The sequence below is a fragment of the Acipenser ruthenus genome, chromosome 14, assembly GCF_902713425.1.
Source record: "Acipenser ruthenus chromosome 14, fAciRut3.2 maternal haplotype, whole genome shotgun sequence".
NCBI classification, from domain to species: Eukaryota; Metazoa; Chordata; class Actinopteri; order Acipenseriformes; family Acipenseridae; genus Acipenser; species Acipenser ruthenus.
In genome coordinates this window covers 30,428,869-30,573,047 of record NC_081202.1, presented here as the reverse complement: position 1 = coordinate 30,573,047, position 144,179 = coordinate 30,428,869, and the positions used below count along the sequence as shown (strand labels likewise).

The 144,179-nt window shown below is 38.2% G+C and overlaps 1 protein-coding gene across 2 annotated transcripts; it reads left to right on the top strand.

Moving 5' to 3' along the window:
- Positions 1–56,715: 56,715 nt before the first annotated feature.
- wnt7bb (wingless-type MMTV integration site family, member 7Bb) lies at positions 56,716–124,490 on the top strand. 2 transcript variants are annotated; one of them, XM_034033362.2, is made up of 4 exons: positions 56,716–57,284; positions 86,160–86,386; positions 106,279–106,550; positions 120,968–124,490. In XM_034033362.2, exons 1-4 carry the CDS (start codon positions 57,187–57,189, stop codon positions 121,445–121,447), a joined length of 1,077 nt encoding a protein of 358 aa, XP_033889253.1. In that variant the 5' UTR covers positions 56,716–57,186; the 3' UTR covers positions 121,448–124,490. The 2 variants fall into 2 exon arrangements, with proteins under 2 accessions (XP_033889253.1, XP_033889254.1); XM_034033363.2 differs by lacking the exon at positions 56,716–57,284 and adding an exon at positions 59,937–60,297.
- Positions 124,491–144,179: the final 19,689 nt, after the last annotated feature.

The window sequence follows — 144,179 nt, the reverse complement described above, 5'->3', positions numbered from 1 at the left end:
ATATAAATGTTCTATTTTTATTTCTTATAATATAATATTACTTTAAAAAGATTAGCAGTATGTTATTAGATTACATTTACCTGATACAGTATTCCAAAAATATATATATATGTTTGATGTGTTAGGTTTTTTTTTGTTGTTGTTATTAACTGTGAATAAAAATGACAATTTAGTTTTCAAAAATACAGAAAATATAGCTATATTATACTATTGCCTGTGGAGTGTATTATGAGTATGTCACCAGATATTTTGCAAGTTTGTATTTCTGTAGACTAGAGCAGAATAATGAGGAATATGTGAACTGACTGGTTTGTGTAGCATTTGAATCCCATTCAGTAAGCTTCATAATGAATTTCTTACTGAATGTCGACAATATGCAAAAACAAAAACAAAAACGTCTGGAAAAACAAAAGAGAAAATCCAATTTATATACATTAAAAATGCTTTTCTCATGCTCCTGCCCCCCCTCCCTCCTGCATATCCTTTTTCGGTTTCAGTTCTGATTAGGTAATTAAACAGTGTGCTTCTCAGTTTCTGCAGCACGACGGGAGGACTCCTCCCTGTTATCAACTCCAATTACTGGCAGCAAGGGCAGCAGATGAAGGATTATCCCCTTGCTGAGCTACTGCAACTCCAGAGCATAATCTTCAATTAGCTCAATTCATGGCAGCACACTGGTGGGCCTGATTCTACCTTTCCCACGACTCACACAGACAGCCTTTCTTTAGCACCCTGGCGCTGCACAGATGGTCATGGGCTGTCTCTCCCAGAGTTCAGTGCATCTAGCCCCTGCTTACCTTATGAGGGTGAGAAACAAAGCCAGGAACCAGCAAGCTCTTTACAGTACCTGTTCATGTGCCCCCCAAGGAAGTGTTCTTTTTTTCTCTTTGAAAGAGAACTGATTCAAGGAGGCAGGGGAATAGGTGGATAAACAAAAAAAGAGAAAAGAAAACAAGAAAGCCAATCCCGAACTATAAAGAAGTAATTTAATTCTCACATTTAAATCATTTAGCATTTAAATATGAGCATATATTATGTGCTCAAGCAGCATGTAGACAAACAAAAGCGAGCTACATGGGAATGGGAATGGGAATGCTTAATTACTGTGAAACATTATGTTAATTTAACCTTTCTGTCTTCTGTCCATGGGTGCTTTTTTAAATGCCTAGGATAAATCAGAGAACATTGGTTTTGTTTAATTTGTAATATCTAATATTGTGTGCTGTGTGATACACCTCATTGCCAAGCTGTACTGTAAGAGTTCATATTTCAGAATATTAAAACAAAGTTATGTACATTGCGTGTTTGATGAGATATACTTAAAATGTGCTTCCTGGCACTGCATTTTATGGAATATATATTCTGGAATATTCCCTTTACATATTTGTTTTAAAAAATATAATTAAACATTTTCAAAGTCACCTAAAATCTGAAAGATCAGAAATGATTATATATAATTGATTTATCCTTGATGGAATTATTTTCGTTATGCAAACTGAGCTCATGGATATTCCATACGCTTTATTCCCAGAGCTCCGTTTATTAATTTATGAGGAGTTTGCGTGGAGATGTGTTTCAGGGTTGTGGATATACCCCTTGAATTCATTACTCGCTCATGTATTATTCACAGTGAATGCATGTGGAACTAATGCAACTTATTTTAAAACCGTTATTCATTATTTAAACAACAAAGAAATCATTGATACAAAATCTTAAGGATCCCTTTGGAATTCTAATTTGAGGTTTGTCCATTGTACTTTTCAATTAACAAACACAAGGGGCAGTTTTGTTTTTCAAGTGTGTTTCTGTTGACCTAATTTTAAAGAAAGCATGGCCTCTACATTGATATACAATTAATTGGTTGTTCATGCCTCTATTTGAGTTCCTGCAGACAAGTTTGTCTAACCTGTAGACAGCTCCTGAACAGTAGCCCTGTTCTCTTGAGATCTTGTTTTCAAAAGGTATTCTAGGATACAGACTTGCAAGATAAGTGACACTGTATCAATCAGTATGTGAACAGATTAAGGTTAAACTAAAAACACTGCTAATCACTTTACACTCTAAATCATATACAATTTAATTGCTAAGCTGTGTTATAACTTTAAACTTTAAGGCTGATCAACGTTAGATTTTAGGAACTACATTACTTTTGCCTGTATCTCATGTTGTCCATATCCTTTAAACATATCCTAATTGTTTTGATATTTTTTATTAAGCACATCATTGGCCCAATTTTGACCACAGTACAAAGCAATAATACTTTTACTTGAATACCTTGAGAACGTCTTGTCGAAACGTTCTTTCAGTATTTCTAAAAGGCACTAACGTCAATGTAAAGGTCATTTGCGCATGATTGCGTGGGCGCAATCAGACTTTGTCCTCTGAAGTAATTTTAGTACCATGCTTTGCCCCAAGTTTTTAAGCTTTGCCCCAAATAAATGCTCTTTATTTAAGTGACTACAGTATTTGTAATCTAAATGATCCACTCCTGTAAGCAGCAGGTCTTTGTTTTGCATCAATACTGGTAACACAAAACATTTTTTATTCTATAAAGCTCATGCTTCATACCTGCATGAAGTAATTAATTCCAAACCAATTTCTTTTACTATAAGCACAATTCCATTTGGTGTCAGGTTTCAATATGCACAGACATTCTGAATAATCAGACATTCAAAAAATAAATGCATATACAAAATGAAAATGCTTAGGAATAAATTACTTACATCAAGTATTAGGTATATATTATACCTATAGGAGGCTGTGTGGTCCAGTGGTTAAAGGAAATGGCTTGTAGCCATGAAGTCCTCGGTTCAAATCCCACCTCAGCCACTGACTCATTGTGTGACCCTGAGCAAGTCACTTAACCTCCTTGTGCTCCGTCTTTCGGGTGAGATGTAATTGTAAGTGACTCTGCAGCTGATGCATAGTTCACACACCCTAGTCTCTGTAAGTTGCCTTGGATAAAGGTGTCTGCTAAATAAACAGATAATAATAATAATAATTGTGTTATACTTTTTTGTTATACTGAAGTTTCTGAAACCACATTTGATTATACACATACAGGGCCCTATTCAGCAAATATATGCGCAGCCGCTTCTGCTCAGGCAGAAATGACAGCGTTAGCGAACCACCACGATAGCGCATGAAAACATGATTTAGAAGTTGGGTCTCATGCGTGGGCTAACGCACATCAAATAGCGAATCATGTGCCCAGCCAATCAAAGCACAGTGGGGGGAGTAAGGTTACAACCAATAAGGATTCAACATTCCCTTTAAGAGCACCTGTGCATCTGCGATAGCGAACGGAGGGTATTTTGAAACCAAAAAAAAAGAAGGAAGACGACAAAAGCGCAGGCAAACAGTGTGCTCTCCGCATGTCTCCTTCCAGGTCAGCCTGAAGCAGGTGGCAGATGTCAGTGATTGTTTGTCTGTTGAGGCAAAATTGCTGCATACATTGTGTGTCAGACAGGCTCAGAATAGACAGATGACTTCTAAATATTTGGGAACGTCTACTCCTCCTCCTCTCTGTTTGTCTGGCCACATAGAAATCCAGTGCACACTCCATATTTCTTTTCTTTCTCTTCTTCTCTCTCTTTTCTTTGCCTGCTTCCCTGGTAGTTTCACCGATATTTATAGTCAACCATGTAATTTGCGAAGAGTTTAGACCTGATTTTCACATGTCAGTTGAAATGCAAATGCTAACACTGTTGATGGTTTGCTAAATCGCTACATGTGTATGTAAATGAGGACACTCCCCTAAAGTTCAGCCCAGCGCTAACCCTGACTTGCCGGGTGGGCACTAAAACACGATTGCTAAATCACATAGGTGGACAAAGTCTGTTTGCCCACATGTGCGCCTGACTCTGGTGCACTAACTGTCCGCAAAAGTGTTTTGCGATTGCCTTAGGAATTTGCGAACATTGCTAAATAGGGCCCACAGTTTCCAAATGTTGTAACAAAAGATACCAAAGTGGGATATTGCTGTTAGAAAAATAATGAATTCTTTTTGTACCTCAAGCAGACTAAACTATCATATAAATGAGGGTAAAGTGAAGCAGAGATGTGCATACAAGCACCTGCCAATGGAGAGCATTGTATTCATCTTATATCAAGGTACTGTAAATCTGCTGTCTTGCCTGTCTTGACTGAAACTGACTTCTAACCGGTTGAGGCATTTGTTTTACAAATCAGTCACGTGAGGGCCAGCATATTTACACAATAGTGTATTTTTAAAAAAAATATCCAACTTGTGTGCAGTCTTTGGAAAAAGAAATTGAAATAATTGTTCTAGTAGCACATTATAATTATATGATTTATAAAAGTGATACATTTGCTTAAAGCAAAACTGAGGTTAAAAAAGAAACAAACCTGCAGCAGTTTAGTTTTTATAGTTATAGAATGAGAAACATTTTTCTTTGTATAGCAAACTAAAAACATGCCATATTGTGTACTATTGAGTCATGAATAGCAATAAAAAACATTATTAACTACACAATGAGCAGCTTTTGTTCACCATTATACATGTGTAAATTATTCTGTGTAAAAATCATTAACACCGATGCTGAGAATATGTGGGGAATTAATGGCGAAGTGATAAGAACAAAACTGGCTTTGTTCCTGTATATAAAAGCAGAGCGGCCTTCAGGACCTGTTCTTTATGTCTGGCCATAGAAATACCCATTCATTCTCCATTCAAAAGCCCCATGACAGTTCCATATGAAAAAAATAAACTCATTAGATATGAGCAAGGCTGCTTTTTTAATGTAAAGCTTAAAGGGGACTAAAGGGCTGTGGCAGGAAAAGAAAAGGCCCCTACTGTTACAAACCAGGGCATTGGAAACCAACAGGCATGGGGTTTTTCCCGCACAAAATGCCCTTTTTGGTTATCTCTTTGTGACCTGACAATGAGAACAGGGAGGCTGGAGGTCGCAGCAGCTTTAAGAGCTGGTTTATTTTGTTCTGTACATATTTAAAGGTGGAGACACTGAAGGGATTACATGTGTGTTAATAACAGAGTAAACCTATACAGAAAGCTGGACTGTCTTGAATTAACAACAAAGGTTACTTCCCCTTCTTGCTTTGAGTGTATTCTTTAAAACCTACAGAAGAGAATGATGGTACAAGAATGATGTTCATTAGTTATACGCCTCAGTACAACATTACAATTTTATATGCTTTTTTTAAAGCTATTTTCAAGATCAGACAACTTTAATTTTAACAATGGTGTCAGACATCACAGTCCAATTCATAGACATTTAAGTTAGTAATTCAATGAATATAGCAAGATTTGCTAAAATGAATGGCATGCAAAATAAAAATAGTTTTTTTTCATCTGCCAATTCTATGCTCCTTACTGGGTATGATGGAGCTATTGGATTTGGGGGTTAAGTGTTATAAGATGCTCGATACGCCAGCACACTCAGAACACTATGATAGTGTTTCCAGCCTCAGCCATGTCAACTTCAAAATGGACTTACAATCTCCTCAACAAAGCCAACAAACTTTATTTAATTTATCAACAAAATAAGTAACTGAAAGTTAACATATTGTGTATAGGGCTCTTAATTACAAAAAGTATCTAGGATTTCATAAATTACATTTGCATCTATCTTACTTTAAAAAAAAAATCACATCCTCCATTTCAAGAATGTTAGTAAAATATAGTGAAGCAAAACTCCAGGTGAATCAATTTGACATGACATGTCAACTCTCAAATTGATTCAAGATGTAGATCTAAACTAAGCAAATTTACTGTCATATATTTGAACTTTCAAAGAGTTCTCACAACGACACTGTATTTTTTAAACAGTCATGCTGTTGAAGTTCGCCTCCTCATCTGTGTGGTGACAGTCAAACTGTGCCAATTGCTCATCAACAGCTGAGTGAGATCATCTAAATACATCAAGTCTATAAATGTTGTATAGTAAATACAGATTAGTCACACACCGCACAGGCAACATGCTAACCTTGTCAGAAAAAGCCCTAAGTATAGTAACAGTATAGCTAAGATTGGGACACTGATACAGCGCTTGCCATTATACAGAATAATTGAACTGGCTCTTCAAAGCAACAAGCTCTGGACAATTATGACAACAGTGATGACAATATATCTGAGAGGAACAATGTCAAGTTGTGCTAATTGAATATACAAGGGTGTAAGGTGCTCTAGTGCTATAGCTGTAACACTCACCTTTTCATATTTAAAATCCGGTTGATCCGGTAATCTCTGCCTGGTGTCCTGTGAAGTGAAAGAAACGATGTTTTACAAAACAAGATCGATATATATATATATATATATAGTGTAGATATACACATACATACACAGTGGCGGAGGAACAGTCGGCACAGCCGGGCAACTGCACAGGGGCCCAAGCACTCAAAGGGCCCTAGAGAGGGGTCTTTGCATGGAGGCTGGTATGTTTTATGTTTCATTGGTGTGTATTTTGAACTCTGCGACCACTTGTACTTTAGCCTAGTGGTCTCTCAAGATTGCAAAACAGTTTCTACTGTCTTCATGGACGGTTTTGTGGTACTGTTCAGCAGTCTTTTGCAGTTATATTCTGTGTGAACAATTAATCCTGTAATTTACCAGTACACTTTTACGCAAATCGTCTGTTTGAAAAAAAAATGTCCTTGATATCTGTGATGATATCTGTGATATCAAGCACAGCATGACCAACAGGTTGCCACCAATTCCAGTATTATATGACACACAAAGAACAACATTGCTCTGTTCAGGGGAGCAACTACCAAGAAAAGGTATTAAAACCAAAATTTGTCTAGGACAACTGGAAGCTGCTGGAGACTGGAAAATGCTGGCAGATGTTGGACAACGGCTTATTTTCCCACCTGATATTGCCATCACTAACCTTTGACCTGATATTGTCTTGTGGTCTGGATCAGCACACCTTGTTCACCTGGTAGATTTAACAGTGCCATGGGAGGATGTTGTGGATGAGGCGTATGAAAGGATGAAACTTTGGTACACTCAACTAGCTGCTAAAGTGGAAGAGCGAGGATGGAGAGCCCAGGTTTACCCAGTGGAGGTGGGTTGTCGAGGATTTGTGGCAAACTCCACAACCAAATTTCTCAGAGACATCAGATTCAGTGGTCAACAGTTGCGATGCATAGTGAAGAACTTATCTGAAGCAGCAGAGAGGAGCAGCAACTGGCTCTGGTTGAGACAAAAAGATTCTGGTTGGGGATCTCAAGCACAGTAGAAAGAAAGCAACGTCGATGTAAAGGAAGGTAAGTAAGCTGGGCTTAGCTGAGTGGGGGACGGAGGGGGTGATGCTGGGACGCCGGAATCACTGTCGAGCCTCTTAAGGTGTCGAGGGCTAGTCGACGAAACACCAAGGATGGAAGGTGCCCACTTGAAGACCCCAGAGAAGTACCCTACTCAGTTCAGTCCAGATGGTTCTCATGCTGATGCGCTAGGGGGGCCGCACTGTGGTTGATCCCTGGAGCCAGCATTACACTTCAGCCATCAACACCAGGCAGAAGGATATCTACATCAACAGATGGAAGGAAACACAGATGGATCACATTAGTTTACAGTAAAAGAAGCTATGTCTTAGTTGGTGCTTATCTTGGCGAGAGCTGAGTCCAATATCAGCATGAAGTTTTGACACCTACTCTCATGTAATGGAAATCATGCCAACAGAAAGGGATATTTTAAAAAAAAAGTTAAAAAATATGGATTTCCTGTTTGTGGCACCGCTCCCTGAACAGTAGCGTTAATATAACAATATATTGGAATCTGTGCATTTGATAGATTCTGCAACACATGTAAGCTGTGGGTTTATTATTATTATTATTATTGGGGTTTTTTTTTTTATGTAATATAATGTAAAAAAAAAAAAAAAAAGTTTAGTTTAGTTTATTCACTTTGTGCCCACATGACCTGCACAGGCACATCTCAATAGTGCAGTACAAATACAAAGAGAGACATTTACCAAGATAAAAATAATAATACAAATGGTTTTGAATAGACCAAGTTCCCATTGGGCATTTTTGTTTTTATTCTATAGATTTTTTAGTATTACATGCAGGACAGCCGCTATAAGACTGTTACTTTTATTAAAAATGTGAATCTACCGGTCAATCAACTAATAATCATAAATTAGGCTAACAAATAAGAAATGTGTGCTTTTTTTTTTTTTTCAGTGCTTGAAAATTCTGCCCTGTGATTGGTTAAAACCTCATAATAGATTGAACGACTGCCCTAGCATCCTTACACCATCAGGCAATAGTCTCCCTCTGACATGTGACTGGTTCATATCACTGTGAGTACCGCCCCTTTTCAAAGGAACGCCCTCAACCTCCACTCCAAACAACAAGACAAAACAGTTGAAAGAAAAAACAGCGATTCTGTGACAACAGAAAATGAATTACAAAATATACTATAAAAGAAAGAAAACAACATAACTATGCGGTATGAACTTCAAAAACATTTCCTCTTATTTCTTTATTTAGTTATTTACTTATGCTGTATCAGCTATATTTAAACAAACTACTGTGAAGCCATAAATATTTGCAACCGAAATATTTGACAAATCACACCCATAAAATCTATTTTGATCCAGAATTTTTGGCGACCTGGTGCACTGGTAGTAGTATATTACATCATTATATGTACAGAAATATGATATTTATGCCATAAATGTTTATGTTTTTTTTTCATACGCAAAAAATGCATAATATATAATATGTAAAGTCATATTTAATATCCAACCTTGCCGCTCTTATTATTTTGACTGACACATACATTAAATATGTATTGCAGACTAGCTAATAGGTGAAAATTAAATTCCCCTAGGGAACACTATTGTTACCTCCATGGTGCAATGCCCTCTGGAAAAAAAGGAAAAAAAGGTTACAAGAAATAGATGTCTACAATTATTTAGTTCAGCAATTTTTTTTGCAAAACTCCAAAAATGCTAATTCGAAAGCGTTCATACCCTTTGATGCTATGATAGTATTGTCCAGGGGTCAGCAACTTGTCCACACACGGACACGCATGTCTGTGGCAAGAGTTATCAGTGTCCGTGGCAGTGAATATGTCTAACATACATACACACGCATGTAATTGTATATAACTTCCGTTTTGTTTGTCTGTGGACAATATGGTGTTTTTTTTAAATGTCCGTCACCATTCGTGTGGTACCGACCCCTGATATTGTCTACAAGGTGCTAGAAATTCAATATGATAATACAGAACCTAATTATAGAAAAAAATGCTGGATTGTAGGTGAACATTCTTAGATAGTATAAAAGGGTTAGGCACAGGATGATTGCTGTCATTACCAATAAGTCAATATGGGAAAAAGTAAAGAGCTATTTGACGACCTTAGGCAGAAAATTATTTATTGTCATAAAGCTGGAGAAGGATACAAGAAGATTTCCGAGCATTTGAGTATCCCAATTTCAAATATTGTTTCTATTATCAAGAAGTACTGTCACAATGCTCCCTCGGTCAGAAAAAAGGTTCTTTCACCAAGAACAAGTAGAAGAATGTCGAGGAAGGTTAATAACAATCCGAGATTGACTGCCAAAGATATTCAAAGTGAATTGGCTGCAAGTGGGACGGGGTTTCCATCAACCATAGGTTGAGTATTGCATGGTAAAGGTCTCAATGGTCGCAGGCCAAGGAAAAATCCACTCTTAGGAAAACGTCACAAGGACAATCGCTTAAAGTTTGCAAAACGGCATTTGAATGATGGATATGAGTTCTGGTCAAAGGTTTTATGGAGTGATGAAACAAAAATCAAGCTATTTGGTCATGCTGATAGTCATTACATTTGGCGAAAATCTGTTGAGGCTTACAAAGAAAAGAATACCATACCTAATGTCAAACACGGAGGTGGTAATATCCTTCTATGGGGCTGTTTTTCCTCTAATGGCACAGGAAATTTAGTTGCAATACATGGTAAAATGGATTCCATTGCATAACAAATGATACTGGCCAATCATCTGAAACCCTCCACTACAAAACTTAGTTTAAATCACAACTGGACATTCCAACACAACAACTATCTAAATCACACATCAAAATCTACCTCAGAATGGTTAAAGAAATCAAGGTTTCTTTGGTTAAAATCAAGGTTCTGGAATGGCCTAGTCAAAGTCCCGATCTAAATCCGATTGAGAATCTTTGGTATGAGTTGAAGAAGGCTGTGCACAAGAGAAGTCCTTGGAATTTGAATGAACTGGAACAATTTTGCATTGAAGAATGGTCAAAATTCACTAAAGAATCATGCCAAAAGCTCATTAACAAATATCCTAATTGTTTAAAAGAGGTTATTATTGCTAAAGGTGCCTCAACTAGCTATTAATTTCATTTTCCTTGTCAGGGTGTGAATAATTTTGAATTAGCATTTTTGGAGTTTTGCAAAACAAATTGCTGAAATAAATAATTGTAAACATCTATTTCTTGTAACTTTTCCCTCATGGACAAAAGCAAAACGTTTGATAGAAAAGATTTTTCCTATAATTATTTGTTTTCGAGAAATTTGTAGAAATTATAGATTTCCATTGGGGTAAACTTTTGACTACAACTGTATCTATCTATATATCTATCTATCTATCTATCTATCTATCTATCTATCTATCTAGTGGTAGAGTGCATGCACCCTTGATGGCTGCTTCTTTTTCCACTATTGAAGCCTACTGGTAATTAGTTTGTTTAAACTTGCCATTGCTGGAAGTCTCAGATATAGGAGTTCCTATTAAAAACCTGACTTATTTGTTAAGAATGACGTTAAAAACTATATTATATCATTATGGCCCACTCTGCAGATTGGTCATATTTAAGAAGGTTGTTTTAAAATAATACCTCTATAAAATGTTAAATTTGCCATCATTAGGAAAAGGGCACAATTTGAGACATTGTATTTGAACATATTATTATTATTATTATTATTATTATTATTATTATTATTATTATTATCTGCATAGGGTAAATAGCCATTTGCAGTATCTAGTGACATATCATACAGGATACAGTACTGTAGGCATGTATCTTTATATTAGGGGACATTAGTAGCCTACTGTATTATTCAGACAGCACTAATATTTTTTTTTAACTGGGGCTTGTCACTGCAGTTAGTCCTTGTGCTTTACATCAGAATGACATGTTTGATTTACTGTTCAAGCAAGTCCAATACTATTACAAGAGTGCATGTATCCACATGGAAAATGCAAGTCCAATACTATTACAAGAGTGTATTATCAACATGGAAAATGCAAGTCCAATACTATTACAAGAGTGTATTATCAACATGGAAAATGCAAGTTCAATACGATTACAAGAGTGCATGTATCCACATGGAAAATGCAAGTCCAATACTATTACAAGAGTGTATTATCCACATGGAAAATGCAAGTCCAATACTATTACAAGAGTGTATTATCAACATGGAAAATGCAAGTCCAATACTATTACAAGAGTGTATTATCAACATGGAAAATGCAAGTCCAATACTATTACAAGAGTGTATTATCCACATGGAAAATGCAAGTCCAATACTATTACAAGAGTGCATGTATAAACATGGAAAATGCAAACAAAATAGATGCAAAACAGGCCCTACTGTTATAATGTTAAGCAAAAATAAACAACATAAAACCGACAGTAGCTGTGGAAACGTCATTTTAAAGGGTCAGTTGACACGTCTGAGAAAAATGTACATTATTTTTATTTAATTTTTTTCTTATCAACCTTCATTTTTGTACACTGCAGTGCAACCTTCTCTGAAACACACACAAACACACACGCACACACACCTATATACGCTGTTGGATATATCATCAAGGATCGCAATGTTCTTTATATGAACACATTAGAAAAATAAAAAAATTCTAGTTCTCAAGAAAAATTACTACAAATAACTATTGTAGCTCTGTGTGTGTGTGTGTGTGTATATATATATATATATATATATATATATATATATATATATATATATATATATATAAACCTCCGTTTGTGACAGTCAAGTTCGCGTTTTGTCTTTTGTCTTAATTACACTATATACTGTACATTTCAATACATTGACATTCGTAGATTTAACAATCAGTTACACCTGCCAGTAAATAGCATGAAATGTCATTTACCAGATTTGCAAATAAACCGGTAATCTGAAAAAGTATATTTAGGATTTTATTGATAATAGACGAATGTTATCTAACCTGACCACACGCCTAAAATACATGTGCGTAAGTTTCTGTTGATAGTGTAGGATTACTCATATGCCATTAATAATATGACATTTAAAATGTCAGAGGCACACCCAACAATGACGACACCTTTAAACTAGTGCCAAATTAGCCTATATCATGACTATTATATTACTAACCTGCCGTCTCCTAAGCACACACTGTGAATAGTAAACAAACATTACTTTAAAATGTAAATGAAAACAATACAAAACATATATTTTGATCATTGATGTATTAGCCATGTTGATATCATATATAAATGTATTTTCAAAGAAAACGAACTATTTCTTAAATATATAAATAATTACATCTGCTTTATTCTTTATTTATTTATGCAGACTAAATGAATTACAAGCATTTTTAATACTGGATTATCTATAGATGGAAGGAAAAGGCATTCAGGAGATAGATTACTATTTGAGCATTAGAAACAACATGTTTCTGTTTTTGTACATAAATACACACAGCCTGTTTATCGAGGTACAACATTTACTTCCAAAACATAGTAAATACCCAGTAGTCCTTATGCAATTCGTTACGAAAATATTTTAACAAACCAATTTACTCACAAGGCAGTGCCATAGTTCAACATTATTCAAATACAGACAAAACTGTATCAAAAGATGTAGCCTATAATTATACTGCAGCGTCCTGTATACCATAAAACAAATCCAACTGTAAAAACCGCAACTTATCAAAAGAATTAATCTTTACAAAAAAAATCACGCTATTCTACCCGGCAGAAATAATTATTCTTTAGTAATTAATATATACATACATCCAAACGAAAGGGACAAGCAAACCTAATAGTTTACTTTGCTTGTTTGTCTTTTTACAATTGCATTTAATGCATTACAATATAAAAGTTTGTTATGCAGATAGCATTTTTAATTGATCCCATCCGCAGTTTTGAAAAAAAAAAAAAAGTGTTTATCTCTAGTTAATATTTCTATACGACTAGGAATATATATATATATATATATATATATATATATATATATATATATATAAAATCTGCGTAAAAGTTGAAAAGTTCTAGAAAGTAACTTTGACCCGGATATAATTCGCAAAATGGGCTTTATTTGTATTTCATGACGTGCGAATCTCTCGCTAGTTAGCCGTCTATTTAAAATAGTCATTATACTAATTTACGAGTTTTGTATTTGTATTGTTCCAGTATGAAAATGTAAGGAGAAAGTCGTACTCAAAACAGGTTACGAGCAGGGTTAAGGTAATTGACAGACTCGAGCTTGGATAAGAATTGTTTAAGAATCGCTTTCGCTTTTGCTGATAATTGTAACTTACAATGTAAGCCGTTAAGGGTAACATTAAACCAGTTTCCTACAGAATTGAAGAAAATAAATAGGCGACATTTAGTAAGGATCTGTTTCATAAAGATCCGTATTGCTTCTTATAGCGAGACTGGCATTCTAAGAAAATATACTATTAAAAAAGTCTTCCTAATTACCAAAAAATGGGTTATAGTCACTAAATCCAAACACGTGCACACTTTAATGTAAAACATTTAATAAAAACACTTTAAACGCTTTAAACGCCCCTTAACATTTATAGTCAAATTATGTATATTAATTTGTAAACGCAATATTACGGGTATGGAAACTGCATCCTATCCTACTGCCATACTTTCCAGTGAGATGTTTTTGTATCCAGTCATTGTATCCACATTTGATTTTGAAGTTTTGAATGTTGTTGTAGTAATACGACTACTACGACTAGGTGCGACTTAAGTTCACTGCTGTTGTCAATTATATCTACATTTGGCATTCTTCCTGGTTAGGAAGATATAGGCCAATCATATATATATATATATATATATATATATATATATATATATATATATATATATATATATATATATATATATATATATAATCTGTATGAGACCTCAACAAATGCAAATAATGTGAATAACGACAAGAACGACCCATTTACAATGTATAAACACGTGTGGATAATTTGTTTTCATTGGCAGGCTGTGCACATTGGTGGTCCTTTTCTCTATATCCAACTCTTCTCTGCTCTCAATCAAATCAATCCATTAATCCATTAGAGAAGTCTGACTAATATCATACATATTGTTTTCTTACAAACCGGGTCGAACAAGAAATTGCATAATACCTTCATTTGGATTGTATCAATTCTGTAATTTATCAAAGCTGCATCTCCCTGTTGCAAATCAGTTTCATTCACAATGGGCAAGACAGCAGCTCTATCAAATTGAACGAGGGTTTATAGTAGGCATTGTACTGCCCTCTACAGGCTACAACCAACAACAACAACCACTGCTGCATTCAGTTTTCAATTCTGTCCCAATTGTATTCAAATGTTTGCTCTGTCTCCATCTACTGGCGATTGTGGGGAACTGCGGCCTTCTTTTTTCAAAATGAAAATACACAAATCATTTGTATCCTTTTTTTGTAAACTGAATAGCCAAAGCTTATGCAGAAGCACTTAAACACATTGAGTTATTTATAAAAGTTTGTTAGTGTACTAATGGAAATTACAGCATACAGGTACAGATTTTTTTCCTGGGAAATCAATACCTTGTCACAGTTATTTTACAAAACAACGACATATTCAAATATTTATATTGTTACAATGCACTTTAGTCATTCAAGTCATGATCATTGGAACAGAAAAGTATTATCTTTTATTATTGTACATGTTATGTATTAGTGTTCTTTTTTGTAACAACAATTTTTTTCACATGGTTCATTGTTTAAAAACGGTATAATTCTTGGTTGTTAGACCAAATTTGGCACACATTAACCCCTGCCTACAACAGAGAGACTGTTCCCAAACTAGTGTTTCACAAGTAAAACTAATGTTACACTGATGCACCTTATGTTGTGAATGTATTTTTGAAACCTAAGCATGTGAGCGTGTCTTTTACATTAGGCCTGCTGTATGGCGTGATTCACTTGCAAAAGCAAAAATAAGGTACTGTAGTAACTTTTGGGTAATTTGACATGCAGTTTTATCCTTCCAAATGCAAATTACCTAATTAATATTAAAATATGGGAGGGTATATTACAATTTTTCGGTGTGAGTTGCAATTTGGCCTTGTGCGACAACTCATATCGCAGCGTTGAGAGGTCACATTTTTGTGGTGCTCATCACTCACAACTGGAAAACTTAAAAAAAAAATGAAAAAAACAGTTATTTAAACATTTTATTTTTCAAATCATATTATTCTTTATTTTTTTTACAATGGAGTCGTGCACCTTTTTGTTAGCCCCTTTTTTATTTAGTTGTTTTATTTTTCTTTTTTCTTTTTCTCCCTGCACTTTTGTGCTTGTTTACAAGTGCAGGAGGGACTTTTCTTTGTTCTTTGTTATTATCACAATTTTTCAAAAACCACTCGCCATGGACCATTGGTTCTTTGAGAAATGACCTCTCTTAATATCATCTCACAAACCCGCTTATTGTCATGTTTTGTGCAGCCTGTCAAATGCTGCACAGCAATCATGATATAAAGCGGGTTCATCTGTGTTTTATTTTGAACACAAAACTGTTTGTAGTTTTTGTTTTTAAAATGTAATTAGTTTTAACCCCCTTTTCTGGCGTGTGCAGAGTGGGGGAGGGGTAGGGAATCAAATCAGGCCGTGTTCTTTAGTTTGGGGAGTGAGAGCATGTGGTCTTTTTTCTCTGTCCCTCTTTCTTTCTTTTTAATTTTTTTAATTTGGAATTGCCAATTATTTTTTCTCATTTTCGCTGGTGTGCGGTGAGCCGACGACACCCTGGCCGACCTAAGCCCTCCCCACCCGGGTGGCGCTTGGCCAGTTGTGCGCCGCCTCATGGGAACTCCCATCCACAGTCAGCAGTGGAATAGCCTGGACTCGAACTGGCGACCTCCAGGCTGTAGGGCACATCCTGCACTCAACGTGGAGTGCCTTTACCGGATGCGCCACTCGGGATTGAGAGGGGTCTTGCACCATGATTGTGAGGGGTCTTGCAATAGTAGGGATGTTCGTCCCCATCTAACCCCTTGCGGGGCTGGGCAGCAGGGTCATCCTGTCCAACATTTCACCTTTTCTGCAGGATGCCCTGCTCAAGTCCCACTTGCAGGCCCTAGGGGAGATGAAGACTGCCATCCATCCCATACCCCTAGGGTGCAAGGACCAGCCCCTCAGACACATGCTGTCATTCCGCTGCCACGTCACCATCCACCTGACGGAGAAGTTTTGTGGTCCCCTTTGAGGGAACCAACTAAGTAATTTTTTACTCCTACCAGTGCTACCACTGCAAGGAGCTGAGGCACCAAAAAAAGAGGTGCCCCAAGCTCAAGCAGGGCACAAAGCCACCTGCGCAGGCACTGCACACTTCCAAGTGCACCTCCCCCCAGGGCCCACAAAGGGTAGCTTCAGGAATTGTTATCCTTATTGTTGTTTAGTAGAGTACTTTTTCAAAATACATTTCCCGCTACAGAATGCTCTTCTTCTTCTTCTAATAATAATAATAATAATAATAATAATAATAATAATAATAATAATAATAATAATAATAATAATAATAATAAATACCTGAATCCCAATTCCGCAGGGACAGTGCAGGCTTACGTCAGTAGAATGTCATTGGGGATCCAGTATACTGGTAGCCAATACAAGTGAAACATATGCCTCACTAGATAATAATCCACCCGGGTATTTTTTGTAACTTTAGTTCTGTAAGTCTTGCAGCAAGCCCCATGTTTGTCTTTTTGAACAAATTTATGAAACCAACATTTTTTTTTTTCATGTTTTCCTTTTTATGAAACAGATCTTGCTCTTTGAATTAGTTTTAATAGATTTTACTTCAACTCACAGTCGCTCGAGTCCGGTGCTCAGGTCGGTAACCTGTAACAATAACATAGGAGACCACTGGCACAAATTCCCAGCTATGCTAACTAATACATTTGGGCTACAAACTTGACTTTTTTGTTCTTGATAGGTACCCATGATAGTTTCTATTTAAGACTTGTGTAACATGAATTGCATATTACCTTACTGTTATCTTACCTCCTTCTTCTTCTTCTTCTTCTTCTTCTTCTTCTTTTGCAAAGGGGTGTTTTTTTTTCTTTGTAATAGCTTCAGTATTTTTTTATGACCTTGCATATAAAACAACTAAATTATAAAGCAATAATTTCAAATGTTGAATAAATCGTGTCACATAAAAAAATAATAATAATAATAATAATAACATACTGAATGAAGAGGTCTTTAATCCCCTCTGTGACACTGTGTACATCCCAGGCTGGAAAGTCCAAGCTTCTGAGCCCTGTGAGGCTTATGTAACTGACAGCCAAGTTGGCTCAAAGTACTGGAGTCAAGACTATAGAGCACAGGTGAAGCCAATTACTGTTAACACAGGAAGGGATAAAAGGACAGGATGTGTTGTTGGGAGGAAGATGAATGCAGGGGAGACAAACGTTGTTTCTGAAGGTTTGATATAAATGTGCTTTACCGTACTGACCAACCTTGTTAGAAACTGTTTTTTGGATTATAAACAAAAGGTTGTTGTTTGGTTTGAACTAAGGGACAAAAGGCTTATCTTTCCCCCCTGAGATAGTTACAGGAACAAAATTAAGTTCAGTCAGAGCTCAGAGGGAGCTAGGTTTTATTTTCTGTTTTCTGTTTTGTTTCCTATTGCTGCCACAAAAAAAGTGTGTCAAAAGACACTAAAACGTATGTGACTTTCATTGAATGAGTAGTGACAAGTGGCTGGCCATTCTGACAATTGTGCCACTTTACCAAACCCTCGTAAGCTTTTTTTTTTTTTTTCTTTTTCTATTTGGACAAAGAAGCTTGCGCCAGGGCTAGTGTCAGCTGATCTCAGTTGTTAATAAATAATTGATTGGTAGGGCCTGAAGTCTTGCGAACATATGGTAGGCTTTCAGACTTGCTTCCAGCTTTTTATAGTATGAAGGCGATTTACCCACTCTCACCCTTCCTCTAGCGTGAGGAATGTGCTTGGTATGTGCGTGCTACAACAATTTGGAGTTTCTAAACCATGCTGTAACAGGGGCGTTCTGTTACTGTGGGTATCTGCTGAGAAACGAGAAAGACACAGAGAGTTTGACGTTGAAACGCCGCACAGATGTCCAGGTTTTATTCTACAAACAGGCAGTTGCAGTGGTTGGTGGCACAAACACAGTGTACGTAACTACAAAAAGGCAAAACAAAACTCAGTGGTAAAAACAGCTAATAAACAGAAGGTGGCCAAGCTGGGGCTGTGCGCTGCTCCCACTAAAAGGGAGGTCCCGCTTCAGGAACCTTGTCCCTGCACAAACTAAATAAATTTAAGAGGGATTAAAACCTCTTAAATTAATCCCTACCACAAACACACACACACAGAACCCCGGTATACACGCGGCTGTTCTTGGTTGGTCCATCTGGTTCACTCTCCTTGGCTATCCAGAATGAATCTTCACACCACTTGCTGCACATTAAACTCCAATTAGGCAGAGATGGAAGTCTAACCTTCCAGCCCTGCCATATCTAGCACACACTTGGTTTTTACAAAACTTTAAATTATACAAACTAAACACATTTTCTTTACAAAACCCAACCAAATATACATTATAATCAAACACAAAACATATTTTACAGGGGCAGGCCTCAGCCCTGTCACACACACCTATGTGGATTCTTGTTTTTAGCTGTGTTTTCAAGAGCCGTGGTTCTGACCACAGTCAAGTTGGCCAGGAACAGTGAATTTTCAAGTTTTAAGTCTCTGGTTCTGACTTTGCTAGTGCCCGGTTAGAGGAACGACTGAAGACTAGTTGTAAACATTGAGCTATGATTTCAAAACGGAGGCGCTTTGATCCCCAGTGGTTAATAACATCATTAATATAAGAAAGAATAAAAAAGTCAAATACATCTAATAGTTTTCACTCATTATGTGATTACACATAATATTAGTTTGTAATGATAACAATAATAATAATCAACAAAGGCACCTGTCACAAAGACAGCCGGAGTGGGTGGCGTCAGACCAGATCCAGGAAATAAAACGACAGAGACTTGGGGTTTTGGTGATAATTAGTTGACAGAACAGAAAATAAAAGGTTTGAACACAAAACAGGACACGGCACTTACGCCAAAATAAACAGATAAACAAAATGAACAGACACTGACACACAGGGACGAACACTAAACAAACACGTACCACGTAGCAATTCGCTTACTTTTTACTTTATCGCCTCACTCTCTCCCGTTCCTTTGCCCTGAACACACAACCCCGAGTCCAAGAAACGTGTCTCTATATATACTGTTGTGCTGGGATTCAATTACTAATTAATTATTCACTTGAATCCCAGCACATGAATTAATTCTGTGCAACCCCGTGCTCACATACTATACTTTAAATGCACGTGCCTAAATATAATTATACAATTTAAATCACACGTGAAACAGACCCGTTTATATCCCGTGTACCAATGACTATACACCAACATTTACACACACAACATACAACACATAACACACACATGCACACAGGGGCGGGGCACATTGCCACAGCACCATACACTAAGAATTAATTAGATAACACAGATCCTGCATTACTTTTAACCAAAAATAAAAATTACATTCTGAATAGGTTTAGATACAGTAAAAATTGCTGGTTCATCCCATTCTATTTATTGGCTATACTTTTATATTTTATATTCATGTTGCATTTCTTTCCAGATTAACTACCCTAAACAATTTATTTGGAGAACAAAGACCGAAACAGTTAATCTTACAGGAAAGGAATTGTTACCTCAAACAGGTAAATGTATTTTAAGTGCGCACTGTACAGTTATGGTTACTGAAAAACCAGACCGTGGCCTTCACTTCTTGGTGAAATAGTTTGGTACCTTGCTGTGATGTAGTATTCTAATTCTATTTATTACTGTATTCTATATATGGTGTTAAAACTTTTAATTGAAGCAAGGAAAATGTGTTACGTGTCTTTTTATCATGTGAAAATTTGAGGGTTTCACTATCCATATCCACTGTGGGTTAATTGAATAAATCGTTTTTTGTTTCGTTTTTTCAAAAGCACAAAAGCAACAGGTACAGTAGGCTATATAGCAACGTTTTTCATTGGCAGCGTGTTGGTGCTATATTATTGAGATAATGTAGCAAGCAAATAGCTATTGTTATGCAGTTCTCTGAAATCTCACCGTTATTATTATTAGTAGTATTATTATTTATTTCTTAGCAGACGCCCTTATCCAGGGCGACTTACAATTGTTACAAGATATCACATTATTTTTACATACAATTACCCATTTATACAGGTGGGTTTTTACTGGAGCAATCTAGGTAAAGTACCTTGCTCAAGGGTACAGCAGCAGTGTCCCCTACCAGGGATTGAACCCACAACCCTCCGGTCAAGAGTCCAGAGCCCTAACCACTACTCCACACTGCTGCCCCAGTATTTAATTTTCATTTTCAGTTTAGATTAGCTGGTACAGTTCAGTAGTGGCTACATTGCATTTATCAACAGGAATCAATTCGATATATCATAGACTAAAATAGCCTACTTGAAATGTACCGATTTCAGCATTTGAACTCTATATGAACAGCATCCCACAGGCAACATGCCTGGACATGAAATAATATACTTTTGAATAAAACAGAAATAAAAAATACTCCAAATATCCAATTGCTTCCTGTAGCAGGACGAGATCTGTGCTGGCTATCTGACGCGTGCATGATCCAGCCCCATAGGATCCACCTGTCAATCAAGGACGTGGAGAGGTTGGGTGAGGGTGTGTGGTCTCTCCTTCTCTCTGAGTGGTCGGGAGGTGGGCCTTGGGGGTCGCTAGACCTATAAAAATAACCCTTTGCTATTTCCTTGGTCTTGCCCTTTTAGGAAAGGACAGCGGGAACTGCGCTTACAAACAAAAACAAAAAACCAGTATCTGGAGGAAAAAAAGGGGCAAGCAAGCGTGGCTGAGGAAGACAGCCGCTGCCAAATAAATTGGATCAATTAATACGTACCCGAGTGGGACATGTAGAAGTAGCTGAGGAGGTCTGGGCAACCCGAGAGTTATAACAAGGGAATAGAAACGCACAAATAAGACCGGAGGTGCATTGAATAGTGGCGGCTACGGAACACTGCCAGGAGCAGCACCTTTTGTTTGTAAGTTTATTGCTGTGTTTTATTTTCTCTTTTGCTTTTGCCTTTGGTTATGGAATATTATTTTCAGCACTTGCATGTGCACTTGAACTGTGACTGTATCAACCTGTGTTGGTAACCCTGTGGTCGTGATTACCATTGTCGGTATTCAGGCCACGGACAAGAGCGCCCACTGCGGGTAAAAATAAATAAGTGCACCCCAGTGGTGTTTCAAAAGAAACTTCTGTCTCCAGTGTCAGTGAATTCCCCACAACCCTTTCACACTTCCCTTTCAAACTTTTGCCATCATAGGAGAATTAGGCTTTCACATGTGCAGGGATAGTGGTCCCTAGATTGACGCTGGAGTCTAGCTCATCTATCAGTTCAACTATTAGGTCTTGGATGCCATGCGAAGTGAGTTGATCACGCTTTAGCACCGTATCCTCTGCCATCCCAAACAAAGTGACCGTGGGATTGAATATGCAGGGTCTTCTTCATCTTGCCCTTCTTCTCTGAATGTGTTCCTGCCTCTCCTCAACAAGAGCCAAGTGTCGCCACATCAGGAAGAGTACCACAGCAGCCATCCTGAAGCCAATGACAGGTCTCTGCAGGTGTGTGCTTTTATACAGCTCTTAGTTACTCGCTTCTACATTGATTTGCACCTTGTAAGAAGAGGTGTAAAGTTTTTGGTGGGTCAGTAATTGCCTGAGTGCAAGGCACTTAGTATCCAGATATTGCCCAATTTCATGCTGTTTTCTTCATTTGAATGCATTTCAATATAATTTGAATAGATTAATGATGGTAAAGTGCAAATTTGATAGCGGTGCTGAACGCCAGGTGAACACCATTCACATACGCCAGTGTGACGGGGTGCCCACCCCTTGTGTGTATTTTATTATTTATGTATGTATTCATTTATTATTATTATTATTATTATTATTATTATTATTATTATTATTATTATTATTATTATTATTATTATTATATAAATATATTGTGTTTATGTGCGGATGGATGAAAGCCGTCCAACATGATTATTTATTATTTAAAATGATGGCAAAAAGCTGTGCGTTTGTGTTTTGTTTATTTATTTAAAAACCTTGTACAGAAGGTGACCATCTCCCGAGTTAATTCATTGATTAATTGTTGCTAATTGGGAGATGGTCACCTGTATAAAAACCTGCAGCTTTCGGTCCCCCAAGGAGAGAGTGTCAGAGGTGAGCGGTGAGTCTAAATGAATAGAAAAACAATTGCTATATCTAAAATCTACTTGTTTAGAATTGTTCGTGTTTGCTTTACTTTGGCCAGAGTGCCCTTTGCTTTGTTTTGTGTGTTCTTTTGTTTAAACTGTTTATTTTGTTAATTATTAAAAATGTTCTAAATACCTCTTGTAGCGAACAAGAAGTATTTTTAGAACGTTTTACAGTATATGGTTATTTTTAAACTTTGAGATAATTTGAAAACTTTTGATATTGGTTAATAAAATGCAAACTTTGCCACATCTTACGAACATGTACTTAATAATGTAGCCTAATATTTACGTTTTTTTTGTTTGCTTTAAATAATAAGATATCTATTTTACTTTAAATCCAATAGGTAATATATTTTGCTTCATATTCAGTATCACTACGAATATAAAGCTTTAGTAGGGCAATAGCGAGGCGAAGACGTCTCCTACTTGCCGAAATCCTTGCTACAGTTCTTTGGAACAGGAATAGTGCAAATGCTGCAGCCATTCTTCCAATCTGACAACAAAAGATTGCGTAGCTTCTTGCTCAGTCAAAGGTAAAGGCGCTGAATGATGATTCTGAAGTGCGTCCCATTTAATGCTTTTAGCTCCACCCTACACCCTACTCCCTCGCTCACCCAAGTGCACACTCTGTGACGTCAGTAAAACGTCACGTGAAGTGTCCACTTGTTGAAGCGTGTAGGGTGCAAGGGAATGGTTTGGGACGCAGCCCTGATCACAGCCGCATTTTTAGCGGCTGCTAAAATCAAACTTTACGGCTGTTAAACACAATTTACGGCTGCTATGGGGGTTTTGCACCCACAAATCACTTTGTGCGTATCCTTACATCTACCCCACAATGTATTATTCCCATCACAAAACCACCAAAAACTTCCAAGCAGTCTGAAGAACAGAGCAAGGATCGGAATGGCAAAGAATTGAACTGCTACTCAATTCAAAACCTTTCAAAAGCACACAAACTGATCGCGAAAAAGAGTTAACATCAAAATAAAACGAAGCAATGCTGACGAATCTGGGGCACTTCTGGTATAAACAAGTCAATTAATGTAGATGTGGGTTCACAACAAAAAACAGGCTGATTAAAATAGTTTCTCAAGTAAATATAAAATCAGAGTGTGACTTATTAAACAGCATTGTCTTTGTAATGAGGCCAAGTGAAGGGTATCTGCTATAGGAATTACAAAGCTAAATGATGTTTTGACAAAGACATTTGTGCCAAAACCAAGCACTGCAGATGGAGCTCAAACATCATAAACTCCCTGAAAATGTTTCCAACATGTTAGTTAAAGTTCTTGTATAAAATGAAGCCAATAAACCATTCAATTGCAGAAGAATAGAAAACTAGACTTGTTTAATTGATGTACAAGGCAATAAACAAGAGAAGAGGTCATCTTTTTCAGTCTACATTTCGAACAGTAACTAAGGCAACACTGCTTTCCCACATAAATGGAAACTAAATATTTTCACACTAGCCACTGTTTTACAAGCCTGACATCAATTTTGTCTGTTTCTGACGTTTGTTTAAACCTCCTAATGATAACATTTACATACAAGTATTACACACCAAAACAAGCATGTAATATGACAACACTGGAATATACAAAAGTTGGTATGGAAAATATTTTCTTTTTTTAAGGGCATTTTTTTTATCTTAGTAGTTTTGAACTTCAAATTGGTAATTGTGCAATAGGATTCCAAGGCATTGTTTCAAGAATGTATTAATTCACTCTGGCTCTAGTTCTTCAGCATGGGCTGGGTATTCAGAATGTAGCCACTCAGCGATAAACGGTTCTGACAGAATGAGATTTATTAAAAGCATTACTAATAATAGCCTCTGACTGCCTATTAAAAAATCCTCAGTCTTTACCTGAAACCCCCTTACCTTGTGCCAAGTTAATTTCCACTCAAGGGCCCCAAACTCATTTACCTTGGGACCCAAGTCAGACTTGAACTCAGATGTCCAGAGTTGAAAGCCCTTATGAGCCAGTACATTCCCACTACCTGTCCCTGAGTCCAGTTTGTACAGTTGTATGAACGAGAGGATTCAGCCCATCTATGTTCATCCGGTTCCTCGTAGTTGATTGATCTCAAAATTTGGTCAAATTAGGTCTTAAAAGATCACAGTGATTCAGCATCAGCAACATTACTGGGTAACTGTGACAGGATAGCGTAGGTGCAGAGGCTTTTAGGCAGCAATGCAGAGGCTCAGGGACAGAGATGGCAGGTTTAAGCACTAAAGCACACTTTTATTAACAATGACAAAATATAAAAAAAACACAAACAAAATCCTAGCTCTTTTCATGAGCACTAACTATACGTAACAAAAAGGTTCCTAACTATAACTGGGCAGATAAGCTGCTTACCGGTACAAAATACACTTCCTGAACAAAAACACAATATCATCCCTTCTTTAACAAGTCAGTGGTTAAAGAAAAGGGCTTGTAATCAGGAGGTCCCCGGTTCAAATCCCACCTCAGCCACTGACTCATTGTGTGACCCTGAGCAAGTCACTTAAGCTCCTTGTGCTCCGTCTTTCGGGTGAAATGTAGTTGTAAGTGACTCTGCAGCTGATGCATAGTTCACACACCCTAGTCTCTGTAAGTCGCCTTGGATAAAGGTGTCTGCTAAATAAACAAAATAAAAAATAATAATACAAACCTGAGCACAGACAATTGATTTCCATTACATGAAAGTAGATGTTAAAACTTCATGCTGATTTGAACTTGGCTCTCGCCAAGATAAGCACCAACTAAGACGTAGCTTTACAGTAAACTAATGTGATCCATCTGTGTCTCCATTAATTTGTGTTTCCTTCCATATGATGATGTAGATATCCTTCTGCCTGGTGTTGATGGCTAAAGTTTAATGCTGGCTTCAGGGATCAGATTATTTTGCCTCCCTAGCGCATCAGCACACACAACAGCTGCGATGCTGGCTCCAGGGATCAACCACAGTGCAGTCTCCCCAGTGCATCAACATGACAACTGTCTGGATTGAGTTCAGTAGGGTACATCTCTGGGGTCTTCAAGTGGGCACCTTCCATCCTCTGTGTTTCGTTGACCAGCCCACGACACCTCAAGAGGGCTCGACAGTGATTCTGGCGCCCCAGCATCACCCCCCTCCGTCCCCCACCCAACTCAGCCCAGCTTACTTACCCGTACATCAGTGTTTCTTTCTTTCTATTGTGCTTGAGATCCCCAACCAGAATCTTTCCATCTCAACCACAGCCAGTTGCTGCTCCTCTCTGCTGCTTCAGATAAGTTCTTCACTGTGCGACGCAACTCTTGGCCACTGAATCTGGCATCTCTGAGAAACTGGGTTGTGGAGATACTGTTGCAGTGCCCTTAAATACCTGGCCTGATTTGCATCATGTGAACTAAATCCTACGCTGAGTGCAGCTTGCTGGGAAATGTAGTTTTTGTCCTGGGCAGCCATCTTAGCTTCTAGGACTACACTTATTTAAAGGCAGAGCTCCTGCTCTGCCACAGTAACCCCTTCCACAGCCTCACCATTCTCTGTGATTTCTGTGCTGCGCTTAAAGTATTAGTTAGGTTTAACTTCCTAAATCCCCTTAATTCTTATATGTTCTAGGCTAGATAGATTCAGTTCTTTCAACTTATTTTCTTAGCGCTTTCCTTCTGGTTGCTCTTTCTTTCCAGGGCCATAATGTCCTTTTGGTAATGTGGTATTCAGAATTGAACACAGTCTCACCAGTGTATTATACAACCTCCTCATAATCTCCTTGAATTTTTACTCTAAACTTTTGGCTATAAACCCACGCATTCTTCTCCACACTGTCTAACAGTGATGGGTCTATTACAACACCAAGGTCTTTCTCTTGGTGTGCCTGTTGTAGTTCTGTACCACCTATTTGGTATTTGGTTCCTACATTTTTATGACCGGTGTGTAACACTTTACATTTGTTGAAATACAATGTCATTTGCAATAGACAGACCACTCTAATTGCAGTCAAAGTGAAGAACGCTAGATGATGTGGTGGACTAATTCGGGCAGGCAAAATTATCTTTGGATTAGTGGAACTATAGGCCCAGCCTGGCGATGTAAGCAGTTTGTCTGTGGTGAGCAGGAGATGACATCAGGAGGTGTGGCATCAAATGTACTACATATATTTGCAAATGTATTTTAAATTCATTTTGAGATTTTGTTTTAATATTGTTATTCAATATCAAAAACTACACCCCTGCTTAATAGGAACCACGTTTAATTCGACAATATTTTATCCAAATCGGAAAATTGTTTCTACTATTATTGTAAGAATGTCGAAAACCGGTATTCTGTGACCTTGACCTGGAGGTCAAAAGTCAAAAGTTTACACAATCCTTATACATGCCTTAGTATACCTGTGTGACACTGACCCCCATAACTTACTTTGTTTGTAAGCCATGGAGTGTGAAAGCCAGACAAACAAACTGATGGAAATAGCGGGCTGCAGAAATTTAAATGGACAGGTTAGCGTAGACAATCGAATCACTTTACACAAACATTCCCATCACAAAACAACCACTTGCAAGCAGTCTGAAGAACAGATAAATAATTGAACTGCTACTCCATTCAAAAGCACACAAACTGATCACGAAAAAGAGTTAACATCAAAATAAAATGAAGCAATGCTGATGAATCTGGAGCACTTCTAGTATAAACAAGTTAGTTAATGTAAATGGGGGTTCACCACAAAAAACAGTCTGATTAAAATAGTTTCTCAAGTAAATATAAAATCATAGTGTGACTTATTAAACAGCATTGTCTTTGTAATGAGGCCAAGTGAAGGGTATCTACTATAGGAATTACAAAGCTAAATGATGTTTTCACAAAGACATTTGTACCAAAACCAAGCACTGCAGATGGGGCTCAAAAATCATAAACTGAACCACTTAAACAAAAGGAGTTAATTATCTAATTATACCTGCTAAACCTGGAGTAGAATAGCCCTCCAGCACAAGAGTTGCCCCCTCCCCCCTGTTCCAAGCCATGGTTAGGTTGACTTGATTAAGGGCAATCTTTGATAAATTGAGTGTCTAAAACTCCATGACCCTTGAATTCTGGTGATAAGCAGATTTATTTTTGTATCTAAACTTTTCAGCTCTGCCAAAGCTAGTGTATCTTTGTCCAATATCCTATGCCTCAAATTAAAATTCTTAAAAATATGTCTCACATCTCTTTAGCACAATTGCATTATTGTTTAGCTGTTTCAGACTTTTTATTTCCACTAAGGTGAAGACCATGGCCCAGATATTCAAAGCGATGTGCAACCCCCTCGCAAAATTTGTGCCTCACAAAAATGAGTGCTTTTGCACAAAAACTGATATTTTCCAACACAGCACAAAGCAGTTGCGCGAAGTTGGGATATAGCAGTTTTTTGCTCAATTCGCAAATGTGTTTGTGCCTCACAATATAGCAGAAATGCACAAGCGACACATGAATGCGCAGAATTGGAATACTACACGACAATTGACTGTTAACAATACTCTGAAAAGGAGCTATCATAGGTGTACAGTACATACCAAGCTCAACACACTTCGGTAACATTGACACCCCAGAAGTTGCATGCCCACCAACACAAATATATAAGTAAGCTACTAAATGGAGAAATGAAACAATAGACCATAGGATAGTGTAGGCTATTCAACATATGACTTATTACTTATATTGTTGCGACTTGCTAACTGGATAAGTGTCAGCATGAAGGAGACGGACAAAATATCTCTGTAGCATCAAACTCTACTCTTTATTTTACAGAAACGCGCCTGTCAGCCAGTATTCTGAGTAGCTCCGACCCGTGTTCCTTACACTATACATCAACATATTTACAGAAGTGTGGACTGTAAAACAAACCCACAATGCTGAAAACACTACTCTATTCACCTGTTTTTTATAGCCTATATATATATATACACACTGTATATAGGCTATAATATAACTTGCTTGACAAACCTGGGGGCAATTAATTCAACTTAAATAAAATGGGCTGAACGGGCAGTGGAATAAGAAAGGAGCACCTTTCATACATTAACTTTACATTCAAAACGCCAACACAGTTTACCAATAGAGTAATCAGTAGCCTAGCCTACTACTGTATAAGCGGTGTCTTTTATATTGAAATCTATGTGAATGCAAGGTAAGGAGGTGCAAACTGTTGCTTGATCGATCTAGGGTTGATATACTGCTGTATGTGTCTATTAAAGTAAAGCTTTCCTGCATTATACAGGTAGTTGTTTAGTATCTGCCGGCTCGGTCTATGTTACACACCGACGGTATGCACTGTGATACCGTGCTGTACTCTGGATTCTGTTTTGGGAGTTATTCTTTCAGCACCATGAAAGCATGCTTGGGAAAGTGATTAGTTTTCTTTCGGTCCAAAAGAACGATCATGATTGCAGCTTCCCTGTTTATTTTTTAAACATGTATTAAAACTAGTGATGCTGCTATCACAATCGTTCTTTTGAATATAATCATTAGATGTGGTTGGAACCTTGTATGATCGCTAGGTGTTTTCCATTGCTGTAGTACCTCGGAAAGCGCCTGCATTTCACTTCAGTGATTGGGTGAGTGAGTGCTGGTGATGTGCGCAGAGTTAAGGATTGCTTTTTAAAAGTGTTATTTTGTGCCTCGCAAGACTGGTTTGGTGCTTGGCGTATACTTTTGAACATGGCAGGATCTCGCAAATTGTCAGCCACTCCCGCCAAATTGCGTTATGCATACAATATATTTGTGCACAGCGCAAAACGGATTGTGGCACGTAAAAAAGAAGTTTTGAATATGGCACATTTTGCGCATTCGCGCATAACGGCTATTTGCAATGCGCATAACCCTCTGCGTGGTGTGTAACCCTGTAACAGGGCGAGCAGCCCTGTACATTGTTTGTTTATTTTTAGATCGGGGTCTCCCCCTCCGCCCCTGTGCAGTGTGTTTTTCTTTTGTATTTAGTTTTATTGTATTATATTTATGACGGCGTAGCGCCGTGTTTTGTTTATTTTTAAAACATGTCCTGGCAGAGGCGAGATCGGTGCTCGTCCTCTGCCAGGAGTAATTAATTAAAACTCGTGCAGAAGGTGGCCATCTCCCGAATGAATTAAGTGGTTTAATTTAGTTGCTAATCGGGAGATGGTCACCTGAATATAAAAAGCCTGCAGCTCTCCAGTTCAGGGTGGGTGTTTTGTGTGGGTGTTTGGAGTAGAGAGACGGAGAGCGAGAGGATTAAAACGAAACTAACAGTAAACAGGAACAGTGACGGCGATCTGCCCAGCCTGACCTGTGTTTTTGTGTTAGTGATTTCTTTTTGTTTAATTATTTATTTTGCTCTGTGAGCGAGTGTTTTCTGTTTGAATATTTTATTTATTTTTTTGGATTCATTAAATAAAACGGCGCCCGCGCCACTGCACAATACCTTTTTGTTGTTGTGGTCCCTTCTTCTGCCGTGACGTCAGACCACTCAGCCATTCCTGTCACACGTGGTGTCCTGCGTGGGATTGCAGCGCCTCCAGGACGCAGGCAGAAGAGGGTACTGCATTTTTTTTCATTTTTTTTTTCGTTTTTTGATTGTGTGGAGAGTGAAGAGGAGGATGGGAGGAAGGAAGATGGGAGGAAGGAGGATGAGGAGACAGCAGCCGCTGCAGCAGCAACAGCCGCAGCAAGTCTGCCTTACCTGCCTGTTGGGGGAGGAGTGGTGTTTTAACTGTGGGGAGCCATGGCACATTTCCCCTGGCACCTTCCCCATATGGCAGGAGGAGGGGACACAGACAGAGGTGAGGAGGAGGAGGAGGAGGCAGAGAGGAAAAGTGGAACGAGGGGAAGAGGAGTGGTGCACCAACTGCATGAGATACGGGCATGAGGAGCACCACTGCCTGGAGGTCTTCAAAGACACGGACCTGGAGTGGGAGGAGCCTGAACGTCCTGCGCCTAAAAGGGAGGAGCCCGAACGTCCTGCGCCTAAAAGGGAGGAGCCCGAACGTCCTGCGCCTAAAAGGGAGGAGCCCGAACGTCCTGCGCCTAAAAGGGAGGAGCCCGAACGTCCTGCGCCTAAAAGGGAGGAGCCCGAACGTCCTGCGCCTAAAAGGGAGGAGCCCGAACGTCCTGCGCCTAAAAGGGAGGAGCCCGAACGTCCTGCGCCTAAAAGGGAGGAGTCGGTGCGTCCACGGCCCAAGAGGGGGGAGTCGGTGCGTCCACGACCCAAGAGGGGGGAGTCGGTGCGTCCACGTCCCGAGAGGGGGGAGTCGGTGCGTCCACGGCCCAAGAAGGGGAAGGCCGAAGGTCCACAGCCCAGGTACCTGCCAGCAGAGGGGGAATACCTGCTGGTGCCGCCTCCATCTCCATGGGAGGACTGTGAGTCGCTCCCACCTCCGCCAGCAGAGGGAGAATACCTGCTGGTGCTACCTCCGTCTCCGTGGGAGGACTGTGAGCCGCTCCCACCTCCGCCAGCAGAGGGAGCATTCCTGCTCGTTCCACCTCCACCGCCCTGGGAGGACTGTGAGTCGCTCCCACCTCCGCCAGCAGAGGGAGAATACCTGCTGGTGCTACCTCCGTCTCCGTGGGAGGACTGTGAGCCGCTCCCACCTCCACCAGCAGAGGGAGCATACCTGCTGGTTCCACCTCCACCGCCGTGGGAGGACTGTGAGTCGCTCCCACCTCCGCCAGCAGAGGGAGCATACCTGCTGGTTCCACCTCCACCGCCGTGGGAGAACGACGTGTCGCTCCCACCACCAGCAGAGGGAGAATACCTGCTGGTGCCACCTCCGTCTCCGTGGGAGGACGACATGTTGCTCCCACCACCACCACCAGCAGAGGGAGCATGCCTGCTGGTTCCGCTTCCACCACAACCAGCAGAGGGAACATGCCTGCTGGTTTCCCTGTCGCTGCCAGAAGGGGAGGAGCCGCCTTCGCTGCCAGAAGGGGAGGAGCCGCCTTCGCTGCCAGAAGGGGAGGAGCCGCCTTCGCTGCCAGAAGGGGAGGAGCCGCCTTCGCTGCCAGAAGGGGAGGAGCCGCCTTCGCTGCCAGAAGGGGAGGAGCCGCCTTCGCTGCCAGAAGGGGAGGAGCCCCTGCCGCCTTCGCAGCCTGAAGGGGAGGAAGCCCTGCCGCCTTCGCAGCCTGAAGGGGAGGAAGCCCTGCCGCCTTCGCAGCCTGAAGGGGAGGAAGCCCTGCCGCCTTCGCAGCCTGAAGGGGAGGAAGCCCTGCCGCCTTCGCAGCCTGAAGGGGAGGAAGCCCTGCCGCCTTCGCAGCCTGAAGGGGAGGAAGCCCTGCCGCCTTGGCCGCCTGAAGGGGAGGAAGCCCTGCCGCCTTGGCCGCCTGAAGGGGAGGAAGCCCTGCCGCCTTGGCCTCCTGAAGGGGAGGAAGCCCTGCCGCCTTGGCCGCCTGAAGGGGAGGAAGCCCTGCCGCCTTGGCCGCCTGAAGGGGAGGAAGCCCTGCCGCCTTGGCCGCCAGAAGGGGAGAAGCCTTGGCCGCCAGAGGAGGAGGAGCCCCTGCCACCTTTACTGTCAAGAGGAGAGGAGCAGGAGCTACCTCTACCTCCACCACCACCACCACCATTGGGAGAAGTGGAGCTCCTGCTGCCGCCTTCATGGCCAGGGGCTCCCCTCCCGCCGTCAGCATCGCCTTGGGTCGCATGTGTCTCTCTTGCGTCTCCTAGGGTTGCTGCCGGTCCTGCGTTGCCTCCCGAGGGTCCGCTGCCGTCGCCTCCCGAGGGTCCGCTGCCGTCGCCTCCCGAGGGTCCGCTGCCGTCGCCTCCCGAGGGTCCGCTGCCGCTGCCGTCGCCTCCCGAGGGTCCGCTGCCGCTGCCGTCGCCTCCCGAGGGTCCGCTGCCGCTGCCGTCGCCTCCCGAGGGTCCGCTGCCGTCGCCTCCCGAGGGTCCGCTGCCATTGCCTCCCGAGGGTCCGCTGCCGTCGCCTCCCGAGGGTCCGCTGCCGTCGCCTGGGGTCGCCAGGGATCCTGCTTCACCTGGGGTCCCTACACTGTGGTCGGAGCCCCATGGAGGGGAGCTGCCGGCCGTCAAGAAAGGGGGGGAGGTCAGGAGACCAGCTCCCCCAGCCGCACTTTCGCGGCAGGATATTGTGTGGTCGGAGCCCCACGGAGGGGAACTGCTGGCCATGAAGAGGAGGGGGAAGGTCAGGAGACCAGATCCCCCAGCCGCACTTTCGCGGCAGGAGTTTGGGTGGTCAGAGCCCCACGGAGGGGAACTGCTGGCCATGAAGAGGAGGGGGAAGGTCAGGAGACCAGCTCCCCCAGCCGCAATTTCGCGGCAGGACAGAGTGTGGAGGGAGCCCCAGAAGAGGGAGCTGCCGGCCACAAATAATTGGGGGGTGCTGGAGATTCCACCATGGCCACCCCCCGGAAACAACTTGCTTCCCCCTCTCCGAGGACATTGAGACTGAGGGGGGAGGTGGCCGTTGGGGCCATGTGTGCTTCGCACAAGGAGGGGGATATGTAACAGGGCGAGCAGCCCTGTACATTGTTTGTTTATTTTTAGATCGGGGTCTCCCCCTCCGCCCCTGTGCAGTGTGTTTTTCTTTTGTATTTAGTTTTATTGTATTATATTTATGACGGCGTAGCGCCGTGTTTTGTTTATTTTTAAAACATGTCCTGGCAGAGGCGAGATCGGTGCTCGTCCTCTGCCAGGAGTAATTAATTAAAACTCGTGCAGAAGGTGGCCATCTCCCGAATGAATTAAGTGGTTTAATTTAGTTGCTAATCGGGAGATGGTCACCTGAATATAAAAAGCCTGCAGCTCTCCAGTTCAGGGTGGGTGTTTTGTGTGGGTGTTTGGAGTAGAGAGACGGAGAGCGAGAGGATTAAAACGAAACTAACAGTAAACAGGAACAGTGACGGCGATCTGCCCAGCCTGACCTGTGTTTTTGTGTTAGTGATTTCTTTTTGTTTAATTATTTATTTTGCTCTGTGAGCGAGTGTTTTCTGTTTGAATATTTTATTTATTTTTTTGGATTCATTAAATAAAACGGCGCCCGCGCCACTGCACAATACCTTTTTGTTGTTGTGGTCCCTTCTTCTGCCGTGACGTCAGACCACTCAGCCATTCCTGTCACAAACCCTTTCAGATATCTGGGCCCATTTATCTTGCAGTAGTGTAAAGCTCAGGAAATATTAACCAGAACAGGCTAAGAGAATGACCGTGGTGTTGTGGTAGACTCATCACTATCAGCAATCGGGCAATGTGGGGAAGCACTTAAAGGCAAACAGAATGCTAAATGATCAAAAGTGTACAAGTCAAGGGAGGTTATGACAAAGCTGTAGACCGCACTTAGAATCCTGTGTTCAGTTCTGGTCCCCACACTACAAAAAGGACATTGCAACTTTGGAGACAGAAGAGCTAAGGAGAGTTATGAAGATAATCTGAGGGATTAATTTGTTCAGCCTAGAACAAAGAAGGGAAGGCTTAATTAAAGTTTTGTTAAATCCTAAAAAGAGTTGAAAAAATTATCCTTAAAAATGACCAAGCCACATTGTTGTTCCTGATGAAGTTCTGGTATCAATCAGCTACTGGAATCTGGATGAGCACTGATGGGCCACATGGCCTCCTCTTATTGAAAACTGTTCTTATTTTTATGTTCAAATGGTAATGCAGTCTTGGCACTACAATGTCAAGCAGTGGTTCTGGACTAAGGGGCAATGGCTGCACAATAGCAGCTATAATGACAGCCAATGATGGTACCACAGTGGTAATATATAGGTACATCAAACAGCTTTGTGTTGAGCTGTTATCTACTACCTTTGAAAATATATAAATGAACCCAGTGGCATGAGCTATTTCATTCGTATTACATGTGATCATACAAATAATGCAACACATGTATGGGCCTGTTTTTAACTGAATTCTTCCGATATGTGCATTATACTGTGCTGAATGTTAGAACAGTACAATAGTTCAGGACCACTTTTTGCATAAAAATATACTTGATTACCTTTTTTATTTGTTAATAACTAATTTAAAATATATGTATATATTATTTCCCAGATTGTGGTGGCACCAAATAAACATTATGGCTTTGGTTTTGGTTCACAACAGCTGTTAAGGAACTTATCTCATGTAAGTTTTATTTGTGTATCACTTAAATGTGGTGTTTAAAATATGCATTACATAGCCAAGGAAATGTACTAAAGTAATATATGATCTGCCCTTAGATCCACAATAATGTCTCCTACTACATAAACATTTCTCCCTGTGTTAAGATCCATTGTCCAAATTCACATGTAGATGGTTGATACAATCCAGGTTGTACTATTTAGTAAGACCAGCAACTTCGCACAGCCAGGACGCAAACTGTGTGACTCACCCGGCACACCACGTAGCCATGCTTTTACCAGGTAAGCCACTCAGGGACCCTAATTGCCTCTTTTTACCTGCAAACCTGCAGATGTGACTAACTACTAAGCCTTGTCTAGTGGCTGACCAGTACAGGTTACTGTGGCATGAGGCAAACCTCAGCAGAATGTTTTTTGGATGAGAAAAGGCCAATCCCTGTGATCACCTGTGGCAAAGTGGCTTGCAGTGTACAGGGTGCAGGAGTGGTGCAGTGTTTAATCAGGAGACAGACAATTGTAATCCACTCAGAACTGCTTTTTAAATTATAATCCTGGTGACCAAACAATAATTCCAGGCAATACACAACAATGTGTAATGCACTGGAATAAATAAACGGGTTGCAGTCCCAAATAATAAACACAGTCAACAGTACACGCACAATACACAAACAGGGTCACCAGTCCTGGGTGAGTGCTGCAGTGCTCGTGGTGAAAAATACAATTAATCGTGGTAACAAGTGAAGTGCTGTCCGGTGTGCTGGCCTCTGGCGACAGCTCCGGATGTGTTTAGCCGTTCACTAAATAACAAGTAACAGTTAGAGACAAGACAAAAGAAACAAAAACACATGTCCTTCTGGTCGATTCCTTAACCAAAACGAAGGAACAGATTACATCGCTTCGTCCCCTTCTTCTACTGTCACACATGACCCCTTGGTAAACGATTGCAGCCACTCCTCCAATCCACATTGTTTCCCTTCCGGGTCGATGAGTTAGTGCACCGAAGCTCCGCCCCCTTTCTAGATGACTGACTTCTTTTTAACCCTGAGAATGAATTGTCAGGCCAAACAGTCCAGGGTGCTCTGTTCCCGTTACTTAGCGCCCTCACAGGTCGGGAGGGAAATTTACCACCAAAGAACATTCTATTTCTGTCACACGACCACAGACAAGTGAGAACTTAAAATAGTACATATGATAATAGTTCTTTCATAATCTATTTGAAAACAAGCAAATTTATAGTACTGTATTCAAGATTCAGTAAATTCATGTATTATCTTTAATCCTTTGAACTGAGGAAGGTAAACATTCATAGTATTTTTTATCACTTACTTCTCAGTCTTATGAAAACGATGTTGACACAGATGAGATCAAATAGGAATTTGCTGTCGTCAATATACATCTATACAAAAATATTTTTATAATTTTGGGGGAACAAGAAAAGAAAAGAAATGCTTCAGAATCTATGCCAGTGGTTGTTTCATGTTTTATTGTCATACTGTTACAATCATTTAATTAGTTTCAGATGTTGTTTTAATACATTCGTTTATAGCTGGGGTTTTTAAATTTACAAGTAAGATTTAAATGTTGTGTAATTTTATTGCACATTCATCTGTCTTTATGACATGGGAAATGAACTCGTAGATCCTAGAAACCTTAAAAGGATACTGTATACCCTCTGAATTTGAGAGACATATTTTTAAAACTTCTTTTTCTACCCCATTGTCATATATTCCTGTTTCAGCACTGTCAGCATGTAGTGGATGGTGCAATAGAATAGATGTCACAACAGCTGCTTTCCAATCAAAAGAAACCCCTCAAGGGTGCTTTTATTGCACACAACAACAACAACAACAACAACAAAAAAAACTGCGACGCAGGGGTCTGTAGCCAATTAGTTTTTATGCAGAGAGGGTAGCTCTACACTGGTCGTCCCTTTCAGTCCTTGTAGTCTGCAACAAGGGAAAACACAAAACAGGTTGCAAAACAACAAAGGCAAAATGATGCGGCTCCAAACAACTCGAGAGAGAGAGCTTCCCAAAACTGCTCCCCTAAATACTGCCATGCCCCTCCCTACAATCAGCACTGCACCAAAATCTACCCAATCGAAGCACACTGCAGCGCTAACCACGAGAAACACGCCCAGCAGTACAGCAGCTTCGGGACCTACCAAGATGGCCGACCTCATTGGGTTGCTTTGGGTTTCATCATTAGGGAAGTGTATGTGGTAGCTGTGTCTTAATTCCAATCCTTATATTGTGTACATATGAAAGCATTCTCAAAAAATTCTACATTCAGTACAGCATGCAAAGACCAATTTGCCATATTTAGTCAATGGCTTATATTTTGTTGACCCATCCAACCTGAGATTACAAAACATATGATTGGTTGAAGGCTGCATATATAATTAATTATGTTTCATGATGGTATTTATTGTGTGTTATTTGATTATTGGTTTTGCATGTGATTTGATGTACTAATTGCTTTTTTAAAATATATTTTAGAGTGTAGAGTTGTTTTTCTTGAATTTGATCTTTTTATTATTTGATTTATGTTTTAGTTGTTTAAAATACCTATACACAGCCTTGACTTGTGCCTTGCTGATACTACTTGAATACTGCCATAACTATACAAAAGAAACCTTGCTATTTGAGCCTGAGCACTCTTTTAAATTGCCTGTATGCACAGTATTTGTATATTGCCAGTTTGCACATTGTCTACTTGAATGTTGCTAATTTGTACAGTAATTTTAATATGTATTGCTTGTTTGCACATTAACTGCCAACCTCTCTTTAACCCTTGTCATTAAATAAAAGCTATTGGCACTTTGATTAATCTTGTCTCTATGCCTGGTACTTAACTTGTGACCAACTCTGGGTTACATATGTATATATAATGGGGATTGATTTTATACTTAATACAAAGCCGGTAAAACGCGACTGACGTGTATCTGGGTAACAGATATCTGAGTGCTGACTGTAATACATTTCACATTAATTAAAAAAAATGAGAAGTTACCGGTACTTTTATTCTTTTACATGTTTTACATTTAAGAGGTAGATAGAAACAAACAAATCACAAAACATGCTGGTCTTTGTGTTCGAGGCGTCTGTGGCAGCGTGGCAGAGTGAAGCCCCACTGGTGCTTGGGGAGTATTGTGTAGCAGGGAGGGGGTTCAGTTCCTCCTTGCAAAGACACGTGGGGATGTGGCTGGAGCTGTCAATTTAACACATAATTAAATGATTAATTAAGGCTCCAGCCACAGGTGTATACATAGGGTGATCACAGGTATTAGTTGAGACGAAGTGTAGTGACGGTGAAGGCTGTGCGGTTTGTTATTTTGTAGTGTTGTTTTAATGTGTGTAAATGTATGTAAATAAATGCACATAAGTGCTTAAACTAAAGCATTTCTGGTCTGAGTCTCCTTGGTTACACGCTCCCCTTCACAGTACCTGAACTGTGCACGTAATGCACATAATGAGCGCCCTGCCTCAGTAGGACAGCTGTGGGATCAGCCAACACCACCTGCCCAGCTGCCCCCGCACCTTCTCCAGCACCCCGCCTCCCAGTTCTTGCGCTCGCTGTCCTGGTCCCCGCTATGGACCTCCAGGTATTTAAATCTGCCTCGTCTCCAGTGCAGCCCAGCTGGCAGGTCTGGGGGCCTGCAGCCCCTCCACTCCCCCGCCAGCAGGGCACAGCTCTTAGACCAGATGATCTTGGCAGATGACATTGACTGGAAGTCTCTCTGGGTGGTGCAGAGTAGTGTCGTCCCCAAAATGACCACGATGCCATCAGCATATGCTGACACTTTACACCTGTCCTGGAACATTGTGGGAAGGACAGTCCGCTAATAACTCTGTGCAGCTCATGGATAAGGGGCTTGATGGCCAGAGAGTACAGCATCACCGACATCAAGCAGTCCTGTCTGATGCCCCTCTGAAAGAGAAAGAAAACACTGGGTAACCAAAGCTTGGGTGTGCGTATTTTCAAGAGTTTCTGTTTGAGGTGTTTTTGTTTAAACCTTTATTTTGTTTGGGTGTTTTATTTTTGTTTAATGTTAAATAAAAGTGAGCAACAGCACTAAATTGCAGTTTACAAAACTGTGTAAGTGTTGGAAAAATCTCTTCACATTTTCATTGTTAAGTTAATAGCTTTGGGTTTGGGTCGGATGAGAAACTGAAGACCAATGTTTAAGGTACAAGAAGAAAACAGTGACTGGTTGATTTCACTTCAAGGATTACTACTCGTTTACTGGAAACCACCTCCCTGTCAAGGAAGAAGAGGATCTAAAGTACAGTTGTGGACTTTCTGTAAAATATAGTTTTGTTTGTGTTTTTATTATCTAATTAAACTAACATGTGTATATTATTTTTGCTCCTTGTGACAGAGTAAGAGCTCTGCCTGTAAATATTGTGCTGTTTGTGTGTGTTTTGGTGGTGGTTGGCAGGGATGTGGTTAACTTCTGTCCCTGCCAAAAACATGTGAGAATGTGGCTGCACCTTAATAGAATAATTGGTGCTAATTAGGAGCATCCACATCACATAAAAGGAGAGCCCAGGGCAAGCTGGTGAGTGTTGTGAGTCTGTGTTTATATTTATATTTATATTTATATTTATATTTATATTTATATTTATATTTTATTTGCATTTTATTTTTGTTCAGCCTGAAAATGTTTTTGTGTTTTGTTAAACCTTTATTTTGGCCCTTGTGCCCTTTTGTTTGGTGTTATTTTTGTTTATTAAAGTGCACGTTAGCACTTAAACTGCAGCTTCTTTGTCTCTCAGTCTCTTTCCTGCCGGTATCCTGTTACACTACTAATAAAAATGTGGGTTTTGTAGATGTTAAAGTAAGTATACTGTGTCTGAGCTTGTATATTTGTGATTGAAGTAGTAGGCAATCATAACTTAATTGGGACTTGGGTACTTGTCCTTTCCTTTCCTAATTAAGCTAGCTGTGCTTTTTAGCAATTCTGCCTACAACTGGGTACCCCATTCTTTAGAGATATGATTTAATATACTGTACATCACAGCAGCTTTGGGAGTAACAGCTGCACGGTGTGTTTTGTAAACAACCTACTATCACTACAATGGGAAGTTCTAGGGGAGGCAGTGGCACTTGCAATGGCCTGGTGAAACAGGGATATTGTTCCTTGAAGAACAGCACTTGCAGTTTTCACTATATAGGGTTGGCGTGCCCCTGTGCACAGAACCTTCTGTGAAGTGGAGTGTGTACTACTAAGACCTGGGTGGCAGGGTGAAAGCCCTGCTAGTGTCAATAGTGTGGGTGATGTGTTTTTTATTTGCTTGGCAGGGATGGGGTTAATTCAATCCCTGCTGAATCCTTGTACAGAATGTGGCTGGAACTTAATTGATTAATTGATAAATGCAGGGAGAAAGCCTTTGTTTGGGAAAAGGGAATTTGAATGTTTACACTGTGGGTTTTTTAATTTGTATGTGTGTGTGTATGTATGTGTGCATATATATATATATATATATATATATATATATATATATATATATATATATATTAGTGAAGGTGAATGCCCCGCCTTTATTTAATGTTTGTATTGTGTAAACCTTTTGTTTTGGCCCTTGTGCCTTTTTCTTTGTCTTTTGTTTAATAAATGTGCATGCCTGTGCTTAAACTGCAGCTTCCTTGTCTCTGAGTCTCTTTCCTGCCAATAACATCTGGGGCCACAGCGCTATCCTGTTACAGGCATGTTAAGGTGAATGTCATATCAGATCAAATGGTAGTTGCAATGTTTTAGAATGCATCTGTTCATTTCAAATGCAATGAAATTAATAAACTAAATATAAAAGAGAACTAGCTGTACGGTCTTTGTGCTGTTTTTGCATTTTTGTCCCCATTTTATAGGCTGTTATAGGTGTTGCTTTGGTTTATATTGGAATTATTTGAGTGGTAATAATGTGTGGTTTTGGTGCAACCTGTTACAATACAATATATTTCCTTGGAAATCTACCTGTTTTATTTTAATAAAAGTAAAGAACGTCAATTTTGTTTTATGCAAACTACCAAAGTCCCTATTATTCTGTGTTGTTCATGCATTGCTATTGAACCTTTTGCATTGATCCCAAGTGTGAAGTACCCCAACAGCTGCCTAACTCTGAAGGGATTTTAGGGTTAGTACAATGACCTAAAAAAGAAGTGTTTTAAAGACTTTAGAATCCATATTGTTACCTCTTATTACCATAAGCAACACTGGGCTGGATATTCCACTTATCCTTAAGTAAGTTAAATATACCAGTTTATTAAGGGGCATGCAATTTTAAAACTGAAATTCCAGAAATCTTCCCTTGCATTTCTATGTGTGTAAGTCTTTTACATTAAAGCAAACACTTCTAAAAAGCCATGTTAGGATACATAAAGCTCAGTTTGCATGCCTGACTTTCAGATATTCTGTTCCTATTTCTCCTCATAGTTCATTTTAGTTTGAGTTGTGTATATAAGCATGGGAAACTGATGTATTACGAAGAGTTGGGACAGTGACGCTTTCCTTTTTTTTTAATGAAAAAACAGGCACTGGCAACAGGCACTATGACAGGTCAGAGAGCACACCTCCGTCCTGATCTGAAAGTCGCTTTGCCATTCAGAGCCTTTCTTACAGAGACTGAAAATTGTGTTTGCATGTGTCGCGCTTTTGTGACATGGACTCATCTGTGAACTAGGCTGAAATCACCCAAATCATTCACTATCAGGACTTCAGAGGTAAGGCATAAGAAACTGGTGAATTAACCTTGGGTCAGTTATACTGTGGGGGAGTTAGCAACCAGCAGCCTTGTGTTTGGCAATTCAGGGAATCCCCTATCAGACTGAAAAATGAACTTCAAGAGGTCCCACCCCTAATCCCAGTAGGTCGTCACACACTCTAAACGTTGCTGTTTAATGTGTAACTAATAGCTGGAGATCTGCCACACTCCAGTATACATTTATGTATTTATTTTTCCAGTGACTTGGTACAAAAGTCTTCTCAAACATTAAGTGTTTTGGAGTTATTGAGCATATTGATTGACGTCTTTGAGATCCTTCACGTCTGTCGTCTTCCCCTGTCTGTCACTAGCATGATCAGACCTTGATTTCCCAGTTGCATTGCATCTTAGTTTGGCACCCAGTATCATAAACTATCAGACTTAAATTCATTCTTTCTTCTGCCCATTTTAGGGCCACAGCTAACTGCTCTCAGCCCTGTATACTGCAGAGTTGTGCATGATTTGGCTCCTAGAATAACAGATTTAACCTAAGGGGACATATTGCTCAAAAGTGCAATTTGCATCATTTGTTGTGAAAGGAAAATAAAACTGTTAATGCTAAACACAACTAGTAACAAGTAACTCGGCACATTAACTCAAGTACTCAAAAGTGTTGAGAAGTCGTTCCTTTTTGTTTAGAGACAACAGTGCTAATAATGCTTTGGTGTTAAAACTGGTCCAAAGTGCTAATTTTAATCCCTGAATAGTCCCTAACAAAGTGGCCACACCCTGTACATCAACGTAATCTATACTGAGCTTTCTTTTATCTGCCGACAGTTTAACAGTACAATATTTTATCCATCAATTGAAAGTGCCCTGCTATTTTTGCTGGCAGCTCAACCTCAAAAGCCACTTAAAAATGCCTGCATGCTCTGTTTATTCTAAGTAGTCTGTAAAAGGGTTACTCTTAGCCATGTTGCGGATATAACCTGGCATCCCTATAAACAGCGCTCTCTTTTTAGTAAGCTGCTATATGTATATGTGTATGGTCTTGCATTTCTGGAGCTGGCTTCTTGAATAGTTGTCAGCGTTGCCAAGAATAGAAGAAGCATGGTTAGCAGTGCACAAGCCAAGCTTGACGGTTTGGAAAGGGCCCCTTTGAAAATTACTGAGAAACTCTTTAAGTGCAATCAAGGGCTAAGCTGATGTGCACCAAAAGGGAAAAAGACGCAGAGAGAATCCCTTTGAGTCATTGCCTTATAAACGACAGTGTCTGATGTGACCAGAATTGGGGGGGGGGGGGGGAATACACAAACTTCAAAACATCACATTCCAACATCTGTCATCATGCAAATGCAGTTATTGTAATTTAAAACTTTTTTAAGAAGTATTCTCTAACTAGAAGGCAATAACAACGTACGCTTATATGCAACAAAAAAAAAAACAACTTTTTTTTTTTTTTTTTAAAAGCACTCAGGACAAGTAATTACACATAACCTCCTTGACAACTTAGTGTACTCCAGTATAAATTGTATTTTCACCTCAAGAATAACTGAGCATGGAATGTACATATTTTAAACTGCCCTGACTTGCAGTACTAGACAGTTCAACCCGCTGTGTGATAATTTATGTTCCATTACTAGACAAGCTTTGAGAAGACTGTGTAACGCTTATGTATTAACTGCCGATACACAAAAGGCGTGTTCAAAAGGGTTTATTGGGAGAGTACACGGTATTAAATGTACAGAGCAAAAGGGGATAGTGCAGCTGTTCAGTCTTGCTTACAAGTCTCACTCATATTTCTGTCTCATTCTCACTTCCTGTATCCCTTACATAAAGGTCAACCCCCAATCAATATATACGGGAACCCTAACTGTTGAAATCCAAATGTGGATTAAGTCCCAGTTTCCTCCATTGTGGCCACATTCTCAAATGGCTGTAATGGAGGGAGCCTGAAACCAATTTACATACAGTGGAGGTTTGTTTTCCTTTATTCCTGCTAAACTAGAATAAAATATACTAACAATGTGGCAGGGGATAATTCACTCCAGCACCCTCCCCTAGCCCATCTTTGTTCACAGTTAAATAGATCCAAGTCCCTCAACGTGTCTCCACAAGGCATACCTTTTAGCCCTGGGGTTAGTATACTTGCTTTTTGCTGGACTCTCTCCAAAGTGGCAATGTTCTTTTTGTACTGCAGGGACCAGTACAGTACAGTATTCAACTCCCTATGAAAGCAGGACTTTACCAGTGCATTATATACAACCTCATCATAATAACCCTTGACTTCTACTTTTTGACTATATAATCAAACATTCTGTTTGCCTTTGCAATTGCTTCCACACTGTGCCTGGTTTCTGACAGGTAATTCTCATGGTTGGCCTGCTCTTGTCCAGTCCAACCCATCTGGCATTGGAATCCTACATTTTATGACCGGCTTGCATCACTTTTTTAACAACAGTTACAATTCTGCCCAGTCCTGTATGCAGTCTAAATCCCATTTTCAGGACCACTGCATAATCTTCCAATTCTTCCCATAGCTTAGTATCATCTGCAAACGTAAAACCTTTCTAACTATCCCCCTTGTCTTGGTCATGTATCTAGATAAGAAAGAGCAGGGGCCTCAGTGTTGATCCTTGCAGCTCCATACTGAGTGCATGGCACCAACTAGAAATAACTCCCCTTATAAATACTCTCTGCTTCCAGTCATGTTATCCATATGCACATGCACCTTGGATTGCAATACATTTGGGCTTCAGGATTAGTCTTTTGTGCTGCCCTTTGTCAAAGGTCTATTGGAAGTCCAAATATATTATGTCAAACATGTTTTTTTGTATCCATCTTTGCAGTAACTTCTTTAAAAAAGATTTGTCAGACAGGGTTGATCTTTTCTGAATACATGTGGCTGTCACCTGTTGTTCCTATGTAAATAATCCTCTAATTATGATAAGTAGGCCAATGGCCTACTTTAATTTTTCTGTTCTGACTTATTTTCTTTTCTTAAACATCGCTACTACATTTGTCATACTACTGTACCACAACCCAGCACAAATGTAATGAAGAACCTCACATATACTCCAAAACCCAAAGAAGCTGCTGTTCATGTGCTGGACATTTCCAAGCACATTTCTGACCAACTTCTTGGCATTCACAATCCTTTCAACCACAACATCTCTTTAGTGTATTCCCTTCTTGGTGTTTGTTTTAGTGGTGTGTCCCAGGAGTGACAGTACCGCTGCCCTTCAAAGCGCTCCCCATCTCCCAGAGCTGCTGCAAAGAGCTCTCATACAATGTGGTTTCATATGGATATGCTTTCATGGGGCCCATGCTGGCCAATGTTAACATGGGATTCCGGGAAAGGAAGGGGCCGTTTTCTATGAGATTTGGGAATTCTTCTTATAATTTGGCATGCCGTGGAAATGAAAACTGTTTTATACTGCATTTAAACAAAAAAATGTGAAAAAACATTCTATTATAGAAGGTGATTAAGGTAACAATCAGTTATTTTGACACCAGGACCAAGAGACCAATTTAACTAACAGTTAAATCTAATAAAAGGTACTTAGTGTTGTTTTTCATTCATGAAAGGTGGAATATTAGCATATAACGATAATGTAGCTTGAAAGAATAGTCTATGTACGAGATACTTCAATCTTATGCGTGAAAATAAAAAATACACCGCTCCACTTCTGGTTATTTCCCCTAAAAGTGCATCAGAAACAGGTTAAAAGTCTTCTACAAAGACTGCACCCTGATGTATTAATGCATTACACCTCCAGTCCTGTTGTTCTCTACAGCACATATTGCAGGATGTAATTGTTATCAATGCAAAGCAGAATTTCTTAACTAAGCTGGAAGTCAAACGTGTTGTTCACTGCTATATCATGGGTTTCAAGTTATAAAAACACAGGTGAAAATGAAAACAAACTTTCATTTTCAACACAATATACACGTTTTTTCTTTTTTGTTTTACTTCTTTTTTTTATTTTAACAATTTCCATAACACATACAATGGCAATCATTAACTAATACATTTATATAGCCGGTACAGACATCTGTTAATTGTACTTTTACAGAACTTTGTTTTTTTTCTGTTCAATATTATTAATATTATTCTGCTTACATACCCACATATACATACATACACTGCTTTCATGACCATGCCATTACTCCACTGATAGGTTCTAGGAATGGACCACATTGCTTAAATTACAGTGGCATGTTATTTATATTGTTATATAATTTTTTTTTAATGTTATGCTATTTTAATTAAAGTTTTATCCATGCATGGCAGGTTCTTATTTTTTCAGCTCTTTAGTATTAGCTGTTTGACAACTACCAAGGCCATAGAGATCAATTTTCTATTTTATTCTTCACACATTCTGGACATAATGCCCAATACTATAATTCCAAAACCTATTAATTATACTACATTCCCATAGCGCATGTATGTAAGTTCCTTCCTGAACAGTACACCTCCAACATATACCAGATGTTTGTAATCCAAGCCTGTATAATTCGCTAGGCGTCCAGTAGTACCCGTGTAGCACCTTAACTTGGGTAAGTTTAAGTGATACCTCTTTCGATTCTGTATGTGCATTACACCATATCTCTTCCCATTCCTCTGTTGTCATTTTCTCCTTCAGATCATGTTCCCATATGTTTTTAATTGTCTTTAAATCTGATTTCCTTTTTTTTTTTTTTTTTTTACTCAAAATGTCTCTATATATTCCTGATGTAATAATAGTCTTTATGTCCCTTTCCATAAAGTATGTATCTCAACTAGATGATCTGGGTGCTGTACTGAATCCATCATTAAAGCTTTCAATACAGTAAATATTACCACCACTGCCATTTACTAGGAGAGAGTCTACTCTTTATCATTTCATATGCCACATATTCATCACCAGCATATACATCTGACACTTTATTACATTTGCTTTTTGTCAATCAAACCACATCATTGGTTTGTTGTTCATTTTAATGTGTGGTTTTCTCCATAGTGGTTGATCGGATGAGTCATGTATATTTTCCTTTGTTAGTGAATGTATTTCACTCCATGTAAAAAGTTCATACATGGGTGTGTAATCATTATTTTCTTGGGGTGAATATACAGAATGTCATGTGGGGAATATGGTGCAAGAATATGCCTTTCAGTATTTGTCCATACAGGTGGTGTCCTTTCGTTGCTTAAAGCTCTTACATATGTTTTTAAGAGTAATATGCCCAATGGTAATATTGTAGGTCAGTGTGACAGAGTGGTGCAAGGGATGAGGCCCAGAGACAGACTGCAGTTCAAAGCAAAGACTTTTATTAAATAAAAGACACAAAATAAACAGGCACGAGGGCCAAACAAAAGGTTTTTAAAACACAAACAATAAACACAAAGTAAAACTTACAGAAATAAATCTTCCAGGCTGAGCTTTGCCTTCACTGGACTGCACAAATTCAAAAAACCAGCACACAAAGAAAAAACCCCAGCAAGGAACAAAAAACACACTTGTTTCCTCAGCTACCTCTCTCTAATGAGGAGCTGAGGCCTCCTTTTATGTCAGGTGGCTGGGTGCTGATTGATTGTTAATTACTCCCACCTGACACAATAAACCTGGGCAGGGAGGGTAATTTAACCCCATCCCTGCCAACATTTACAAGGGCAGAGCCCCCCCATTTCCTTAGGTGCCTGTAGTGTTAATAACCAGAATCTTGATTTGTGTTTATTCCACATAAAGTCTCAAATTAACCTGTTAGTCTGTTTATAAACACTGTCAGGTAATGCAATAGGTGACATATTAAACACATAGAAATATTTGGGTATGACCATCATCTTGACTCAACTGATTTTTCCCCATGATGAAAGATTCAACCTGCTCCACCTTTCAAATTCCTCCCCTATCTTACTTAAGACGGGTTGTATGTTAGCAGTCATCATTTTTGTAATTCCAGGGGTAACAGTATACCCAGGTATTTAACACCTTGTTCTGGTACACATATTTTGTGAAACAATCCAGGGGTCCTGTATTAAAACGTAAGTATCTCTCAGTCTTATTCCAGTTTATTCTATAACTGGAGAAAAACGAGAATTCTTTAATGAGTTTTAATAAATTCCTCATTGTGTCTTCCGGGTTCAGTAATAAAAAGTACAATATCATCGGCATTTAACGGTATGTTATGCATCATGCCTGCTATTTCAATACCATGTATGCCTTCAGCCCTTCTTACTGCTTCAGCCAATGGCTCTAGTGCTAAAACAAACAGGAGGTGAAATAAGGGACACACCTGCCTTGTACCTCTTTAAAGTCTAAACTGGTTTGATATCAGCCCATTAGTAAGAACTGCGCCAGTGATTTGTGATATAATGCCTTTACGCACTTGGTAAAAGTAGGCCCAAAGCCATATTTTTTGAGTACCAGGAATAGATACTTCCATTCTACTTTATCGAAGGTTTTTTTCAGCGTCTAGTGCTATTAAATCGAAACTTAATGCCAATTACTTTTCTAATGTTTGCATGTGGGGGATTTACTCTTTTCTTTTCTGCTTTTTTTAACTGTAATTCAGTTCTGTTTTCTGGCCTTTTTCTGTCTTTTTTAATGATATGATATAATTTGTCCTCTCAAATAGACTTTCATAGCCTCCCACAATGTACTGGAGGAAGACAGCGAGTCAGTATTGTGGTATAGGTGTGTGTTGATTTCCTTATTACTACTGTCTTGCATATTCCTACCGTCATGCAGCCTCCATCTAAAACTCTGTTTTGTCCCCCTAACAGGTGCTACATTTAGCTCTGCAGGAGTGTGGTCTGAAATATGCCTACTCCCATTGGCTGGAAAGATCTTTCCCTGCTGTATTTTCTCTGTCTCCAATGTCTGATATTTGGTTTTCAGTGACATCCGTTCGCTTATTCATGTCAGACATCTCTTTTAATCAGCGACATATCAGATTTTATGTTTCTTATATCTTCTACTACTGGAAGTAGTAGCTGTTTAAGCGAAGTAAGCTCTGCCATCATTTGTGTATTACTCGTATGGTCTGAATACTCTTCTGTAGCCCGCCTTGCAATTTTCCCACTCAGTATCCGCCGCCATTTCTGGTTGTTTACTAGCCGTCTTATTTCTTAGTTTTTACTTTCTCTTGGAGCAAAAAAACTTCATGAAGCCATCTTATAGATTCTACACTTCTTTGTCTCTAGTATTTTTCCTCTTTTTAGAAATAACTGTGTAGGTATGCTCTCCTGTTTCATCTCCTGCAGAGTAACAAGTAATGAATGCTTCAGAAGACCAAGAGCAATACTTCAGCTGCTGCAGGGATACTTTGTTTCTGAAACCAAACAGCAAAACTGTTTACCTATACGCTTTTCTACATGTGTTGGCTACCCCCTTCCGGGCTTGTGTATATAGCTTTGTAAATAGTTTAGTAAAATTTAAAGAAACAGTACCATTTATTTTTGCAACCGGTTTTGTTGGATGTATTGTAAATACATTTTTACTTGAATCACTGAACTTTCCGTGGGTCATTCTGAGGCTTTCCATAGCGCAAGTATTTTTAAAGCCTGGTACTGGTCTTGAAAACGTTGTTTCGCTAAGTCTCATTTTACGGTAACAAAAGTGTGTAAGGTTACGGTCATCGTACAAAAAGAGCCAGGGGTAAGAATGCAGTTTAACTCTTTATTGTAGAGCATCCATCTAAATACATCTCACCAGATTTCATACATACAACCTCGAGTTATGTTTGATACATTTCACGAAAACATCTGGTTTCCACAAAGAATGACACTTTGTGGTAGATGTACTAAAGTGTTGCATCTCTTGCATTCGTTGCAAACCACATGCAAACCAGTGGGAAGTGTAGCGTGAAATGTACTAAACAAACGCAACGCTGTTAGCATCATTTTAACGAATGCTTTGCAGCCGCAGTTCTTATTTGCGCTTTAGCCTTAAATTAATATGTAATTCTGGGTGTTCCTTCAGAGATTCACAAAAACAGGGTGAAGATAGTTCAAATGAGGGATCAAAAATATTGTAACGAGATGTACTAAAGCTGTCGGCAATTGCGACACTTACAATTGCATCAATTTGTTAAGAACTTTTGAAAGCATGTTTTAAACAGTCGCAATTGTTGCTGGCATTTCCCAGTCTGCTTTTTCTCGTTTGTTGTCAATGTATTTTTGAGGCAACACCCAAGTACCTAATTTTCAGTAAAGTCAGGGTGTACTTACAAGTCTTGCAAACAAACTTATATCATATTACTGGTTTTCCCAGCATGTTGGGAGCAATAGACTGCACACATGTGCAACTAACCCCTCCAGCTCATTCTGAGCATCTGTATAGGATCATGATCTATTGTGTGTTAATTGTCTAGGCTAAAAAAATAATAATAATAAAAATAAAATAAAAAAAGTCTAAAATCATTTAGTTTCAATTTAAAATAATCTTTTATTCGCATTGTACGCCAATGTGTACACTGCAGCAGCATGATTTATTTTGTGTTACCAGGAGGCTAAAGTACAAAAAAAGTGTGCTGATTTTACTACAGTACTGCATACTGTATAGAACTACTGTACAGATTTATATTTATACATAGTGTAATGTGTAGCCTACCCAAAACACATTAGTATTATTTCAGCGGGCATTTCTATTTAAAATACACCGAGAACTGTAAATGTATGTGTGTGCGATTGTTTTTAAACTTGACACCTCCTTATGTCAGACAAACATGCCAGTTTAGCGAGGGGCTACTTGATGTATGATTATGAAAAGCTTTTTGTGGGTGAAGGTTGGGGCACCACTATAGAATCTGATGGGATTAAACTGCCTTTCATTTTTTATATATACTGAGCATCAAAAAGAAATGTATCACTTATATTTGAGCATCAAAAGAAACGTATCACTTATATTTGAGCATCAAAAGAAACTTGTCACTTATATTTGGATAAAATTCACTAGATGTGATCGAAAAATGACAAACTCTTTTTTAGAGCAGGTGTAGTGACTTTTTATTGTGCTGATTAACAGTTGACATCACGAAGATGCTGCAAAATGATCTGTCGATCTTGGGCAGGTGTTGTGACTCTTGGTCTCCCAGTTCATGACCTGTCATTGACAGAGTGTGTCTGGTTATACCGTCTCGCCAGGTTTGAAATTGCTGGCTGGGAGCACCCAAGATGGCGAGCCACAGCACGCTGCCCTAGTCCAGCCTCCAACATGCTGATTGCATGAAAGCGCTGCTCTCTTGACAGACGTGGCATATTGTTTTTTTTTCTGTGATTTTATTTATTGCTTTTATTGAAGCTTGCAATTCAACAGCTGAAATCACTCCATATCCAGTGTTCAATCAACTGTCTCACTAATTAGGCGATTAAGTGCATATGCTTCAGTCATAGTCACTCAAGCATGTCATGGTCAAGGATGAATGATTGAGTGATTAAAAAGAAACCAAAAACATTTCATCAATGTCCATCATTTATATACCTTATTTTTTTCAAAAATAAATGTGTTATAATAGTGATAAGTTTCTTTTGATGCTCTGTATATATATATCAGTATTAAAACAGGTACAATAAAGGCGGAACAGAATGCATTGTACAGATGACGTTTACATTGACTTTATGCAGCACTACTTTTTGTTGCTGATGAATACAAAAGTTTTCCTCATTATTCTGTGAGTAATGCGGTTTGCTCAGAATTACATCTGAGGTCTCGTAGCCTTCACTTGGGCTTCATCCCAGAGGTGGATGCTTTGTGGATGCTTTGTATTTCCAATTGCAAAATAATTAAAAAAAACAAAGCTTCTACTTACACTGAGCTGTTCTGGAGTTCAGGTACCTCGTACAGAAAAGCAAACGTGGTTTGTGAACTGTTTGTAAAACATGTAAAAGAATAAATGTACAGCAAACTTTTATTATTTTATTTATTTGGATTTGAGTGCATGCTCGTGTATTTGTAAGTTATAAGTTTCAGTATTTAAGTTATCGTTAGGTCCTAACATTTATTAGCAAAATAAATAAAATACAAAGTTTCAATAATTCAAAATAAAAAACAAGGTGGGTGGGGGGGAGAGGGGGGAGGAAGGGACATAGTCATGTGACAAGTATAAAGGTGTGCACTTGGGGAGAAGATGGAACAGACGGGACATAGTGACATGACAATATAAAGGTGTGCACTTGGGGAGAAGATGGAACAGACGGGACATAGTCACATGACAATATAAAGGTGTGCACTTGGGGAGAAGATGGAACAACTGTTATAAGGGATGGCACAATTAAAGGATGTCATTATCAGTTGTGTACTGGCTCAATGTGGGCTTAAAATGAAAGTTGTGGAATCACATGTGGTCCGAGTGTGGGTGGTCTACCTACTTTGTGCCACTCACAGTTCATTTTTTGAATTTCCTCATGTATTCCTCGTGGTTGTCGTGTCTCTATGTCCTCAGAGCAGCGTCAGGATTTCCCCCCATTCACCTAAATCCAGGGGCAGCTCCAGAAATAATTAATAGGGGGGCTGAGCATGGGGGGAGTGGAGCCAAGGAGCCAATTTTGGGTTAATAAGCTCTGACAACCCAGAGCAACCTAATTGTTGCTTTTGTAACAGTGGTTATCTCTGAAGTCATTAACATGACTGAGCTACAATATAAATATATACATTGCTAATGTAGCTGATCCTGTATATTGTGCTGCACTGTGAGTGTTTTATATGAAAATTAACTTTAACCAGCACATGCTAAGTTATCCACACAAAGTACACACAAGAAATAAAAAGACAGCATTTGTTTTACAAATGAATTCTTTATATTACCTCATTAAACCAAAATTAAACGAAGAAGAAAACACATTTGTTGTGCTAGTGCTACCTTCATGCTGTCTCTTTGGAAGAAAAAACTGTCCAAAGTTCACTGCTTCTGCATTTTGAATTGCATTACTGTAATAACTTTGCATGATTTGCCTACATAGTTAAAAACTGCTATCCACTGTTACACAACGTAAAATAAAAAGTGTTTCACTTAAGTACAATGCATTACACACATATTGGTTACAAATCTGATTATCTACTTATTTAAGCAAAATGTTAATAAATATATAAAAAACATCAGAACACGAACCTGCTAAAATCAAACTCATAAAAGTAAACTGATTCACATGAATTCACATGAACCGTTGTGTCTGGTTCATTTAGTTATCTACACCCCTTCATTTATTTATCTTACTCTCTGAATTTGAGTTGTTTTTTCATGTCAGAAGCATATTCTGGAGTTCTCTCTCGCTGGTTATCAGTGATGACATTAGAACATTTGCAATTGTTAGAAATTACCAGCGAGAGGAGAAAAGACTGGTCTCTCTCTTGCCTGTAATTATAACTAACAATAAACTATCAAAGCTGTGTGCTGTGACAGTGCAAATTAGGCAAAAACAATTTGATTATGTGATTGTCACCTGGATTATGCCAGCTACCTACACAATCCATGCAAAGGCTATATAAAAGGGGGGGGGGGGGGTTAAGCCCCCCCAAGCCTTATGGCAGAACCGCTCCTGCCTAAAACAAGTGTTCAAGTCTCAGCACCAAGCACTGTGTCTAAATATGTTGAGCTCTATGTGCTGTCTCACAAGTGCAGTTACCCCAAAATGTTGCCTGCTGTCTAGGAATGCAGATTGAGGAGTGGAGGGGGTAGGCATTGTATTGCCCATTTGACCCTACTTGAATGTTTAATATCTTGATATCCCCTGAGTAGATAATTGTATATTTAAATACAAGGAAAATATTTTAATGAGCAATGTATTCTGACTCCTGTGGGGGAGATTAAAAGATCTATAACCACCAATGCAGGCGAGCCTGGCTCTTTTGCATAGTGGTTAAAACGCTCGCTTGCGGTGTATATGGCCATCAGTTTGCATCCAGACTCCGCCCTGTTACAAAACCAATCATTATTATCCACTGGCATGATCCATGTATCTTAGTTTGTTTACTTCCTCTTTCATGTATGCTATTAAACTGAATCTATATTCCTTTTATCCCAGAGACTCAAACTTGGTTACAGTCTTTAAGTCTCACTTATTTTTTCATCTGCATTTTCATAGCTGCTTGCTCTAAATCTCCCGGTCTTTAATTACTGTTTTGTTCAGTTCTATTTGTTTAACTAACAATTTGATTTTAATCTCTCTTTGCCATGAAATTTAATTTATGAATGTATTTCTTGTCACTTTCAAGATGTTTTTTTAAGGAAGATTTTTTACCCCTCTTGGAGTGAATACAGGGAATACTAGCAAATAAGCACTTGAATCTCATTGCCATTGAACAAAAATAGTTACAGTTCAGGTGTTAGCTTTCCTTTTTAGATCTGTCTACCTCTATTTCTAAAGTTGGGACTACAACTAAGCGACATTAAAGCAAGTCAAAGTTGCTAGCAACATATAAAAAATATATTAATTGACTGAAAACCATTACTAAGCTGCATTACAAAGTCAATAGCCAGAAAAAGAGGTAATTATTTCCACCATCTGTTGAAGATGAACGTTTTGGCAACACAGCAGATGATGGTCAAGGAAATGGCTACAGAACAGTATCAAAGAAATATGGAATAGCAAAATCCACAATCAGAGCCATAATCAAGAAGTATCACAGAATAAATTCAACTGAAACGCTTGAAAGAAGTGGACGTCCAAAGAAAATTACGGGTACAGCAGGTAGAAGAATCATCCGAGCAGCTATAAAAAAAATCCAAGATTAACAGCCAAGGACTTAAAGAAAGAGTTAGAAGCATCAGGCATAACAGTGCATGAAAGAACTGTACAAAGGCATCTGAACACAGAAGAGTTGTATGCATGTAGACACTGCTGCAAACCACTTTTAAAAACAAACCATTCTAAAATTTGCAAATAAATATGAACAGGAATATGAAGCATACTTTAACACAATTATCTGGTCCAATGAGACTAAAATACAACTTTTCCCCAAAAATGGACCACGGTATGTTTGGAGAAAACAAAAACATTGTACCGACAGTTAAACATGGAGATGGTTCCATCATGACATGGGGGCATTTTAGCAGTTTAGGGACAAGACATTTATGTGATTGAAGATCGAATAAATGCAGCCATGTATCAAAACATTCTACAAAGTACAATGATACTATCTGTTGATTGGCAGACAGTTTATCTTCCAACACGACAACGACCCAAAGCATACGGCTGTCAACTCTGGAATTATTGAAGAAAACTAAGATAAAAGTTCTGGAATGGCCTTCACAATCACCAGATCATCTCCATCCAATAGAAATGCTTTGTGTATCCAATCTGCCTGAGCTGAAGGAAATATGCAAGACAGAATGGGCCCAGATCTCATCAACAACAAAATATACGTCTGAAAACAGTAATAAAAGCAAATTTAAGGCACACTAAAAATACAAAATTAAACTGTAAATGAAATACTTTATTTGATCAATTCAATTTTACTAAATGTTTGTTCTTAATCTGTTACCTTGAATTATGGTATAATAAACGTAGGGTGTCAATACCTTTATCTGCAGCTGTATGTGTTGCACTGTTTATTTCTGTTGCATTGTCACATCTAAATTGAAAAAGTCTGTTGAAAATATTTAGCTAAGTTGAAGTTATATTTTTTCACCTAGTCAGGTTAGCCAGTCACAGTTTCTTAAAGTCAGGTATAAACCTAAATTCAACTGACTCCAGGATCTACAGTATGTCAATGCAGCATTCCAATCCAAGTTTACCATGCTAAATTAGCACTTTGCATATACAGTGTAGTGTAGCACAGTATTTGTGACAGATATTTGAAACGTCCACGCTGATGAAAACGTTATCACACTCGCTGTGCAGATCTGCAGTTCCCAGATGGCAGTCTATATTTTGATTCACAAGCATTTGCGCGTCATCTCACCAAGGAGTTTTTACAGTCACAAGGAACTCCAGAATAGCCAGGACATGTTTCACCACACGAGGGCGTCCAGCTTTATTTTATTAACGCACAACCAAGAAATGGGTAAGTAGGCACTGAAATGGGATATTCAGGTATCAGCTTTTTAAATCTCTCCTGTCGCGGGTTTGCGAGTTATCTCAATTATCCCGTCATTCAATCTCAGTCATTTAGGTAGGCTATATAGGTAAACGTCTTTAATGTGTTCCCATGACCAAGAAGACCACATCATAAACAAAGACCACCCAGAACTCATTTAAACTTCCGTTTATCATGACAGGATGTGTATTTCATGTGAAACTATTCATATCAATTAAACGAATCGAGTTTGATCAAGCGACATAGACAATAGCTTATGCATGTAGAAACTCAGACTGTCACTGTAAAAGCTGATTACTCAAATACGTTATGTGGATAAAGTAACTAGTTAAAGGATAAAAATTAAGGCGACTGGAATAAAATATAGCCTACACGTTTATAATTCCCACAGTAGTGACTGAAGACCAGAATCATACATTATGGCAGAATAATTCTCTTGTAGTTGTTCTTCTTCTTTGTCTTTTTTTATCGCATTATTATTATTATTATTATTATTATTATTATTATTATTATTATTATTATTATTATATTGTTGTCACATTGCAAATAATATTATGCTTTCCGTACTATATTGAAGCATAATACCATACATGCCTACAATAAAATAATATTGCACTTGTTTTTGTGTTTTTGTATTCCTATTTTGCTTATAGAGCTTGCAGTTATTAAAATAACGTATAATACAGTCGGCTTAAACAAGACTCTTAAAATCTGTCTTGTAGCATAAATCTTATCACAAACAAACAAAAACGCAAATTACTACTACTACTAATAATAATAATAATAATAATAATAATAATAATAATAATAATAATAATAATAATAATAATAATAATAATAATGTGTGCGCTAACAATGTGAATTTATTTATATTTATTTTTTTGGTTTGTTTGTTTGACTCTTACATATTTTTCACCACACTATATGCTTTGAATCCACTCCATACATTTTTTTCTACAGGAGTTACAGCCTGTACAAGCAGACCTAATAGCATGGCGAATTTTATTTATTGATTTATTTATAGCATAAGCTGAGACTTCATGATAACCCTATATTACACTACAATGTTTTAATATGTGAGAAATTAGCATTATTTTAAATCATTACTTGCAATGCACATGTACACCCCCCCCCCCCCCCCCCACCCCCCCCACTCTAAACAGAATTTTTAAGAGGCAGCTAATTTTAAATCATCTTGCATTGAAAACAAAAACCTAGCAACTGCTATTTTTTTTATGGTTACCTATCGGATATTTTTTCATACTTGTTCGGTTGTTTGGCTGTGAATTTTCACAAACAGCAGTCACACGTGTTTAACTGTGAGGTATGACCCACGCTGCCTGACCCGCAGCTTCCAATTCCCTACCCTGATTCGACAGACAGAGGCGTGGATGTTACCTTTTTTTTGTTGTTCTACCTGCACCTGGAACTACATGTAAAGTACTTAAAATGTCGTCAAAACAGAGTGAGCTTAGTGGGAATGTCAGTGTACTCCTTCAATGTTCCGTGCTGAGAAGCCTGGTTGTGTGGAGATAAGGAAATTGTTACCTGGGGAACGTGAGAACAAGTAAAAACATTCGTTTCTGCATTAACATAAGAAACAAAAAAATACCTGAAAGTGATCTCATCTGACTCCTCGCGTTCTTGCCTTTCATTTTGTTGTACCCACGTTGGGAATACTGCAGTGCTTTTGTGAGTGAAGAGGATCTGTAAAAGATAATGGATTCAAAAGGATCTGACATTTTGATTGCTAAGGTTTTACAGAACTGCAGCAGGCTTTACCTCAGGAAAGGGTGAAAGGTGTTGATAGTGATATGCATATTGCTGGCCACCTTGCCGTTTAATGGCTTTCAATTATCTTCTGATGATCATGCACAGAAACTTTCGAAGGTGGATTTTATATGTGTTTTTGTGTTTTGGAATCATATACGTTAAACTAGGGTGAGTACCTATATTTAAATTTACCATAAACAGACAAACTCGTGAGTATATGGTTAACCAACTTGCAATTAAAAAAAAAAAAGTGTTTTGCATTCTTCCAAAACAAATGTAATATACATGATTAGCATATTTGTTTCTGAAATATTTACTTAATACATATAGCCATTACATGAAATACTTTTATATTCATATAAATAAAAATAACCTAGCAAACTTGAATAACAATGACACTTAGAATTAAAGAACACGGTACGTGGTTCATGATATGCAATGCCCTTACAAAGAATTCAAACTTGTTCTGAGGCCTAGTTTAGAGAATGTGATATGCTATCCATCTTAGCGACGTGTTGAAATTAACTTGACAATTGGTATGTCTACCTTGTTGATGGAAAGGATATGAAAAAGACCGGTATCGGAAGATTAAACAAATATTTTGTTGAAATACGCAGCGCTAAATCGCAAGCACTCAAAGAGACTGTATTTGGGCGATCATTGTTTGCTGTAGCTGTTTGAAGACAGTGATTTGGATCACACTAATAACTGGCACATACGTTTACTGCCAAATTCTTTACTTACCTGTTGGCCCTTATTAGTAACAGTGAGCCGAGTTGAAATTCCACATTCCAGAGCCACAGCCGAGTTCTCACCTGTCTTTGTACACCCCGACTTGCTGGGGGGCTTTTTCTTTGCACCAAAAATGTCTTGGGTGAGTTTTTTTGTGTGTCAGGGAAATGTGTTGATATGCAATTCACTGTTCTGTAAAATGCTAGTTATTCAAAGTATAAACATGCTGTTTTTGTCAGTTGATCAGAGCCACTCCGTTTAACCTCTTGGGGATTTGTCTGAGTTCATTTTCAATTAGTGGTTGGTGGTATTTTATTGTACAATAAATATATTATTATATATTATAAACCTGATGTAGCTAACATCGACAGTTCGACATGTCGAATGTACAGTAGCAATTATTTTGCTTGCAATGTCCTTTTTATCCGCTATAAAATAATAGTGCAGTAGTCTTTCAGACTCAATACATTTAAAATACTGAAGTAACACTAATACTTACATTGTGTTAAATATTATATACTATACTGCAAATTACAGTAATGCAGTACTTATAACTTATTTTCCTTTTTGTACATTATATACTTCGATAGCTCGTGTGTACATCTATCTGCACAACGAATTATTGGGACAGAAATTTAAAATGTTGCCTACAGCCTATCATGCATGTTTGGTTAAAGGAAATTAATACCTTTAAATTACTAGGAGCAATGGTTCCAAATCAATACAGAAAATACTAAAAAGAGGCATATTCCAATGTATTCTTATTGAAATCAAAATGTTGCAGTTATTCAAAATTAAAACCGAACGCTAAAACGGGCAAAATGATTGCATTACAAACTTTCCCTAAGAAGTTGCAGTGCGACATGTGCTGACTTCAAAACTTTGAATAAACCTCTAGCTTTATTTTATGTCGAATAAAGCAGTAAGCAATTCACATTTCTTTAGGATTAGTCAATAAAGGGCTGTTTTTTTAAATCTCAGTATTGAAAAGATCCTTGGGGACACTGTGTGTGTGTGTGTGTGTGTGTGTGTGTGTGTGTGTGTGTGTGTGTGTGTGTTTTATTCATTGGCTGATTGCATACTTATTTGGATGTGCAAGATTAAAAGTTTAAGGCTGTTGCATTCATGCGTCCATTGTCTTTAATTTGCAAAGCTGGTTTTATTGGTTGCTTTTTTACCATTTAGACAGTAGTTAATTATTCCAGAAAAAAACGAAAAATGGGAGACATTACAGATAATACAGCCACTGACATCACAGTTGCACTGTTCTGCGCTTTGTATTTCCCATGCAGACACACACCATTGCATTCAACGCATTTGTTGCTTTATCCATAGATCACCTGTCACGTCAAATCTGTTTCAGATGATTTATCATCTGGGATCAACTATGTCAGAGTCGCATATGTATAGGTCCATAGAACAGTATGACGCTATTCATTAGGAAAAAAAATGCAACTGGTAGTTTTACTTACATATGACAATTAGCCTACCATTAAAACTTAAGATTTTCCAGATTCGGACTTTACCGTAACACACACACACACACACACACACACACACACACACACACACACACACACACACACACACACACACACACACACACACACACATATATATATATATATATATATATATATATATATATATATAAACACACACACACACAACTTCAAACGGTTCAATTTTGTATCCAATATACGACTTTCATGTTTGTTGCTGTCATGGAATACCGCGTAGGCCTATTCTACAGTCATATCATTTGAAAACATGTCTTGTTGGACACAAGAATATGTGATTAAATATGTTGGAAATAAAACTTTTGAAAGAACAGTAAAACGAATAGGACTATTGAAATAATGTCATTACGCACGGGGGAACTAGCTTTTTTTTTTTTTTTTTTTTAATGAAAGGTTGTCATGCTCGGGAGGGAGCAGATCGGTGTCCTCCCTATTGTCATGTTTCCTAAAAAACAGCAGTGGGCGGATTGGAGTGCATGCCTGCCCAATGGCAGCCCCGATTCTCATGAGAGTAGAGAAAAGGCACTTTGCTGCCATCCAAATCTTTTAAACCGTCATGATTCCAGAAAGGGAACCACAATCTGTAACAACTTCAACCACTGAGACATGACAGACCAAATCCCAGGGCCAGCAGAACACACACTGCACTGGGAGAGTGGAGCAGCATAGCACCAACACCGATCCATCCAGCAGCACTGCAGACAATTCTGTTAAAAACCTGGGGACTTTTTTTTTTATTTATTTTTTTTCTTCTCCCCCAAAATAACGAGGGGACTAAAGCGAGAGGAATAAGGGGACTGCTATTTATTACTCACTCGGAAACTGCAATAGTTGCTCCATGCCATCATGATCATCTTCTCGTCCCGCAGTATACTGCTGTCAGTGTATTATCCACAGATATTCCTCATCCTCACAAGCGGTAGTTACCTGTAAGTGATTCTTCTTAACATTATTTTCAGCGGTGCATTATGATGAGGGGGGTGATGCAATGCTCTTTAATTCAGATTTTAAGTGTTAAATCAAAGAAGGCTACATATAAATCATATCGCAGGACAAACGGCAGCATCTCTTATGTACCGTTGTCAAATGAATGAAACTAAGTGGCAGGTCACTATTTGTGGGGTAATGCTGAGCGTCAAATTTAAAAGGAGCAAGTATTCGGTTTTAAATGTGATATACATGTTAATATATGTACCGCATGTATTATATCTGCAAGGAAGTTAAAGATTTTAAAAACACGTGTGTTTCGTTTTTGAACTTTTTGATTAACCTGTTTCTAAGCGTTAGCAATGCGTAATTGAGTGGTACAAGTTGAATTTCATAACCAACTGGTAATTTGGTAATTACACTTTATAGTTACAAATTGCTCTTCAGAGGCATTTGTTACAATCCCTTTTTATGTTATTGCTGTTGTTAATATAATTGATTAGATGATTAGAGAGAGAGAGAGAGAGAGAGAGAGAGAGAGAGAGAGAGAGAGAGAGAGAGAATTTGTAGAAGTTCGCTTGCTTCAGCTTTATGATTTGGAAACACGCTAAACTGCATATTAAGGTTAATTTAGCATTATGTTCAACATAGGATACAAGCATTGCGAGAGCTGGGCACAAAAATCCTCACAATGTTTGAATCTGGCTGTTTCATGCAGTCATTTGGATGCTATTTAGCCAAGTGTATTTTTCCGATTAAACTGCTTAAATGACAATGAGACATTGCTATGCAACACTAATAAATGCACTGAAATAACGTAATGCGTAGAGAGGTCTGAGTTAAAGTCGCTCCTGCAGTTTAATAAGTAGAGGGATCATGTCACATTTAGTACATTGCTTCCACATGTTGAGAGGGTCACCTGTCAGTGACTGTAAGTAGGAATTAATATTTTGTAATTATATCACTTTGTAGTTACATGCTGCCAGGACGTTATAATTTAAAGCCACATCTGGAAAAGTGGCAATAAAATATGGGTCAACTAACGTGCCGTCTTTGATTGACACTCTCGCGCCTTAATTGCCCTTGAATAATTGTATTAAAAGCTGCCGATTCTTCCTCTGTAAAATGTTTCATTTTCGCATTTAAAATAATTACTGAACCATACATTCTCCTTGCGTTTAGACCCCAGACTTGATGCTAAAATAGATGTGGTTTATGGTTAGAGTTAAAAAGTTGGTATGTCTATGTTTAGCTTTGGTTAGTACATTAGAAACTACATCCTACATGTTTGTTTTTATAATTTAAACCTGCTTTATTCCGCTTACAGAAAACCTAATATAAGCCTATATGTACAGAACTGGATAGTAAGAGGGAGGGGTGGTACCTTAAAACGTTTATGTAATGTTCAAAAAAAAGAAAGAAAACGCAGTGGTTCATTTACTAAAAGGGATATGTGTTTATTTCTTAAATTATGCAATCATTTATTTACCCAGAAGAGTAGTTGTTTTATTAGCTTAAAAACAAAATCTTTTGCTCAGATTCTTCCACCATTTATCAATATACTTCACGTTAGTCATTAATATGGGCTCTATTTTGAATGAAGTTACAGGCAGTATTAGCAAGAAACAATGAATTGAATTTGCCCTGTGTGTGTGTGTGTGTGTGTGTGTGTGTGTGTGTGTGTGTGCGTGTGCGTGTGTTGTGTGGGTGCACATGCATGAACTCCTGTCCATTCGAAAAATAACTGGTTAACCGTGCTACTTTGCTGGGTCAGGTAGTAGCACTAATTCTTTGAATATGTATACAGTAGATAGCAGGTAGGACACACTGTAAATAATGTAAAAGGATTGCAATGTACATTGGTCATTCTTTTGTGATAATATTATAATATATCATTGAAAAAAGGTTAAACTGTGAGTAACCTTTATGAAAAAATGCAGTATAGAAAGGGTTAAGCAATAAATATGACATTATCTCAGATTTGAGGATGACAAGAGGGATTGTGGGATGATTTATATACAGCAGTTCACAACAGTTCACCATTATGTGTCTCAGCCAATCAGAGTGCAGGAATTATCCTCATTGTGTTCTGATGAACTTGGGTTATGAAATCCCTGCGGACATCCATCCATCTGTAAATCACACTTACATTTTGTGTGTATATCTGGAAAATCACTTATCCAATTGTCATAAAACATGGTATTACCAGTATATTAGTTTAAGTTATTGGGAGTATTACATTCTGGATCTATATGGAGGTGTCTGGTTATCTGTTCATACATACGTCTTTATGTAACACTGTGATTTTTGAATATATCTGGAGAATAGCTTATCAAATTGTGATGAAACATTTAATTGCTAATTACACTATTTTATACATACTGTTGATATATGTCATGGTTAGCTCTAGATAAGATTTTGAGTCATTGAGTAATTTACTCTCCAATTTAGACTATGTGAATAAAAAATTATTTTGGGTAAGTAAAAAGTCATCCAATAAGTAGTGTACATACTTTAATGACAACTTATGGGGTACACATTAACTACGACCTTACATTTGAACTGTAATGTTACTTTGAACTACTTACAATAAAAACAAAAACAACAATTATTATTTATTATTATTATAACAATGATTACCAATTATTATTTGCTTTATTGACCACAAACAATATTGTTGTGAAGCTAAAAAACACAGAAACAGATTTTTTTTTACTCTGCTGCAGATGGAACAACAGGCCTGCATGCACATACTATATATATTTCTAAAGAAACGATAATATTGCATTCCTGATTGATCGCCTTGTTTTAGCAATATAAGCATCCCAATTCTCTACAAATACGAAATATTGTATTTATTATGTAGGTTTACCTTCCAAAAATTAGTTTAACAGATATGTAGGTAAATTGGTAGGTTAGGTTGAGGGGGACTAAGATGGCGCCTATAGAAATCCAGAATCCAAAATCCAAAATCCAGTTGCTTATTCACCAGTCACAAACACACATTGCAAATCACGGGAACTTTTTATTGAAAACGCAGTCACGTGTTTCTGGCAATTCGCGTGTTTCTGTCCCGTCATTTCTCTAGCTACCACAGGCAGTAGATTCGCAATTGACAATTGAGTCGCCGGGAGTATAAGAAGCTTAATAACATGCAAACTGAAGCTGTGCAGCAAAATTGCTATGTGTATTTGCTGATTGATTGAGGCAGTACTGACATTTGAAGTTCATTACTATGAAGATTTTTTTTTTTTTGGTATATAGGGTTTGTAAATATGGCTTGTGAAAGGTACTTTTTATGGCTTTCCATACATTACTACATCATATTGTACTCTTTTCTGGGCTACAGCTTTGGGGAAATAGTTTTACAAGCAAAACAAGATTACTGCAGTATGGGCTTCACATTGTTATTTTAAGCAGAGCGGCATGCATACCAGGAATCAGCTACTGTGGGACACTGTAGAGGCAGATGATACAGCCATCCCCAGACACACTGGAGAATAATTTCTTTATTTTGATTTCTCACAGTAGCAATTGTTTTGTTCAGCAGAACGAAAGTTTTATTGGACCGACAAAGACACTATAATGTGCAGAGTTCCCTAGGTTGTAAGATAACTAGCAAATCATTTAGGGCTTAAACATTGTTTTCAAAAGGGTTTAACTGTAATGAGTAAGAACAGTTATCTTTAAGCCCTTTTTTTGATACATACAAATGTTACAACTGCTAGGCAATTTACAGTATCAAACTCTGCTTTTATGCTTAACAGGTGTCAAACTTTGTAATTTTTTGTCAAAATATTCAAGTTGACTTGGTTCCAAGTAGAAAATAGTAAATTTAAAATATTGTATCATTCTGAAAAAACATAATAAAAATTGCAGATATTGACAAAATGAAGTCTGGTGTTCCGAACAAGGGTGATGGGGAAGTCTGATTCTACAAGCAATTAAAAGGGCTCCTGTAGTTTGTGCATTTTTGTGTTACTGTTTTATGAAAACTGAACAGAAAGCTCATCGCTTGTATCTCCTGCTTGAACCGTAGCAATTGTCTTTCTTCTTACTTTATCAACGTTTCCCACAGTATGTGCAGTGTAATTGTGCAAACCACTTCATTTCCAGGCTTTAAACATTTCTGTGATGTCACCCTTTGATCTTTTGATTGATTAATTCTACAAATCATCTAACTAAAAGTGGCTGTGTGGCTTTGAAGAGAAGGGCAGTACGGGGCAGATATACTGCTGATTAACAAATCCACAGTTTGTGTTAGGAATCCACAGAAAACCATTGATTCATCAACAAAACCACAATCAGAACATTCAACAATTAGTTAATTTCAACAATTAGTTAATTCTAGTATTACACATTTCAGACGTAACACTTAGAACAGGTCTATACACAGGTCCTAACCATTGGCAGTGTTCGTCCAACAGTGACTCTCCATGCAAAGCTTAATTCCGGGGCCCCTATTCCTATTCTTACCAGTAATACTACGCTATGATACCATGCCATTCAAACAGGGCAACAACGACATTATTAAATATATTGCATTTTACTACAGCAATCACAATAAACTAAAAACCACACCCACAGAGACAGTTCGAAATTAACCATTCTTGTTTTGACCACATTCAGCTAGAGCTATGGATTATGCCCTGTTTTTAAATGCCATCTACAATATGTTATTATGAAGCTTTTTTTTAAAGGACTTGTAAGTGTTTTAATATTATACAACTAAAACATAAACCTTGTTTTACTGTCAATTGCTTTTAGATTACACATCATAAAAGGTCTATATAAATTAAATATTTAATCTTTTTTTTTTTTAGTGACTCTTGTTGAGGTTTTGGTGTGCTTCCAAATGGGATTATACTACACGCTATCCACTGGGGGGGCTCATGTAACACCTTGAATAGACAGTATCTAATTTATTTACATCACGACAGAACCTTTCGAAAACAGCTATTTATATTTTTCTTTGTATTCCAGATATTATTGTGTACTTCAACAGTCAGAGTAATCAACAGAATTAATACTTGCGGGGGAGTTTCTTTGCTCTTGTCCAGAAGGCTCGTTTCATAAAAGTTCTGTGATTGCGATGCGCTTGCGAGGACGCAGAAGTCATCGCTGCATGCGTTTCATAAAACACATCGCAAGTGCTGTCGCTTGCGACCACTCTTTTGTGATCTGTGTTGAGGAAAATCAGTAACTCTGTAATTGATAACGTAATTACCTACAATGTCAGGTATGCCAAGGAAAGACCATTTTTCGAAATATTACATTGATACACTTACTGAAATGGTCAACACAAATGCGTTCTATTCGGCAAGTTGTCAGGATGTTTAGTCACAAAGACAAAAGTGTTAGATGATCACAGATGTAATAAACGCTGTTGGGATGGAGCAGAGAACAATGAAATGGATAGATGTAGTGAGCAGAAGGAGACGAAAAGAAGGGAACAGAAGAAGGGAGATGAAAAAGACCTAAAAGGAGGAGGAAAAAATTGTCTGGTAATTGGTACTGAGAAAGGATTGGAATAAGCAAAAAAAGAAAAACAGGATAGCAAAGCTTTTCCTGCTGACTTTGACACAACGTAAGTAAGCACGTCTTTTGTTATCCTTCTAAGTAAGCAATAATTAATATAGATAAATAGTTATACATTACACAACTTGTTAATAAAATGCATTATTACCATTATCTTTCCCACTGTCTCCCAATATCTCATCACCAATATCTCCACTGGCAAAGTGATCAGCAATATTACAATTGCCAAATGAAACTGCCGTTTGTACTGCCAGGGTATCGAATGACAGCATCTAAAACAGGCATTTATGCATATGAGACGGCTTGAATATAAACAGATTTAAAACCTTTCCTGCATACGTACAGGTGCTCATTCACAGCAGAGAACAAAATTGGTATTTAAGAGCCATCAATGGCAAATGTCTTGATCTAATAAATTGCACAGATAACAAAATGCAGCACATGTACATGTTTTTATTTGAATTGTGATGCTATTTTAATACAATATTTTTGTATTTTGTTTACTATTGTATTTTGTTTAGTTCAGTGTGCACAGTAAATCCAACATGGACTTCTGGGTTAATAATGAACTGATTTTTACTCATTAAAAGGCTTTTTTAATGGTTTTAAAAAAAATGTGTTTGTTTTTGTGTCAGATATCTTTAAGTTAGGTTAAAACTGATTAATAACACCCATTAAACAGATCCATTCTGTTTAAATCTAAAATGATTAGTTATCTCCCTTCTTGGCAATCAGTACTTTGATATTAATTATGATATATGCATCAACGGGATTTGACGGGTCCCTAAATATTCGTTCCCTTATGATTTTTCTGCCATATCGACGGGCAGCTAGTTGTATGAGCAGCAGGGTATGTCCTAAAGCAGGACTTGCGATGAAAATTGCTACTTGCAGTTGCTGTCTGGCTGTCGCAAATTTCAATCAAAATCGGCGACCCTGCAGCCTTGTGAAAGTTTTATGAAACCCAAATGTTAATCTGCGAGGTGCCTACGACTGCAATTCAGTGCAAATCGCTTTCATGAAACGGGCCTGGCTGATGAGAAGTTTGCTGATTCAGTTTTGGGCTTGGTACCGACTTCTTTTTCTAGTTTAGTCAGATGTTTTTGTGTTGTCCAAACTGTTGGAATCGTCACTCAGTCTTAGATTGCTTTGGCTGGCCTAGATTGCTCTTTTCATTTTGACGTCATTACTATACAAAAATAAAACAGACGAAATTCAACATGAAACGGATTAGTAGGATTTGACTGGTACAATTTGCAGCACACATAAAGTAATGAAAAAAAATTGGCGGGTACAGTAACCTACAGGGGAAGTGCTTCCGGAGACCATGACCTGAGGTGAAGCATACTTGCGCTATGCAGAGACACTATAGTTTTTCTGTTCGAAACAAGGCAGGGTCTAGGCTGGGTATTTTGCAGCAGTATAATTTATTATTTGTTTTCCCCTAGATCTTTGCCAGTCAGTTTTTTTCTTACTGGTATGCATACCTGCATATACCGTTTATGGCTTGTGGCGTACAGATACAAAGAACATTAAAATGTCTACTAAGTAATTAATTCTGGTGCAGACTTGAGGTGAATATACGTTGTTTTTTATAGTAACTGAGCCATGACAACAGGGCCCCTCCTGCTGCCTCAGGCCCCATGCAATTGCATGAGCTGCCTGTGCCTAAAACTGCTACTGGTCCTAACCTAAACAGGGCAGCAGTGTGGAGTAGGGGTTAGGGCTCTGGACTCTTGACCAGAGGGTCGTGGGTTCAATCCCAGGTGGGGGACACTGCTGCTGTACCCTTGAGCAAGATACTTTACCTAGATTGCTCCAGTAAAAACCCAACTGTATAAATGGGTAATTGTATGTAAAAATAATGTGTAAAAAATAATGTAATTGTATGTAAAAATAATGTGATATCTTGTAACAATTGTAAGTCGCCCTGGATAAGGGCGTCTGCTAAGAAATAAATAATAATAATAACCTTCACGCAGACAGCTATTGTTTTTGAAACCTGTTCTACCTCTGGGTATTATTTAAAAGATGGGCTGCACCTAAATAAACTGGGGGCAAGTAGATTGGCAGAAAATATTGAATAATTTAAACTAGAGGTGGAGGGGGAGGGAGAACAAATACAGTTGAGACTGATTTGCCTAAAAAATAGAAGTTACACTATCAAATGGCTCCTGTTCTATGCCTGTATGCAAATCTTTAGGGGCTTCCCTTAATAATCTCCAAAATATTGAACCTGCTCCAACAGTGCCAGCTGCAAATGCTAATCTATGTTTAGCATTATCAAATGTTAGATCTCTATCAAATACATATTTTTTAATTAATGATTTTATTACAGATCACAACCTTGACATTGTATGTTTAACTGAAACACGGCTCAGTGCTGATGATAGTGTTTCCCTGATAGAGGCTTCTCCTCCAAATTATACTTTTTTGCAGAAGGCACGCTCTATGGGGAGGGGCGGACTTGCCACTATTTGTCACACAAATCACAATATTAAACAAGAAAATAATGAATATTATTCTTCATTTGAATCGTTGACACCAATGTTGAATATGCAATTACCTCTTCTTATTGTAATCATATACCATCCGCCTACATTTAATTCATCTTTTCTGACAGAATTTGTCATCGCTTTCTGTAAAAACAGTAGGGTCCTTTTACTTGGAGATTTTAATATACATGTTGACGTTGAATCTGATCCTAAATCTTTGGAATTTCAAAGGCTCTTAGATTGTCTTGATTACACTCAGCATGTTACAGGGCCTACTCTCAATCGTGACCATACTTTAGATGTAGTAATTTCTCATGGCTCAGTTGTTCAAAAATTGTCATCCTACTATATCTGATTATTTTGGCTATTCTTTTTTAGATTAAGTTGCTTGTACAGACATAGGGGTAGGTTTACTAAAGTGTTGTGCCTGTCGCAACAGTCGGAAGTCTTGGGTGAAGTGTGCTAAACAGACACAATGTTATTTGCGACTTTTTATGGAATGCTTTGCGGCTTCAGTTTTTCTTTGCAGTTCAACCTCAGTATGTAGTTATGGGTGTTCAACAACAATATGTAGTTATCCGCGTTCCTGCATAAATTCGCAAAAAGGGGGTTGAGAGAGTGCAAATGAGGGTTCTCAAATATTATAATGAGATGTACGAAAGCTGCAGACAATTGCGACACTTACAATTGCATAAATTTTTTAAGAGCTTTTGAAAGCACGTTTTAAACAGTCGTAATTGTTGCAGGCATTTCCCAGTCCTCTCGTGCATTGCCAGTTGTGCTCAGTGCATTACTGAGGCGAACAACGAAATGCCTATTTTTCCCTAAAACCAGGGAGCAATAGACTGCACATGTGCCGCTAACCTCTCCATCTTTATAGGAATAGGAAACACACCTATTCTATTAATGTGCAGGTGGTTTGTAAGTGTGCACAATTTAGCACTGAACCACTGACTAACTTAAATAAAAAAGGACAGTATACATTTGGCTTATAGGCATGATAATAGGAATTAGTGGTAAAATGCAAAATGTGTTGCTAGTCCCTTGAAATTCGTATTAATGAGAATTGACTGTCCTCCTGTAAGTATCATAACTTGTCAATGCGGCACCATGACCTATTTTGTGTTAATTGTCTAGGCTGCCAAGTTATAATAATAACAATAATAATAATAATAATAATAATAATAATAATAATAATACTATGACTACGACTACTACTAAGAAGAAGAAGAAGAAGAAGAAGAAGAAGAAGAATTTTACGGCCTTGTATTAAGAATAAAATCAATCACCATTATATATATGTAACAAATTAATGCACTTACCCGTCACACGTGATTTCTGACTCCATCGCCAGTTTTGTGATACAAAGCCCATCTCTTCAGTGTTACAATGTAGTTGTTTATCCATCACAGCCCATGTTTTTTTTAATTTTATTTTGTTTTGTTTTGTTTTTTCTCCCGTGCCAAATCTTTATTGTGCAATTACACAGAGCTTCCTCCAATTTCACATGACGAAAATGCAGCAAAAACAAAGCAAACAAGACAAGCTATGGTAATGTAAAAGTTAATCATTAAACAGTATTAGATACTGTGATGCATTTTTTTTTAATCTGTGATCTTTAGTTTCTTTTGTGCATTTTCATTTGCAAGTGAACTGTGACATTCTGCAATTTTAAATACTGACTTTGGATACTGTTTTAATTCTGGAAACTGGTGTTGTTTTTTTAATCTTTTGCTAAATTGCATTGCCTTTTACATTTTACGCAGTTCTGTGCATGGGTAACATTTTGATTTAATTTTGCTGTTGGGTCATTAATGATTTAAAAGTATACAATGTATTATAGTCCACGTAACTACAGTCATCTCTTTTAGCAACTGATATTTTTAGAATCATATCGTTCTGAATTAAAATAATTCTTCTGTTGAAAATATAGTACTGTACCAACAAAACCAACTACAGTACATCTAAATGGAAGCCTACTTATTTTAAAACACAGTCCTTTCAGCTATGTATTTTTGACATTGTATCTTTTTTGTATTCATTGAAAAAACGGCCAAGGGTTGGAGCAGTCAAAATGAAATAATCAGGTATGTGTCACACTCGTTACTGTCAAAATCAAAATTTTATAGGGTTGGATATGTGAGTGTTGACTGTAATTATTTTATTATTTATTTCTTAGCAGACGCCCGTATCCAGGGCGACTTACATTTGTTACAAGATATCACATTATTTTTTACATACAATTACCCATTTATAGAGTTGGGTTTTTACTGAAGCAATTTAGGTAAAGTACCTTGCTCAAGGGTACAGCAGCAGTGTCCCCCACCTGGGATTGAACCCACTACTCTCCGGTCAAGAGTCCAGAGCCTTAACCACTACTCCACACTGCTGCCCAACTGTTTAACAGTATTAAAATAGGTAAAATGAAGACGGAACAGAATGCATTGTACAGATGATGTTTACATTAATAAAAACAATGTTATTTAGATTTTTGCACCCTTGCATGCATAGACGTTATCCTTCGGCACCCTCTGCTGCAGCAAACCACAACTCAACTCCTGTTAATTATTTGAACAATGTCCCATGACTCTCGCAATGTATAATGCTAGAGATCTTGCTAAGAAGACGCAACAGATATTTAAATTAGTATATTGCGGCTGTCTTCATTAACATATTTTCTGTTAGTACACACGACTACATTTTCACTTTGTTAAGTGTCTCAACAAAAATGCAAATTGCGGTATGTTTGCGCTGCGACTGGCCCATCTTAGTACACCTACCCCTAAGAGTGCAGTGCATTACACTAAAACTCACAAAATAAATTCATCAACTGCATCCAGGTTCTCTGATTTACTGAGGCCATCACCGCTCACTGCTGTTCTGTCTCTTTCACTTGATAGGTTAGTTGATTATAATTGTATTTTATCAAATGCTTTTGATACAGTGGCCCCAGTTAGAACTCATAAAGTTTCTCTAAACAAACCTCATCTTGGGTAACCAGCTGACATATGCCAAAAGAAAAGGGAAAGTCTAGAACGTAGATGAAGGACTACAAAATTGTATATTCATTATGATAGCTGGAAACAGTATAGGCTGGAGTACAATAACGTTTTGAGAGAAGCCCGACGCTCTCATTTTTAAAAATATATTAATGCAAACAGAGATAATCCCAGGGCCCTCTTTTCCACTATTGATAAATGATTCAACCCCTCCTCGATTGCAGCCCCTCATATCGAAGCCACACCAGCTAACTGTGAGACCCGTCCTCGATTGCACCCCCTCATATCGAAACTACTCCAGCTGACTGTGAGACCCGTCCTCGATTGCACCCCCTCATATCGAAGCTACACCATCTAACTGTGAGACCCCTCCTCGATTGCACCTCCTCATATCGAAGCTACACCAGCTAACTGTGAGACCCGTCCTCGATTGCACCCCCTCATATCGAAGCTACACCAGCTAACTGTGAGACCCCTCCTCGATTGCACCCCCTCATATCGAAGCTACACCAGCTAACTGTGAGACCCGTCCTCGATTGCACCCCCTCATATCGAAGCTACACCAGCTAACTGTGAGACCCCTCCTCGATTGCACCCCCTCATATCGAAGCTACACCATCTAACTGTGAGACCCCTCCTCGATTGCACCTCCTCATATCGAAGCTACACCATCTAACTGTGAGACCCCTCCTCGATTGCACCTCCTCATATCGAAGCTACACCATCTAACTGTGAGACCCGTCCTCGATTGCACCCCCTCATATCGAAGCTACACCATCTAACTGTGAGACCCCTCCTCGATTGCACCTCCTCATATCGAAGCTACACCAGCTAACTGTGAGACCCGTCCTCGATTGCACCCCCTCATATCGAAGCTACACCAGCTAACTGTGAGACCCCTCCTCGATTGCACCCCCTCATATCGAAGCTACACCATCTAACTGTGAGACCCGTCCTCGATTGCACCCCCTCATATCGAAGCTACACCATCTAACTGTGAGACCCCTCCTCGATTGCACCCCCTCATATCGAAGCTACACCAGCTAACTGTGAGACCCGTCCTCGATTGCACCCCCTCATATCGAAGCTACACCATCTAACTGTGAGACCCCTCCTCGATTGCACCTCCTCATATCGAAGCTACACCATCTAACTGTGAGACCCCTCCTCGATTGCACCCCCTCATATCGAAGCTACACCAGCTAACTGTGAGACCCGTCCTCGATTGCACCCCCTCATATCGAAGCTACACCATCTAACTGTGAGACCCCTCCTCGATTGCACCTCCTCATATCGAAGCTACACCAGCTAACTGTGAGACCCGTCCTCGATTGCACCCCCTCATATCGAAGCTACACCAGCTAACTGTGAGACCCGTCCTCGATTGCACCTCCTCATATCGAAACTACTCCAGCTGACTGTGAGACCCCTCCTCGATTGCACCTCCTCATATCGAAGCTACACCATCTAACTGTGAGACCCCTCCTCGATTGCACCCCCTCATATCGAAGCTACACCAGCTAACTGTGAGACCCCTCCTCGATTGCACCTCCTCATATCGAAGCTACACCAGCTAACTGTGAGACCCGTCCTCGATTGCACCCCCTCATATCGAAGCTACACCAGCTAACTGTGGCATTGCTTAATTATTTTGAAAGTAAAATTACTAATATAAGGGGTCATGTTTTTCAGGGTGGTTCTGATCTTAATGTGCTGATTAGATCAATGACTTTCCCTTATTATAATACAAGAGCTGAATAAGTTAGTGATGCAGGTGAACTCTTCCACTTGTTTTTTAGATCGAATTCCAACAAAAACCTTCAAAGGCATTTTTAGTGATCTATGTGACTTTGTTTTAGAAATTATTAACTGATCTTTGTCAACTGGAACAGTATCAACTGCTTTTAAAACTGCCATGGTTAAGCCATTACTCAAAAAATCTAATTTAGAACCTACAATCTCCAATTTACCTTTTATAGCTAAGATTTTGGAGAAGGTAGCAGCCAGTCAACTTAATATGTTTCTTGATAACAATAAAGTTCTTGAAAAGTTCCAGTCGGGTTTTCGATCTGCTCATAGTACAGAGACTACACTGGTTAGAGTTGTAAATTACTTATTGGTAAATGCAGATTGGGTAGATTTCCATTCTGGATTTATTAGACCTAAGTGCAGCTTTTGATACTGTTGATCATACCATTTTAATTGATCACCTTAAAAACTTTGTAGGGTTGCTTGAACTGTACTAAACTGGTTTAAATCATATCTTACTAATAGACAGAATTGTGTTTTCTTGGGAGATTCAGCATCAGGATTAGCTACAACTACCTGTGGTGTTCCCCAGGATTCCAGTCTTGGTCCCATATTATTTTCTTTATACATGCTACTGCTGGGGGAGATATTTCGTAAATGTAGTGTACATTTTCACACCTATGCTGATGACACACAGCTTTATATTTCTGTGAAACCTGGGGACACCTCTGCGGTCTCTGATTTAATTGAGTGTCTGAATGATGTAAAAATCTGGATGTCTCAAACGTTTTTGCAGTTAAATTCAGATAAAGTTTTGATTTTGGGTTCTCAACAACAACTGAAATTTGCCAATTCTCTAAAAACAAAGTTGAATAATTTAAATGCAAACCCCAAATCAGAGGCCAGGATATGGGATTCATATTTGTTTCTGATTTATGTTTTGAGGCTCATATCCGTAATGTCACCAAAGTGTCCTTTTATCATCTACAAAATATTGCTAAGATTAGGTCTTGTCTTTCATTGCTGGATTCTGAGAAGCTAATTCATGCTTTTGTCTCATCTAGATTCTGTTACTGCAATGCTCTTTTTTTGCTGGTTTACCAGACCATGCCTTTTCACGGTTACAGCTTGTTCAAAATGCAGCGGCGCGGGTGCTTAGTATAAAAAAGAAGTGTGACCACATAGCTCCCATGCTTGCTTCTCTACACTGGCTTCCAGTGAGATATAAAGTTGATTATAAGATCCTACTTTTGACTTCACTTCATGGCCTGGCACCTGATTATCTAAAGAGCTGTTGTCCCTATATGCACCTAGATGTGCTTTAAGGTCGGCTGATTCTGGTTTCTGTCCCTTCCAAAGATTAAGACAAAAAGGAAAGGAGACAGAGCTTTCAGTTACAATGCTCCCAGATTGTGGAATAAACTACCATCTGACATTAGAGATGCAGTCACTGAATATTTTTAAATCAAGATTAAAACTCACTTTTTTAGACTAGCATTTTATACAAAATGTTAAGCGTGTTTTTCTCTTTTTATTTCTCTGCTAATATTTATGTTTTTTTGATGTTTTGATTTATTTTACTATAACTTTTTCATGTTCATTTTATTGTAATTTTTTGTTTTTATTGACTTGTAAAGTGCTTTGAGATACTGTTATATAAAAGGCGCTATATCAATAAATAAACGTACTTACTTTTATACCATGTCTTAAATTATGAACAGGTGTATTAGCTTAACTGATTGCAAGTACATCAGTGCTGTTGGATAGCTATGGCATGCGAGGAGCTGTAGTTTTTAATTCTTCATTTAAACTGCAAGAACTACATTTCTTTTTTCCCACCCACAATGTTTAATGCCTACCTTACATTCCAGGGTAAAGACTGCGTACTATTCGAGGTCCTATGTATATCCCTTCTACCATTTTTACCCCTTATTCTACCATAAAATTAATTTCCACATAAAAACCCCACTTCTAATTTGTATTTCACATGTCTTCTGGACAGGTTCAGCAACAACAGCAATTTCATCATCACTTAGTAAATCTCCATCAATTACAGGGACGTTAGATTTAAACTCAGCTTTTGCATTTCTTTCCTGGCTTTAACCACTGTTCAAACGAGCTTACAGCCCACTTACAGTTTGCCTTAGTACTTCTAGAAAACAGATTGCTAGCAATGATATTTAGGTCTTTATCTGTTTTAGGTTTGGCAAACCAATTACTAACTTTACTCTCTGTTCCTGGTTCACATTCCTTTGTTTTTCTCATTTCAAACATGACAAACATAATGCCTTGGGTCAATAAGACCCAAGGTATTTATCTATGCTGCTTTGTATGTCTGAAGAAAATACAATGTTTTCACTTGGTCTTTTATAACATGGGCAGGATCTCTACATGTGAATCAAGGCAGGCTGTAAAATTCCAATGTCATCAAAAAGGTTCCAGGACCTACTAGATATGCTGTTACTCACATTCATGATATAGCATCAGTATTTGATCTTTTCATATCACCAGCAATTGAAAATGTAGCAACTTGGAGCAGATGTGTTCTTGGTGCAAAATGGAAAGAACTTGATCATGTTGATATGTGTGCATACATCAGGCTACTGTTGTTAACTGGAGTGACAAATCCAAAGGAGAAGCACTTCTAGTTAGTGGAATACAGAAACTGGTAGGGCTAATCGTGATACCAGAGCCAATCGATGAACGTCTTCTCCCCTTCAAGTACGGCAGAAAAATATGGGCAACCTGTGATTTTAAATTCAGCTATGCATAAAATATGCAAGTGTACACAGGGAAACTGCCTGGAGAAGCACCTGAAAGAAATCAGGGGATGCAAGTAGTGATGAAAATGACTCGAGGACTCCAAGGTCATAATGTCACGTGTGAAAACACTGAGAAAAAAACAAGCCAGACCTTCCAAATGAGATTATAAAAATGCAGAGCCGAACTGTGCACTCTTCAAAATATCCTTTTCCAGAAAGCACATCACTTGTTTCATACGGTCCAAAAAAAACATAATGTTAGTGTAATGAGCACAATGCACAAGCAGGCAACAGTGTGTAACAGGGATGAAAAGAGGCTAGAGATTGTACTGGATTACAATTCCTCCAGATGGGGAGTTGACAATAGGGATGGGCATGTGTAATCGATTATTCAAATAATCGATAAGAGAATGGTTAATTGTTTAGGAAATTACTAATTGTATAATCTATCTTGCATTGCAACAAATATAAATGGCCTGAACAGACCCATTAACTGTTAACCATTATGCTAAGCCTGTTGCTGCACCCTAGTGTATTACCAGGCCCAGAGGTAGAGATAGGTAAATTAGGCAGTTGCCTAGGACGGCAAATTTACATTTTTTTTGCTATGATAAGCATGCCCCAAATCTAAAGTGCCTTTTTCAATGTGGAAGACCGGTGGCTGGGCGGGGTTGTGCGCTTGTTTGGGTAGCATGTATGCTGTGGGAGCGTGATCTGTTTGTTAAAGAAGATGTAGATAAGCCCCAATGCCTTGAATCTCCAAGCTGTGGCAGTGCCAATGAAATATAGTCTAACGATACCAAAATGAGAAAAAAACCAAACATTAAGAAATCTATTTTTTTTGTATGATCATTTCTTAACCCCCTTACTCCTGCACACTGAAACAAGATTTGTTTAAAATGTATATGTATATATTTTTAATTAAAAGGTTACTTGCTATAAGGGGCATTTATAGTGTTACACTGTTAATATGTGGTTAATTGTATGCTGACATGCTGCATTTGTTGTAGCAAATATTTCTCAGTTATGCATTATGTAGCCCATTATAATAAATGCATGGCCTGCCAAAGTTGCCCACCCAGTCTCAGATTGTTGCCTGCTGTTACTGAAATGTTGCTCTGTTAGAAGATGTTTGTACTTCTTTATTGAGAAGATATGAATATTACCTGAAACCAGACTGTTTTCAATTTTGTATTATTTTGGGGATACCCTCTTTGATATAGACAGTGATACGTAGCACAACTACGAAAGTAAAAATAATTACAAAGAGCCCTGTGGATTAAAAAAAAAAAAAATGCAGGGGTTACATGTGATGTGAGTGTAAAAAGTCACATGATAGTGGAATTATAGTTTTATAGTTTTATGTCTTAGATTGGCTATCCAATGTGTCAGTCATTCTGGAAGTTTTATTTTTAGCCAGTTGCACGTTGATGTTATGTACAGGGTTATTTGAAAGTAAGTTTATCACATGAGTTATGTAATCGCACTGTATAATAGTGTAATCCTTTAGCAAATTATGCGTATTCGATTATTAATATATACGGAAATGCCCATCCCTAGCAACAGCAACCTACACCTGTAAACAGACTGCCCGCAGGTCACAGGTCATCTTCTACAATATAGTTGATATGTTGTCATACAATACTTTTGTCCTTTGGACTGATTCCAATGTGGAATGCTGGCAAACTGTATCAACATATAATTTTTCTGGAGATGTTGGGCAAGGCACTAGTGACACCTCTTTCAAAGAGGTTCAGGAACGCCTAGAGCACCTGCAGCAATTGCTCATATCCAGAATGTTCAAGCAGAGAAAGCCAGTGCAACTTTTGCCTTTCAATCAATGATAATAAGACAAACATTACTAATGTAAAATGCAGAAAGTATCTGTGCAAACATCATATGTCTACCTTCTGTGCGCCATATGCAATGTTATCTCACAATTTTGTCCTGCATTTAAAAGGAACCTGAGAATACATATCATTCATCTTGGACAGAAATTATGTTTTGTTTTGTCATGAGTATCTACCACACTTTATGTCCTATTTTTGGATATATCCACATTTTTTGGGACGCTTATAAAGAACTGTTATTGAAAGTGAATATGCCATGGTTATAAATAGTACTTCATGAAAAGATGTTGTTATTTTTAAATACTTGAAATTTTGCACTATGCTCAAGCTTCATTCATTACTTTCTCCAAATATTAAGGAGATACAATACAATTTTGGTTTCTGCATAATAAAATGGTCATATAATGTTATTATTATTATTATTATTATTATTATTATTATTATTATTATTATTATTATTATTAATAATTTATTTATTTATTTATTTATTTATTTATTAGCAGACACCCTTACCCAGGGCGACTTACAGTTGTGTACAAAAAATACATATCAAGAATTACAGTACAATTGAGAGCAAGATACAAAATACAATGACTTCAGTACTAATAACAGCAAATACAAAACACAGTACGATTTGATATCGGGGCAGTTCAAGAGCAGATAACAGTGTTGATAGTTACATGAGGTTTAGATACGAGTGCAAGTGAAATACAAGATACTACAGATTGGGTTAAGTGCAGGATTAAAAACAGTAAAATAGGGAGCAGATAAGTGCAGTTAAAGTGCATTAAAGGCAGAGTGCTATATTGTCCAGATGGGAAGAGTTGAGTTTTACAGGTGTTGTCTGAAGAGGTGTGTCCTGAGGAGACGTCAGGTGGTCAGGGACTGGGCAGTCCTGACATCCATAAGAAGGTCGTTCCACCACTGCGAGGCGAGGGTGGAGAAGGAGCGGGCTCTGGAGGCAGGAGAGCGTAGAGGAGGTGCAGCCAGTCTTCTAGTGCAGGCAGAGCGGAGAGGTTGGGTGGGGGTATAGGGAGAAAAGAGGGTCTGGAGGTAGCTGGGTGCAGTCTGGTCAAGACATCAGGAGGTGGGGGGGGGGGGGGGGTAGAAAAGGAGGTCAGATTTAGAGAGGTTGAGTTTGAGGTGATGCGAGTGCATCCAGGATGAAATAGCAGACAGACAGGTAGAGAGACGGGAGGGGATGGTGGGGTCAGAGGGGGGAAGGAGAGGAAGATATGAGGGAGAAGAAGAGGGTTGCGGTAGCAGAGTCTACAGAGAGTTGGGAGTCGATAGGAGGGAGGTGAGAGAGAGCGGTGGAGGCAAGGACAGAGGGGGAGAGCGGAGGTTATGGCAGGAGGTGACAGTGGGGGTAGGTGGAGTAGGGAGAGAGGGGAGAGACAGAGAAAAAGAGATGAAATAGTGATCAGAGAGGTCCAGAGGGGTGACAGAGAGGGTGGAGGGGCAGCAGGCCCTGGAGAAGGTGAGGTCCAGTTGACAGCCAGCTTTGTGGGTAGGAGGGGATGGAGAGAGAGAGAAGTTGAAGGAGTAAAGGAGATCACATTAAATTAATCTTTGTGTTTATTATAATGTGAGTTTACGTTAATTTCTAATATTTAACATAAAAGAGTAAAAGCTATGCAAAGAAAAAATATTTGATCAACTCAAGGCTGTTTCAATTTGTTTGAAATTTCTCCAGTTCAATATGACCCGAAACATAACTGACCCAGGTACATGGTTTCACACTACATGGGATTGTCCGGACCCAGGTAGGAATGCCAGTGTGAAAGGGGCTTTAGGTTATGAACTTCAGACAGTTTGTGCATTTCAAAAACATGTAAAGTTCCAGAAGTCATTTATTTTAATGTGCTTCTTGTTTTAGGTTATCTGAGTATTTACCAACATTCTAAATTTGTTTTTTTTAATATAATTTGTACTGAAGTTTGCTGATAAACATAAGCTCTAGACTAGAGCAATCATTGCGGCTTCACAGTGTTCACATTCCCAGTGGCTGTCTGTGTGTCCTGGAAAACTATACATGTTTAAAACAAATATTTGATTTTTGGTTGAAACAAATTTGGACAAGGTTTGAAAAGCACTTGTTTAGAACAAGCTCATTACTGAACTGTGAAATTAAAACCTAATGGATATATCTCATCTTGTTAGAAATTTAGGTCAAACTGAATATCATCCTTGTTTCCCCGTTCAACCATACTGCTGCATCTGGTTCAGTTTTTTACAGCCTACACGCCCTCAGCATGAAGTCCATGAAATATGAGGAACTTTTTTCTGACAGCTACTTGTTTATACTGTCATGAAATCATAACAGTTTTTGTTGTTGTTACTTTAGCTCGTCAGTAGTAATTTTTTTAAAATGTTGACAGAAAAGGAGCCTGAAGGTTGCCTCTTGTTTCATGGGCTTAAAGGGAATATTTATAGATCTGATAGTTTAACAAAAACAAAGTTTACCATCATTGTATGCAAGGTGCTCCCTTACTCTGATACATTGCACTGCTTTTTCATGCAGTTTGAACATTAAAACGATAATACATCACTCTGCTCATGCAAAGTAAACACATTTCAGCCTCAGGACCTGGGAGGACTGGGCAAGGCCAACACAAATTACCTCTGATGTACTACCTCAACCACAGAGTTAAAAAAAAAGAATAGTTATAAGGTAATTTCAATGTTACCTCTAGCAATTGTTCCTAAGGGATTCAAAACAACCAGAAATCAACACAGAAAATGCACAATTGTATTCTGCAACCATGTGATTTAAAAAAAAAAACAAAAAAAAAAAACACATAGTTTTAATTCAATGTCATGTTGTTTAAAATGAATACCAATCTTGGAGTAGGAGGACACGACTGCAACAGTTTTCATAAAGCTTTTTCAGATGCATGGCCCTGGGGGGAAATACTGGTATCAAGAGAACATTTTTTTTTTTTTTTTACTATTGTACATATGCTTCTGCAGTAAGGACAATTTTTGCTTTTTGACTGAAACATGCCTGTACTGGCAATGTCACGTCAGCATTTCTCTTTCACAGTTTTGTCTAATCATGTCCGTCCACCCGTCTCTGCCTGTCACACTCTACATGGTGAACATGATAACTGGCTTCATTTTGCCCAAATCTTCAAACTTGTATCATACACTCCTAGTCTCATATAGACGTTTCAAATTGATTTGGCTACAATCCGATACACGCATACAAATATTTTAACCAGTACATGCACTCTTTGAACTGAGTTTAGTGATCTTTCCAGTATAGTCAGGTTGTGTTTGGGAAAATGTTAAATCAAATGTCAGCATTAATACTTAAATTACGTTGTGGTAACTTACATGAATACCCTGGGATCAGTTAGTAATTATTGGCAGTTTAATGACTTTTCTATATCTCACCTTATCCATAACTATTAAACACTTAATAGTGATACATTTAAATCTTCATTAAAGACATCGAGAAAGGCTTCTAGTTGAAACGTTTATCTAATATCATTTAATCTAACTTTTGTTTTTTTTTTAAATTTAGAGTAACCTATTTTTATTTATTTTCCTCCAGTTTGGAATGTCCAATTATATTTTTTTCTCTTCACTGTAATGAACCCCCACACAGTACGGACATAATCGCTTTTATGCTGATCAATCCAGAGCAGAGGTGGGCAGGCTACCGATCCCGGAGAACAGAGATCAGCCCTGCTTTTTATCTACTCCGAATGTGCTCGGTGCCTGGCCAGTAGGGTTTGCTGTTGTGCAATGTGGAGAAGCAATCCCTGCCGGTTTCCCATCTCCCACCCCAGGAGCATCAGGGCCAATATGACGCCCCCCTTTTATTATTATTATTTGTTTATTTAGCAGACACCTTTATCCAAGGCGACTTACAGAGACTATGGTGTGTGAACTATGCATCAGCTGCAGAGTCACTTACAACTACGTCTCACCCAAAAGCACAAGGAGGTTAAGTGACTTGCTCAGGGTCACACAATGAGTCCGTGGCTGAGATAGGATTTTAACCGGGGACCTCCTGGTTACAAGCCCTTTTCTGTAACCACTGGACCGCACAGCCCCTCGAGGCCCCAGTAAAGTTCAGCCTCTTTGCACTGCTTGGACGCAAACTGGTGTCATCCAAGCTGTGTGACTGCGCTGCCAACGGCAGCACTTTAACTGGAAGAGCCACTCTCATTAACACCCGTGACCATCAATAGATAATACTGCATGTTGATACAATACATCATTAAACTTGAAGGGCAGTACTGTGTGTACAAGTTTAAAGAAGATATCTTGATTTATCGAAAGACATATATGTAAGGGATGCACCGAATCCAGGATTCGGTTTCGGATTCGGCCCGAATACGCACATCCATTTTAATACATCCCTCCAATGTGTGTGTTCTTCTTTAAATAAAAGACACAAATCCGGTATTGAACGTAACTTTTTGGATTTAATAACAGGTATTCAAGAAAAAGAACACGTTTGATGAACTCTGTCGCAGCTCTCAACTCCCTACTGGTGGTGCATGCACTAAACACGTCACGTAGCTACTGAATGTAAACATACCTCCTGTATGCAACACAGCACAGTCACATCACACTTTTCATGGAGTAAAGTTATGCAGTAAACCTGTACTATATAGTAACGGGAAACTGTTGTAGACTTTTGTGCTTTGTTGTTTTGTATGTGAAACGTTCTAGAGATCATACTGAGATAAAAAAAAAAAACAATTGGTGCACAGAAATGTATATTTTTTGTAACTTTACAACTTTCAGATGTGCAAGACGTTGTTGAACAATATGCTTTAGTATATTAAATGTTACGTTATTGTAATGTGCCAATACAAGCTGAACAATTTGGGAACTGTGTTTTATTAAAATACTTTTTAAACTATTTCATAGCCTATTTGATATGTGTTACACACTCGGTGCATTTAAATCAACGTGGGTTTTATTTCGCAGGGAGATTCAGGTCACTCATTACTGTAATTTTTTCCTCATAGCTCTCAGATAGGGTTGTCAACAGGCCCCAGAATCTCAGGACACTTAAGGCAGGTCAGGTTTTTTTTAACTCACCTCTCTAAACTGCAATGTATTCGACATGTAAAGTGAGTGTGAATTGCTTGAGGAGTTTAGTAAATGTATTTACTGTTTAATTGTGGTGGCGATTCTATCCGGAGAGCCTCGTAACAACAATTAATTGTATTGCTTGAATTATTTTTATACAGTAAACAATATCTATCAAAATAGTGCAACACCATTATTATAGATTTGATCTCACCTGCACTCTTTCATTTAACCTTGTGGCAGCAGGTAAAGTTTCATCCAGTCAGAGACTCAGAAAAGCCAATCAGCTGCTGTATAGGTCTGATTGATGGAAATGATCCTCGCAGGCATGTGTGTGCTTTTGGTAACAACTAAGTAAAGTAATTCAATTAATTTAGCGACAGTTCACACAATTCACACTCACTTTACTGAATACATTGTAGTTTAGAGAGGTGAGTTATAAAACCTGACCCGCCTTAAAGTGTCCCGAGATTCAGGAGCCTGTTGGCAACCCTAGTCTCAGATCAGATGACACAGGTTGAAACGTCATTAAAGAAGATAGTGGGTTATTGCAAAGATGCAGCTCTCCTTTCTTGTAAAGGTAAAGTAAACGGTTCTGTATTTTGACGTTTCTGTTGTGATGGGATGGGACTAGCTGTAAATTGTCTAAGTTTCAAACTGAAATCTTAGTCAGGGATATATTTCCATTTGGTAATACAAATACTGTGAACTAAAAGGCTCAAAACTATAGATTGTGCGCGTCCCTTGTTAGTAGCTGCCAATCTGTTTTTTATTCAACAGTTTCCTTTTCTTGACAGTTTTTGTAGATTTGGTATTCGATTCGGTATTCGGCCAAAATTGAGATGGATTTGGTATTCGGCCGAATCCCAGTGCATCATATTCTATGATTGTTAAATGCATATCGGCTAAATGCATACTTCGCTTAATTGCGTATTATGTAATTCGGATAATTGCATAATGCAAACAACGTTTGAGTGTTAAAAAAAAAAAAAAGAAGAAAAAAAAAGAACAAGTGTTTCAGAAACAGCAGCGACGTTGAGCGCATAGCAACGGCATGCCAGTGGGAAAAGCCAGCAAGAAAGACACAGAAAATGGCAAAGCAAATCTGTAAAACTCTCGAGCCTCAGCACAATATGAGCCTTCATGGAGGCAAATGGTTGTCAGTCTTTTGACAGTTTTTTTTTTTTACAGTTGTTTATCAGCTCAATCGGCCGAATACTGTGCATAGTTCCATCTTTTTTTTTCTCTGTTGTACTCACTGTAGTAAGGCACTGTACACACCTGTTTAAGTTTTATGTTTAACTGTACTGTACTGTATTACAATAACTTAGTTTATGCTGGCTGGTATTTACTGTACATTATTTTACTTTTCATACCGTGTGTTGCCAGAGAATAGTGTTGTTTGTATTGAGTGCATAACGTATTTCAAGTTGTTGTATTTTTCTGAACTTGTAATAATCTGATCAAAACGAGTCATATATACATGTACACGTACCTACAGACCTATTGTCATTGTATTCCATTGTATTCCCTCACTCCTGTTATGTGCATACTCCGGTTATGCTAAATATTTTAATGAGCAAGACATCTCTCAAGTAGAATGGTTGCAGCACAACTTCACACAGACTACTTTCTCAATAAATGTATTGGTATCCCTGAATAGATAATTGTCTCCTCTAAGGATGCTAAGGATTTGACTGAGCAATCCGTCTTACAAATTCAGTGGTACCCCAAATATGATTAATTTACTAACAATGCTGAATGACTGGGTGGAGCATTTGTTCTCTATTTTACTGCCAAGACTGCTACAATATTCAATGCAGTGCTGTCCTTGGCAGTCCTCAGTCAGAAACCCATTTTTGAGGGTAAAATAAAGAGAACATGTCATACCCAGTCATTCTGCATTGGTAGTAAGTGGATCGTATTTGGGGTACCACAGCACTTGTGGGAGAGACTGTTCATTAAAATCTATTGCATATTTTTTAAAGAGGAGACCATTTTCTATTCAGGGATACCAAGATATTTAGTGAGAAAGTAGTCTGAGTGAAGTTATCAGACAACAAACTCCCCATCCCCAGTTTTACTGCTTTCCTAGAAAAAGGAGAACATTTCAGGGTACCATTCTACTTGTGAGATGTCTTGCTCATTAAAATATTAAGCATATTGTTAATGAGAAGATGATTAAATATTCAGCGATACCAGGGTATGTAGTAGGGGGCCTGAGTGAGGAAACATGGTCAATCCACACCCCTAGTCTTGCTATAATGAATCATTTATTGTTTATAAACTTTTGAACACTACTGTATATAATTTACATGTTTCATTTTAATAAAAAAAATAAATAAATACAAAATAATTAGACTTCAGGGTACTATTGTGGGATTCTTCCTGAAACACTTCCAGGTACAGTAGATGCCGGTTATTAGCAACCCTGACAAAGACAACTTTCGGTTATTAACAACATTTCCCCAGGAACCAATCCCATCCCACAGACTTTAATGTTATATTAACCACTGCATGCCACTTATTGACAACACTATCACTAGTTGCCAGTGCTACAGAGTGCACTTGCATGATTTATGCACATACTTCATGCAGCTTTTATAATACACTGACTTTGCAACTGCGTATTTCTAGCAGACTAAGGCAGAATCGTGGCTTTGAAACTGGCTACGAACTGCATGCAAAATTGAGATGGATTTACAGCGGTGGTGGTACATTGTAAAAAGCAGACAATGTTGGACAATTTTTTCTTTTAAAATTGTGTTCTTTAAAATTGATTGTAAGTATAACACATATTTTTTTATGGTTGCTTTACTCATTATAAGGACAACTGTAGTACATCGTTGGGTAGTACTATTTAAGCCAACTTACTTTTTTTGTTTTACACATGCATGAAGTAAACAGTTCTATGTTTTGGTATTTCTTGTTTCTCATGTTAATTTTTTAACACTGTAACATTTAAAACACATGTATTTCAGTGCCATATTTGTACAACTACAGTATATATTGCTGTTCCATGTAAGGACACTTGAAAACAGGGGCTTTTTACTTATTGGCAACTTTTGATTGATGACAACTTTTTGCTGGGAACCGAGAGGTTGTTAATAAGCGGCATCTACTGTACTTCTGCAATATAAAAAGAATCAGAGACTGAGGAAGTCAACTTACAGTTATTTGATTTGGAAAATGGAAAAAAGTAGTAAGAACATAAGAACATTTACAAATGAAAGGAGGCCCATCAATGCTCATCTGGTTCCTAGCAGCTGACTGACCTCAAAACTTTGTAAATGTGGGTCTTAAAGGGTCCTAATGATTCAACGTCAACAACATGGCGAGGTAACCTAATCCATACCCTCGCCACTCTCTGAAGTGTTTATGTCTTATCTGATATCCTTGTCTCTTTTCTGGTCTAGAGCCCTATCCTCCGTGGTGGCTTTAGGTGCCAACATCATCTGCAATAAGATCCCTGGCCTGGCCCCTCGACAGCGGGCAATCTGCCAGAGCCGGCCTGATGCCATCATCGTGATCGGGGAAGGTGCGCAGCTGGGCATCAATGAGTGTCAGTACCAGTTCCGATACGGCCGGTGGAACTGCTCCGCACTGGGAGAGAAGACAGTGTTCGGACAGGAGCTACGAGTAGGTGAGTGGCAGTGTGTTTGGTATGGCGATGCATTAGTGTCAGCATCCATGCTTAATACACCAAGCTCTTCTGAGCTCCTGTAATCACAACAGCCACATCTGGAATGTAGTGCTCATGTGAGGGACAGGCACTGGGTACAGTGATGAGAGTGTTCCAGCGTTCTCAAGCAGAGACTGACCATTTTTAATGAATTTTGTCATGGTTTTGCAGGTCTCCAGAATGGGCATGAGCTAGCCAGTGGATTAGCCCTCAGCCCCCTAAAATATAGTTGGGGGAGTCCTCAAACTGGGCCTGGAGCACCCTTGCCACGGCACCAGATATGGTACCCAAGTACAGAACCAATACCGTGCCATTGTAGTTACATTGACATTTTTCAAATTAGTGGTAAATTTTTACTACTTTGAAAGTCTATTTATCCTGCTGAAAGTAGTTGTTTTCACACATTCAAAGTTTAGGGGGGAAATGTTTGAAATATCAGTTGCTGTAAGTGTTCAGAGTGGCTAGAATGTTTTAAAGAGGGATCAAGTTTGTGCACACAACTACTTTTAGGGGATGCAAATACATTGGTCAATCAACAAGGTGTAGTTTCGGAAAGGAAGTCGACTGCATAGATTTGAACCATAAAATGTTTGTATATAAAACGTGATTGTAACACAGTATTTTTTTTTTACAGCTTTTTCATGTTTTTACCTTTCCCTTCCCTGTTTATTTTGAGAGGATTGTGTTCTGTTGCTGCAAATTTGAGTATTAATCATGTTTGGAGCATCCTTGCTATTTGGCCATTTTCTGTGCTTCTCAATTCGAGAAAGAAAGAAAAAACATACACGACCCTTCAACCCTGTTGGCTCCTCCTGCTTCTATACTTTTCCATTGCTCATATGTTGCACCTGAACTACAAGTGCCGTAGTCTTTGAGATCATTCACCAATAAAAACATATTGCTGACTCGTTCTGTTAGGAATGTACAAGCTTTGAAAATTCAGGTCAGGTTTTATACAATGTGAAATTCACTTCATTATCAGGGGTCATTTGAAAATATAAATCTGCTCCTTTCTATAGTGACCACAGGGATGAGACCCTGTTTATGTGGACAGTTACCTAGTTATAAAGACCAGTTTTAGACAATACATTAGGGGATGTTATTACAAGCAGGATTGTCATAATCCCCTGTTTGCCTACAGGTATATTTCTAAATGCATTTCTTTTTAGAAGTCCAGTTTTCTCAAAAGCCTATTGCTTTTTGGAAGGTGTCTGCTGTTCATGTTTCCTGCAAGTGGTTTCAAAGCTACCATCAGTATTCAATAGGCTTATGCATTTTAAATCCAAAAGATCTGTTCTGATGACGTCATCTTGCCTGAGTTGGTGAAAATAGCTGAGTAAATAAAATAAAAAAATAAAAGAATAAACAATAACACTTTATAAAAAATAATGTTCAGCATAAAAAAGTATAGAAAAAAACTCAGCTAAGACTTGTTGTTTTTAAGATTTGGCAGTAGTCTGATTTCTCAAATTCTAGACACCTGTTTCTAGACACCATTTAAAATTCTAGACACCATTTAAAGAGTAGCAGGCCATTGCTCATTTCTAATACTGTTTTCACACTTGAGAAAAATTAATCCACGAATTGAATCTGCAGTAGTTAATGCAGCTTTGTTCCCTGTTGTGTTTACACAAGATAAACTATTCCCAGATTTGATGCAGCTTAGTTTTTCTTCAATGTAGACACACAAAAGCCGGAGTTGACTTCTTTGATCTGTTCTTTAAATCCCACGAAGCACCTAAACTTACATGTTTGAAAAACGACTAAAGGACTAAAAAGAGCACGTTTAAACCCCTTAGTCACGTATGGAAATATAATAACTCCCACTCGTGGTTCCTCCAAGAGAATTGATAATCGATTTATCACAAATGTAATGGTTTCTCTTGGAGGCAAAAGACTTAAAAGTGTCCCAATCAAATGTGAACATTAAACCTGATTTAAATTGGTGTTATCACATTATTGGACTGCTGAAGCATTTTAATACTATGCTAACTGTAACAAAACTTAAAAGTGCATGCACCTGTTTACAATACATGCATCAGACAATAATGGCACTGCTAGTATTTTCAAGTAATACTGCACCCAGGAGGCTAAACTTAAGAAAGGTAAAATCAGTGAGAAAATGGAAGTTAAAAATTGATGTTGAAAAGTATATTTATACTGTTCAATACAGATGCATTTCATAGGACAGTGGTATGTGAAAAGAGTAATCCTGTATGTGTGCCATTCTTTACATCTCAGATAGATGCAACTTGTATTCTGCCTTTTCCTTTACTGTGTTAACCTACAATGCAAACAATGCCGTAGAGGTTTTACTGTGATTATGAGTGTGGATGCAGAGCACATAGACCTGAGGGGCTGTGTTCCTTTTGGGAATTTATAGAAAGTTACTCATTTTAAAATAGATCAGAATACTATTTTTATTTGGTTGACCTATTCAGAATCTTTAATGCACCATTAACAAATATATTTAAGTAACTACTGTACTGAAATAAGAGCGATCTAAGCATATGCCCAAAATAAAATTGTGTACAATAATTATTTGGTTCCCCACAGTACATTAAGCAAAGCAACAAACATGTCAAGTCTCACACATTTGGAGTGAGACACTCATTTTAAGTACTTTTTTTGCATCATAGCCTTGAAGGACCCCCACCCCCCCACCCCGCTCGAGTCAGCGGGAGCGGGGGCGGAAGATGACTAAAGTTTGGATAACACAGTTACCAACTTAGGAAAGGAAATGGACATGAGAACGAATACTACTTTATAACGGACCCAATTGTGCAGCTCAAGATCTACAGTGAGAGCTCTAGGACAAGATGTGGCAGTCCAGGGTTGTACCTGTGGCTGGACCAAGGTGACAATGGTCAGGGGTCTGAAGAATCATCAAGGGAGATAGAGGTGATTGAGGGAGAAGGGACAGGGACCTTGTATTGATCAGTACTTCTTACGAAGCCAGTCAGATGAGTGAAATCCAGCGACAGGGTGCACACCACAATTTGCAGGATATCAGCACCCCTGATATAGACGAGAGTAGTTCCAATAAGAGAACAGCTAGTGATGAAACCAATGAGCCTGGTGAGCCTAGTCAGATGAACCAGCCTAGGAGACAAAGGATCCCTTAATGGACGCAAACCAAGGGTTAAGTGGCCAAAAACTGACGTGGATCTCTGCTTGTTGTTGGAGAAGTTAAGTGAACAGTTGAAGGAAGCTGAATAAGTTTGGGGATAGCATCTATGCATGTAGATACGAGAGGTTTGGAGTAGAAGATAGGAAGGAACGAACAGCTATGATTCCAGGAAGGTCTAGACGACAGCTGTAGATTGAATGTCTGGTTGGAGAAACGATGCAACTGGATGAGGCAGTGGATGAGAGCTGAAGAAAGTCAGGAGGAGGCCCTCAGTCTTCTGTAAAATGATCTAATACATAAGCTTACAAAGTTCACAAAGACAGCACCTACGAAAGCGCTGTAAAAAGAAGGAGCATGCAAGAACCTGCTTTTATAAAGACCAGTTTAACTTTGTGAAGAACTTTTTCACCAACTTTTTCACCAGCAAAAAGAATCACTAAGCCTGTTGGAGAGATATCTTGAAGAGACATACACCGATCTAAGAAGAGAGGAGCCTATGTCGTTTCCCTCTGATATTCCACCTATTAATTCACCAGAATACCAAATGGAGGACTCTACGTCTAATTAGAAGGAGGCGGAGCAAGTTGTGAAGAAAGCAAGGGTTTTATCATTGCCCGGGGCACAATGGTATACCATACTGAGTTTACACGAGTGCACCTGTTCTAAGAATCTTGTGGAAGTTGCGTGGGAAAAACAGGTTGTCCCAAGAGCATGGCACAGAGCAGGAGGGATCTTTATCCCCAAACAAAAAGAATCTACCAGCGTCGGCCAATTCCATCCAATTTCCCTGTTAAATGTGGAGGGTAAGATATGTTTCAGCATTGTGGCACAAAGATTATCCACTTATCTATTGAAGAACCTCATCATCGACACCTCCACACAGGAAGCTGGAGCTTTTATTTTTCAGCGACAATCAATCTACTGTGAATATCATCAATAAAGGCAGATCCTCCTCCCCCCTCATCATGCAACTTCTCCGCTGTCTCATATGGATTTCATTTTCTTACAACTTCATAATTCAAGCTCGTCATCTTCCAGGTATTTTCAATAATTAAATGCATCGTTCGCCAGTCTACTCTCATCTGCAAGAGAATACATGTCATCAGCCCTCTCTCCATCTACCAGGTACTCCTACGCTACAGGTTGGTCGTCATTCTCTTCATTCAGCACCCAGAACCAAATATCCCCTACCCCATTCAATGAAAATTGGATTGAGACATTCTTCATCTTTCGCCAGCATCCATAACATCCTACATCTCAGGTATCCAATTTCGTTATCGTAGCTTGCCCATCCCCTCGCCAACAATTCTCTCCATCCCGGCAGTGCGCTTCACACTCAGGAATTTCCAAGAGCCTTCCCCCATCATCTCCATCCACATTAGCCATCTCTACAGACATCCTTTCTCAATTAATTTCAATTTTGCGGTGAGGATATTTCAACCCATTTGATGACCTGGTGATGGAAGCTATGTGCCTGTCAGCTTTCTTTGGATTTCTAAGAAGTGTAGAATTCACAGTACCATCACTATCCAGTTTCCCAGGCATAGGTATTCGTTCTTGTGACCTTTCACAATTGATTTTTCCCGTAATGTCATTACAAGACACTGGTTCGCAACTCACCTTTCTTCTTTCATCTCCAAAGCAGGTCTATCTCCCCAGTTCTATACCCCACACTCATTCAGGATCGACGCAGCCTCATCAGCAGCAAAAGCCAATGTTAGTCATCACCTTATAAAAACTATGGGTCGCTGGTCATCAGCCGCAATCCACTCCTGCATTCGTTCTCTTCCTACAGACATCTCAGCAGCTCACCAATCAATTGGTAGTATGCACAGAGTGGGGGCACCCTTCCCACCAGGACCACCAGAGTTTTCCTCCTAACAGAGGGTTTTTTCCTCTCTAACAAGCGGAGGGTCGCACATAGCCTATTTTACTAACCATCTCTCTTTGTCCTTGTTTGTTCTTCGTCCCTGTTTTTTGTTGCGCATTGCACGTGGTCTTTTGTTTGTCTTCACAGGTGCAGTTCTTATGGGGAGCTAGTGGTCCATCCTTTTGGGGGGTTAGTGAGTCTCACTTCCCCGGCCTCGAGTCAGCCGCAGCTACTCATGACTTTGATCAAAGGGGGGTCCTTGCCGCAGCGAGTCTGGGGACCACCGACCACACTGTTCTTTCGCAGCTCATGTGCTATTTTCTTGTCTCACCCAGAGACTATTGTTTCTCTCTCACTGTACCAGTACTAAAATCCAAATACTAACAAACTCAATCTTTCAGTTACCCCCTCGGGCGCACACTAGTGCCTGGCCTCACCTCTTTGAGGGCGGCTCCTGGAGACGGATTCTCTCTTCTTCCTTCTTTCCAGGTTGTGAACCTTCTCATCCTCTGGGGGCATGGTCCGGTCCACGAGGCAGCGCAGAGTCAGAGGATTTCTGTGTTTTCCAGGGGGTCCAGGGGGCCTATGGGGCCGACTTCCACAGTACGAGGTTCTTGCCTGCAGGCCATTAACGGCTTAAACCTTCCCTGCCAACAGGCCACTAACAGTTCAAAACAAGCACCCCTGGCCCGCATGCCATCATCATTCCCTCGAGGCTAAGCCTCTAAATACACCCATATTCTTCACGCAGCCCTAGCTCCCTCCCGTGAACTTGAAGCTAACACCCTGATGCATGTCCTAAACTGATTTGCAGTGTCATTGTCATGATCAGTTGCTGATCAGTTGCTAAGCAGTGGCTAAGCACCAATAACGTAGTTTCATTTTCTCTGAACCATTCTTTCTGTTGCAGAAGCGAGTTCCTGCTAAACTTATGCTGCTACCAAGAAATGCGCCGGTAACAGAACTTTTTGTACATTAACCCTTTCATACCATTCAGAGTTTAGTACAGTTACATTGATATTTTCTTACACATTCTTCAACTTGACTTGAGTTCACAAGTGGTTTACAACAAACTAACGTGGAATTTAAATGCAAAGACTTATAAACAACAGAGAATTTTACATTGACATCCGGATTAGTGTATTACATTGTTCGATAACTAAGTAATGGCTAAACAGCAGATATTTAGGCTATCGCTCTAGTACTTGAGCAGTTCTATCTGCATGTTTGGCTGATGTAGAAGCATGGATGTCAAGTAATTTATTTTAGTGATTGTTCCCTTAATGCTTCCTCAGTAGTCTGAAGTTTAGGTGTTCAGTTAGACTGTAGGTTATCATTTGATTTAATTGTAAACAGTGTAATAAGAAAGCATATCTGGGATAGATACATATGGCTGCTAAGATGTAACAAACGATAAAAATCTGTTCCTGTTAACTCAAAACTTTATCTAGGCACGTTTTGAGTGATGAAAGACAACATTGGTTTATTGGTGGAGTTCACAAATAAAAAAAATTCTCAGCTTGCTAAGTATTAATATTATTGACCTTTTTTCTGCGTTTCAGGCCTTCGTTATAATTAGTTCTTTATTTTAAGTTTCCAGGGCATTTTGTTAATGGCACCTGTGCAACACACCAACCTCAAGTATATTTTTATTTTTCGTTGTTCTTGTTCTAAATTTCTTGAATGCAACGTTTCATCTTAAGCAAAAATTTTACACAACAGTGCTCGCACACGTTTGGTCACCATCACAACGGTTGCTTGTTACTCTATTCTGCTGATGTTAATACAGCACCTCTGGACTTCCAGGCATTCGTGTTCGTTATCATCCCTCTCGCGCTTCAGTTTAAAACATGTGATATGCCGGCTTTGTTTCCTTTATAGACCAGCGTCTTCGCGCAGTCCTAAATATTGACAAGTGTTGTGTATGGAATTGGTGTGACTTAACCACGTAAATCCCGTAATCATGTTATTGTTTGAACCCAGTCACTTCCTTAATACAGGCGTCTCTTTAGTTGCTGTAGCTGAAAGGGCACTGTGACCATAATGGCCGAAAATAGACGTACATTTTGAGTAGGACACCCACTGCAATTGCCGCACGGCCAGCGTTAATTTTGAGCCCTGGGCGGGGAGTCCTTCTCAAATGACTTGTCCAGGGTCCCAAAATATAACATACTGTATTGGTGTTGCATTTTTGCTTGTGTGGCTATGAACATACCTGATTTTAACATCCACATGTTAGTTTGTTATTAGTGTAAGACTTTTCAGAGACTTCATGTGGGTTTAGAAATCGAGACCATTCCAGATATTGTCTTCAACAAGATGACTTTAATCAGAGTCCAACATTGCAGACATTCAACATTTACTCACTGACTGTTCGCTCGCTGCATAACGTGAGCACACCAGAACAAGCCACTCGCTCTTTTTATTACAAAGGGTGGAACTGTGCAACCGCCAAAGCATTCCCTCCGGGAAACACTATATGACAAACTCTTATTGATTTACTTTTAAACATTGTACTTGGTTTCACTTTCAGTTGTTAACAATAAATGATATTTAAACTTTCTAATTATTATAACTCCTACCCCTTGATTAACCATTCAAATATAACCTATAACTGTTACATTAGCATAAATAGTGTTACATGTTTCAATGATGTTCTGGAAGTCTGGTAACCCAAGGTTTTGTCAGCTGTGCAGGCCTAGTTTATACTATGTTAGAACACATTGAGGCTCATATTGAGAATAAAACAGTACGTTGAGTGTGACTGCCAACTGCAATTTGTAGAAATACACAAAATTAAACATAAATAAATAGCTGTGGTTGAGGCAATTGAACCTGAGCCATCGGCTTGCCATGAGTGGGAAAGCAAAAACAAGTTTAAAAAAACATATTAGACTTTTCCGACTCTCCATGTAAAACAGTGGCAGGCTACCTACGATGTTTACGTTACCCACCAATATACCCTATTAATTCACACGTTACTGTCCCCCCAAAAAAGTGTGTATGTACAAGACTATACACCTTGGCCAAGCAGATTAGTGGCAATTTACAATAAATGTATTGTGAACTATTGAACTAAACTGAACTACACTAGTAGTTCCTTGTAGCAGAGTCCTTGGGTTAATGTAGATTCTACCCTACGAGAAGTGCACTTTCCTGAGCGGGTGTCTCAGTGCTAAAGGAGCACACAACAGACCCTGCTATATGTGATATATTTAACCACTCATTTTGTATCATGCACCTAGCATTAACTTATCTAATCTTTTCTCAATCTACAAAGCATTTTCAGATATATTTACTCAACAAAACATACCATAAATTGGTCTTTGATGTTTAATATATTTTATACAGTATGAAAGTGATACACATCTTTATGTTACAGTTTCTTTTACGCTTATTACACATATGTGTAGAAAGCATTTTTACAATATCCACTTCCCTGGCTGTAACGGTTATGGTATAGGACGGTGTAGATTTGAGATAGCCAGTGGAAGAATGATGACTGTTTATTCTGCTGTCTGTTGTTACGCCACGCTGAGGATATAGTGGAGGTGCCCATAAATATTTAGAAATTTACATGATGTGATGAAACCTGTTATAGGTATTCAAAAAGTATGGAGGGACATGGTGATTTACACAGAAGTTCTGGCTTATTTAAAGACAATATCTTGGGAATCACTGTTTGTTACTAAAAGTCTGGCCACATTGTTAGGGCATGTACCTAACATTGGGTTGGGCCACTGTTTGTCCTGATCAGAGCCTTGACATGACATAGCACAGACTGCACTAGGTGCTGGAAGGAGTGTTAATTAATAAGTTAATTAATAAGTATTATTAATAAGTATTTAATTTAGATTACAACTTTAGTTCGGGAGGATGGACAAACACAATTATCTCTTCATCTAAATGAATCATTATCTAATGAATCCAAAGTGAATCATTACTGCTAGTATAAATTAATCAACCTTCCTTTCACATTCGTTCTTTCGCAACCCACCACTCGCCCCTATTTCCTACTTTAAAATCCTAAATTAAATATAGTTCTATGGGGGGGGGGGTCTCCTGCCTTGTCCAATGGCCAGGTAGGGGATCTTCAATCCAAGTAGGTGTCATGCCAGATTGTTTGTTTATGTTCATTGCTGCGCATACCTTGTCAATAAAGACATTGCTTTGCATACCTCATCAATAAGGTTTGTTTATCTACATCATTGCATCATGGGGTTTGTCCTGAACTACTGAAATGCATTTAGTGCAGAGAGGTAGGAAGAGGGGGCTTTGTTCAAATTAATCCCAAACATGTTCAATTGGATTAAAATCAAGGGATTGTGGTGGCCATAGAAGATGCCTGAAGTCACGGTCATGCTCTTCACACACAGATTTCCAATGGGGGGCATAAAATACACAAACTACAAATCACCAATTAATGTAAACATTGGGTTCATAATAGCTTTATTAGGTTGTTTTTTTGTACTTTAGGTGTTATACAATTATCATACAATAGAAAGAGGTTCCTTGCTTTATCTGAAACAACAATAACCTATACCACCATTTTCCACAATGCTTGTAAGTGTGAAAACTGTAGGAAGCAATCAGGGCAGTTGCACATAATTGTCCTGGTAACTGACTTGGGTACCTAGGGTGTATATTTACTTTAAGAATTATTTAGTATGGAATGTATATTGACATGTGTTTGTTTTTAGATCTTAGATTCTTATCAGCCTTAGTTTAAACATGCTTTGTGATATTTTACATGTAATATACCAGATGTCCTTAGTTGGTCATGCAGCTTGATTAAGAAAAGCCAAGGCCAATTCTGCTTTTAGTGTTAAAGGGCATCTTCTGTACAGGGCTATGACAAGTCTTAAACTGGGAATACGTTTTTTAAATTCTTGGTGGGGTATGTGTGTGTTCCTTCCTAGTTTGCGGAACGTGTTATCCACTAGGGAGGCTGCAGTTTTTTGCTTTCTGTTTCCTCTTGTGTGATATTTACAGGGATTCAAAAAAATAATTACAAACACCTTCAATACGAAAGCAAGTGGGCCATTTTCCACGTGCCTAATCGTTTGCAATGCAAAAAACACAATGAGCAAGACAGCAGACTTTGATAGAGGGATTATTGTGGCCACTCCCAGTGCTGTATCCAAGACTGTGCAAATTACTGGTGATTTACAAGCAGCTTAAAAGTGATCACTCACTGAGGAGTGTGCATATATCCCACCACAAAGACATTCGTTTGCATCAGTGCTGTCCAGGCTAAACCATGGTGACCCTACACCTTATTTACAGTCTTATGAAAGGTATTTCCAATTTGTTGTTCTGTTATGTACACACTGTAAAAAAAAAAAACAAATGCATGTTTATATAATACTTTGCAAAGGTCTCAGAAATAGGTTCTGCTAAAACAATATTATTTTATTGAACAGGAACACTGGTGGACTAATTTTTCTAGCTGCAAACCTCAATTACCACAACTTGGTCTGTAATTTGTCCCAAATATGTTTTCATAGCAACAGGCCATGAAGCTTGAATGAAAACAGTAGTAGACTGGAGATTAGTCAGCTTTAAGAATGATACGTGAGGCAATAGTTACAGAACTACAGCATGTGTATAGTTGAACGACTCGTCTGAAGCAAGATGGATTTGAGGCCTTTTTTTGTGGACTTGGGACTCAGACTTGGCAGTTTGTTTAAAAAATAACTTCTTAACCATGTTGCACACTGTTTCTGGATTCTCACTGCTTCTATTTTAAAACAAATGATCCCATCAAAGCAGTGCCCAGAGGTGTGTTAAAAATGGAAAGGGCTGAAACTGATGTATTCAAGTAGAGTAATAAAACAAGCATGTCAGTGACATACATCATCAGGCACTTTTTGTTAAAAAGTCTACAAACCAAATGAGTAAGCAGTGCTCTAGTTATATGTGAAAATGTATTAAGTGTGACGTGAGGTAATTTGACATTTGGTAATGTTGCCACATACAGAAGCACCAAACATTATTCAGACAGTTACCATACATTTTTAGGTATAAAATATTCACTTACACTTGGCATGAAGATCTTTACAGTAGTAAATCTACCTTATAAAACTAAAACCTCTTTCACACACAAATGCCGCTACCGAGCCGCCTTGTGTAATCTATGCCGGTATAATACCATCATAACCCTTTCACACAGCTAAAGGGATCATGTGAGTACAACTTTCAAACCTGTCAGTCAACATATCATTTTCATGGCAATAGCGATTCAATAATGTACAGCTATGGTCAAAAGCTTCACCACCCTATAGAATGAACACATTTTGCTTCATAAAGTCAAATAAACTTGTTGAATGACGTTATGTTAACATATTGAATTACATACTGCTTTGTAATTTTCCATATACTTAACGAAAAACAGAAAAAAAATGAAAAATGTGGTATTTCGAACATGAAATACTGTACCACTATTATGGCTTCCATATATTTATTTATTTATTTTTTTAAAATATGTCTCAATCTAAATCCTAGGTGATGCAAAACTTTTGACCATAGCTGTAGTATTGAACCTTGAGAATGCTAAAAAAAACCTGCTCTTGAGAGAGTTTGGTAGAGTAAATAAATTCTGCTTCAGAACGCAACATAAGTTGATAAGGTCCAAAGACAACACAGCGTACGGTACAAACTTTTCCTTAGCTTGTCAGAGGACAGGCTGCTAAATTCATTTTTTTGTTTCTTTTTTTCCAGCAGTCATGCTTTTACAAGCTTTCTGCATGTACTGTATATAGCTGGTAGTGAATTGCACTGCAGGGCATGGTACACTATGTGAGGTTTGGCTCTGGCTGCACACTCATTCCGCATCTGTCCCCTGAAACTGATTAAATTATTGCCAAGCCCAGTGAGTCACAGGGACAGCCGTCCAGTAGACAACTTTCTATTCAAACATAACACATCCACATCGGTGGTAAAGACCAGAATGCACTAGTTTATTTTCTTATTTTCTTTAAAGTATTTGTTCATGGCAAAGGTATTGGTGCCACTACTTTAGTATTTCGTGTGTTCGCCTTTTGCTTTTATTACAGTTTGCAGATGTTTATGATAATTCCTAACCACTATGTTACATCTTGTTGGTGAAGTCTTGGCCCATTCTGTCTTATATATTTCCTTCAGCTCAGACATACTGGATACACAAGATTTTCTTCATTGAAGGCTTTCTCCAAACATACTGTGGTCCATTTTTGAGGAGAAGTTATATTTTGGTTTCATCAGATCAGAGAATTTTGTTGAAGAATGCTTTAGCTACCTGTTCATATTTCTTGGCAAATTTTAGACGGTTTGTTTTGTTAATTTTCTTTGCAGCAGGGTCTACATGCATACAACTCTTCTGTGTTCTGATGCCTTTGTACAGTTCTTTCATGCACTGTTATGCCTGATGCTTCTAACTCTTTCTTTAAATCCTTGGCTGTTAGTCTTGGATTTTTTTTAGCTCCTTGGACAGTTTTCCTACCTGCTGTACTTGTAATGTTCTACTTCTTTCAAACATTTCAGCTGAATTTGTTCTGTGGTACATTGATGAATGCTCTGATTGTGGATTTTAGTATTCCATATTTCTTGACACTGCTTTGTAGCCATTTCCTTTGTTGTAGTTTTGCTACAAGTGTTTTTCTCAACACCTTTGTCTGGACCATCATCTGCTGTGTTGCCAAAACTTTATTCTTCAACAAATGTGGGAAAAAAATTAACTTTTTCTGGCTATTGACTTTATAATGCAGCTTGAAGAGTAAGTAGTGGGGTTCCAAAAAATATAGCATTATAGTCCCCATTTGTTGCTACAACTGTTTAAATAACGTACCTGTAATTTTTCTTTTCATTGTTAACATCCTGACAACGTTTTACACTTATGTCTGCTGGTGGACATATAATGTTATATACGGTAATGGTAGCTTGCTTCAGCAGCTTAATATTTACAGTACCATAATAAATACTGGTGTGTTTGTCATTAACAGTGGCAGGTCTTTTTGTATGTAGAATTATTGTTAGGTGTAAAGAGCTTTATGAAAGCATTTGTAAGGTAATTTCAATCACGTCCTCCAGCTTCTTGACTCATAATAATTTTAACCCTCTGTGGCAGGATGGCTGTAGTAATGAGGTCATGGACCAGGAAGCAGTACAGACGCACAGGAAAATGCGGGGCTTGAACTGCCGTAGCAGTGTATTTATTAAATGAATAAAATTAAAACAAAACAAAGCACTTTTCAAATGAAAAACAAAACGGAACGAGGGCCAAACAAAAGGGTGTCAAAACACAACAGAGGAACAAATAAATCAAACGAAACAAGTACCTACTCGGGTTCTCAAGGGTAGATCATTTTACACAACACTCTTTCGGCTTCTCCAGCTCTCTTCTAACTATGCTCCACCATTACCCATGTGGAGCTGGGTTCTTATATAGCAGGTGTCTAGGAGTTAATTACACAATTGGCAATCACTTAACTCCTAGCCACCTGTCACATTCCACAATCGTTCAGTTAACTAACCCAAATAATGCAGTTCGTCATAATATTTACTTAAATACACATACCCAAATCATAACAATAAGGCATAATTCAAATGCATACACAAAACAATAACAAATAATCACAATAAAAAAGCCAATACATATAGTTATATTATCAAAACAAAACAAAAAATCTAGGAGGCTGTGTGGACCAGTGGTTAAAAAAACGGGCTTGTAACCAGGAGATCCCTGGTTCAAATCCCAGCTCAGCCACTGACTCATTATGTGACCCTGAGCAAGTCACTTAACCTCCTTGTGCTCCGTCTTTCGGGTGAGATGTTGTTGTAAGTGACTCTGCAACTGATGCATAGTTCACACACCCTAGTCTCGTATCTTGTAAAGCGCTTTGTGATGGTGGTCCACTATGAAAGGCGCTATATAAAAATAAAGATTATTGTAATTATAATGAAAATAATAGTAATAATACAAATAATATAGTGCACGTTTATACAAAGGGGTGGGGCTCCCCATCACACCCTCCTATTGTGTTCAGAATTTAGGCATGACCCAGTGCAATTTCAAACAAATTGAAACAGCCGTAAATATTTTTTTTCTTTGAATAGCTTTTACTCTTTTATGTTAAATATTAGAAATCAATATAAACTGTTATTATAGTAAACTCAAATATATATTTAATTGCATCATATTGTTATGTGACCATTTTATTACACAGAAACCAAAATTGTATTGCACCTCCTTAATTTTTGGAGAAAGGAATGAATGAAGCTTGAGCATAGTGCAGAATTTCAAGCATGTAAAAATAACAGCTTCCCATGGAGTACTAATTATGGTACATTTATTTTCAATAACAATTCTTTATAAATACCCAAAATAAATGTGTATATATACAAAATTAGGACATAAAGTGTTGCAGAACAAAACATTATTTCTGTCCAGAACATTTCTATCCAGAAAACATTTCTGTGACGTCAGCCTTTGATCTTTTTATTGATTAATTCTAATAATTTTCTAAATAAAAGTGGTTGTGTGGCTTTGAAGAGAAGGGTAGTACAGGGCAGATATGTTGTTGATTAACAAATCCACAGTTTGTGCTATGAAACCACAGAAAACTTGATTCGTCAACAAAACCACAATCAGAACAATTCAACAGAAAATGAACACCATTTTATTTCAATCAGTTAAGTATAGTATTACACATTTCAAACTTAAAACTTTCAGTTTAGCATTTCATATTGTTTGCTAAAAGTAATACAATTATACATTAACATAATGTAAAAAAAGTTTTCATAAATACAAATTGTTTTCCACATAAACACCCCCCTTCTAATTTTTATTTCACATATCTTCTGGACAGGTTCACGAACGTTAGATTTAAACTTCTTTCATTTTAAACATTTTTCAAACAAGCCTGAGAAGTTCTCGAAAACCAATCGCTGGCAATTTAGGTCTTCATCTGTTTAGGTTTGGCAAAATGGCCAATAACTTTTATGAGATACAACGCATTCAACTGTTTGAACTAAGTGGAACAAAAGAGTTAAATTGTTTGTAACTCAAAAAACGAATTAAAAATCAATTGAATCTCATTATCGAAGAAGTATCAATTAGAAAGACATGTTTTAAGTGGCATAAACAACTCAATAAGAAAATAATCCACAGTTTCTTGTGCCTATTGGCACTCGAATCAGTGAGTTATTTTTAGCGATTTAACACTTATCGTTGTTTATCCCTTAGAGGATGAATAATATGTACGCTCAGGTTCCTTTGCAAATGCAGGACAAAACTGTGAGATCACAGTGCATTAGATGCACAGAAGGTAGACATATAATATTTGCACAGATACCTTCTGCATTTCATATAGGTAATGTTTGTCTTATCGTCATTGCTTGAAGCATAACTCAATTTTCTTGCAGCTGTCAGCAAAAGCTGATGTTACTGTCAAGCCTTTATTTATGTTTGACCAAAAATAACACACGTCATAAACAGGTGTACATAATATGTGAGCACAGTTTAAAGCAGGGGTGGACTCCAGACCAGACCGCCAAGTTTCATGGGGCAAGTTTTGGTACGCGTTCCACATTCTTACTATGTACCACTTTCTAACACTACACCGGTGCTACAAAGCCCTTTTGTAGCGGTGCTACAAAATATACAATATAATACTCTTTTTAAAAACACATACGAGTCAACGCGTATTTGTGTTACTGTTTGTACTACTGACTCAGGGAAAGCACACAATATGGTACCATACTGAACTACGCATGGTACAAAACTTCACTTTGCAAGCAATGGTAGTGCAACAGACAGAACCCGGCCACGACAGATATCTCATCATTCCACCATCCACCAAAATGTTCTATGTGCGCAAAGCTTAGCAATGAGTATGCTGATTGTATTGGCGATTAAAATTGTCAAATTCTGTGATCCAAGTCAGGCTTACAACACTTGCAGTTAAAATGTTTCTTGTCTTACATATCTGCAGATCACATTATGTGTGCGGATATTCGTTCTCCAAGACGAACATTTGTATTAATATCAGCGTTCTGTTCTGACTGATGCAAATCTTTGTGTCTTGTATTGCTCTTGCTGAGCTCACCTGGACCTGCCACTTCTCCTACTTACTGTGAGTATTAGCTTATTATAAATGTACTGAAAGTAAAATTAGTGTATTTTGTATTATTTGTAAGGTGTTTTTATTTTGATTTTTCAGTTCAGTTTCTTGTGCTTCAGTTTTGTTTGCTACAATTTGCTTTGTTTTTGCAATGGTGCAACACAATGTTTGGCTCTGCTAACAGACACATAGGAATACAGTAGTTATACAATTCTATGGTATGGCAGGGAAAGAACTCATGCAGTAACAAGTCAGTAAAGAAGGCAGACTAGTAAAAATGAGACAGAGTTTTGATTCCCCAAAAACTATATTAAACCTAGTGACGAACTCTCAAACCAACAACATGTGTAAAAGCTATGTTTGTGTAGCTCTGTGTTTGTTTGTCGGTATGGGGATGGGAGTGAAAATGTGCTCTGGACCTTGACCTTGCTGTAGCCAATAATTTTGGACCTTCACTAAAATAATTGAGTACCCCTGATATAAAGTATGGTTGCTTTTACAAAGTATTATTCTTTGATTTACCCCTCTGTGTGTTATACAAGGGGTGAGTGTTATAAAGGGGCAAGTGTTATACAAGGGGCTAGTGTTATAAAGGAGCGAGTGTTATAAAGGTGCGTGTGTTATACAAGGGGTGAGTTTGATAAAGGGGTGAGTGTTATACAAGGGGTGAGTGTTATAAAGGGGCGAGTGTTATAAAGGGGTGAGTGTTATACCAGGGGTGAGTGTTATAAAGGGGCGAGTGTTATAAAGGGGTGAGTGTTATACAAGGGGCGAGTGTTATACAAGGGGCGAGTGTTATGCAAGGGGTGAGTGTAATAAGGGGTGAGTGTTATATAAGGGGCGAGTGTTATAAAGGGGTGAGTGTTATAAAGGGGTGAGTGTTATATAAGGGGCGAGTGTTATAAAGGGGTGAGTGTTATAAAGGGGTGAGTGTTATAAAGGGGTGAGTGTTATACAACAACTATCCTTAATCTGGATATCTTTGGCAAATCATATTTTTAAAACCTTCTTTTCTCCCCTTCAAAAGAACTAATTGAACTTTAGTAAGTCAATATAATCAGTAAAATTTGCGAATTATAAAGAAATTCATAAATATAGTTACAAAATATAGCGACAAAAGATACAGCTGTACCGTTGGTCTATTCATTTTTGAACACCATTTGTTTGTGCATATTTTGGCAAACTGAGTTAATTAATAAAAATAATTAATAACAACTATCTTTCGTTGCGTGTGACAATCAGTAGAACGGCTCGGCTGTGCAGTGAAAAAACAACCCAGGCTCCCCTTAACCGCACAGTGAGGGCATAAAGCTATTCATTTTTAAGATATATGTTGATTTTTTATCTTTCAATATTAAACACCCTGAACTGTGCCCAGTGTTATAATGTAAACAGTCCTGTATTTACACCTGGGACACTGTTGAAGTTTGCCTTTGTTTTCTAGAACGCAACACTGTATGTACCGGTAATTAAATTGTTGTTTTACTTTACTTGAATTTTCAAAAAATTATTTTCCTAAATCGAATAAATATCAACTTGTTTAGAGTTTATTTTTTTAAGAAAAAAAAATGTACTTGCTTTTTCAATTTTTCCGATTTCAAAAGGTGTTTTTTTTTCATGACTGACAGTTTTACATTATTGCTGGTTTTAAACTCGCTGTGAGCAGACATGTTAAAACACAGCGTTATAAAACTGGAGACTGAATGCTGGTCATCTACTATTATGTGTCTACTCTTGACAGTTGCTGGTGCACTGTGGTAAAGTGTTGAGTGGTACGTGCAGGTGCAGTGCAGTAATCCAACAAGAAACGACAGACAAAGTACAGGTGAAAAAGGTTTCTGTTTATTTTAATCCAGGGGTCTGATGACCAAACACAAACAAACAATGATGGTTGGCAATACACAACGATGTGTATTGCACAGTAAATGATGATGGGTTGCAGTCCCGTTTACAATGAACAATAATCCCAATACAAATACCCAAACACAAACATGGTCACCTCTCCCAGTGAGTGCTGTAGTACTGGTAGTGAGTTTACAATGTTATTTAACAAACAGTATAGGAGGCTGTGTGGTCCAGTGGTTAAAGAAAGGGGCTTGTAACCAGAAGATCCCTGGTTCAAATCCCAGCTCAGCCACTGACTCATTGTGTGACCCTGAGCAAGTCACTTAACCTCCTTGTGCTCCGTTTTTCGGGTGAGATGTAATTGTAAGTGACTCTGCAGCTGATGCATAGTTCACACACCCTAGTCTCTGTAAGTCGCCTTGGATAAATGCGTCTGCTAAATAAACAAATAATAACAGTTAGTGCGTTGTTGTCCGGGTTTTGTGCTGGCCGTGGGCGACAGTTCTGGATCGTGTTTAGCCGTCTAGTCTAAATACACAAGACAAACAAGACGATATAGACAGACTGACAAAAACAAACAAAACACTCACGTTCTTTTAACACAGTATACCGGTCCTTTTGGTTCTTTTGCATAACCACAACAAAGGAGCAGATTACGTCGCTTCGTCCCTCATATTTACCGTCACACATGACCCTTTGGTAAATGATTGCAGCCACTCCTCCAATCCGCGGCTGCCACATAATTTCCCTTCCGGGTCGATGAGTTAGTGCACCGAAGCTCCGCCCCCTTTCTAGATGACTGACTTCCTTTTAACCCTAGGAATGAAGTGTCAGGCCAGACAGTCCAGGGTACTCTGTTCCTGTTACTTAGCACCCTCACAGGACAGGAGGGAGATTTACCACCAAAGATCATTCTATTTCTGCCACATGCACTTATTTATTTTAAATTTATTTTTCAGGTGGACTGCTGTCTTCACTCAGAAAGTTGGTGTTGTACCAGTTATCTGGAGTTTCCCCCAGATATATTAAAGGACATAGGTGGAATGTCACTCATTTTTGGCAGTTTGTCATGGAATTTAGAATGTAGTGGTGTATAGTGATTTATTCAGTGTGAAGCGGCTCATTAGTATGCAAGCCATTGTATAATATATGAATTTTTTCATGTACTCCTGGTCTTTTTGGTAACAGTGGCAGGACACTCCAGACTCTTCAAGACCACTCCCTGCTGATTCACTGCTCGTTCTTGAAGGCAGAGTTGGTTGGTCAAGCATCTATTGTGTGTGATATATGTGATATGAATGATATCGTAACATTATTCAGCAGGTTTTATTTGACTTTATGAAGCAAAATGTGTTAATTCTATAGGGTGATAACTTTTGGCCATAGCTGTAGTTACACAGCATAAAAGGGAAACAGCGCAAAATTGAACATAGCCGATGGCGGCTACCCAACGACCACTAGGGGAATCGAACATAGGAGGAGGCTGCAAAGCGGTTAACCAATACGCCAAGAAAATGCTTCAGTATGTTTGTGCTTATTTAACATGTGTGATGTTTTAACACATTTGCCTATACTTCCTTCTTCCAAAGACTAAAGATTTATTGCCCTTGCAGTCTTTTCAAATCCACTAAGAGTCTTGAATGTGATACTTGAAAACAGTCATATTGGGGAGCTCAGTGACAAGAGTTAGACAACCTTGGATTAATTGATTATTCACATATAGTCAGTATAATATCCTACTGTGGCAACAGTAAAATAAAAATTGCATACAATTAAGAAGCATTTTTAGTAAATGCATGCCTCATTTTTAAAGTTTTCCGTTTTAATTTTATATTAATTTGAGTTACCATAGCAATTCCACTTCTCCAAAGCAGAACTGTTCTAAGAGTCTGTCTGTTCTTCTCCATAGGCAGCAGGGAAGCAGCATTCACATACGCAATTACGGCGGCTGGAGTGGCACATGCTGTCACAGCTGCCTGTAGCCAGGGTAACCTCAGCAACTGTGGCTGTGACAGGGAGAAGCAGGGCTACTACAACCAGGAGGAGGGCTGGAAGTGGGGCGGCTGCTCGGCAGACATCAAATATGGCATTGAGTTCTCCCGAAGGTTCGTAGACGCCCGAGAGATTAAAAAAAACGCAAGGAGGCTGATGAACCTGCATAACAATGAAGCAGGAAGAAAGGTAACGAAATAAACACAACCTGTTCACAGTTTTGTTCATTAATATCCTATTTACACTACCTAAATAATGTGCAATCATGTTGTTTCAATTTGTGTTGATCATGCATTATTTAGGTATTGTGTCTAATGTTTTAGATACAGGGGGCAGTTTATGTGTATGGTTTGAAACGTCACAACAGTAACACAGATATGTAGAGAAATTTAAACTATTCAAATGTATTTTGTTTTTGGAGTAGATGCATTTTAAACACCTTCATAGTGTTGTACATGTATTCTTTTTCAATTCTAAACAATTATCCCATTTCAGCCCCGGGTCCTGCAGAGTTACTGGAGAGAATCCATCATAAATTTTATATTTACATTCTGGTAATAACATTCCAGCCTTCAAAGTGCTACTTGAAATAACACTGACTGAGTTTCAAAAGACTGCAGGAATCAATATTTACCTGCATATCTACAACAGGAGTAACATGTCATTCAAATACTGCCACTTTGTCAATGGTTTTTTAAAATGACAAGTAATGATCTAAGTTAGCTTGGGGGGAACTCAAGAAGTTATTTCAGGGAAGGTAGGAAAGAGCACAGCAAGGTTCAATACATCTTACAGGTATTGTAGTGATGTGATACTGGCTCTTAAGTAATTCAAGGAAAACTGTGGGTTGGAAAAAACAAATAAAGGCACATATATAATTCTACACAATACCAGAAAGTGTATTGGAAAGCCCTGTTTGACAATACGCCAAATAATTCAGCAATGTAGTTACTCTGCACACACTAATTGATATATAAAACTGTAATTCATATTCAAGCAATATTACAAAAGTAAATCACGTTAATGTGTGCTACAAACTTTCCTGGCAATCAGTTTAATTGACTTCCCCTCTCAGTGTTTTGTTTATTATTAGTCATCACAGAAAACAAAATAACATAACTCATAAAAACTACTTCAGTTGAATCGTGCCATGACAAATGGATCTAATTAATAACTCAGCTTTTATCATCTGTGAGGGCACACCAGAAGACTGGAATACATTCCAGATGGAGGGCTGCCATCAAACAGTCTTTCATGAAATTAGAGTATGCAGCAACAACACATTATGGCAGCCTTGCTTTATAGAAAAAATACTACACTGCTAAAAATACTATATAGATGCCATCCCACGCATATAACTTCTGATGGAATTCTGAAGTTAAAAAACAGCAACACTTCTGGTTTAATAGAAGACTGCAATCATTGTTTTGTGATATATTAAGTTAATACATTACGTGTTGGGTGTCTCTTTTTATAATAGTACAGCATTTCACACAGTTTGTGCAGCCAGAACCAAACCCAATCTGATAGAGATGACTCATCTCTTATAACAATAAGAGACACCGTGTGTCTACACAAGGCATGCTGACTTATAAGACATGTTTGCTGTACCAGGATTGTTGACATTTTCCAGTACTAAGGCCTATTTAAATCAAGGGATTTAAACCTGTTAGCTGACAAAGGTGCACCTTCTGTCCAATCAAAATGTAATGAATATCATAAAGTGATATTAAATAATATAAAAGCATTTCCGTCATTGTTCTTTGTGTGAAGAAAGCATATTTGCATTGTATATCTTTAACAATATAAAAACACACACATCTATTACTCTAAACACATCAAGTAGTCAAACTAAACAGAGCTCCTTTCTGGAAAAATAGTACTACACTATCCGTAGGTCATTTTATTGAAAAAAAAAAAAAAGGTTTTCAAAACAGATGCAAAAACCAAATAGAATATAATTTAACTGCAATATGATCATTAGGAATTTTATATATCAGTGCTGGCCAAACCTTTTCCTACTGCAGGCCACAATGCCTAACTCAAGAAGGGTCACACAATAATAGTTTGAAAATAACAACATTACAATAAATGTTATGTTTCTAAAAGATCATTTAATCATGCATCTTTTTCAAATCTAACATGCATAACCACGTAGAAGACCACTGAAATCCAAATTCCCACTAAAACATCTTTGTAAACCAAGGAATAGCATGTTCCTTCTATTGATGTGAATTAAACAGCATTAATTATGATTTTGCAATACAAAAACAAGTTACTCTGTCTGTAGCAATCATGCGCAGTTCTGACCACGTCCTATTTACTATTTCCTTTTCTGTGCGGAAAACAAGGATTTAGCGGATGCAAATTGAAAGGGGCGGAATAGCGCCGCCACCTCATTTGCATTGAATTAATGATGTTTACGTATGCAAAGCAGCATGTTAAACACAGATAATGAGCTGCCGTACATTCAAGAGCTATTCTCGAAGGTCTGACAAGGTTTTTGCGCAGGAAAAAATGACCCAAACATTCCGCTGACTGAATGCTGCCACAAAGCAGAGAGCATAGGCTGCAAAAGGTGTGTACCGATTTTAACATATTTAAAGAAAGTGTTAATACAACACTATGATTTATTTTGGGCTAAATAATAATAATAATGCTGAAATAATTTAGTTTTAATTTAAAATAATATTTTACTATCTATGCGTCCTACAATAACATGAAGCCTACAACACATCAGCATGGTTTGTTTTGTACTCTATTACATGTAGGATAGAGGAAAAAAAAAAAAAGCCTGCTAAGTATTCATTTGATTTTACTACTGTGCTGGTTAAGCCTTTTGTACATATCTATATGTTTACATAATGTATTGTCTACAAACACATTAATGTTATTTTAATATGCCCTTGTATTTATTAGGCTATTAATATATATTTTTTTGTTTACTATACAAACATAAATCGATTGTGTGTGGTCCAGTGGTTAAAGAAAAAGGCTTGTAACCAGGAGGTCCCCGTTTCAAATCCCAGTTCACTCACTGACTCACTGTGTGACCCTGAGCAAGTCACTTAACTTCCTTGTGCGCCGTCTTTCGGGTGAGACATTGTTGTAAGTGACTCTGCAATTGATGCATAGTTCACACACTCTGTAAGTCGCCTTGGATAAAAGTGTCTGCTAAATAAACAAATAATAATAATAATACAAATCTATAATGAACTAACTAAACTAACAAATAAATACATACATACATAAATAAATAAATAAATAAGATAAAGAAACACCTCTCCAAAACCTGAATAAAAATATGTAGCGAAAAATATAAATTTATTCTTAACCTCAAACAAGAAAACAAAACAAACCTACAGGTCTGCTGCTGTGTACCAGAATTTACAAAAATGTGTATGTAAAATAACTAAGTATAACTCAATTTGGAAAAAAGCGTCAGCCAAATAAATTATTATTATTATTATTATTATTATTATTATTATTATTATTATTATTATTATTATAAATAGGCGAGAGCACCATAATGCTGACGAAAAACCCGCCCGAACAATACAGCCGAAACAAAAATGCATTACATTTGCTTCGAAATAATTTCAAACTGGTTAACAGACGAGCAAGCAGTGGCAAAATCAGTTCAGTTTTACTCGGTGCAGAACTAAGCAAATGTGGCATACACAATTTTGGCTGTTACTTAATAAACCCCTTGTAAAAAAAATAAATAACACAAAAATGCTTAACATAATAAAGAACAGACCTACAGGTACCACAGGAGCAGGCGCAGTTTACACTGCTCGAAGTTCTGATCGCATCATAAATTCCAGATTTTTTAAATCCATCGACAGAAATGTCAGTGTTTTTAATGTTTTTAAGCAAATTCACTTTATCACTGCCATTCTTCTATTCACTTGAATATTCACATCCTTTCCCTTGTCCAGTACTTCTTTAACCGGTGCTGCATACCAGTCTAATCAGAGGGAGGGATTGCTCACTGTATGCAACCCTATGATTGATGGAAGTATTATTGGCGATCCAATCAAAACCGCCAATAAAGCCAAAATAAATTCCTCGCCAAAATGTCCTGTTACATGGTATTAAAAAACAAACAAGTTCCTCAGTACTCACCAAGCTTTTCAATGATATGTGTGAACCTGACTTTTTTACACACCTGTAGAGAAAATTAAAAAATAAAACCTTAACTTAGATCAAAGGGGCGACCATCTTGATTAAGGCAGCAGCAAATGGTAAACAGAGACTCGTAAAGGGCGAAACAAACCTTTGAACTATTGAGGGAACAGAAAACCCCCTAAGAACATGAAGGGGGCAAGTGCTGTAAAAAAAAAAAAAAAGAAAGACCGACGTTGTTTAATCTGTCCTTCGGTTCCATAGAGCACTACAGTTCAATCAATTCAAGCTGAAACCTTTCAGACGAGTCTTCAACAGTTGCAGAAAAAGGTGTTGCAAATAATTTGATGTCATGTTCTTTAGATTTGAAACCCAGGAACCTAGCCTGGAATGCAGCCAAAAGATTGAACACACATTCCTCATATTTTCAAAAATTTGTGGGTTCAGTTAGAGTTGCCAGCAGGTTCTTTAAGGGAAGGGAAATGCACACAGTTGGATTTCTGTAGCTGCATGGTACAAAGTTTAAGTTTGGCTTCAAAGGCTGTGATGGAATGTTATGAATGATAAATCACGTTATTTATGCCCTGTAATTTTGTGTTCAGATTATTCATATGGTCAGTTATATCAACCAAAAACAAAATGTTTACTTGCATTCCCTTCCATCAAGTTCTCTTTTCTTAAAGTGAAAAATCATTGAAACACATTGCCAGTGCTTAGCCACCTTACTTCAGTGTGACACGAAAGATCCACGTATGGTACCACGTCACTTAGCAACACTTTGAACAACTTGTGGTTCACAGCATACAATTATTATATTAATAAGACATTTAGCAGACGCTTTTATATCTCTAATATTCTAATATAATTAACTATTTTCATAACAACTTCCATTATGTTTTTCAAACAAACAACTTTTGAGCACAGTGCCTCCTGAAGTATGATGCGGTGATTGTGCATCAGAGTGTGTTGATTACTTAACGGTACTTGATATGGTCCATTTTGTGACCCTACCATTGCTGGGGCCCAGCTGGTAGTGATAGAAAGCACTTTTTCCCATTGTAAACGGCAATCCTCAAATGGTTTTGAAAGTTTGTTGAAAATATCCAAACCCATCACTCTGTTTCATGCATATTGGCAAGATTGACCAGTTCCTCTGTTATTTTAAAGTCCTCCTAGATTCCCCTTACAAAAATCATAAGCTGCGCTGTGTCCTGGACGTCTCTACTCTCGTCCAAGGCAATAGAGAATGCTGTAAATTATTTTACTTTCTCTCTACATTCAGTTATGTGCCTTGACAAATGAATTTGTTCAAATATGTTGGCTTTCTCTGGGGAAATTGTTTGACATACCCCTTAGAAACATTTTAACAAATTCTCCTTCTGAAAACGGTCTTGAATACTTGACTATTAAACCTTTGCAGTCCATTTATTAAGTGCATGTCAGTCGTGTCAGGTCCAATTTATTTTCACACGCGCAGTTAATTTTAGACGCGCTGTTTAAAAGTATTTTTTTTCCACAGTCAAACGGGTTTACAAGGCCCGGCATATCAAGAAAGCACTCACTAGGCATCTCCAGCCCCGCCCCGCCCCATCCTTTCGTTCGCTATAGCTTTCACATATGCTAAAAAATAAATAATAATAATAATAATAGTACATACCAATCAATCATCTCCTGATCACTCGTTTTATCACCAAACACCTCAATAATGTGATCCAAGTCATTATTTTATTACTATAACATCTCAAAAAAGCTCTGCAAATGTCCGTGATATTCTCTGTGCGCTGATTCAGTAACATGCAGCTTGTTTCCTTATGGCCGCCCCTATCTGATGCCAGGGGCAAGTATGACTATTCAAGAGATACGCCCTTTTTCTTTTTTTTCCGGCTTGTCTCGGCTCCTGTCGCTCCCACTCGGCCATTGAATGGTTTTCTCGGCTTTTCTGGAGAAAAAACGACTAGAAACCCGTTTTTTGCGTTTTTTTGATGATGTCAGACAGGGTCCGACATTGGACTGGATAGGAATAATTGCAATGTCGGACCAGGTCCAACATAGGACCGCAAAGGGTTACACCTGCCACGGCCTAGCTAGCACGTCTTGCATTTTCTTGTATTTTATGTCCTCAGGCCCGCTAACTTTGCTTTTAGTTTTTTAACTTTGTCATTTCTGTTCTGCCCGCTGTTTTTCAGATAGCTACTTGCATGTTTGGTACAAAAATGTCTTTGCAGGTTATATTTTTAAACACTGCAACCGTCTCTTGGCAAATCAATATTCCACAAAACAATCATTTTCCGGCCACTGCTCTAGGAACTTTCTTGCTTTATTTTTCTTTTCTTAAACTTAGAATGAGACATTTTACTGAGAAAAACTAAAACTGAAGCCACACGTCAAACTAGCGAGTGAGTACCACTGTTGCAAGTGAATATCCTCAATGCAGAGTTGAAGATCAACAAGCGGGAGAGTGGTCAGCCACGTTGTCCTTGGCTCACCGCTCACCAGCGACCCCTGTAGTGTGGCTGGGTACCAGCGGGCTTGCCTGTAAGCTGCCGAGAGCTATGTTGTTCTCCGACGCTTTAGCTCTGAGGTGGCTGCATGGTGAGTCTGCAGTGAGAAAAGAAGCAGTCGGCTGATGGCACACGCTTCGGAGGACAGCGTGTGCTTGTCTTCGCCGCTCCAGGTCAGCGCGAGGGTGGTAGCAGTGAGCTGAGCCTAAAAATAATATATATTCTAAATTGGGAGAAAATACAAAAAGTAATTGGCGACTACTAAATTAAAAAAATATAAATTAATAAATAAATAAACAAACTAATAAAGCATAGTCCTTACAGGAAATACTCCTGCCCCCCAGGCAGGTGTGTGCTTTTGATAACTAGCAAGGAAAACAATTAAAGAATTTTAGCGTGGCAGTTCATGCAATTCGAACTCACTTTACAGTTGATTAAAATCAATGTATTTGTGGTTTAGAGATGGCAGTTAAAAAAAAAACTGATCTGTCTTAAAGTTTCCCATAATTATGGGACCAGATGGCAACCCTAGTTACATGGTAACAGAAGTATTTGGGTCTGTTTTAATTTAATCAGTGGCAGATCTAAAAAAAAACTGTGCCCTTTAACTCAATAATAATGCTGCTGGTGTTTTTCTAAATAGGGTGAAATATGTTATTTTTATACTTAAAATGTAGACCGCTTTAATACAGATAAAGTAAAATACTAAAGCATACAGTACATACCCAGCAGAACATTGAATTTAATAGTATCTTTAATGTTTATTAATACATGTTGGTTATCGGTCAAAAATAGTACTGATATGTTTTACTAATTGGTAACAGACTATAGCTTGGACATACAGGGCTAAAGTAAATGTTTCCAAAAATGTATCAACTGTTTTTGATATAGTATATTAATAGTTTTTGTTTGAGACAGTAATTGTGGTCTGTTCAATAAATGTTGGAAATTTCTTCTTTTTCAAACTACACCCAAACCGGGATGCCAGCTGTGTCTGGTATGATCCCATCTTCTGTGCCCCTTGTAAAGTCATCGGGCTTTTCCTAAATGCTTGGTGAATGACTGAATTCTGTTTAATTTCTAAAACAATGAGTGTGTGGGGATGAAATTATCGGAGAGGCTTTAAAACAGATTAGCCAATTACTTTGGACAAGATTTTCATAGAAACCATGACTACTTCTGGCGATACTTGGCGCCAGCAGCAGTGGCACTGGAAACATTTTTTTTGCTGACACAATTAGGATTTTTATTCAAGTGTATTCAGTTCACTTATTTTCGTTATGCAAGTCTAAATTTAGCTTGAAACTTTGTGACCCTCTTGCACGGGCCTATTAAAAATGTCTGACTGATTTAATTTGATGTCATGTATTGTACTAGCAGTGGAATTGACTTGCAAATATACTACAGAAGATTTTATGACAGCCTTTGTACAGTCACTGGGCTTTGCCAGATGTTTTTAAGGAGACATGATTGCAGCCAACATTAACATTTCCCAACAGTACTTTGAGTTTCACAAAAAATGTCGGTGTTTGCTTAAACTGTGGCAATGTAGGGTTGTACAGGTGGGTTGTACACTGGATCCAGTATTCAGAATCAGGTTATACAACTTAACCACGGGACATTTGCATGGTCATTTTGCAGTTTTCCTATTTTTTTTTCCATGGTAATACTATACTTTTACCATAGTTTGCCATGCTTTACCATATCTCTGGGCTTTACAATGCTTTCACTATGCTTTATTACACTTTGCCATGTTTTTAATATGTGAAACTTTTGTAAGAGTCTAGATATATTTGTGGTTCAAGTTACAGTTTGTTTTACAGAAATATTAATAAAGCAGGGTCATTGCTTTTTTTGTATTAGATTGCAGGGGGTATTCCAGAGTCTAGGAGCATAGCAGCTAAAAACCTTTTCCCTTAATTTGGATGATATGGTAAATGTGTACATTAAGATTACCATGCTTATGTTTTGCATATATCATGGGTAAGTGTGCTTTACCATACCTCTATGATTTATATCACTGCCTGTGCTTCACCAAGCTTCTGCTATGCTTTGCCATGGTATACCGCTGTCAACTTTGATAAGAGACGTAGATCTCATAGGTGATCTTCAGTGACAGTGCTGTGAGCCAACCAGAACGTCAAGAAAATGTCTGTAAGCTAGGGAAAAGTTTAGCTTACTTTATTCACAGACACACTGCGCAACTAAAGCAACACATTCGAACACTGTGTGCCCATACCCACTTGGTGTTCATGTAATACAAGAGAAATACAGCGTCATTCCGCAGCAAGAGTAAAATGCAGATAGAGGCCAAGCTATGAGTCAGTTAAAACCACAGGAAACAGACCATCAACCAATTAGAGTTCATGTAGGAGGGTTCTGAAGGATGAAAGCGATGCTAAGATGCGCATCACTGTTTGTGTGCTGCAATGGATTTCAATGAACCCAAAGAAAAAGCTTCACATTTCTGTAAGAGTTTCTGTTGGCCCTGCAAACCCAGGGATTCGACTTCGTGCACACCCCTGATATCCAGAACTGGATTTAAAGCTGTTAAAAAAAAAAAAAGCAATTTTACATACATTGAGATATTTTCTAGATTAGACAACTGTAGTCTGTAAATAAATGATGTTGTTTTATTTTGAAGCAAGTACAAGTAGGAGACGATAAAAAATATCATAACGGAACTGTGGCAGGACGGCTGAGTCGTGACGTACCCAGACCAGACCCAGAGGCAGACAGGTACTTGCGGGTGAAAACCGCTGATGCACGCGTATTTATTTAAATACAAATAAACAAAAACAACGCTCACAGAGCCAAAATAAAAGTTTAAACAAAACAAGTCTCGCAACACATAAAACAAAACAATATTGAGGTCAGGCTGGGCAGTTGCCTTCACTGATCCTCTAATCCTTTTCTTTTTCTTTAGTTTCGTTCTTACTTTCGGTTTGGCTCTCTTCTCGCTTCTGTACACCCACCCCAAACACACACACACAGGTTTATATACAAGTGGCCATCTCCCAATTAACAACCAATTAATTAATTCGGAAACAGATACACTGCACAGGGTTTTTAATATCTGCGTGGTCGACAGCAACTCTTAATTAATTCGCTGCCGACCACACATTCTTACGAGATGTCTGGCAGAGACGATCTGCTACCATCGCCCCTGCCAGACCACATACAAACCAAACAATAACAAAGAAAATCACTTGTTTTAAATAAACACAAAATACATTAAAATCATACCAATACATCACCTGTTTAAATAAACATAAACAATACATTCTAAATCATAACAATACGTTCCCCCGTTCCCAATAAACACCAAACCACACAACACATTTATCAGCAGGGTTTGGCCCTGCCCCCTATTTACGTGCAGGGCTCTTCTGCCCTGCCACGGGAACAAAACTAGCAAATAACAACTCAGACCACTTATAGCTAAGTTGGTTCTTGCTAGTTTTATACAATTCTTGTATTCCTTTCACACAAAGTTCCTCTGCCTGTGCACTTCCCAGTAGGTTCCAGTGTGTCAACCATTTTGTTATGCTGAAGGACGACACTAGGTAGGCCTTGTTGTTTTGTTGTAACTGCAGCCCACGTATGCTGGGATAACCATTAAAAATGCACTACAAAGTGTAGTATAGAATAGTGGAATTGTAAAGCAATACCATAGTAAAAAACAGAGAATTATGGTAAAGCAAAACATGGTTCAATATTATAAACTATGCTATCTTTACCATGGTAAAGTTTTATGTATGTTTGTCTTGTTCTGCCCGATTTCATGTCTTAGCTGTGAAATATTCTTTGTCTGAGTTCAGTGGCCATGACCGTACATGCTGACAGAGTTCGGAGTCAGAAGTCTGTAACCGAACACTTCAATCCCTTTGGCTGGCATGTCGATAATTGTTCTGCATCCAAGTTTCTCCCCCTATTACCACGCTTGAAAGGAAGCTGTGACCCTTCTTTACATTGATCCCTGCTCCTTGTTTCTGACAGTGCTCAGGAATAGCTGCTCCCATTATGATACTGATCCAGTGCTTATATATACCCCGTATTATCAGACAGGAGATCTGTGTTATATAGTAATAACTATACGCTCATGTGAATAACACGTTACCGACTATAGTAAATCATTTTCGTTGTTTTTAAATTTATTGACTGTAAAGAGTAAGAACTGGTACCCCAAAATGTTATCCTTTTTCGATGACCCCAAATGTGGTTGTCTGCAGTGATGACTGCCAAGACTGGAATAACATTCAATTCTTGGAACATTAAGTGTGGCTAAAAAATCTATATGATATATAAGTTCATGCTGGGTACTGCAGCCCAGCTACAATCTTTCTAAAAGGGGAGAACTTTTGTAGAAATAAAAACTAAATACAGAATGGTAACAATACTGAAATAAGCATTTACAATTATTTTTAGAATGACAGTACTTTCATTACTTGTCAACTCAATGGTGTGTTCACTTACTAGGAAACAGTCCTCTGATGATGCTATTGCTTATTGCTAATGTAATATGAAGAATAATCCAAACCCAGGCTTCGTTTGAGGTTGCTGAGTTACAGTGGTAGCCAAAACCACTGCGATAAAACTAAAGTCAATGCTATATGGAGTTTCAAGCAAGGAAGGTGGGTTTATCTTTTCCTAGCTGTTGTGTTAAGATAAGGTGCTGTTTGTTTTTTTGTTTTGTTTTATTAAAAAAAAATCAATGGCTGAACTTTTTTTTTTAAATGTCTTCAACGGAAAAGAAACCAGCTGCATCAAAGAACATAAACATTTCTGGTAAAGATCGCTTATTTATGTTTTTGTAAAATGTAAAATTATATTCCTGTAAAACGTTTCCCGCTGTTACTATTATTGATATTTTTGTGAAATGCGCTTTTGTTAGAGATTTCTTCGATCTGTAGTTTAAAATTATTTTTAGTATTGTAGATTGCAGGGTTGTGGGTAAACAGTAATCATACATGACCACATGGAAGTTAGGATAGGGGATCAGGGATTTACAGAATCTGGAATCGAAGTCAGAATAGTAATTTTTAATACTGGGGAATTGGAATTTTACCAAAATGCATGCATGCAAAGGCGTCATTTACATGGGGACACATCCTCCTCACTTCTTCAGCGTCATTGCAGCAGTACTAAAACCTTTATTTCTCAATAATGCATGCGTACAGTCGGTGGCGCTTAATCAGGATACTGATAATCGGGATTGCTGCTTATTGGGATAAAACTCTGGGAGACTGTTTTTTATGTTGTTTAATTAGGACGTCACATCTTTAAATTGGGATACAGTATTTTCAAATGATGAACGGAGATCACTTTTCAGAGCAAGACAGGTCGCGTAACACAGTGCAGTGAGTACGCTGTGACTTGCGTAAATTGCGTAAACCACATTGAACTCTTGAAGGAGGATTCTCCTGTGGGTTCTCAGGCTGTTGTTGCAAAGAAAGTTGTCATGTCAACATCGCTGGTGCGATTAATTTTTTTTAGGAATAAAAAAAAACATTGACTCGTATATTGAATTATGTATTTAACATTTAGTTATAATGTGATGTGATTCTTTTCATTAAGAATCAAAAAAAGTGTGACTAAGGTCATCTCCACTGCCTCACGTTTAATTGGGACTGCCACTTATTCGGGATATTTTTCCTTCTCCCGAGGTGTCCCGATAAAGCTGTATAATCACTTTTCAGTACAGTAGTCTCCACTAGGACCCAGCGGAAACACCAATCAACTGAGCAAGCGCAACCCGACACCCGTAGTTTTTTAATTTTTGTTACCATTTCCGATGTCTATGGTCTCAATACGATAAAAAAATATTTTCTATTATCTTATTGATGTGTGAAAAATTCTGCAGCAAATGCACCAAACAATCGATTAACTTCAAGAGCACACATTTTCCCTCCAAACTTACATTTGATTTGAAGTTTAATAGCTGTAACTGTCAAAACTACAAACTGGTTTTAGAACCCTTTCAAAGAATGTAGTTCGTTCTGTTTACTGAGCAAACTCTGAAGTTGAAAATTCCTATAGATAACTTGTAGCATATCTTTCAATAAAGCAGATCTCATATCTTTGTGTTTTACATTTTTTCCCCAATGCCTACAGTTGTTTTGGAGATGCACTAGTGTAGTCATACTAACTTTCGAATATACTTACTGCGATATATTTTTTGATGAGAATGAGAAGTTCAGAAAAGCATACATATACTGGATGCATAGTTAGGCAGATTGTTGTGTAGAAATACAAAGATGGATGAAAACCACAGCATGAAATTTGAACTTGAAAAACTGTTTAGGCTACTTGACAGCAAGACATGTGGCATTTGATTTGCACATGCTGTCTTATTAACTGAATGGTACAGATGGAAACTGATCAATGCACATTTTATTATGGGTTTAAAGCAGTATATTCAGCTCTCAGCAGGACAAAATGGTTTCAGTAGCAGATAAAAAAAGACTATGTGCTTGGGAATTCAGTTTCACTTTGTACATGCTGTCATTTCGGTTGCCTCCAGTACCTTGGATTTTAAACTTTTTCCCTGATCTGCCCAAGAGGCAATGGGCACATTAAACGTGTCTCTGATAATGGCAGAATAAAAGAAAAAAAAAATCACTGACATACTGTATTTTCACAGAACACAAGTTATGATGAATGTGCATAACAGATACAGTATGAATGGCCACTGTCATCTAAGACTATATAAACTGTGCTTCTGATATCACTGGACTTCAGTGCATTATTAAGTTCAACAAGTTTTCATTTTTCCACCTTTCATGCATATATTAACAAATGCAAAATTAACAGGACTGTATAATAGTTTGATACAGAATAGTGAATCGTTAGTTGGTGTACAGGTTCAGTACAGGTAGTATGAATACATATTTACATTCATATTATAATAAGGACGTTACAGATCATTTCAGATTATTGCTGGACTGATCATCTCCTGAATGTTTAAAAAAAGGATGAGTGTTTTGTGAGGTATTTATACTTAAGCACTTTTTATACAGCCTGCTATATTATTTATTTATTTATTTATTTATTTATTTATTTATTAGCAGACGCCCTTATCCAGGGCGACTTACAGTTGTTACAAAGTATCACATTACACAATATCAACTTACAGATAAGAGCAGTTATAAAGTACAGTAAAATCAGTAGCAAATAAGATCAAATTCAAATAAAATCTAAATAAAGAATACAGTAAATAATTACATTTAAGAGCGGAATTCAACTAAGAGCAGTTAAACTTATAGTAAAGATATTTGCTTATAAGAGTACATTCCATTAAGAGCACATAGTAAGTACAATAAATGGATAAGAACGATTTCAAATAAGCGCAATTACAAAAAACGTGGCTACGGATACCTTTAAGAGTAAAATCAACTGCAAGATACAGAGAATAGTTATGATTAAGAGCAGTAGTAGAATACGGCAAAATACGGGACAGTTCAGTGGAAGTACAGGAAGATGAACGTACTGGTACAATTGGGTGCTATATAGTCCAGTATAGTCCGGAGTGAGGTATACAGATATTGATTTTAGTTCAATAACTATAACTCCTCCCGTTTCAACGTGCATGAACAAGCAATTGACATCAGAGCATAACTCCGGACCATGTGCGTTTTAGCTACGCTCTGACAAAATGCACGATTGTCTTAAAAGCTAAGTCATTAAGTCCTCAGTGTTTCCTGCTGTTTAGTTTGATGTAATTTTTACTCTCTTTTGCCACCTGGTGGCAGGACTAATGAAGTGCAGCTGCTTCAATGGTAGAAGAAAGGATTACAAAAATAGCCCTGGTGGAAAAGCAGGATTACTGTAAACAAAAGGGTAGGCAGTATTAAGATCCATGTTAAGAGAATTTAAATAAACCCCATTGTCTTTCAACCTCCATGAGCACTACAAATTAAAACCAAGGCACTCTAATTCAACTTGTACACAACATCTCTTTTGTTTGTTTTTTTTTAGATTCTTGAAGAGAGGATGAAACTGGAATGCAAATGCCACGGTGTTTCGGGTTCGTGCACAACTAAGACTTGCTGGACGACGCTGCCAAAATTCCGGGAGATTGGATATATCTTAAAGGATAAATACAACGAGGCGGTGCACGTGGAGGTTGTGCGGGCCAGTCGCCTTCGTCAGCCCACGTTCCTCAAAGTGAAGAAGACCCGGAGCTACCGCAAACCCATGGAGACGGATCTAGTGTACATCGAGAGGTCGCCTAACTACTGCGAAGAGGATGCCAGCACTGGAAGTGTGGGAACCCAGGGACGTCTTTGCAATCGCACCTCGCCTCACACGGACGGCTGTGACTTGATGTGTTGCGGACGGGGTTACAACACACACCAGTATACCAAAGTGTGGCAGTGCAACTGCAAATTCCAGTGGTGCTGCTTTGTGAAGTGCAACACGTGTAGTGAGAGGACGGAGGTGTTCACCTGCAAGTGAGGCGGTGGGGGGACGACGACTTCACACAACACATCATTTCAGACCCAGAAAAAAAGAAATAAGTGGAATATAACAACTCTTCACCGTATCACTTTGCACAGCGACTTCTCTATTTGTGGAAAAAATGAACAAATAAATAAACAGAAAGTGGGTGGGACGACCCCTCCACCCCTTTTGTTAGGATGATGTATTTTGATGCACTGATGTGTCCACACTGACTAGAGATGCGTGATGTATTTTGATGCACGGATGTGTCCACACTGATTGGAGATGCAATGGTAGGATACAAATGGTGTCGGAGCACGTTTTTACAGTGCGCTCTGGGAGTTGTAGTTCACTACTTTCACACAAAGTTCCATGTTTGTCAAAGAAACAGTAATAGGCTCAACTACAACTCCCAGAATGTAAAGAACCATGACAATTGCTGCGTATTTTATAGAACACAACTAAATGACTTTAACGATTCCTTAGTATTATGATGACTCTTTTAGTCTAACAAACTTTGTAAGGTTAATTGGGCAAAACATATCTTTAAAAAAATGCACCAACTGGAAAACCTGGAGCTATGTAAAAATGAAGAAAGCTTCTTTAGCTTTGTGCCTCTGAGAGCATTGAGGGCAGAAATTCACACAAATGTAAAATAACCTTTAATTCTTCTCCTGTCAGTTGGAGAATGGCAGAACATGTTAGCTGTCCAGTCACACTGGAACTGTTTGTTTGAACACTGAAAATAAATTGTTTATTTATGTTATAGTATCTTAAAAACAAAGCACTAACGGGTAGAGATGTCTTATTTTGTACTAAATGTAAGAAAAAAAAAAAAAAACTTTTTAGAAACTCTGACTTACAGTGCTTATCTTTTTGGAATCCCTGACATTTTTATTGCTACTGATTTGCTGACATTTAAAAAAGACAAACAAAAAAACATACAAATAAAATGCTAATATATATATATATATATAAACAGTACAACCTCCGAGTTACAAACCCCTTGGGAATGTTCGTAAGTCTGAAATGCCCATAACGCTGAAAATTTGTTTTCATGATTTTATAATAAAGGTGTACACCTGCTATCTACACCCTCAATCTGAATAATAATACAAGGGTACAGCACAGTAAAGCAATACTCATATTGTTATGGTCTTTAAAAAGGTACTACAAATGGAAAAAGGCTAAATTGAAGTTACCATTGAAATCGTAACTGTAGCAAAAACACAGATTTAAACGTCTACACGAATGCTTGTTTTTAAACAAAATGCATTCGTGTAGCTTGCTCAGTCATTTGAAAAAAAAAAAACTGTGTTTTGTTTAAAACTAAAATGCTCCCAGTAAAATTGCCCGTACTTGCTTTGAAATCTGCCTCACCTTTCTGAATACATTTGTTGGTACAGTAATTTTGCCTTCTCCATGAACAATACGCTGCTTATGTAGGAGCGCCTATCTGGTTGCATTGCACGCATGATTGAGTGACTGCATACTTCCGGTTGAAAGAGGGGGTCCGGTAGACTGGTCATTTCGTAAGTTTGGTGTTCGTAACTCTGGGGTTCTACTGTGTGTGTGTGTGTCTATATATATATATATACAGTATATATATATATATATATACATATATATATATATATATATATATATATATATATATATATATATATATATATATATATATAAGCTATTATCTTGTTTGATGCTGTGTTCTAAAAAAACGGAAGATTACAGCCAACATAAGTAAGAGGTTTGTGTCATTCTAAATATAATTATATCACACATTTATAGTAAGAGAACAGGGAATGTTGTACTAGAAACTGAGGAAGACAAGCATTTCAGCTAATACCTCAGTACTACTGAGGTAAAACTGTAAGAAAGTCAACAAATACTGTCGTCCATTATCTTCCTGTACACATTCTTACAGTCATGACATTCACACCTTATTCTCACTGGGAGGACCTAAATAACCAAATGTAAAGAATTCCTACGAATAGCTGCATTCATAACACTGATAAAGGCATGAGTTTCAGATACCTATTAGCAGTAATAGTGCTATTATTGTCTGTGAAACCAGCCGATTGTGTTTGTCAGACCATCAACCAACCTGAACCACTAATCCACACTTTAGAATGTGAATCCAGAGCAGGATCTGTCAAAAAATATATAAATAACCTTCTCTGTGACTTCCAGATACTAACAACATCTTAAAATGGTGGCTGTTTTGAACGTTCTTAGAATTCTCTATTCTCTATTTTCTGAACACATATTGACATCTTACATCAAACTTGCACCCAATCTAAAACGCTCAATCATACAATCTTCAGTAATACTAAAAGAAACAAAACCATTGTCGATGTTATAATCCACCAATGTTTTTGTGGTGTGGTTAAACCCATTTTCATTTTGGTGGTACCCAGTTTGGGACTAGAAAGGTTTAATACTGTAAGCGATCAACTGCAGAGCTTAAAATGCCGTTCTGTACCTGTCTTGCTAGGACTTGGTAATGCAATTACCAATGCATTGGTCTTAATCTGCAAAAGTATTTATTTCTATTGTAAGCAGCACTGTATTGTACAATTAAAGTATTACATATACAAGTAAAGATTTTGGTAACATTTAAGTGGCATTTATTACAATGTGTTTGCACTAAAAATAGATTTTCAAACTTTTGTGCTGGAGCCCCCATTTTCCATCAAAACTGTGTTAATATCTAGAGAATACATTGATTAATATCTAGAGAATACATTGATTAATATCTAGAGAATACATTGATGCTGCTGTTCTTTGTTGATTTATAAACTGGGAGGGGGCACAGATAGTGGTTACTATAGAATTGCTCTGATGACGTATAATATTGTAAATATACTGATATTAATATTGTACCTTAATAAATATTAACTCATTTCTGAACTTCAAAATACATTTTCAGACAGCCAGTAACAAACGTTTTAACCCATATATTAAATCAGTGCTAAAAAGCTGTCACACCCCACACCCAGTTTAAAAAATGTTTCATTTTTACAATTGTAAATACATTTAACATTAAACTCAAACGTTACCAACTTTGTTTGTTTGTAATTACACATGTAGCAAGTTAGTAACAGCGCTGTAATTGTACCATGACTAAAAATAGAGTAGCACTATATCAAAAATGATAATGACAGTAAGTTGACACCTGCACATTATGTAAATCCTGTATATACTGCATTCAGAATGCATTATTGCTATAGTCTTTGAGTTGTAAGAATATATTTTTTTTAGCAAAATAAAGTTTTGTTTCAGTAATCCAAAATAGATGAATAATTTTGTATTAATAATTTGCATCGTTAAACAAATTCTTTAGATAGAAGTACTTTCATTAAAGCTCTACTGCATATTTATAGAAGTACCCAATTATGCTTGCAATTGATTTTCTTACAGAAAGACATCCAAGGCTGTAGCCGGCTATGAGGGCCTCGGTTAAAATCATTTTCATGGCTGGCTACGGCCCTGACATCAATTAATCTATAACTTTAAACACTCAAACAAAGATATATAAAAATATTAAAAAGAAAGGAACGTCAGGAAATTCTTAGACAGAAGCTTCAGCAAGTCACATGGGAATATCAAATTTAAAATGAATGAATGTAAACCTTCGAAGACATTGAAAAAATGATTGTCATTGAAGTTTCTTGTTGTATTTCTTTATTCCAACTCAACATGACTCTACTAACTGCCGCAGGTTACAGTGAGGTGGGAAACATGTTTATGTTGTTTCTAGAACTAAGGCTACCTTTGAGCAATGTAAACAAAGTGGTCTGTCAGGAAGGTCTGCTTTCTGACTTTAGTGTAAAACAACATATTGCTGTTATTTTAAGCTTAGTTGGAGTCTATTGTATTTCATGACTGGCAACCATGGGAATTAAGATACGTCTATATTTAGCAATGTGTAGTTTCTGTATTGTGACAGTATTCAAATATCATTTTTTAAATAATAAATAAAACAAAAAAAACAATCATTTTAATATAAAAGTACACCCATCATGTAATTAGCTTTTGTGTTCATTCATGGTTTCCCCAAAAATGTAGGTATGGTTTTAATGGTGCATCGATTGATATGAGGGGCTTGAATCTACCCTTATAAAAGTTTAACACAATTTGTACAGTAATTTTGCTACTGTGCTTTTACCATGTACTGTATTTACTGTTGTTTCCATAATTCTGAATTTCTGGCAATGTCCTAGCGTTTTACCAGTGTCTGTGATTTAATGTGCATTCCTCTGCTTTACCATGATTTAACTACACTTCCTTATTCTTTTACCATGGTACAGTATAACACAGTAAACCTGTATTGGGGTATGAATGAAACTACTGTAGTTGGGGGTCTGTAAAAGCATATATGAATTATACAGCCTGTCTTTCTTCAGTTCTAAGTTGAGTGAGTATTTTAGGAGGTTGTTTGTTGTCTGGACGTGAATTGTTTTCATTCACACAGCATGTTGTGTTTTCACAATGACTCCGTGCTGCTGCAATGCTGGTGATTTTCAGGCCTGCTCCTTTGTTTATCTTTGCAACAGAAGTGTAAAGGGGGTAGTTTTAGTAAATCCACCAAACGTTCTGCTTTATGGAGCTTTCAGTTTTCAAAGGTATATTTTAAAAAAAAATTAATTGAAAAATAAATGTATATATTTAAACTACACATTGGCATTGGCATTCGCTCAGAAAACCAGTATTGTGCAGAACTGAGAGGATTCGCTGACACTTGACACTTATAATTTGTCACCTGTGTTTGGTTTTTTTCCCCAAGCTGAGTTATGAACTAGGATCTGTGAACAAAAACATCAAAACAATCTTAAAAATATTTTGAAATCTTTTTTACATTTTTGAGTAATCGCAAAGGCGTACTGATTTGAATTTGAGGATCTGATTGTACGTGACTGACTAGCAGCCATCTATTTATTTTCTTATACTTGTATACCAGATTGTTTTACCACAGTGGCTTCATAACAATTAAATAATATTATCCCCTTCAGGTTCTGAGGTCATATATGTTGTCGTGTCACTGGTGGGTTTTCACTAGAACAGCACAATAACACAATGGAATAATATGAGCATCATAAAGCGACACTGAATATTTAAATTTACCTCCCGCAAATGTTCTATGGAGAATAGGATGTTCCGCAGAGATATTTTTGTTTTTGTTCACAGTATTAATTGTCTAGTTTTTTCAGAGTCTGGACAGGATAAGCATCTGTAACATGTGCTGGCTGGCTGAGAGGTTGCCTTGTTATAATACTGTACACAACTTTAAAATCTAATATAGAGGAAAGAGATTACAGATACAAATAAAAAAGTAAAAACAAACAAACAATCGTCTTCTACTATCCACTTTCTCTGTCATTGAACAGATTTAGGGTAAAAAGTTAGATGTTCGGTTTTGTGGCCATGCTGAACCACAGGGCTGTAATGGTGGCTATAAAAACACACTTGTCCATCATGCTTACCTGTTCTCTGCCCCATGCTTTACTGGTAACCATTCATAACTAGTAAGCACTTTATAGTGTTCAATATAGAAATACTAAAAGAATAATTAATGTAATGACAAACATTTCCACTTAGAAAGCATTTAGGAAACATTGCAGACGTTAAAAAAAAGGTGAAACATTTGTAATTTAATTTATTACATTTCTTTACTGATTACAATGTTTGCCTTACTTTTACCAGGGTATGAGTAAACATTACAAGGGTCTTATTAGAGAAAAAATAAAAGATTCACTGGAATAAATGCTAAGTGAATGTGACCCAATATTTTCTCAACCCTATGACTCTAACTATTGCTCTTGACATGGCAGATTATGGACCTGAATTATATCATGAAGCAAAACAATGCTAAAAGCCTAGTATCAAAAATATGTTGCAGCAGGTTTTGTTTTAAGCTAACTTCTGAATGGAAAGACAAATATGTATTTTTCTTTTGTTGCTGATTCACATTTTGTTTTATTATCATTCAGAGAGAGGACACAATCTGTCCTGTAGTGCAATTGTTCAAGGAACATTAATCTGCAGAACAATAAATTAGTCTTAAACCCTGTTTGAAGTGTTTAACAAAAAGCAAAAACTATTTAGTTGATTCCAATATCCGATTGTATTACTATCCTTAGGCAAAGCAGGCTTGTGTATAATAGTTTTAATAATTTTAAACAATCAATCATAATATCAACAATAGTACTCAACGACGTACAGTCTTGAGCCCAACTTGATAACCAGAAGGGATTTAAGCTGACGGCTGACATGAAACTACATTTACAATCAATCTCTCTTAAACTCTAAAGATGTTGATAAAAAAAAGAGTTTAAGCGTTTGTCTAGAACTATTTTATTTAGTATTAGTAATTATTTTCACCAGTAGAAACTACAGTATATTTCCAAACTTTATTTTGAACAGTAGAAACTATAATATACAGCATGTCTTAAGTTAAGGCACAGTAGACTATTTTTGCCTACCTAAACTATTTTTATTTTACTATTACAGATTAATTAGTAGCAACTTTGTTACCGAATAAGTCCAAATCTTAAACACATATGAATAAAATAATGTTTGATATTTCAAGCCTGTTTTTAGACTGTTAGCAAAAAAGCCATTTCAGGAACATTAAACTGTACACTATTTGTATAAACAGACATACAAGCTAAAGAATTGTGATAAGGGCCACTCTATGTCTAAAGAGAAATGTTCCTGCATTATTATAATTATATTAAGTAAACTGACTAGAAATAACACCCTAAAAGTTAGTCACTTAACTAACTACAGGTGCATTTAAATTAGGCATATTATGTAGTGTTCCATAAGCAGTGAATAGAGGACCATACTGCTTTATTCAGTTGGTTTTTCCTTTCAGACTTTTTCCTGAATCTGAAAAGCATAACAGGGAACAAGCAGAGCAGAAGTAAGATGTGTTTTGTTAGTTGTCTGAAACCCTGGGGTCCGGAACCAGATAAGCCCTGATATTATACCCTGGATTGAGCAAAATAAATCCATTTGTTTCTGACAAACATTTTGTCATTAAAAATATGAGATAGAAAAACAGACTTTGCTGTGTGTGTGCCTTCTTCTAAAGCTGGTATTGTGGAAGTGTCACAATCATTAGTTCATTGGCATGTATTTTGCAAGCTAATGCTTCTGGTCTAATTCACACCGGGAACTACGTGTCTGCTTTTCAAATAAACCCCAGACTGAAAAAAAAAGAAAGTAACGCGACTAGTGAAATGAGAGGATGGATAATTGCTCTACAATGAATCTAATCACTTCACACTTGACACTTAAAAAAAAAAAAAAAAAAAAAAAAAGGTGAAAAAGAAAAATGGCATTTTTGGCAAACAGATGTGTTGATTACCCTAATGAGAAAGAATCTGAAACAAAAGAGGTACAATACATACAAATCTCTATCTGTGAAAACATTTGGGGGCCCACTTGGAGAACTTTGTATGTAGATGGAACTAGATGTCCCTGACTTATTTTAGTGTTTACATTCTGTGCTTGTCCTTTGTGCAATGGGCAATGGCAGTGGATGTAGCCGGCAGTCACCTATCATAACCACTCGTGTAAGATAACACACCCTCTATTAACCAATGGACCTTTGCCAGTAATTTGGCAGTAATCAGTAATTCACTGATTGTCTAGTATACATGAAGTACTGTACTTTGGTGTGTAAGACACAATACTGTACCTGAATTGGTTCATTTATGATGGTCCAACTTTAATAAAGCAACTACCAAATAGTATAACAACTCCCTCTGAGATATGATATTTTCACATATCCAATGGACCTCTGGAACCAATTCAATCCAATATGGCAAGTTCCACAGTAGCCACAGACCTTTTTTTTTTTTTTTTTTTTTTTTTTAAATGTAGCCAAGTTTGTTTTTCACAAAAATGTAATCCATTACCTGTCTGAAAAAGGAACCATTACAGTTACAAGTTAAATATAATCAGATTACAGTAATGTGTTACATGCAATCTGTTACTCCCCAACACAGCCACTAGGCACTAAGTTAAGACCCTCAAACCAATTTCACTTGTGACCCGAGCCAGTATATCATAGAAGTATTGTATAAGCTAAGGCAGATAATGTGCCTTTAAACTATAATAGAGGTGACATTCATTTATATTTACTTTTGTATGTATCACTTATATGTTCAAATACACTATTAAAGTAAGCTCTACAGTGGTGTACAATATAACATTATAAGCATTACTGTATGTCATATATTACAAAAACAAAGTGTGATACCTTCATATTACCCTTATAAAAGTTTCCAGAGCAAAAGCATAACAAAGTGCAATAGAGAAAGCTTGGTTGTAAAGCAGATTTAGTTGAACACCCCATTGCTTCTGTTGTGCGTATGAAATCAAACCACTGAAACTGAAAATCTTGGAAAATTGTCAAAAAAGGCACATTAGTGATTGTCTAATTTAACTGATGACTTGAATAGGTCACACATGCAATTCATTTAAAATAGTAAGAGGAAGGGAACACAGAGTCACAAATGCATGAGATGCTTTAGTTGCTGTATAAGATGCCTAATTAAATCACTAAGTGGTCTAACATATCCACACATGAGTGCCTATTAGGGGTGCAGCAATTAATCGATGCATCGATTATTGATCATCTGTCCTTAAATTTCCCGAGCTTCGATTACACATTGGTGAATCGATGCATCAAATTAGAACCCAGTTTACATAAGAACATAAGAAAGTTTACAAACGAGAGGAGGCCATTCGGCCCATCTTGCTCGTTTGGTTGTTAGTAGCTTATTGATCCCAGAATCTCATCAAGCAGCTTCTTGAAGGATCCCAGGGTGTCTCCTTCAACAACATTACTGGGGAGTTGGTTCCAGAATCTCACAGTTCTCTGTGTAAAAAAATGCCTCATATTTTCTGTTCTGAATGCCCCTTTATCTAATCTCCATTTGTGACCCCTGGTCCTTGTTTCTTTTTTCAGGTCAAAGAAGTCCCCTGGGTTGACATTGTCTATGCCTTTTAGGATTTTGAATGCTTGAATCAGATCGCCGCGTAGTCTTCTTTGTTCAAGACTGAATAGATTCAATTCTTTTAGCCTGTCTGCATACGACATGCCTTTTAAACCCGGGATAATTCTGGTTGCTCTTCTTTGCGCTCTTTCTAGAGCAGCAATATCCTTTTTGTAACGAGGTGACCAGAACTGAACACAATATTCTAGGTGAGGTCTTACTAATGCATTGTAGAGTTTTAACATTACTTCCCTTGATTTAAATTCAACACTTCTCACAATATATGCAAGCATCTTGTTGGCCTTTTTTATAGCTTCCCCACATTGTCTAGATGAAGACATTTCTGAGTCAACATAAACTCCTAGGTATTTTTCATAGATTCCTTCTTCAATTTCAGTATCTCCCATATGATATTTATAATGCACATTTGTATTGCCTGCGTGCAGTACTTTACACTTTTCTCTATTAAATGTAATTTGCCATGAGTCTGCCCAGTTCTAAATGCTGTCTAGATCATTTTGAATGACCTTTGCTGCTGCAACAGTGTTTGCCACTCCTATTTTTGTGTTGTCTGCAAATTTAACAAGTTTGCTTACTATACCAGAATCTAAATCATTAATGTAGATTAGGAATAGCAGAGGACCTAATACTGATCCCTGTCGTACACCACTGGTTACCTTGCTCCATTTTGAGTTTTCTCCTCTAATGAATACTTTCTGTTTTCTACATGTTAACCACTCCCGTTTGAAGTCTCCTGTAGCCGTTTAGCATTAAAACCTTGAGTGTGTGAGAGTGCGCTTCTTTTAGTGCAAGTACGGTAGATTAACGCGTTGCTAGGATACACACTTTAGGCCTCTACATTCGTGTTGTACAAGCTTAATAAGAAGTAGGACTATTGTATTCACATTTTATTGATTTAAAAATTAAGACAATACTTTTTTTGTTTAGTTTTAAATCTACCGATTACCTTCATTTGTTTCAAAGCATGTTGTGTTTGGATTATATGGCAATATTATATAAAAAGAAGTAGAATTTAGTACAATGGTTAACAGTAATGAACAACCATAGTTCAGATAAAAATTACTTCTGTTAAAATATAGTATTTTTTATTATTGTTACAATGTTAAAGAGACATCGGTTGCAGACGCACACATATTATTTTTAGTTGTTAAAAACTCAAGTTTTTTGTATTTCTTTTTTATAATCGGAAGTGTTCTAATTTGAATATTAGTTGTGCCTTTTTGTTTAACTATTGTGCACAACAGTGATTTTAGTTATTGGATCTTCTGTTTAAAAAACCCTAATGCTTGTTCTTTATTTTGAAAAATAAAACGTCAATGCATCGATTATAGTTCATAAATGTCTATACAATCATCGAATACGAAATTAGGGTGCCAATTGCACCACTAGAGCCTATTGTTTCAATATCACTGATTACTGACCAAAAATGGAAATTCTCACACCCTGAGATTTTAATGCAGATATAAATGCTAAATCTAGAGATGTTCTAAAAGATTTGCACAATACTGTACCTCAGAAGAAGCCAGGGAGAGGCGAGGAAAAAAAGAAAGGTAAAAGGGACGTACGCAAGGCAAAGCGGAGAACTAACTAGAAAACACAATGCAAAGTCGGGTACAATGGGGTGCGTTCAAGTCACGCAGATTGTAGCAGATCTGCCACAAAGTCTGTCCTTCATGACCTTAGTCACGGAGGTACCTGTGCCGATACCTGCATTGACGGAACAGCTACAAAAAGTAGCTGCGGATACAAACAACAAAAGAGTTCTGAAAAATGGAGGCAAATAAAAACGCTTGTGGTTATGTTTAAAACTGCTATTGCCACCTAGGTAAGAGGGTAATAACAACAGGTTGACTATATTGACTGAAATGATATGAAATTCTTTTGGCTTTGCATTTAATAAACTAATAAAGCTGTATTTTGTAACCTGGTATTTATCCTACTGTGTTGATGGAATACTATTTTTGAAATTCTTTGGTACAAAAATCTGTGTTTGAAAATGGCCATTTATACAGGAATGTTAATATTTAAGATACATATTTTTTAATTAGATTGACATTTTTTATTTTTTTTTAAATACAGTCGGTGTCGGTGAAATGAAAAATAATGAAATCACATCTTATCACAAGGCACGGCACCTGCGATGTTGACATGTCAACTTTCTTTGCAACAGCAGCCTGACAAACCACAGGAGACTCCTGGTTTACGCAATTGACAAGATTATATGAGAAAAACAAGTTAAGTGAGAGGAAAGGGAGGGTAAACAGGGTGTATGATGGCCATGCTTAAACATCTACGCTACAGCAAGGAGAGCCCCGAAAGCGTCTGAGATGCTACAAGGCAGGTCACGTGTGCTACAGATATGTGCAGGCTGCGCATCCAACATCCAGTCAGTGTTGCCAACTCCACGAAGTAGGACAAAGTTGCGAGATGTCGCTATTTAGACATTCTAAAGTCACCAAAAATGTCGCTAGACAATTTACCAAGCATTCCAGATAGTAAATCTCAAGAAGTCGCTAGATGTTGCTATTAAGAGACCTTTATAAAAAGGAGTGGTGTTCTATTGACTTTTTTGATGACTTTATATTATGAAGTCAATTATAAATATGATTTACCAAGTATTACGGAGTGTTACACCCAGAACACAGCCCCATTCCCCAACCATTAGCTACCAGGGCTCCCCAGACAAACCACTGGAGTTAGGGAGCCATTCCATCACGCAACATCCAATAGCACCGCCTATGAGTCTAGTGTTTAGCAGCCATTAAGACAGCATGGATAGGGATAGTGCCCCAGCACAAGCATTTGTGCCAATCACAACATCCCACCTGATGAAAAATGTCCTAGTTTTCAATGGAAACGCCCAACAGCAAAGTTGACATTGAAGACTGGATAAAGGACATTCAGTACTTATTGAGTACCACAGCATTGCCCAGCCACCTCCAGTTCTCAACATTAGTCTGTCACCATAGATGTGGGAACCCAAAGTTGTCTCTCAACGTTCTGCTAGCTGAGCAGTGTCTGCAGCGTGTGTTTGAAGAACTGCGTGCAGAATACAGCGACCACCAGCTGTCCCTCAACTCCATGGTTGACTTCTATGAGAAGTTCCAGCCCCGGAATGAGACAGCAGTATGCCATCGAGCTGGAGGCCCTGCTTCGTGTAATTGAAGAGAAAAAGAATGGGGGCCTGCCTCTACCAGACAGGGATTACAAGCTGACACAACAATTCGTGATATGTTCGCCACCGCCTTCTCCCCATGAAACCACGTTTACTGACCTTCCATGAAATCCAGGCAGAATTGCAGGAGAAGAAAACAACAGGACAATGGAGTGGTAGAGCAGAGTCACCCCCAGAAAGCTGTTGTGGGAGCAGGGATACCTAGTCAAATGGAGGTGAGTACAACCGGCTGCGTGGAGCAGTTGAAGTGGAGATAGTTCACAAGCTAGCTGTTAGCCAACAGAAACAAATGGAGCAGGTCGGGAAATTGGAGGGCAGACTTGCTACACTGCAGCGTACAATGGCACCCAAGCCATAACAAGACACACACGTGCTTGGGATGTGGCTAGAAGGGTATATTGATAGCAACTGCACTGCTGTGGCGCCAGCCATAGGGCGGAACAGCTCCGCTAATGTGGAACAGCCTTTAAACTTCTAGGCCCCGAATGTTGTAGGGGCAAGTGAGCAGAAGCTCCCACGAACGGAAGCAAGGACATAACATACACTCAACAGGTCCTGATGAGTTGATTGGACCTTGCAACGAAGACACAGTGGATTAATAGAAGCGGCTAGTAGAAATGAAAAAAGCTGGCGTCATAAACCCAGCCAAAATCCCCATGCTTCACCTATGGTCACCGCATGGAAGAAGGACGGGTCCATACGGATCTGTATTGATTATTGGAATTAAAATGCATTAAAATCTTTTTTTTTTCATTTATGTACACATCCTACCCCACAACCTCCAAGTGAAAAAAATATTCTAGAAATTTGTAGAAAATTAATTAAAAATAAAAACTGTAATAGCAATCCTAAATTAGCTCAGGTGTAACCAATCGCCTTCAGAATCACACACCAAGTTAAGTGGCCTCCACCGGTGTTAAATTGTAGTGATTCACATGATTTCAGGATAAATTCAGCAGTTCCTGTAGGTTCCAAGGCGCTTTTTAAAGAACTACGGGACAAAGTTGTTGAAAGGCACAGATCAGGGGATGGGTATAAAAAAATATCAAATGCCTTGACTATCCCTTGGAGTATGGTCAAGATGATTATTAAGAAGTGGAAGGTGTATGGCACCACCAAGACCCTGCCTAGATCAGGCCGTCCCTCCAGACTGGATGACCGAGCAAGAAGGAGACTGATCAGAGAGGCTACCAAGAGGTGTGTCAAAGTGTGCATGTGACAACAATATCCCAAGCACTCCACAAATCTGGCCTGTATGGTAGGGTGGCAAGAAGGAAGCCATTACTCAAGAAAGCCCACCTTGAATCCCGTTTGAAGTATGCAAAAAAACACTTAGGAGATTCTGTAGCCATGTGGCAAAAAGTTTTGTGGTCTGATGAAACTAAAATTGAACTTTTTGGCCTAAATGCAAAGCGTTATGTTTGGCGCAAACCCAACACAGCGTATCACCCAAAGAATACCATCCCTACTGTGAAGCATGGTGGTGGCAGCATCATGTTATGGGGATGTTTCTCATTGGCAGGGACTGGGGCACTTGTCAGGATAGAAGGGAAAATGAATGGAGCAAAGTACAGAGAAGTCCTTGAGGGAAACCTGCTGCCCTCTGCAAGAAAGCTGAAACTGGGACGGAAGTTCAACCCAAAGCACACAACCAAAGCTACACTGAAGTGGCTAAGGAACAAAAAGGTAAATGTCCTTGAGTGACCCAGTCAGAGCCCTGACCTAAATCCAATCGAAAATTTGTGGCATGACTTGAAGATTGCTGTCCATCAACGCTCCCTAAGGAAATTGACAGAGCTTGAACAGAATGGTAAAATATTGCCAAATCTAGGTGTGCAAAATTGGTAGAGACCTATACCAACACTCACAGCTGTAATTGCACCAAGTATTAAATCAGGGGGGTGGACTCTTATCGAATTATGATCTTTCAGTTTTGTATTTTTAATATATAATTTTTTTCTCAATAAAAACTTTTTTCCCCTTAACAGTGTGGAGTATGGTGTGTAGATAAGTGGAAAAAATCCTCATTTAAATGCATGAAACTCTGAGGCACTGACACAACAAAATGTGAAAAAAGTTCAAGGGGGTGTAGACTTTCTATAGGCTCTGTATATATATATATATATACAGAGCCTATAGAAAGTCTACATATAATATATATAGTTATCATTATTATAGTGCATATACAGTATATTCGTGGACCTGGAGAAAAATAAAACTACACCTTACTTCGCCAATTTCCCATGGTAGTTAGAATTTGATGGATTGTTGTGGCTTGTACATTCTAGTGTTTGAGGGAATATTTAGCCAATCACATGGAAGAAAGCTGATGTTATTGTGTTCTGGTTGTTGTTTTTGGAAATGGGCTTTTCAGAATGCTCGGCTGCTTAAATTCTGTAAACACTGGTCCTTTTGATGCCGGGGAATATTGGCTCTCTGAGGCAGACCTTCTTAAGAATGGGCCTCCCAGTGCAGACTTCCCTCCCCATTCATATCCTATGGCGTCGGATTTTCCAAACCCATTCTTTGTTGTTATTTGAATGCAATGGTACATCAATTGCTGCAATTAAATGGAATTTGTCTGATGTTTGACAATGATGAACAAATATTTTAACAGTTAAATTAAAATATTTTATACTTGTTGCTTTGGTGTTTCTGCATTCTTTGTAAAGATCTTCACTCCAATTTAAAGATAAATTACATTAAGAAAATGCAGATCTGTAGGGTATAGCATTATTCACAATGGCAAGGCTTCTGTCCTGCCACAAACACATTACAGTTATTAGTATAATTAATAAGTAGGTCACCATGACCTACATCCACAAGATATACTGTAGAATAGATCATAATAAATGTCTATGCAAAGTTTAATCAAAATCTGGCAAGGAGTTTTTCAATAGCTCAGCCTGTCAGGTGTCAAAACTGTGAAAAATGATATCACTGTGGCCTGCATTCAAAGTATGTGGAATAAATTGCTCCAGTAAAAGTCAATGTAAAGAATAATCAAATTGGGGCAAGTGGTTCCCAAAATATAGCCTGCAATAGTTCAGCCAATCAGGTGTCAGTCATGTGAAAATGTCGGCATGAGCTAGGCTCACACAGTATATGGAATAACGTCTTGTAAGAAATTTTCAAGTTTAATCAAATTAGGGCAAATGGTTCTGTAGCCTTCTTCAGCCCAGCTAATCAGAGGCCAAAACACAAGCAAATGTAGGTCACAATGACAAAGATATGGATACCCCCAAGCACTTTTGCTAATGAATGTCCATAGTGGAAATTTTCCTTGTTAAAGGTGTTGTCACTAAGGGATTCAAACACATTTTCTTACCTCTGCCATTTATACTGCTCCCCTTATATTTGAATGCAACCCTGCCCATCACATCCCCCTATCTATGTTAAATTCTTATGGGTGGTATGGCATTTCCTGACTTTGTGGCTTCAAGCTTAAACCATAATACTTGAATTGAACTTAAAGAGTAAGTAGTGGGGTTCCAAAAAATATAGTGTTACACATCCCCATGTGTTGCTACAACTGTTTAAATAACGTACCTTTCATTTTTCTTTTCATTGTTAACATCCTGACAACTTTTTACACTTATAACTTTAAAGTCTGTTTCAATCTCTTTTCAAAATGTCCACTCTATTACACTGATAGTGTAAGGATATTGCCCACATTGTCAAACAGGTAACACACAGAGTTAGGGTAACTTGTTACTTAAGTAACGTGTTCCAGTAAGAACATTACTTTTGTCAATAATGAGGTAATATAATAATGTGTTAAATTTTTAATGGGAATATTAGTTACTTTCTGCATAAAATAAACAAGCTTGTCTCATTATGTTTCCTTGGTTATACACCTACATTGGTGGTCTTTTTTTATTTTTTTATAAATTTAGTAGTCGCCAATTGATTTTTACCCCATTTTTCTCCCAACTTGAAGTAGCTAATCTAATATTTTTGGGCTCAGCTCACCACTACCACCCCCGTGCTGACTCAGGAGCAGCGAAGACGAACACATGCTGTCCTCTGAAACGTGTACCGTCAGCCGACTGCTTTTTTCACTCTGCAGACTCGCCATGCAGCCACCTAGGAGCTACAGCGTCACAGGACAACGCAGCTCTGGGCACCTTACAGGCAAGCCAGCAGGCACCTGGCCAGTCGACAGGGGTCGCTGGTACGTGGTGAGCCGAGGACACCCTGGCCAACCTAAGCCCTCCCCACCCGGGTGACGCTCGGGCTAATTGTGCGCCGCCCCTTGGGATCTCTCGTCCACGGTCGGCAGTGGAATAGCCTGGACTCGAATCGGCGATCTCCAGGCTATAGGGCGCATCCTGCGCTCCATGCGGAGCTCCTTTACCAGATGCGCCACTTGGGAGCCCCCGGTCTTTTCTTTTTTTTAAAGCCAAAGCACATTTCAATTCAGTTGTAACCATCAGTGAACTGCTCTTTAATGTATTTACAGTCAGCACGACACACCGTCAGCCCGGAAACACTAACAACTCGGCTTATGGCAGTCCCTAAAGACCTAACTGCTATTTTCCTTGAACACATGGAAACCCTGAACACAGCTTTCATTACATGTGTACGTACAATCAGGATTAAATGGCTCGAGTACATAGCTTAATAAAGGCATAACAGAGATCCCAACAGGTACAAAGAAATGTGTTTCATGTACACTCATTGATGGGATTGTTTAACATAAAAGCAATGCAAATAGAAAAAAAAATAAAAAACAGTATAAGTATGGGCATGGTTTTACATGATTGTATTCATAGCCACAGCTTTTCATTAACTGCAACTCTACAGCATTGCATTGCTTGCCAGGCTTCCGAACATGTTGTACATGAATCTAAAGGCTTGGGAAAGTGCTGAAGTTAGACTAGGTTGCAATAGAAGGAGGTATTGGTCATCTATAGGCATCAAAGACAGAAAACCACACTCAGTCAAGTTACCAAACCAGAAATAAACATTTTAAATGACATTCTGGGACTTGTAAGTAATCTTAAATTGTTCATAATGAGTTTTAGAATTCGTATTGATGTTTTTTTTCTTATAAAGGATAACACTAAAATAGACTTTCAGTAAGTTACCTGAAAATGCTCTCACCACCCAAGGCAATTTCTGATTGCTCTACTGTATCAAAACCTCTATGTAACTGTACAGTTCAAGGTAATGTGGATGTGTTTGTCAAATAATGTTTTGATGGCATTTGTTAGAAAAATGCGATAATTGTCAATTGCCAATGTGTTTAGCGTACTTGGTTCAAAACCAACAATTTTGACTATGGGAGTACAAAGGAATCCCCATGGATTCAGCTACTCGTTTTCTAGGGATAATACCGGGATAACCACTGCTAGGTAGTTTATGCAATCCAAGGGTATTCCCTAGTGCTGTAAAATACTGCTGTGATTTAACACAGCAGGGTATAGGATGGTCATATTAAGCCCTTAGTTCAATGTGGAATAAGACCATCCAATTGTTGGCAAGATTAATTCAGCTTACTATTGTTATTTGCAGAAAAAGAGTCATTTTATTGATTTAAGTAGCCATGTATTCATACTGTTACACCTAAACCCCAAAGCATGCTTATTGCTATCTTTACACTGCATTTTTAGCTCTTTCTATGTTCATATTTCTCGCAGTTTTTCAAGATGTGCTTGAGGGATCCACCATCATATTTTGTTTTACACAACAAAAGCGTAGAGGAATTCCATCATAAATAAACATCTAATGATTTTTTTTTTACCTGGAAGCTTATCTTTTACTATTAATTCTCTTCTTGAGTGAGCATTTGAACCAGAAAAGGCTGGAAATGCACAATGGCAACTTTTGCCCAACGCTCAGATTACAATGGTGGCTGGCTGCAACTGGTATTGGTCAATCAGTTGCTTTGAAAACAACTAGTGGATAACCGGTACTATATATCGAGGTTCTTGTGAAGAGATAACCAGAGATAACCTTTGATAAACTCTGTTCTGCTAAGGCAAATTGAAGAGTCAGCAACAACTGCAATGCAACCATGATATTTAGGAAAGCAGGTCACAGTGATCGGGAAATAATAAACTGCAGTCTCCAGATGTGACAAATGATCAGGCAGCATTTTCGCCAGTGTCTTCAATTCTTGAACCATTTCCACTCCAGGCAGATCTTCAGCTGCACGTACTGAGAATTCCTTGCACGCCTTCTCCAATTCTGCAATGTCAGTAGCAAATGTTTTCCTGTCAAACAGGAATCCATAGTTGGAGCTAAACTTTTGAAAGAAATCAAATCTTGTTTCAGTTTCAGCCAGGACTGTTTCAAGCAGGGGTTTAAAGAATGTTTGCTCAAATTTGATTCTAGGATCAGCTTGTAGATCATCTTCTTTCTAGCAAAAAGCTTCTAGACAATTTATGTCTGAGCATTTTTGCTTTCTTTTACATATTCTGTGTATTGGGTATTCGGCTGGAATACCTAGCTGGTGACAGACTCCTTGAGCTTCAGACTCTTGAAATCCAGATAACAAATAATCCTGGAAGCTCAAACCAAAGAAATCACAATGGAGATGTCCATCTTTTCAGATTGTAGAGATTTCATACCAGATAATTAGCTAAATAAGAGATGTATATGTAGAAATTTGAGCCATCAGAGGTTGTACTTCAGAAAAGGCTTCAGCATGGAGAGTGTTGCCGTGGAAAGGTTGCTCAAAGGATTCAATAAGCTGCGGAAAATGGAACAGAATTGTTCTAATTGAATCTAGGCGAGCACTCCAAAGTGTTTCAGAGCCCTTTAATGGTGAGATTGGTCAAATGCTGTGAAACGACATTCCAGTGTTTCATGGATGCAGCAAAGAAAGTATACATTCTGTGCAAAATTTAAAAAAAAAAAAAAAAACGTTGCCTCAGTGGAACTTTCAGCGGCATGCACAATGGCAAGATTCCAATTGTGGGGAGAACAGAGAACAAAGAAAGCCAGATGGTTATTTTCGGCAATGATGGCTTGCAAACCTTTGTACTGGCCTCTCATATTAGCACCATTGTCAAAAACTGGCCAAGATTGAAATACATAATTTGTTAGGTGACCGAACACAACATTAGCAAAACCTTTTTAAGTTGTGTCTGTGACATGCAAGAATTCCAGAAAGCTCTCCCTAATTTCGACTGTTTTGTTGGTTTCTTCATTGATTTCAGCATGGCGGAGCACAAGCGATAGTTGTTCCTGTTTAGAAATGTCTGGCCTCTATCAAGCTGAAGTATTTTGCTTTCTTGACTTTTGCAATAATGTTATTCAGCACAGCATCTGCCAAAAGACACAGAAACTCATTTTGCATGTCCTGCTGAGATAATGTACATTGGTTTTCGCAAGTACTCCATCAGACCTGGGTTGTAGTTGGAAATTAGTTTGAATAGCTGCAGGTGAAAACTCCGACAGGAGATCTGCGAAAGGGTACATTGTTTTTAGCTAGTCATCTTCTTTCTCTAATTCCAACTTTTTGAAAATTTTTTGTCACATTTAACTTAACAGCTAACTCCATTTCTTTCCAGTTCCAGTAAGTGTCAATGTGAGAAGCAGACATTTCATGTACATGCAAGGACCCATCTGTGCCAGGCAGGTGTTTCCAGTCACGAAATCCTGGAAAAAGTCGACTTCTCATCATGCTCAAATAATAAACAGCAGAAGCAGAACACAGACTCAGATGATTTTGAGCACACTAGCCAATCTCATTTGACTTTAGATCCACTGCCTACTTTCCGATAGTAGTGAGCAGAAGAGAATCGTCTCTAAAAGTTGGTTTATACTTCTCTCGCAGACAAAAGCCGTACATCAGCTGCAGACACTTCTATGGGTGCGCCAGAAGGACTGAAGCACCTCTGAGTTTGCAGACTTTTTGACGCAGCAAAGTGTTCATAGCTGTCGGTCATACTTTCAGCCAATCTGCGTTACTGCCGGTGTCGACTTGTGACTACGGTTGCCAACAGGCTCCACAATCCCGCGACACTTTGAGACAGGATTTTAAAATTGCCCGTCTCATGAATGAAGTGAATGTGTAAATTGGCTCATATATATTTTTATGAGCAGGAAACATAAAACTGATCAGCTGTTCTCCATACTTGACTCCGATCAGAAGTATTGAACAGCTGAGCAACGCTACTGATTTGATGGGGAAAGTAATTGCATACAAAAAAGAAATAGCGACGTTAACTTATTAGTGGCTCAAATATATAAAAAGAATAACAATAATACAAATAAAATACACTGTATTCATTATTATTTTTATTATTATACAAGTGGTTGCTGCGCATGGTAGCCTATGTAAGCACCAATATTCATTTTAGCAAAGGATAATTTACGCTTTAATTTAATTCAGTTTAGAGACAAGTTTAAAATCCTGTTGTGTTGTTCATGTTTATTGAGTTCCTTAAAAACTTGCTCTATCATGCTTCACTGGCTTGCGACCAAGCAACAAATGTTGGATTTTTTCAACATCACCCAACCCTGTGCGTTTTGCAGTCGCAGACACACAAGAAAAGGCCGTACGACTTGTCAAAAAAGACGCAGATCGCTGCAGTGCGGATGATGTCATTTCGACCGTCGGAGACCACTGACTGAGACCAAAAATTGGGTTGCAGTATAAACCAGCCTTTAGTGCCCTCAGGGTATTCAGCCACTGGAAAATCCCTGTGTAACATATCCAACCCTTGCAGCTGCTTAGATCCTCTCCAAACTGCTTGGCATCACAAGTGATGACTCATTTTGTCGAGCCACTCAATCTTTACTGAGTTCTGGTAGTGGTTCAGAAAGGTTGAAAACATGATGGTGCTCACCAGGTAGAGCTTCAGCAGCAGACTCACCCTGACCCTGAGAATTAACTGAGGCAGAAAAACTCACACATTGGGTTTGGAGCTTATTTTCAGTGTTATCAGGCTGTCCTGGTTCTTTGTTCTCGGTTGCTGTAGTAGCTGTAGTTGCTTTAGTCATTTCCCTTTGCCACATGGCTGCAAACATTGTTTTATCAACCATCTAGTTTGTAGTTTTTTGACATTTTCTTTTCCTTTCGTTTTTGACATCTAGATTTGTGTTTCTTCTTTGGAGGTTCCAGAGGTTTGGCAGGTTTAATTTTTGTTGGTATAAATCTTGTAATTCAGCCTAGGCATTTACACATGTTAAATAAAAGAAAGTTGTAACTCTCTATCGGATGTTATGATAATGAGGTGTGACAAAAGAAAGTCTTGATTGTTAGAAAGTATGACAGAAATGTGCCACAGTATTGACTTATGCATTATGTATAATGTTGTCTACAAAACTTAATTCAACAATGGCTTCATTCAATATACTTCAATATTTCTACTTTGCAAGTGACTACAAAAAAATAAAACCCAGGGAAACTCCTGAGAGATCAGCCATTGGCTTTACGAAGAACTGAGAAGGATGGAATCCAGTAGGAAGTGAGTGAAGAGGCAGGATGAAGGGAATGCAAGGAGGAAGTACTCAAGCAGGAAGAGAGAGATAAAAGGGAGCTCTGAAAAGTTTCACTGCATGCGATCCTGGACATTACGTAAGGGAAAATATAATAAAGCAAAAAAACAGTTGGCATTGTTAATAATGTGTATTGTTTAATTTTTTTCCTGAAAACATCCAGATGGAAAACTATAATCATTGGTTTAAATAAAGCTTAACAGTTTTATTTATTAGAGCGTGGCAATGTCGAATAACACTGTTTGTCAGCTATTCATACCTTACAAGTTACAAGAAAAAAGTTTCACGAGTTGGATGGTGAAGAACAATCATGTTAAAAACATCGATAATGCATATGATTTCCAAGGAATTAAATATATTTTTAAACTACTGCCACCTGAGTGTATACAAGGTAGTAGTGATTGAAAAAAACTGCATCATGCCCCATCCTACCCTGTTATTTCCAAAAAGGTACAATTTTTTTTAAACTATTAACTATTTTGAAAGCACATAATAAACAATACATTCAGTTGTATTACAGTTGCAGGCAAACTTATAGGCACCGGGTAACAAGAAGCTAGCATGGCATTTAGTCTTTAATTACATTTTTTTGTTGTTGTCAATAATTATCTAAAAATGTGTAGCCCTAAAGATCCCCCTCCCCCGGGTGGTGCTCGGTAAATTGTGTGCCGCCCCCTGGGAGCTCCCGTCTACGGTGGGCAATAGAATAGCCTGGACTCGAACCAGCAACCTCCAGGCTATAGGGCGCATCCGGCACTCCACTTGAAGTGCCTTTACCAGATGCGCCACTCGGCAGCCCCATTTCTATATCTTTTAGTCATTCATGGACATAACATACCTCAATGTTTATTATGAAATGAATGTGAGTTTAAATTATTAGTAAGTACACATGTTTAATATGAAAGCTGAACATTAACATCAGCAAATAACAACTAAGTTACACGTTTTTAATGAAAAAACTATTGCAGCCAGCGTTTTCACTAAAGTAAAATCAGGCTTGTGTGATTGTAAAATGTCACTTTTTGATATATTTCTACTGCTTAATCTAAGTTAAAAATAAAATATGTTGGTGGGAATTGAACTTGTTCAT

Coding starts and splice junctions, on each gene's coding strand:
- wnt7bb (XM_034033362.2), top strand. CDS start 57,187: ATGGCTTTCAATTATCTTCTGATGATCATGCACAGAAACTTTCGAAGG. Junction 86,387..106,278: donor CGGACAGGAGCTACGAGTAG/GTGAGTGGCAGT, acceptor TCTTCTCCATAG/GCAGCAGGGAAGCAGCATTC. Junction 106,551..120,967: donor ACAATGAAGCAGGAAGAAAG/GTAACGAAATAA, acceptor GTTTTTTTTTAG/ATTCTTGAAGAGAGGATGAA.